The sequence below is a fragment of the Salvelinus namaycush genome, chromosome 5 (genome assembly GCF_016432855.1).
Source record: "Salvelinus namaycush isolate Seneca chromosome 5, SaNama_1.0, whole genome shotgun sequence".
Taxonomy (NCBI): Eukaryota; Metazoa; Chordata; class Actinopteri; order Salmoniformes; family Salmonidae; genus Salvelinus; species Salvelinus namaycush.
The window spans coordinates 1,020,434-1,164,612 of NC_052311.1; the positions used below are offsets into that span (position 1 = coordinate 1,020,434).

A 144,179-nucleotide genomic window follows, 5' to 3' on the forward strand; every position below is an offset into this window, starting at 1 on the left:
GTTGATGCTTGCTTTGTCCATCCTCTAGTGTGTTGATGTTTGCTTAGTCCATCCTCTAGTGTGTTGATGCTTGCTTAGTCCACACTCTAGTGTGTTGATGCTTGCTTAGTCCACACTCTAGTGTGTTGATGCTTGCTTAGTCCATCCTCTAGTGTGTTGATGCTTGCTTAGTCCATCCTCTAGTGTGTTGATGCTTGCTTAGTCCATCCTCTAGTGTGTTGATGCTTACTTAGTCCACACTCTAGTGTGTTGATGCTTGCTTAGTCCACCCTCTAGTGTGTTGATGCTTGCTTAGTCCACCCTCTAGTGTGTTGATGCTTGCTTAGTCCATCCTCTAGTGTGTTGATGCTTGCTTAGTCCATCCTCTAGTGTGTTGATGCTTGCTTAGTCCATCCTCTAGTGTGTTGATGCTTGCTTAGTCCACCCTCTAGTGTGTTGATGCTTGCTTAGTCCACCCTCTAGTGTGTTGATGCTTGCTTATCCATCCTCTAGTGTGTTGATGTTTGCTTAGTCCACATTCTAGTGTGTTGATGCTTGCTTAGTCCACACTCTAGTGTGTTGATGCTTGCTTATCCACCCTCTAGTGTGTTGATGCTTGCTTAGTCCATCCTCTAGTGTGTTGATGCTTGCTTAGTCCATCCTCTAGTGTGTTGATGCTTGCTTAGTCCATCCTCTAGTGTGTTGATGCTTGCTTAGTCCATCCTCTAGTGTGATGATGCTTGCTTAGTCCATCCTCTAGTGTGTTGATGCTTGCTTAGTCCATCCTCTAGTGTGTTGATGCTTGCTTAGTCCATCCTCTAGTGTGTTGATGCTTGCTTAGTCCACACTCTAGTGTGTTTTCAGCTTCAGAATCCTTCAATTTGTGTGCCAATGCCTCAACACCAGCAGTACACCTTTCTTTCCAAAGGGGGGCAGTCAAAACTCAAGTAGCTGAGAGAACTAGTGGAAAAGTCACCTATGTTCCATACTGTTGGTGATTTAAGACAATAACAACAAACATACACACGATCCACTCCTCCACATTGTACTGGAAAACCCCTGGAGCTACGTCCCACATGGCAATGGTAGTAGTGCACTATATAGGGCATGGGTGTCAAACTCTGGCCCGCGAATTTGGCCCGCGGGGTAATTATATTTGGCCCGCGAGACAATACCAAATTACTACTAGAGCTGGCCCGCCGGTATTATACAGCGCATTCACCGCTAATACTACGAATCCCATAATGCTCTGCTGTTGTTTTCGCGCGCCAATCAGGACAGGACCCAGAAACGCCCTCTCCTCTGTGACAGTAGTCATAGCAACATAGACGCTACAACTGTCAGCGCGCTATCCCTTCCCAAAAATGGCGAAAAGAAAGGCAGAAAACAGGAGCTTTCTGGACAAGTGGGAGGCAGAATATCTGTTTACATATGTAAAAGACAAACCTGTTTGTCTTGTTTGTGGAGTCAACGTGGCTATAAGTAAGGAGTACAACATTAGACGACACTATGAAACGAAACACCATGACAAATACAAGGACCTGGACATGACTCAAAGGAGCCAGAAAGTAGAGGAGATGAAAAGAAGTTTGGTTTCACAACAGAATATGTTCAAAAAAGCCACATCACAAAGTGAGGCTGCTGTAAAGGCTAGTTATATAGTGGCAGCAGAGATCGCAAAATCAGCCCGGCCCTTTAATGAGGGAGAGTTCGTGAAAAAGTGCATGATGAAAGTTTGTGACCTCGTATGCCCAGAGAAAAACTAGCATCCAAGAAGAGATGCCAGGTATCTGGCTTGGGCACATCAGATTAGATCAGTGTGCAATAATTAACGTTTTCTTTGTGCACTTTTTCTTGCTACAAGGCATGGGCTTGAATGGTTGATTGATTTATTATCATATTATTTGTAAAATTATTAGCCAGTGGAAAAAGTTTATTTTGGTATTTAAATCAGAAGGCTGCAAATAGAAAAGAGGCATACGATTTTTATTTAAATTTTATTTATTTAATAAATGAATGCCATTGATGTGTTTTTTCATTTGAAATTCGATTTTGCATGTCTCCACTATTAAATTATATATTGTATGGTAATAAGCGATGCTTGTTCCATATTCAATGTTAAAGCAAAACTTGTTTGGGTCCATATTAAAAGGTTCATTTGTTCAATGTTGGCCTGCGACTTTGTTCAGGTTTTACATTTTGGCCCACTGGGTATTTGAGTTTGACACCCCTGATATAGGGCATAGGTGTCACGTTCCTGACCTGTTTTCTGTTGTTTTGTATGTGTTTAGTTGGTCAGGGCGTGAGTTGGGGTGGGTATTCTATGTTGTGTGTCTAGTTCGTCTGTTTCTATGTTCAGCCTGATATGGTTCTCAATCAGAGACAGCTGTCAATCGTTGTCCCTGATTGAGAATCATATATAGGTGGCTTGTTTTGTGTTGGGGATTGTGGGTGGTTATTTCCTGTCTCTGTGTTTGTGTTCTGCACCAGCTAGGACTGTGACGGTATGTTCTTTTGTTATTTTGTATAGTGTATTGTTTTGTGTTTATTAAATTCATTATGGAAAATTACCACGCTGCGTATTGGTCCTCTGATCCTTCTCGCCTCTCCTCGTCTGAGGAGGAGGACGACTTAGACTGCCGTTACAATAGGGAGGGATTTGGGACACATCCCCGATCAGAAGACAGGTTCCATAATGGGACTGTGGTGTTATTATAACAACCTGGTGGCAGAACGTTTGAATGTAGTTAACATTTATCATTTTACCTTTTCAAATGTCATTTCAACATCACATGTAGTTGGTTAACATGCTGGTTTAGATGTCAGAAAGCTACAGAGTCTGATTGTAGTTGATGAACAGGCTGGTTTAGGTAGCTTTCTGACACAGTCTGATTGTAGTTGATGAACAGGCTGGTTTAGGTAGCTTTCTGACACAGTCTGATTGTAGTTGATGAACAGGCTGGTTTGGATGTAGCTTTCTGACACAGTCTGATTGTAGTTGATGAACAGGCTGGTTTGGATGTAGCTTTCTGACACAGTCTGATTGTAGTTGATGAACAGGCTGGTTTAGGTAGCTTTCTGATACAGAGTCTGATTGTAGTTGATGAACAGGCTGGTTTAGGTAGCTTTCTGACACAGAGTCTGAGTGGGAAGAGCTGAGACAAGAGTCATTCTACAGATCATGGGTTGCGTTCCATGTGTCACCAAATGGTACCAATAGGGCTCAAAAGTAGGGCCCTGAATAGGCAATTTGGTGCCTGAGCCAACTCAGTAGCTCGTGACATGTTGTGGACAAAACCGAAGCTCAAAACGGAGTCTCAGATCCCAGAACCATGTCTCACGTGCACTAGCCATTGATATAGTCTGTCAGGAGAGACTACCACACAGACAGGGTAGTCTATCTGTGATGATGAGAGGTGAGAGAGACTACCACACAGACAGGGTAGTCTATCTGTGATGATGTGAGGTGAGAGAGACTACCACACACACAGACAGGGAAGTCTATGTGATGATGTGAGGTGAGAGAGACTACCACACACACAGACAGGGTAGTCTATGTGATGATGTGAGGTGAGAGAGACTACCACACACACAGACAGGGTAGTCTATATGTGATAATGTGAGGTGAGACTACCACACACACAGACAGGGTAGTCTATATGTGATGATGTGAGGTGAGAGAGACTACCACACACACAGACAGGGTAGTCTATATGTGATGATGTGAGGTGAGAGAGACTACCACACACACAGACAGGGTAGTCTATATGTGATGATGTGAGGTGAGAGAGACTACCACACAGACAGACAGGGTAGTCTATGTGATGATGTGAGGTGAGAGAGACTACCACACACACAGACAGGGTAGTCTATATGTGATGATGTGAGGTGAGAGAGACTACCACACACACAGACAGGGTAGTCTATCTGTGATGATGTGATATAATTGGCGTAGAAACACTGATTGTACAAAATTAGAAACACCTTCAAAATATTAAATTCGTCGGCTCATGGACTCTACAAGGTGTTGAAAGCGTTCCACAGGGACGCTGGCCCATGGTGACTTCAATGCTTCCCACAGTTGTGTCCAGTTGGCTAGATGTCCATTGGGTGATGGACCATTCTTGATACACACAGGAAACTGTTGGGTGTGAAAAACCCAGCAGCATTGCAGTTCTTGACAAACTCAAACCGGTTCACCTTGCACCTACTACCATACCCCGTTCAACGTCACTTAAATCTTTTGTCTTGCCCATTCACCCTCTGAACGGCACACATTTACAATCCACGTCTCAGTTGTCTCAAGGTTTAAAATCCTTCTTTAACCTGTCTCCTCCCCTTCATCTACACTGTTTGAAGTGGATTTAACAAGTGGCATCAATAAGGGATCATAGCTTTCACCTGGATTACCCTTGTCAGCCTATGTCATGGAAAGGTGTTTTGTACACTCAGCGTATAGCTAGGAGGACTTTGGCTGAGCCTTCATAACTGGGTCAAAGCATTAAACAGTTCTGTTACTGTCCTTTCACCTCAGTATGAGGGGTAATGTTACTGTCCTTTCACCTCAGTGTGAGGGGTAATGTTACTGTCATGTCACCTCAGTATGAGGGGTAATGTTATTATCCTGTCACCTCATTATGAGGGGTAATGTTACTGTCCTGTCACCTCAGTATGAGGGGTAATGTTACTGTCCTGTCACCTCAGTATGAGGGGTAATGTTACTGTCATGTCACCTCAGTGTGAGGGGTAATGTTACTGTCATGTCACCTCAGTGTGAGGGGTAATGTTACTGTCATGTCACCTCAGTATGAGGGGTACTGTTATTGTCCTGTCACCTCAGTATGAGGGGTAATGTTACTGTCCTTTCACCTCAGTGTGAGGGGTAATGTTACTGTCCTTTCACCTCAGTGTGAGGGGTAATGTTACTGTCATGTCACCTCAGTATGAGGGGTAATGTTACTGTCCTGTCACCTCAGTATGAGGGGTAATGTTACTGTCCTGTCACCTCAGTATGAGGGGTAATGTTACTGTCCTGTCACCTCAGTATGAGGGGTAATGTTATTGTCATGTCACCTCAGTGTGAGGGGTAATGTTACTGTCCTGTCACCTCAGTGTGAGGGGTAATGTTACGGTCCTGTCACCTCAGTATGAGGGGTAATGTTACTGTCCTGTCACCTCAGTGTGAGGGGTAATGTTACTGTCATGTCACCTCAGTATGAGGGGTAATGTTACGGTCCTGTCACCTCAGTATGAGGGGTAATGTTACTGTCCTTTCACCTCAGTGTGAGGGGTAATGTTGTGGTCCTGTCACCTCAGTATGAGGGGTAATGTTGTGGTCCTGTCACCTCAGTATGAGGGGTAATGTTGTGGTCCTGTCACCTCAGTATGAGGGGTAATGTTACTGTCATGTCACCTCAGTGTGAGGGGTAATGTTACTGTCATGTCACCTCAGTGTGAGGGGTAATGTTATTGTCCTGTCACCTCAGTATGAGGGGTAATGTTACTGTCCTTTCACCTCAGTGTGAGGGGTAATGTTACTGTCATGTCACCTCAGTATGAGGGGTAATGTTATTGTCCTGTCACCTCAGTGTGAGGGGTAATGTTATTGTCCTGTCACCTCAGTATGAGGGGTAATGTTATTGTCCTGTCACCTCAGTATGAGGGGTAATGTTATTGTCCTGTCACCTCAGTGTGAGGGGTAATGTTATTGTCCTGTCACCTCAGTATGAGGGGTAATGTTATTGTCCTGTCACCTCAGTATGAGGGGTAATGTTACTGTCCTTTCACCTCAGTGTGAGGGGTAATGTTGTGGTCCTGTCACCTCAGTATGAGGGGTAATGTTACTGTCCTGTCACCTCAGTGTGAGGGGTAATGTTGTGGTCCTGTCACCACAGTATGAGGGGTAATGTTACGGTCCTGTCACCTCAGTATGAGGGGTAATGTTACTGTCCTGTCACCTCAGTATGAGGGGTAATGTTACTGTCCTGTCACCTCAGTATGAGGGGTAATGTTACTGTCCTGTCACCTCAGTATGAGGGGTAATGTTATGGTCCTGTCACCTCAGTATGAGGGGTAATGTTACTGTCCTGTCACCTCAGTATGAGGGGTAATGTTACTGTCCTGTCACCTCAGTATGAGGGGTAATGTTATGGTCCTGTCACCTCAGTATGAGGGGTAATGTTACTGTCCTGTCACCTCAGTGTGAGGGGTAATGTTACGGTCCTGTCACCTCAGTATGAGGGGTAATGTTACTGTCCTGTCACCTCAGTGTGAGGGGTAATGTTACTGTCCTGTCACCTCAGTGTGAGGGGTAATGTTACGGTCCTGTCACCTCAGTATGAGGGGTAATGTTACTGTCATGTCACCTCAGTGTGAGGGGTAATGTTGTGGTCCTGTCACCTCAGTATGAGGGGTAATGTTACGGTCCTGTCACCTCAGTATGAGGGGTAATGTTACGGTCCTGTCACCTCAGTGTGAGGGGTAATGTTACTGTCCTTTCACCTCAGTGTGAGGGGTAATGTTACTGTCATGTCACCTCAGTGTGAGGGGTAATGTTACGGTCCTGTCACCTCAGTGTGAGGGGTAATGTTACTGTCCTTTCACCTCAGTGTGAGGGGTAATGTTACTGTCATGTCACCTCAGTGTGAGGGGTAATGTTACGGTCCTGTCACCTCAGTGTGAGGGGTAATGTTACTGTCATGTCACCTCAGTGTGAGGGGTAATGTTACGGTCCTGTCACCTCAGTATGAGGGGTAATGTTACTGTCCTGTCACCTCAGTATGAGGGGTAATGTTACTGTCCTGTCACCTCAGTATGAGGGGTAATGTTATTGTCCTGTCACCTCAGTGTGAGGGGTAATGTTATTGTCCTGTCACCTCAGTATGAGGGGTAATGTTATTGTCCTGTCACCTCAGTATGAGGGGTAATGTTATTGTCCTGTCACCTCAGTATGAGGGGTAATGTTACTGTCCTGTCACCTCAGTATGAGGGGTAATGTTATTGTCCTGTCACCTCAGTGTGAGGGGTAATGTTATTGTCCTGTCACCTCAGTATGAGGGGTAATGTTACTGTCCTGTCACCTCAGTGTGAGGGGTAATGTTACGGTCCTGTCACCTCAGTATGAGGGGTAATGTTGTGGTCCTGTCACCTCAGTATGAGGGGTAATGTTACGGTCCTGTCACCTCAGTGTGAGGGGTAATGTTACTGTCCTGTCACCTCAGTGTGAGGGGTAATGTTACGGTCCTGTCACCTCAGTATGAGGGGTAATGTTACGGTCCTGTCACCTCAGTGTGAGGGGTAATGTTACGGTCCTGTCACCTCAGTATGAGGGGTAATGTTACGGTCCTGTCACCTCAGTATGAGGGGTAATGTTACTGTCCTGTCACCTCAGTATGAGGGGTAATGTTACTGTCCTGTCACCTCAGTGTGAGGGGTAATGTTACGGTCCTGTCACCTCAGTATGAGGGGTAATGTTGTGGTCCTGTCACCTCAGTATGAGGGGTAATGTTGTGGTCCTGTCACCTCAGTGTGAGGGGTAATGTTACGGTCCTGTCACCTCAGTGTGACAGGTAATGGTGTACATTCTTAGCAGCTTCTCTCTGTTGTGGGATGGTGACCCTAGAGATTGGCAGGAACTGTGTGGAACAAAGGCAGCTCTTATTACAGCAGGCAGTATGAACACACACACGCACACACACAGTCTGGCTCCAGTACACCAGAGAGTCTAAGACAGTAATGTATGGTTGTTGATACTTCACACTGTTACATTAGAGGGCCATGCCAGAGTATCTCCTCTAAATACATATTAGGTAACCCACAGCACCAGACAACCTTCTCTAGGTGTGGACTGCAAACGTTGGCAGACACACAGACAAGATGTGTTTTGAGTATCTGTTGTCAACTCCGTCACTGATGGCCCTTAAGATCGTTTTTTGTTGTTGTAAATATTCTGAAAAATATATTTTTTTAATCGTTGTTCTGCAACATATGCTGAAACAATGGAAGTATTTTCTGTGTTAGACCTAAGGGATAATTTTTGCTTTAATAACATTGTTTTATGTTCTAAATCTAGAAAAATATGCCAAAATGCTAATGTTATTAGCCCCGGAACATTCAATAGTGCTACAAAACGATCTTAGGAAGAAGAATAGGAAGGTTCAAATCTTTTGTGAAGCATCACAGCACAGTTAAAAATATATGGCAAATAAAAATCCGAAATGGATGATGTTGGAAGATAGATGGGAAGGGTTGAGTGGAACTGAAGGGTGGGACTAATAACAAGATAAACAATGTAGGGCATACGGGATCTGTGAAATGTGTATAGGTGCGGAGCTTTTGTGAAATAGCACAGTTACAAGTGGAAATAAAATTGGATGGACAACAGAAATAGAGGAAGGACTAAGAACAAACAAGAGAGAACTATTATAAAGTAGTCTGTGTCTGTAAAATAGGTATAAGATGTATAAATTGAAGCTAAAAGCAGAAGTGTTTATTAGTTTACTCCAATTGGGGGAGCGGTGTTAGGGTTGCGGGGAATAATAATAAAGGTATATTCTTTAAAAAAGTATGTATGTCTATATAGGTATGTGTATGTATATATGTATATATGTATGCATGCGTGTATGGATATATATATTTACCCCAAAAAATATGGGGGATTGGAAATGATGCAGACAATTACATTGGAAGCAACATTCTTTCCGCAATATTAAGCTGATCCACCCCAAAAAACAAAACAAAAAAAAACAAAAAAAATAGTGCTACAAAACAAAACAAAACAAAAATATGTTTGGAGATTTGTACTACATATTTTAATTATCTAATGTTAGAATTAAACAATCAAAGCCTTTTTAAACACTTGTTGAACAATAACCATAAAAAATAAAATGCCTTTTATGGTCTCTGACGGACTTGAAATGAATCCAATTAGTTGCATTTTATGAAGAAAACAATATATATATAGGAGGTCGTTCCTTTTTGTTGTGAAAGGTCATACTTTATCAAAATATATATTTGTTAATATTAAGACAAATATTTGACATTGTCCCTTCCTTTCAAGAATCCCTGAGCTCTAAAACAGCTAAATCTTCTCTCAGCCTCAGAGCAAAATGTAAAGTAACGTAAAATTAGCTTTAAAACTGCAAATTTTTTCTCTGGCTCGGACGCCGCGGGAGGCCCCGCGAAACTGCGCTACGCCACTGTACGCCATGGTAACAGACATTAGTTTATCCTCCTCAAGGAGTCTGGATCTGAGTACCTGCCCAACCCTTCACCAAATACAAACACATTTGGGGCCGTCTGATTGGTCCAGAAACTGATGGGTTTTGCCAGAGCCAGAACACAGGTGGATAAAGCGGCATTTTTAAAATTAGTAATTGGCTTTGATACTCTGATTGGTTAGAGACAATGACTTTGTTTTGGACAACGCCGCTCGTGCCACAAACTACTTCAATGATGGTCGTCTCAGACTGAAGTACGTAGCGAACGACAGAGCAACGGACAAATTTGGTGTCAGGCTAAGTCACTTTATCATCATTTGTTCTTAACTGACTTTCCTAGTTAAATAAAGGTTAAATAAATAAAAATGTAAAAATGTAAAACACGTCATCACAGAAGTGCTGTATTTTCTCAGCACCAGTAGAGGGCAGTGTTTCTTTCACTTCACTTCATCCACAGCTTCTACCTGATTTCCCAACCAAAAAGGTTAAGTCCCAAATGGCATGCTATTGGGCTCTGGTCGAAAGTAGTGCACTATTAGGGGATAGGGTGCCATAGGACCCTGGTCAAAAGTAGTGCACTATATAGGGAATAGGGTGCCATAGGACTCTGGTCTAAAGAAGTGCACTATATAGGGGATAGGGTGCCATAGGACCCTGGTCTAAAGAAGTGCACTATATAGGGAATAGGGTGCCATAGGACTCTGGTCGAAAGTAGTGCACTATAAATAAGGAATAGGATGCCATTTGGGAGGCATACAAGGGCTCCACTGCCAGAGGACATCCTCAGACACTCAGTAAAACAACAGACAGTCATTTTCACTGCTTACCTGATCCCACTGAACACAATGCAATAAAACATGTTGTATTGATGCCCTGCCTTCAATAAGCCATGCTATCTTCTTAGCGTTCCATTCTGTCTGCACTGCAAAGCTGTCTTATCTTAATCAGGCTCAGGATAGATAAGTTACCCCAACTTAATCACACTTGCGATCGAGAGGTTCATATATCTTAAATCGGGCTCAGGATAGATAAATTCACCTAATTTAATTCAATAAAAATGAGATTTATAGTGTTGCAGGCTCGCAGCCATGGCCTACATGAAACCAGTTCCAGTTCAATTCAAATTGTGTAAATGTAATGAAATAATGTTTTCTAGCCCAAAGAGAGGTAGCCTACAGTATGCTTCAGACAGAGCACTCAGCCCAAAGAGAGATAGCCTACAGTATGCCTCAGACAGAGCACTCAGCCCAAAGAGAGAGAGCCTACAGTATGCCTCAGACAGAACACTCAGCCCAAAGAGAGTTGGCCTACAGTATGCTTCAGACAGAGCACTCAGCCCAAAGAGAGCTAGCCTACAGTATGCTTCAGGCAGAGCACTCAGCCCAAAGAGAGCTAGCCTACAGTATGCTTCAGGCAGAGCACTCAGCCCAAAGAGAGCTAGCCTACAGTATGCTTCAGGCAGAGCACTCAGCCCAAAGAGAGCTAGCCTACAGTATGCTTCAGACAGAGCACTCAGCCCAAAGAGAGCTAGCCTACAGTATGCTTCAAGCAGAGCACTCAGCCCAAAGAGAGCTAGCCTACAGTATGCCTCAGACAGAGCATTCAGCCCAAAGAGAGCTAGCCTACAGTACGCTTCAGACAGAACACTCAGCCCAAAGAGAGCTAGCCTACAGTATGCTTCAGACAGAGCACTCAGCCCAAAGAGAGTTGGCCTACAGTATGCTTCAGACAGAGCACTCAGCCCAAAGAGAGATAGCCTACAGTATGCCTCAGACAGAGCACTCAGCCCAAAGAGAGTTGGCCTACAGTATGCTTCAGGCAGAGCACTCAGCCTAAAGAGAGGTAGCCTGCAGTATGCTTCAGACAGAGCACTCAGCCCAAAGAGAGTTGGCCTGCAGTATGCTTCAGACAGAGCACTCAGCCCAAAGAGAGTTGGCCTACAGTATGCTTCAGACAGAGCACTCAGCCCAAAGAGAGCTAGCCTACAGTATGCTTCAGACAGAGCACTCAGCCTAAAGAGAGTTGGCCTACAGTATGCTTCAGACAGAACACTCAGCCTAAAGAGAGTTGGCCTACAGTATGCTTCAGACAGAGCACTCAGCCCAAAGAGAGATAGCCTACAGTATGCCTCAGACAGAGCATTCAGCCCAAAGAGAGCTAGCCTACAGTATGCTTCAGACAGAACACTCAGCCCTAAGAGAGCTAGCCTACAGTATGCTTCAGACAGAGCACTCAGCCCAAAGAGAGTTGGCCTACAGTATGCTTCAGACAGAGCACTCAGCCCAAAGAGAGGTAGCCTACAGTATGCTTCAGACAGAGCACGAGGTATAATCGTGTCATGTGTACAAAGCATGGAGGGAGTGGAACAGAGGAAGTTAAAATCATTCCCTTTAACAGTCAGCAGCAGCTCCATATGTGTTCATGCTCTCTCTCTCTCTCTCTCTCTCTCTCTCTCTCTCTCCCTCTCTCCCTCTCTCCCTGTCTCTCTCTCTGCATCACTCTTTCTCTCTCTCTCTCTCCCTATCTCCCTATGTCTCTCTCTCTGCGTCTCTCTCTCTCTCTCTCTCTGTCCCTCTTTCCATCTGTCTCTCTCTCTGCGTCTCTCTCTCTGTCCCTCTTTCCGTCTGTCTCTCTCTCTGCGTCTCTCTCTCTCTCTCTCTCTCTTTCTCTCTCTCCCTCTCTCTCTCTCCCTCTCTCTCTCTGTCTCCCTCTCTCTCTCTCTAGAACAGTGAGCATCACCAAGCACATGCATTGCATCTGTCCATCCCCTAATTGTGATGCAGCGGCTGAGAGAGACTGTGAGAGAGGAGAAAGAGGAGGGCCAGTCGTTTACCAATCACAAGGGTTTCCCCACCTCCCTCCCGGCTAACCTCCCTCCCTCCCTCAGTCTCTAAGCATGTTGGGGGAGGAAAAAGTGCTGGGCAGAAAAAAAAGTGATAAGCAGCTTTGAAACACATTCCCGCTGAATCAGGGTGTGTGTGTTCGACACAGACGCAGACAGCACAGCATTAGCTAGCTCTCTCTCCCCCACAGACACAGAAGCCAGCGAGTGTCTCACAACCAAAGCAAACATAGCCTTATTAACGTGACGAGAGGGAGACTCGGGGAGACACGACTGACTGTCTACTCTCAGGGAAGAGGAGGAAGCTGGGGACACTTGACTTCCCAACACCCTCATCCAGAGCACCTGGAGGGAGGAAATCCTTCCCTCTGCATACGCTGAGGAACACACAACAACGACTACAAGCCTGAGAAGTAGAGAAGTAGAAGAGAGACCAGCACCAAGGTCTTTCTCTTTCCCTTTCTCTCTCTCTCCTGCTGTGGAGCTCGTCTCTCCAGTCCCTAAAGGTGTTCTGCCCGACCGGATTGACTGATCTGCTGTCATCATGTCAGATGGAGAGGAGTGTCTCTCTCCCATCGGTCTGGACTGCTGCTCCTGCTGCCTGGACCTGGCCAACTGTGACGACCCAGCTGGAGGTGGGGGCCAAGGCAGAGGCCACAGCACCCCTCTGATGGGCAGCCCCACGTCGCTCAGCCACTTCCGCCAGTTCCGGGAGCAGCTGACGTTCCAGAACCAGAACGTGAACACGGACAAGCTGAACAGCATGATGAGGCTGGACTCTCTGGAGTCGGTGGTCAGAGACCCCTGTTACCTGCTCAACGAGGGCATCTGCAACAGCAACATCGACCAGACCACGCTGTCCATCCTGCTGTTCTTCCACAGGTACTGTACTTCACCTATATCTCTCATCCTCATTTACATCTCCACCTTTATCTCATCCTGTTAAGTTGCTGATACATGAAACACCTCAAAATATCTCTAGTTTCACATTATCTCACTAAACATTACAGTGTCATTATTTTTTGTAAGTATTCTACAATGTAATAATTATTGTGATTACTCATTGTTATATTGTGCTTACAGCAGTAATCTTACACTGTACCTGGGTTATGGCAAGGTGTAGGGCTGGTTAAGTGTAATGTGTCAATGACTAACTTCAAAACCGTCACTGTACTTACAGGACAGGTAATACACCTTCAATACCGTCACTGTACTTACAGGACAGGTAATACACCTTCAATACTGTCACTGTACTTACAGGACAGGTAATACACCTTCAATACTGTCACTGTACTTACAGGACAGATAATACACCTTCAATACTGTCACTGTACTTACAGGACAGATAATAATCCAGGGACTGTAACGTAAAGACATACCCCTCCTCCTCCTACTCACCTGTACTGAAAGTTGTTAGGTCATCTTTACCTTCCATTCCACCTTTCTGTTTAACTTTCTGATGATGTACTTGTTCAATGTATTGGTGATATCCCTGTCATAACCACAAATGACAACAATAATATCATCAACCTAATGAAAACTAATAACGTGACTATTCTACCTTAATCAAACGTCACAATTGACCAATTAGGTTGTTTAAAAACTGACATGCTAAGAATGTTTATGATTTGAGAGCTGAATGACATCCCTATGAAGTCAAGTAGTTTTCATTACCCCTCATTTTTACATATGAAGATACAATTATGCATTTCCCCCTCCAATGTATAATGATAACTTTTCAAATGACTCAGTCAAAAGACAGAAGAAACACAATCAATGAATTTATAAAGTCCTTTTTTCATCAGCATATGTCACAAAGAGCTAATACAGAAACCCAGCCTAAAACACCAGAGAGCAAGCAATGCACATGTAGAGGGACGGTGGCCATGAAAAACTCCCTAGAAAGAGGAGGAACCTAGGAAGAAACCTAGAGAGGAACCAGGCTATGAGGGGTGGCCAGTCCTCTTCTGGCTGTGCCAGATGGAGATTATAACAGAACATGGCCAAGATGTTCAAATGTTAATAGATGACCAGCAGGGTCAAATAATAATAATAATCACAGTGGTTGTAGAGGGTGCAACAGGTCAGCACCTCAGGAGTAAATATCAGTTGGCTTTTCATAGCCTAGCATTCAGAGGTCGAGACAGCGAGAGGTCGAGACAGCGAGAGGTCGAGACAGCGAGAGGTCGAGACAGCGAGAGGTCGAGACAGCGAGAGGTCGAGACAGCGAGAGGTCGAGACAGCGAGAGGTCGAGACAGCGAGAGGTCGAGACAGCGAGAGGTCGAGACAGCGAGAGGTCGAGACAGCGAGAGGTCGAGAGGTCGAGAGGTCGAGAGGTCGAGAGGTCGAGAGGTCGAGAGGTCGAGAGGTCGAGAGGTCGAGAGGTCGAGAGGTCGAGAGGTCGAGAGGTCGAGAGGTAGAGAGAGAGAGAGAGAGTGTCGGGGGACACCGTGGCCCTATCTGACGCTACCCCCGGACCGGGCCAACCAGGCAGGATATAACCCCACTCACGTTGTCAAAGCACAGCCCCCACACAACTAAATGTATATCAACAGACCACCAACTTACTACCCTGAGACAAGGCTAAGTATAGCCCACGAAAGCGGCTTCCTGTCCGGCAAAACCGGACAGGAACTTCACGTCAGTGACTCAACCCACTCAAGTTGAGTATAGTGGGGAAAAAAGCCTGGCACTGCGTGACGCACCCCTCTCCTAGGGACGCTATGGTAGAGCACCAGTAAGCCCTTCAGAAAAACAAGGAAAAAACAACACAAACCTCTAGACGTCACTGTAAACACGACGCATCACAAAACCCCTAGACGTCACTGTAAACACAACGCATCACAAACCTCTAGACCACAGGTGTCAAACTCATTCCACGGAGGGCCGAGTGTCTGCGGGTTTTCGCTCCTCCCTTGTACTTGATTGATGAATTAACATCACTAATTAGTTAGGAACTCCCCACACCTGGTTGTCTAGGGCTTTATTGAAAGGAAAAACCAAAAACCTGCAGACACTAGGCCCTCCGTGGAATGAGTTTGACACCCCTGCTCTAGACGTCACTGTAAACACGACGCATCACAAAACCTCTAGAGGTCACTGTAAACACGACGCATCACAAACCTCTAGACGTCACTGTAAACACAACGCATCACAAACCTCTAGACGTCACTGTAAACACGACGCATCACAAAACCCCTAGACGTCACTGTAAACACAACGCATCACAAACCTCTAGACGTCACTGTAAACACGACGCATCACAAAACCTCTAGAGGTCACTGTAAACACGACGCATCACAAACCTCTAGACGTCACTGTAAACACAACGCATCACAAACCTCTAGACGTCACTGTAAACACGACGCATCACAAAACCTCTAGAGGTCACTGTAAACACGACGCATCACAAACCTCTAGACGTCACTGTAAACACGACGCATCACAAAACCCCTAGACGTCACTGTAAACACGACGCATCACAAACCCTCACAAGGCAGCTTGTCATATTGGACGCGTTTTGAATTAGTTTGGGTGGATTCCAGAAGGCTTTTTAAAATCTAATTATACTCCTCTCTCATCATTGCCAAATTGTAAATGTAAACCACAGGTTTGTTTGGAAACATGCTGACGTGTTCGTTGGGATTAAATTTGGCATGCAACTGATTACTGCCAGTTCGTATCTCCCTTTGGCAGCACTAACCAACCCTAGGGACGACTTCAACTCAGTTCAAATTAGAGTTAACAGTTTTCCATTAAAACTCTTCCATAGCTTCAGCAGCCATCACTGCTGTACTTCTGATTTATGAAAGGTTTAACAGTACTGTCTGTACACACTTTGTTAGGACTAACAGTACTGTCTGTACACACTTTGTTAGGACTAACAGTACTGCCTGTACACACTTTGAACGGACTAACAGTACTGTCTGTACACACTTTGAAGGGACTAACAGTACTGTCTGTACACACTTTGAAAGGACTAACAGTACTGTCTGTACACACTTTGAAAGGACTAACAGTACTGTCTGTACACACTTTGAAAGGACTAACAGTACTGTCTGTACACACTTTGAAAGGACAAACAGTACTGTCTGTACACACTTTGAAAGGACAAACAGTACTGTCTGTACACACTTTGTTAGGACTAACAGTACTGTCTGTACACACTTTGAAGGGACTAACAGTACTGTCTGTACACACTTTGAAAGGACTAACAGTACTGTCTGTACACACTTTGAAAGGACTAACAGTACTGTCTGTACACACTTTGAAAGGACAAACAGTACTGTCTGTACACACTTTGAAAGCACTAACAATACTGTCTGTACACACTTTGAAAGGTACACATTACAAGTGGCATGTTTGGTTTCTGAGCAGTAAAATGTGAAGGCCTACTGAGAAATATCTGAGCTAGGACCGGGAGGAAGACATTATGTCGACAACGAGCGTCGTTATCAACAGAGACGCCACCTTTGACTTCCATATACAGTGCATTTGGAAACTATTCAGACCCATTAACTTAGTCCACATTGTGTTACGTTACAGCCTAATTCTAAAATTGATTAAATTCATGTTTTTCTCTCACCCATTACACACAATACCCCATAATGACAAAGTGAAAACATGTTTTTAGAAATTAAATACAGATATATCTCATTTACATAAATATTCATACCCCTGAGTCAATACTTTGTAGAAACGACTTTGGCAGTGATTACAGCTGTGAGTCTTTCTGGGTAAGTCTCTAAGAGCTTTCCACACCTGGATTGTGTAACATTTTCCCATTTATTATTTTCTAAATTCTTCTAGCTCGGTCATATTGGTTGTTGATCGTTGCTAGACAACCAATTTGCAGGTGTTGCCATATATTTTCAAATCCATGCAACGTATTATGTGACTTGTTCATCAAAGGTTTACTCCTGAACTTATTTAGTCTTGCTGTAACAAAGGGGTTAAATACTTTATTGACTCAAGACATTTCAGCTTTAGATTTTTTTTATACATTTTTTGTAAACATTTAGTGAAACATAATTCCACTTTGACAATATGGGGTATTTTGCATAGGCCAGTGACCAAATATCAAAATTTCATCCATTTTAAATTCAGGCTGAAACACAACAAAATGTGGAGAAAGTCAATGAGTGTGAAACGTTTCTGAAGGCTCTGGATGTTAATCTCTTGTGATGATATCCTATCACCATTCCACATTCCTGTGTGTGTGTGTGTGTGTGTGTGTGTGTGTGTGTGTGTGTGTGTGTGTGTGTGTGTGTGTGTGTGTGTGTGTGTGTGTGTGTGTGTGTGTGTGTGTGTGTGTGTGTGTGTGTGTGTGTGTGTGTGTGTGTGTGTGTGTGTGTGTGTGTGTGTGTGTGTGTGTGTGTGTGTGTGTGTGTGTGTGTGTGTGTGTTTGCAAAGGGAATACTCTGTTGTCGTATGTATTTATGATAGGGTGGGTGTGTTGTGCTGATCGGACTATTGCAGAACAGGGGTCAAAAACCTTTTGGCCAAGGCCACTGTGGTCTACTGGTCCTTCCTCCCTCTGTAAAGTTGAGCACATTTCCTGCAGAAACGATGCTACTTGTTTATGCTTAATTCATTAATTGGATGAATACTAAAACACATGATTTGTAGTTGGGTATGATGAAGGGGTGTGGTCGTTAAACGCTGCAGGACGGCCACATGCAACGGTCTGGATTGCAATGGGATGATGAAAGACGGAGGCAGGGGGTAGTTGTAACGAGGACACCAGTCAGCTGACAGAATGCTCAGCCTTCTACCTGGCACCTCCCTATACCTGCAGGCCAATCACAGAGGGCTAGATAAAAACCTGGCCTCTGGAACAGGAACTGGCTTGGGGAAAGTGTACACCCTGGCCTCTGGAACAGGAACTGGCTTGGGGAAAGTGTTCACCCTGGCCTCTGGAACAGGAACTGGCTTGGGGAAAGTGTTCACCCTGGCCTCTGGAACAGGAGCTGGCTTGGGGAAAGTGTACACCCTGGCCTCTGGAACAGGAACTGGCTTGGGGAAAGTGTACACCCTGGCCTCTGGAACAGGAACTGGCTTGGGGAAAGTGTTCACCCTGGCCTCTGGAACAGGAACTGGCTTGGGGAAAGTGTTCACCCTGGCCTCTGGAACAGGAGCTGGCTTGGGGAAAGTGTTCACCCTGGCCTCTGGAACAGGAACTGGCTTGGGGAAAGTGTACACCCTGGCCTCTGGAACAAGAACTGGCTTGGGGAAAGTGTTCACCCTGGCCTCTGGAACAGGAACTGGCTTGGGGAAAGTGTACACCCTGGCCTCTGGAACAGGAGCTGGCTTGGGGAAAGTGTACACCCTGGCCTCTGGAACAGGAACTGGCTTGGGTAGTTTGTGCACCCTGGAATATGTGTATTCTACCATACCAATAGAATGATACGAAAGACTCAAATAGAACCGTTTTTTTCTCAACCTCCCTCCCTCCCTCCCTGTTACAAAACTGTTACAAATAGTAACAAAAGAGGAATAACACACACACACACACACACACACACACACACACACACACACACACACACACAGGGACACCAAATAAGTTGTTGGACCATTTAGCAAACAATTGAAGACAAAATAAAAAGATAGTGCCGCTCAGAATAGACTCAGGATTCAGACAGATGATGTCCCAAATTACACCCTATTCACTCTGCTACTGTTGGATTCAGACAGATGATGTCCCAAATTACACCCTAATCACTATGCTACTGTTGGATTCAGACAGATGATGTCCCAAATTACACCCTATTCACTCTGCTACTGTTGGATTCAGACAGATGATGTCCCAAATTACACCCTATTCACTATGCTACTGTTGGATTCAGACAGATGATGTCCCAAATTACACCCTATTCACTATGCTACTGTTGGATTCAGACAGATGATGTCCCAAATTACACCCTATTCACTCTGCTACTGTTGGATTCAGACAGATGATGTCCCAAATTACACCCTATTCACTATGCTACTGTTGGATTCAGACAGATGATGTCCCAAATTACACCCTATTCACTATGCTACTGTTGGATTCAGACATATGATGTCCCAAATTACACCCTATTCACTATGCTACTGTTGGATTCAGACAGATGATGTCCCAAATTACACCCTATTCACTATGCTACTGTTGGATTCAGACAGATGATGTCCCAAATTACACCCTATTCACTATGCTACTGTTGGATTCAGACATATGATGTCCCAAATTACACCCTATTCACTATGCTACTGTTGGATTCAGACAGATGATGTCCCAAATTACACCCTATTCACTATGCTACTGTTGGATTCAGACAGATGATGTCCCAAATTACACCCTATTCACTATGCTACTGTTGGATTCAGACAGATGATGTCCCAAATTACACCCTATTCACTATGCTACTGTTGGATTCAGACATATGATGTCCCAAATTACACCCTATTCACTATGCTACTGTTGGATTCAGACATATGATGTCCCAAATTACACCCTATTCACTATGCTACTGTTGGATTCAGACATATGATGTCCCAAATTACACCCTATTCACTCTGCTACTGTTGGATTCAGACATATGATGTCCCAATTTACACCCTATTCACTATGCTACTGTTGGATTCAGACAGATGATGTCCCAAATTACACCCTATTCACTCTGCTACTGTTGGATTCAGACATATGATGTCCCAATTTACACCCTATTCACTATACTGCTATGGGATTCAGACATAGATAGCTACTGAAGGTGAACTCTTTAGGAAGTCATTATGAGTCAAGAGAGATAAAGATAGAGAGGAGCTTGGTGAGACCGACTCAGAACAGTGCAGAGAGATACAGTAATGGTGTTTTAATGGACTTGTTGAGTTACAGCATTGTTGTGACTGTGTGAATGGGTTTTGGTGCTCCGCCAGGAGATGTCTGGCAACAGTGTAGTGTCCTTGTTATATGGTGGTGTGTGTGTGTGAGAGGTGTTCCCCTGTTGTCTGTATGTCTGGTTCAGGGTACCATCAGGAGTCATCTGTACATGCTCTCTCTCCGACCCAAACGGAGTCACTCTCAGTGAGGGGACAGCTGTCGCTGTGGACCTCTTCACCACATCACCAGCCAGGCTCTGTCAGTGCATCACCACATCACCAGAGGAACTACCAACAAGGACATGATTCATTATGTATCTACTCATTCAGAGATCTACTCATACAGAGATCTACTCATACAGAGATCTACTCATACAGAGATCTACTCATACAGAGATCTACTCATACAAAGATCTACTCATGAAGAGATCTACTCATACAGAGATCTACTCAAACAGATATCTACTCATACAGAGATCCACTCATACAGAGATCCACTCATACAGAGATCCACTCATACAGAGATCCACTCATACAGAGATCCACTCATACAGAGATCCACTCATGCAGAGATCTACTCATACAGAGATCTACTCATAAATATATCTACTCATACAGAGATCCACTCATACAGAGATCCACTCATACAGAGATCCACTCATACAGAGATCCACTCATACAGAGATCCACTCATACAGAGATCTACTCATACAGAGATCTACTCATACAGAGATCTACTCATACAAAGATCTACTCATGAAGAGATCTACTCATACAGAGATCTACTCAAACAGATATCTACTCATACAGAGATCCACTCATACAGAGATCCACTCATACAGAGATCCACTCATACAGAGATCCACTCATACAGAGATCCACTCATACAGAGATCCACTCATGCAGAGATCTACTCATACAGAGATCTACTCATAAATATATCTACTCATACAGAGATCCACTCATACAGAGATCCACTCATACAGAGATCCACTCATACAGAGATCCACTCATACAGAGATCCACTCATACAGAGATCTACTCATACAGAGATCTACTCATACAGAGATATTTTCATACAGAGATCTACTCATGCAGAGATCTACTCATACAGAGATCTACTCATACAGAGATCTTTATTACAGCGATCTACTCATGAAGAGATCTACTCATACAGAGATCTACTCATACAGAGATCTACACATACAGAGATCTTTCTTACAGCGATCTACTCATGAAGAGATCTACTCATACAGAGATCCACTCATACAGAGATCCACTCATACAGAGATCCACTCATACAGAGATCTACTCATACAGAGATCCACTCATACAGAGATCCACTCATACAGAGATCCACTCATACAGAGATCCACTCATACAGAGATCCACTCAAACAGAGATCCACTCATACATAGATCTTTTCATACATAGATCTTTTCATACAGAGATCTACTCATACAGAGATCTACTCATACAGAGGTCGACTCATACAGAGCTAGTTAAGACTCACAGGCAGACAGTCAGACAGAGATGCGGCCTCACACAGGCAACTGACTGAAACTGATTCAACAAGTCCAGTACGTTCCTACAGTAACTGTCCATCTAGGAACAGGCATTGGGCTGTGTTGTGTAGCAGCCACTCTGGGCTTGTTAGGCCATGAAGGAAGTCAATGGTAATGTCATGAGTAGATACTGTCAATAGTAGTAGAGTAGTACTGAGTAAATACTGTCAATAGTAGTACTGAGTAGTACTGAGTAGAGACTGTCAATAGTAGTAGAGTAGTACTAAATAAATACTGTCAATAGTAGTAGAGTAGTACTGAGTAAATACAGTCAATAGTACTACTGAGTAGATACTGTCAATAGTAGTAGAGTAGTACTGAGTAGACACTGTCAATAGTAGTAGAGTAGTACTGAGTAGATACTGTCAATAGTAGTACTGAGTAGTACTGAGTAGATACTGTCAATAGTAGTAGAGTAGTACTGAGTAGATACTGTCAATAGTAGTAGAGTAGTACTGAGTAGATACTGTCAATAGTAGTAGAGTAGTACTGAGTAGATACTGTCAATAGTAGTAGAGTAGTACTGAGTAGATACTGTCAATAGTAGTACTGAGTAGATACTGTCGATAGTAGTAGAGTAGTACTGAGTAGATACTGTCAATAGTAGTAGAGTAGTACTGAGTAGATACTGTCAATAGTAGTAGTAGAGTACTGATTAGATACTGTCAATAGTAGTAGAGTAGTACTGAGTAGATACTGTCAATAGTAGTAGTAGAGTACTGAGTAGTACTGAGTAGATACTGTCAATAGTAGTAGAGTAGTACTGAGCAGGCAGATACTGTCAATAGTAGTACTGAGTAGATACTGTCAATAGTAGTAGAGTAGTACTGAGTAGATACTGTCAATAGTAGTACTGAGTAGATACTATCAATAGTAGTACTGAGTAGTACTGAGTAGATACTGTCAATAGTAGTACTGAGTAGTACTGAGTAGATACTGTCAATAGTAGTAGAGTAGTACTGAGTAGATACTGTCAATAGTAGTAGTAGAGTACTGAGTAGATACTGTCAATAGTAGTAGTAGAGTACTGAGTAGATACTGTCAATAGTAGTAGAGTAGTACTGAGCAGGCAGATACTGTCAATAGTAGTAGTGAGTAGATACTGTCAATAGTAGTACTGAGTAGATACTGTCAATAGTAGTACTGAGTAGATACTGTCAATAGTAGTACTGAGTAGATACTGTCAATAGTAGTACTGAGTAGATACTGTCAATAGTAGTACTGAGTAGATACTGTCAATAGTAGTACTGAGTAGTACTGAGCAGGCAGATACTGTCAATAGTAGTACTGAGTAGATACTGTCAATAGTAGTACTGAGTAGATACTGTCATTAGTAGTACTGAGTAGATACTGTCATTAGTAGTACTGAGTAGATACTGTCATTAGTAGTACTGAGTAGATACTGTCAATAGTAGTACTGAGTAGATACTGTCAATAGTAGTACTGAGTAGATACTGTCAATAGTAGTACTGAGTAGATACTGTCAATAGTAGTACTGAGTAGTACTGAGCAGGCAGATACTGTCAATAGTAGTACTGAGTAGATACTGTCAATAGTAGTACTGAGTAGATACTGTCGAAGGCACTGCATCTCAGTGCAAGCGGCGTCACTACAGTCCCTGGATCAAATCCAGGCTGTATCACATCCGGCCGTGATTGGGAGTACCATAGGGCGGCGCACAATTGGCCCAGTGTCCTCCGGGTTAGGGTTTGGCCGGGCTAGGCCGTCATTGTAAATAAGAATTTGTTCTTTCACTGACTTGCCTCGTTAAATGAAGGTTAAATAAAGTACTGAGTAGATACTGTAAATAGAACAAAGGAGATTACTGATATGCTGACCTCACCATTCTTTTGTCCTTGAAGAGATGAACCTAATTATCCGAGACAGTATTAAGCTCCAAGGGTCATTGAATGAATTAGCTGCTGCTCCTACTGTTCGGTGTAATTGTTGCAGAGCCTTCACTGCCTTGTGACCCAGTCTACAGGCCTCAGCTCTGCGTTGACGTCTCACCATGGGCCAGGTCACTCGTTGAATAAACTTCCTGTTTACATCAAAGAATGACAAACTCGCCGCGTCTTGCTCTGTTGATATAAAAAGGCCTGACAAAAAAATAAAGATGTATTGATTCTTAGAATAGACTGGTAGAGCAGGAGGGAAGTAGTAGAGAGAGAGTCCATTACTGAGGTCAAAACCGACAGAATGAGTTGCACTCATTATCACTGTGAAGAACGTGTTATCTCCCTAAGTGGTCCAGAAGCTTCTGTCTTTTTGAGGACACAGATGACTTATTTCTTTCAGCAGGACTATAGTGCCGATTTTTTTCTTGAAAACAAAATCTGGAATGGCTCACCTCTGTCATACTAATATGACTTCAGTCTTGGGCAGAATTCCACAAAACGATTAACTAAAAACAGTCCCACCCATTGGTACAGTCATTTACCCAACAAGCATAGTATGAAGCCAACACCCTCAGATGTAATATTAATCAGCATTGCATGCCAGCGACAAATCTTCTGCACCAGATCAATTAGTCAAACAGATACAAAAAAAAAGAAAAGAAAATTGGCCAACTTCGAAAGAGACAAGGGAGGGCCACCACCACCCATCCATTTCTTATTGTATTAGGTCTGCCCATCTAGCTAGGGTGTTCTAGTTGGCATGGAAGGAGCGTGTTATTTAAATTCAGAGGTTGAGTGGTGATAGCTGGCTGTAGTGTGTGTGGTGTGTGTGTGGTGTGTGTGTGGTGTGTAGTGGTAGAGTGGTGATAGCTGGCTGTAGTACTGGCCCATACGCCAGTCTTTTCTGCTTGTACTCAGGCTCAGTCTGGCACGTATTAAAGATAATAAAACAGGCTGTCAACACAACACGCTCCTGACAACATACACAACAGGCCAACTGTATATGTTTGAGTGAGTCTGGCACTATTTACATGTGTGTGTGTGTGTGTCATGTATGTCAAATCAAATTAAATAAAAGTTTATTTACGTACGTCACGTGCGCCTAATACAACAGGTGTAGACCTTACAGTGAAATGCTTACTTATAGGCTCTAACCAATAGTGCAAAAAGGTATTAGGTGAACAATAGGTAGGTAAAGAAATAAAACAACAGTAAAAAGACAGGCTATATACAGTAGCGAGGCTATAAAAGTAGCGAGGCTACATACAGACACCGGTTAGTCAGGCTGATTGAGGTAGTATGTACATGTAGATATGGTTAAAGTGACTATGCATATATGATAAACAGAGTAACAGTAGCGTAAAAGAGGGGTTGGCGGGTGGTGGGTATGGTGGGACACAATGCAGATAGCCCGGTTAGCCAATGTGCGGGAGCACTGGTTGGTCGGCCCAATTGAGGTAGTATGTACATGAATGTATAGTTAAAGTGACTATGCATATATGATAAACAGAGAGTAGCAGCAGCGTAAAAGAGGGGTTGGGGGGGCACACAAGGCAAATAGTCCGGGTAGCTATGTGTGCATTTGAATGACAATGTGTGTATATGCATGTGTACAAACAGTGTACAGCATCAGCCTCAGGCAAACCAGCATCAGCTGTAAAAACACTGCCCCTCAGTGTCATTCAAACATACTTTTGATTATGTTTAATTTTGACTTTATTTTTTATACTTTTATCTTTGACCATCATTCTATCCCCTGGCCAGCAACTCCACTCCCACTTGTCTCCAATTCCACATCCTAACCCTCAGCTTCCCTTAGCCCATCCCACCTCCCATCCCACCTCCCATCCCACCTCCCATCCCACCTCCCACCCCACCGCCCATCCCACCGCCCATCCCACCTCCCATCCCACCTCCCATCCCACCTCCCATCCCTCAGCCCATCCCACCTCCCATTCCACCTCCCATCCTACCAATACCAAAATAAATGGTTTATTGATTCTGTATCTTCACAACAAAATCTGCAGAGCTTCGATGATTTTTTCCCCCAAATATTCGTTGATGGCAAGAATTCTATATAATAATTTGAATCTTGCGTTGTTTTATATATCAACTCATACACCCTGTACCATGGAATCGGTACATCAAAATCTCTTCCCAACAATTTTTCAATCTGTATGGCACTGTTGTCAACATCCTGGTCCTCAAATTAAACTGGTATACTTTCTTATTTATGCTATTTTTATTCCTCTGCCAGTTTTGATCCTTTATATTGGGCAGACAGACCAGTTCCCTACCTCCACCTGCCTCCTCCATTTTTGGGGTAATGCTGTAATGCTGTACTCTTGGATTGAGCAGACCTTCCCGTACAATTCTGATAACTCCATGAAAGACATAACTCTACCATTCCAATTTACAATATAATTTAAAAACAAAATACCCTGGATTTTTACCTTGGCTGTGAGTGTCTTGTTCTCTCCATGGAGAGTGAGAATTTCACTCTGGCTGAACGCCAAACTCCCCCTCAGCCTTGCTATCTCCTCACACAACCTTTCCAGTGTTGCATGGATTCCAGCCAGAGCACTAGCCTCTACTTCAACGGTAAGTAAATTGTCCGTGTCTGTAGATTAATCTGTCTTTCTTTTTTTGTCGGGTTAGAGTTCTTTTTTGAGGTAGCCGGATCTTTCCATGATGGAGTATGTTGTCCATAGCATAAAACTGTTGGTACTCAGCGATTTCCCTCAGGATCTCCTTAGTATCCACAACAACGACCGGTGTGTCTGTAGTACAGCCACCTAGCACTGTTGTTTGGTTAGCGGTGTTTCTGTAGTACAAGCACCTAGCACTGTTGTTTGGTTAGAGATGTTTCTGTAGCACAGCCACTTAGCACTGTTGATGTTACCAGCCAAACTTAAAAGTTAGCTAGCTACTGAGAAACAATACACTATTAAAACAACAACATTTCCAAAACAACAAACCAAGCTCTCCTTTGTTCAATGGGAAGTGACATTGTTACCCCAGGAAATCTTAAGTGTTATTACATACAGCCGGGAAGAACTATTGGATATAAGAGCAACGTCAACTTACCAACATTACGACCAGGAATACGACTTTTCCGAAGCGGATCCTCTGTTTGGACCACCACCCAGGACAATGGACCTAATACCAGAAGCCAACCCAAAACAACGGCACCGCAGAAGGCCTCCTGGTCAGGCTCCGTAGACGTGCACATCGTCCACCGCTCCCAAGTATACTACTCGCCAATGTCCAGTCTCTTGACAACAAGGTAGATTAAATTCGAGTAAGGGTCGCCTTCCAGAGAGACATCAGAGATTGTAGCATTCTCTGTTTCATGGAAATATGGCTCTCTCGGGATATGTTGTCGGAATCGGTTCAGCCACCGGGCTTCTCCATGCATCACGACGACAGAGATAAACACCTCTCTGGGAAGAGGAAGGACGGGGGTGTATGCTTCATGATTAACAACTAATGGTGTAATCATAACATATACAGGAACTCAAGTCCTTCTGCTCACCCGACCCAGAATTATTTACAATCAAATGCCGGCCATATTATCACCCAAAATAATTCTCGTCAGTTATCGTCACAGCTGTATACATTCCCCCTCAAGCTGACACCAAGACGGCCCTCAAGGAACTTCACTGCACTCTATGTAAACTAGAAACCATATATCTTGAGGCTGCATTTATTGTAGCTGGGATTTTAACAAAGCAAATTTGAGAACAAGGCTACCTAAATTCTATCAGCATATTGATTGCACTACGCGTGGGGGTTAATACACTCGATCACTGCTACTCTAGCTTCCGCGATGCATACCCCCCCCCCCCCCCCGCCATCATTTTGGCAAATCCAACCATCTTGCTCCTATTGTCTTCTAGTCAGAAACTCAAACAGGATGTACCAGTGACTAGACCAATTCAACGCTGGTTTGACTAATCCACGCTTCAAGATTCTTTTGATCACGCGGACTGGGATATGTTCCGGTCAGCCTCAGAGAACAACATTGATTTATACTCTGACTCGGTGAGTGAGTTTATAAAGAAGTGCATTGGAGATGTTGTAACCACGGTGACTATTAAAACCTACCCTAACCAGAAACCGTGGATGGATGACGGCATTCGCGCAAAACTAAAAGCGCAAACCACTGCATTTAACCATGGAAAGAGATCTGGGAATATGGCCGAATATAAACAGTGTAGTTATTCCCTCTGCAAGACAATCAAACAAGTGAAATGCCGATACAGGGACAAAGTGGAGTCGCAATTCTTAGGCTCAGACACGAAAAGTATGTGGCAGGGTCTACAGGAAATCACGGACTACAAAAATAAATAAAAAACACGTCACGGACACCGTCACGCTTCCAGACAAACTAAACACTTTCTTTGCCCGCTTTGAGGATAATACAGTGCCACCATCGCGGCCCGCTAACAAGGACTGTGCCCCCCTCCTCTCCGTGGCCGACGTGAGTAAAACATTTAAACGTGTTAACCCTCGCAAGGCTGCTGGCCCAGACGGCATCCCTAGCCGAGTCCTCAGAGCATGCGTAGACCAGCTTGCTGGTGTGTTTATGGAGATATTCAATCGCTCCCTATCCCAGTCTGCTGTCCCCACATGCTTCAAGATGGCCACCATTGTTCCTGTACCAAAGAAGGCAAAGGTAACTGAACTAAATGACTACCGCCCCGTAGCACTCACTTCTTTCATCATGAAGTGCTTTGAGAGACTAGTCAAGGATCATATCACCTCCACCTTACCATCCACCCTAGACCCACTTCAGTTTGCATACTGCCCCAACAGGTCCACAGACGATGCAATCGACATCACACTGCACACTGCCCTATCCCATTTGGACAAGAGGAATACCTATGTAAAAATGCTGTTCATTGACTACAGCTCAGCATTCAACACAATAGTACCCTCCAAGCTCATCGTCAAGCTGGAGGCCCTGGGTCTCAACCCCGCCCTGTGCAATTGGGTCATGGACTTTCTGACGGGACGCCCCCAGGTGGTGAATGTAGGAAACAACATCTCCACTTCGCTGATCCTGAACACTGAGGCCCCACAAGGGTACGTGCTCAGCCCCCTCCTGTACTCCCTGTTCACCCACGACTGCGTGGCCATGCACGCCTCCAACTCAATCATCAAGTTTGCAGACGACACAGCAGTAGTGGGCTTGATTATCAAAAACGACGAGACAGCCTACAGGGAGGAGGTGAGGGCACTTGGAGTGTGGTGTCAGGAAAACAACCTCTCTGAACGTCACCTAAACAAAGGAAATTATCGTGGACTTCAGGAAACAGCAGAGGGAGCACCCCCCTATCCACATCGAATGGACAGCAGTGGGTGAACAGGGTCCTTCCACGGTTCCATAGCTTCCCACTTTCCTGTTGTCCTTCCACGGTTCCATAGCTTCCCACTTTCCTGTTGTCCTTCCACGGTTCCATAGCTTCCCACTTTCCTGTTGTCCTTCCACGGTTCCATAGCTTCCCACTTTCCTGTTGTTCTTCCACAGTTCCATAGCTTCCTACATTCTTGTTGTTCTTCCACAGTTCCATAGCTTCCTACATTCTTGTTGTTCTTCCACAGTTCCATAGCTTCCTACATTCTTGTTGTTCTTCCACAGTTCCATAGCTTCCTACATTCTTGTTGTTCTTCCACAGTTCCATAGGTTCCTACATTCTTGTTGTCCTTCCACAGTTCCATAGCCTCCTACTTTCCTGTTACCCTCCTGGAGTGCATTAGCCAGCTTCTCTCGTTCACTCATCATAGCGAACAGGACACCACCCAACCCAAATAAAACCCACCAAGTTCTTGGTCACCCCCCCATTAAACCCCCACCAAGTCTAGTGTTGATCTGGACCAGGACCAGAGAGTCTACTCTATATGACAATGTCCTGGTTCAATCTGTCATTCATCATAGGAGGTGATTGTGGACTACAGGAAAAGGAAGATCGAGCACACCCCATTCTCATCGACGGGGCTGTAGTGGAGCAGGTTGAGAGCTTCAAGTTCCTTGGCGTCCACATCACCAACAAACTAACATGGTCCAAGCACACCAAAACAGTCATGAGGGCATGACAAAACCTATTCCCCCTCAGGAGACTGAAAAGATTTGGCATGGGTCCTCAAATCCTCAAAAGGTTTTACAGCTGCACCATCGAGAGCGTCCTGACTGGTTGCATCACTGCCTGGTATGGCAACTGCTCGGCCTCCGACCGCCAGACACTACAGAGGGTAATGTGTACGGCCCAGTACATCACTGGGGCCAAGCTTCCTCCCATCAAGGACCTCTATGCCAGGGAGTGTCAGAGGAAGGCCCTAAAAATTGTCAAAGACCCCACCCAGCCCAGTCATAGACTGTTCTCTCTGCTAACACATGGCAAGCGGTACAGGAGCGCCAAGTCTAGGTCCAAGAGGCTTCTCAACAGCTTCTACCCCCAAGCCATAAGACTCCTGAACAGCTAATCAAATGGCTACCCAGACTATTTGCATTGACCCCCCCCCCCCCCCCCCCCCACGCTGCAGCTCTCTGTTATTATCTATGCATAGTCACTTTAATAACTCTACCTACATGTACATAATTACCTCAATTACCTTGACAACGGTGCCCCCCAGACATTGACACATTGACACACTGACTCTGTACCGGCACCTCCTGTATTTAGCCCCGCTATTGTTATTTACTGCTGCTCATTAATTATTTGTTATTCTTGTCTCTTACGTTTTGTTGTTGTTGGTATATTCTTAAAACTGCACTGTTGGTTAAGGGCTTGTCAGTAACCATTTCACTGTAAGGTCTACTACTGTTGGTTAAGGGCTTGTCAGTAACCATTTCACTGTAAGGTCTACTACTGTTGGTTAAGGGCTTGTCAGTAACCATTTCACTGTAAGGTCTACTACTGTTGGTTAAGGGCTTGTCAGTAACCATTTCACTGTAAGGTCTACTACTGTTGGTTAAGGGCTTGTCAGTAACCATTTCACTGTAAGGTCTACTACTGTTGGTTAAGGGCTTGTCAGTAACCATTTCACTGTAAGGTCTACTACTGTTGGTTAAGGGCTTGTCAGTAACCATTTCACTGTAAGGTCTACTACTGTTGGTTAAGGGCTTGTCAGTAACCATTTCACTGTAAGGTCTACTACTGTTGGTTAAGGGCTTGTCAGTAACCATTTCACTGTAAGGTCTACTACTGTTGCATTCGGCGCATGTGACAAATAAAGTTTGATTATGATCATAGGATACCATCCAACCCATCCAACCCCCACCGAGACTAAGTCCAGTTTTAATTTCCCCAGTAACAGTAACGACGAGGCAGATAAGGCAGGGCTCCAACTTCAGCCATTTGACTCTCTCTGAGATTGAAGCAAGTTATTTGTCCTGTCAAGCTCCTCTTGTGCTTATTCCAGGCCATTCCGTACAGACCACAGAGTGCTGGAGAACAGGGATTCGGTTGTTTGCCAATTTTTTTTTTAAGCCTGTGATTGTTTCTGTCGATTTAAAATAAAAACTTGACAGGGCTAGATGAGAGAAAATAACAAGAGCAAGTCGTGCCATGGGAACAGGGCGGGTACAGGGCAGGTACAGGGCAGGTACAGGGCGGGTACAGGGTGGGTACAGGTTGCATTGGGGCAGCATTAGGCATGTGGGAGTGTTGGTATGTACACTATACTTCTATGCGTGACTCTGTTGCCATGTCTGTGTCCTATTCCATAAATAGTGCAGCCCTGTGGGCCCTGATCAGAAGTAGTGCACTATATAGGGAATAGAGTGTCATTTGAGACTAATCCAATCTTTTTACAACAACTATGTACACTAATTGGTGATGCCATTTAGCCTGTACTGGCTGGCTGACTGGTGGGCTGGCTGACTGGTGGGCTGGCTGACTGGTGGGCTGGCTGACTGGTGGGCTGGCTGACTGGTGGGCTGGCTGCATTCTTTCCACTGATGTCATGGCAGTGATTCACCAATACAGCGATGCATGGTGATGGTCATTTAGTTTGTTTACGTGCTACAGAGGTTAAACAGACGGAATGAGGAGTAAACAGGACAGAGAGCAGAGCTCTGGAAGGAACACAGAGAGTAGAGCTCTGGAAGGAACACAGATACACAGAGAGTAGAGCTCTGGAAGGAACACAGATACACAGAGAGTAGAGCTCTGGAAGGAACACAGAGACACAGAATTGAGCTCTGGAAGGAACACAGATACACAGAGAGTAGAGCTCTGGAAGGAACACAGAGACACAGAGAGTAGAGCTCTGGAAGGAACACAGACACAGAGAGTAGAGCTCTGGAAGGAACACAGAGAGTAGAGCTCTGGAAGGAACACAGAGAGTAGAGCTCTGGAAGGAACACAGACACATAGAGAGACTGGCTAATAGTACAAGCTTAGTTAGGAGGTAGAGAGGGATTACTTTGCAAAGAAAGCCAATTGCAAGACACTGATGCAGGAATGTAAAATATGTCTCTCTCTCTCTCATCCACATAGCTCTATAATGACTTGCATTTCTACGGCTGGGGTGATCCAGGGAGAGAGTTTCTCAGGCCAGGCTGCAGTGCACACAAATACCTTTCTATCACATAACTGGATGAAAGGTGTCATACAGGAGACATTAAGTTGATGGGGCAGTAGTTACATGGGGAGGGGAGTTATCTAACATTTCAGTTGATAGAGGAGAATGATGTAACTATTCTCAATCTGATGGTGGAAGACGGTTTAGGATGAGGTGGGATCATGAATGTTTCTATGGTAGAGAAACGTAGGGAAACAGCACTACCCTTCATCTGTCACTTTCTGCCCTGTGTCATTGCCTTTGATCCAGTCTGTCTCTTTCATTAGTAAATATGTATTTTACTAGCTCATTGTATGTGTTGCGGGTGTAGGGTGTTAGCCCTACACAGAACCTCCAACCTGCAAGACCAGGGGTTTCTTGATCTCCCTCCTACCCTCCGATCTGTCCCGTTTGGTTGCACCTGCCAGGGGTATGTCCCCCTCTGGCTTAGCTCTAAGGGTTATTGGCTTCTTGCTCTGGATGCCTAATCTGCTTTGACAAGGTAACAGATGACCCCTAACTTCACCTGTAAAGTGGGGCCTTATAGGGGTCAACTAAGGTCTCCAGTCCCACTACACTCTTAGAAAAATAGTGCTATCTAGAATGTAACAGTAATTCTTGGGTGTCCCCATAGGAGAATCCTTTGAAGAACCCTTTATGGTTCCAGGTAGAACCCTTTATGGTTCCAGGTAGAACCCTTTTGGGTTCCATCTTGAACACATTCTACAGAGTTTCCATACCAAGCGGTGATGCAGCTGGCAGAGATACTTTCAATGGTGCAGCTGCAGAACTTTTTGAGGATCTGAGGGCCAATATCAAATCTTTTCAGAGTGGGAAGAGGCGTTATCGTGCCCTCTTCACAACTGTGTTGGTGTGTTTGGATCATGATAGATCTTTAGTGATGTGGACACAGAGGAACTTGAAGCTCTCGACCTGCTCCACTACAGCCCCGTCGATGTGATTGGGGGCTTGCTCGGGCCACCGTTTCCTGTAGTCCACGATCAGCTCCTTCGTCTTGCTGACGCTGAGGTATAAGTTGTTGTCCTGGAACCACACTGCCAGGTCTCTGACCCCCTCCATGTAGGCTGTCTGCAAATGTAATGATGGTGTTGGAGTTGTGCGCAGCCACTCAGTCGTGGGTGAGAAGGGAGTACAGGAGGGGACTAACAACAAACCCCTGAGGGGCCCCCATGTTGAGGGTCAGTGTGGCAGATGTGTTGTTACCTACCCTCACCACCTGGGGGGCGGCCCGTCAGCAAGTCCAGGATCCAGTTGCGGAGGGGAGGTGTTTAGTCCTAGTGTCCTTAGCTTAGTGATGAGCTTGGAGGGCACTAGGTTGTTGAACTCTGAGCTGTAGTCAATGAACAGCATTCTCACATAGGTGTTCCTTTTGTCCAGGTGGGAAAGGGCAGTGTGGAGATTGCTTCATCTGTGTATCTGTTGGGACGGTATGTGAATTGGAATAGGTCTATCGTCTCTGGGATGACGGTGTCGATGTGCACCATGACCGGCCTTTCAAAGCACTTCATGGCTACAGATGTGAGTGCTTACGAGACAATAGTCATTTAGACAGGTTACCATGGCGTTTTTGAGTACAGGGTCCATGGGGGTCTGCTTGAAACATGTCGGTATTACAGTTGTGATTGAAAACACAGTGCTGAATAAATCGGTGTATTAAACAGACGTTGTAAACAGTTATTAAGTAGCACAGAAGAGTATCTTGTCGTCACGAATGAGTCGAGGAAATTATAATAATACGTTATTTGCTTTTAACTTCTTCTTTCCTCCGTCTGCTAGATTTCAACACCAAGCTAAAGGAGACCAGTATTTTGGTTGTCAACACGTTTTACTTACAGTTTATTCAATGTGTTTATGAGATGACAGTTATTGTATAAGAGGAAACTGTGATATGTTTCCCAAATGGCACCCTATTCCCTATATAGTGCACTGCTTTTGACTTGTACTCAGTGCACTATGTAGGGAATAGGGTGCAATTTGGGACGCACCCCAGCTGAAACTGGGTGAAAGTCCTCAGAGTAATGGTCCTAATAAATGTTGACATTAATGATGATTTGATGTAGTCAAAGTGCATGGCCCATTTAAACAGCGTGAATATCACTGTTGTTTTTTCCCAATCCATATTTTCTTTTACTCTTTGAAAAAGACATCTGTCAATACAGTTTGCATTGGATACGTTGCATGCAAAGAGAATTCATCAAATGCACTATCCTTTGTACGTCACGTCAGCAGGAGTTGGACTCAATTCAGGTTTCAAAAAGTAGGTGAGAGTATGACTTTAATAGACCTGTCAGTATAGTTGTAACTTACACTAATTACCATGTGTGCACCAGACCTTATAGTATGTAAGACATGTATACTACAGTAGAGCACACACTAAGAAACCCTGCATATAAGGCGGTGCTGCCAAATGGCACCCTATTCCCTATGTAGTAAACATATTTTGACCAGTTTCCTTAGGGAATGAGGGCACCATTTGGGACGCAGTCTAAGGGCACCTGAGGGTGTATGTCATTCTCATGCGAGTGGGCTGTGACTCCTCAACCGTGAGTGATGTGTTTTGGTTGACTGGTGAAGCATAGTCTCAGACAGTGTTGTTCCTGCTCAGTTAGGTAACAATCAAGGTGATAATGGACTGGAAACATATAACCAACAAAGCAAACACACCATACTTTAGGCTTCTTACCTGAATCCTCAGTATAATTTGAATTATATAACTTTCAGCTACTGTACATAGCTGAATTTGGTTAACATTGTTTAATTCACCATTACAAATAGATATGGTAATATAGGACATCCTTGTCTTAGACTTCTAGAAAATCTAATATATGCCAAAAGTGAATACTGTAAAAGAGCTTGTTCCCCTGGTAACTTTTGGCCAATAAACAGATAATGGGGCCTGGTTTCAGGATATGCTTTTAGACTCAGAGAGCTCTGATAGTTCCCTGCCTTTTATACTCATAATAACCATCAAGACAAGATATCTATTACCGTACCAACAAGTAGGAGCCTGTCTGTCCTGTCCACAATGGAGAAATAACAATAATCATCTGGGTCACAGAGGGAGAGCACAGAGCTTGTCCATGTCAAGACAAACACATCTTCTTCTTGCTAATTCATGAACAAATCATGTGTAGTTTAAGCAGACATGATCGGATTCAGGTGATAATTCATTATGTGATATGTCACATAGACCCAATGGGCGATACTCAGTTAACAATAGACTACAATAAGTAAAGTTCTTCCTTCAGAAGATACACACCTAAAAAAAATATATACAGATGTAGTATCTTAATTTGAGCCAGTTTGCTATAGCAGGAAAAGAATCCTGCAGCAACAGGAAAAGTGAATTGTGATGTGACAAATCAGATCTGACAATTTTAAAGTGGAAATTACACATAACAGAAGCCTTTGTAGACCTCGATTACACTCCAATTTTGCATATCGTGCTGTGCAGGAAAATTCTCAGCAACAAGAGATCCTACATCTGTATACTTGTATTAATTTGTAATAATGAATCTAAAATGATTCCAACAATCACAAAGGCGGTGGTGCAGATAACAAAGCAAATTTGAACGTTCCATACTTACCATCAAATTAACTTCTGAACGTTTAATGATACACCATTAGTTAAAAAGGGCCGTTTTCAGCAAAAAACACATGCAAGAAAACAATACCAGCTTAGACAAGACTCTCCGATGGAAATGAAAAGCAGTTGTACAGGCTTTCTGCTTCATGTCCAGGCATCATTGTATAGGCCTAGGGTGAGTCCCAAATGGCACCGTTATTCCCTATATCCAAAAGTGGTGCACTAAATAGGGAATAGGGTGCATGTTTTGCATGCAGTCCCTAGTCTACACTGGCACCTTTCTCTTGGTAGAGAGGCCGTCGCATCACAAGGCAAGTGTGTTTTGTGGAGTCAGTCAGTGAGTAAGCCAGTTCACCTTAAGAACTGGGAGTACAGCCAAGACCACTACTATCAGAGGAAGGACAGCAGAATAACAGCTGTGTGTGGTGATCCCTCCCTCGTCCTCCCTCTCGTCCTCCCTCCCTCCCTCCCTCCCTCCCTCCCTCCCTCCCTCCCTCCCTCCATCTCCTTCTCCTCCGTCTTTCTATTCCTCTTTTTTCATTTCTCTATTTCGGTGTTAATTTTGCTGCCCTGTCAGCCACCTCAGGATACAGTGCGAGGGCTCTCCTCGCTTCTCTAGCAGACACTGCTGCTACTGGGTTTATCAGATGATCTATGTCTCTGTAAAATGGGATTGTATTGGTATAATACTAGTGTTTGTGCATGTCTGTATAGAGGAGAGCCCTAGTCTATCTGTTTGATACAACAACTATCTTGTAGAAGTGTTGCCTTCGGTTTTCACCAGTTCAACAAGTGAACAACAACATAAACAGGAACTTCAGTGACAGAATGTGGTCAGTAATATCTTGAAAATAGAATAATATGCCACTTCTATGACCCTGTGTTTATCCAAGGTCTGTCTAATAATAGTGCCCTTTCTCTCTGTAACTATGACATGGTCACACTAAGTTGGTTGTGTTGGGTGGCTGTTGGGTGGCTGTTGGGTGGCTGTTGGGTTGTGTTTGGTGGCTGTTGGTTGTGTTTGGTGGCTGTTGAGTTGTGTTTGGTGGCTGTTGAGTTGTGTTTGGTGGCTGTTGAGTTGTGTTTGGGGGCTGTTGGTTGTGTTTGGTGGCTGTTGAGTTGTGTTTGGGGGCTGTTGGTTGTGTTTGGTGGCTGTTGGTTGTGTTTGGTGGCTGTTGAGTTGTGTTTGGTGGCTGTTGAGTTGTGTTTGGTGGCTGTTGAGTTGTGTTTGGTGGCTGTTGGGTTGTGTTTGGTGGCTGTTGGTTGTGTTTGGTGGCTGTTGGTTGTGTTTGGTGGCTGTTGGTTGTGTTTGGTGGCTGTTGGTTGTGTTTGGTGGCTGTGGGTTGTGTTTGGTGGCTGTGGGTTGTGTTTGGTGGCTGTGGGTTGTGTTTGGTGGCTGTGGGTTGTCCTGGTGGCTGTTGGTTGTCCTGGTGGCTGTTGGTTGTCCGGGTGGCTGTTGGTTGTCCGGGTGGCTGTTGGTTGTGTTTGGGGGCTGTTGGTTGTGTTTGGGGGCTGTTGGTTGTGTTTGGTAGCTGTTGGTTGTGTTTGGTAGCTGTTGGTTGTCCGGGTGGCTGTTGGTTGTCCTGGTGGCTGTTGGTTGTCCTGGTGGCTGTTGGTTGTCCTGGTGGCTGTTGGTTGTCCTGGTGGCTGTTGGTTGTCTGTGTGGCTGTTGGTTGTCCGGGTGGCTGTTGGCTGTCCCGGTGGCTGTTGGCTGTCCGGGTGGCTGTTGGTTGTCCGGGTGGCTGTTGGTTGTCCGGGTGGCTGGTGGCTGTCCGGGTGGCTGTTGGTTGTCCCGGTGGCTGCACTGGTTCCTTTATCTTTCCAACAGTGTGTGACTAAGCAGGTGGTTTGAGGACAGGATGTTTTAGTTGTTCCTGTCTGTTAAAACAAAGGGCAGATGAGAACCAGGGTAGTTCAGCAAAATTCTTTGCGAGGGAGGGCTAGAGAGCAGACAGGGACGATAAGGTTGGCTGCAGAGTAAAGAATGGTATGAAGGAACAGGCCAACATTCTACATTCTACAGGCCAACTGACTAACTCACCTTGTTTCACCCTGCCGTAGGCATTCTGACTGTCAACATTATTAGATAACATAATACTCTTCACCTGAGCCTGAAATAGACCTTAACCAAACGCCACAGAGTATGTGATGCAGACAAGTGACAGACGTACTAATTATCAAGCGCAGGCAGGGCAGGGGTACACTGACCGACTGCTTAACTTGTGCCAGATGAGATTTAGCTGGTGTTCACAGACTGTTAAAAGAAAAAGCATGTGTAAAGATATGGAACAGAAAGGAATGGCATGGTAGAGGAGTGTCAATATGGCTTTGCAGTGCTTACCATTGACACAATACAGATTCTGTAAATGTTATTACTGCATTTATAAAATTAAGCAGGCTGTCAGAGGTAGCTAAATGTCCACAGAGGTCTTGGTGTTGTCCCTGTAGATTAAACCTGTCTGACTGTTCTCTGGTCTTGGTGTTGTCCCTGTAGAATAAACCTGTCTGACTGTTCTCTGGTCTTGGTGTTGTCCCTGTAGAATAAACCTGTCTGTCTGTTCTCTGGTCCTGGTGTTGTCCTGGTAGATTAAACCTGTCTGACTGTTCTCTGGTCTTGGTGTTGTCCCTGTAGAATAAACCTGTCTGACTGTTCTCTGGTCTTGGTGTTGTCCCTGTAGAATAAACCTGTCTGTCTGTTCTCTGGTCCTGGTGTTGTCCCGGTAGATTAAACCTGTCTGACTGTTCTCTGGTCTTGGTGTTGTCCCTGTAGAATAAACCTGTCTGTCTGTTCTCTGGTCCTGGTGTTGTCCCGGTAGATTAAACCTGTCTGACTGTTCTCTGGTCTTGGTGTTGTCCCTGTAGAATAAACCTGTCTGTCTGTTCTCTGGTCTTGGTGTTGTCCCTGTAGATTAAACCTGTCTGTCTGTTCTCTGGTCTTGGTGTTGTCCCGGTAGATTAAACCTGTCTGTCTGTTCTCTGGTCTTGGTGTTGTCCCTGTAGATTAAACCTGTCTGTTTGTTCTCTGGTCTTGGTGTTGTCCCTGTAGAATAAACCTGTCTGACTGTTCTCTGGTCTTGGTGTTGTCCCTGTAGATTAAACCTGTCTGTCTGTTCTCTGGTCTTGGTGTTGTCCCTGTAGATTAAACCTGTCTGACTGTTCTCTGGTCTTGGTGTTGTCCCGGTAGATTAAACCTGTCTGTCTGTTCTCTGGTCTTGGTGTTGTCCCTGTAGAATAAACCTGTCTGACTGTTCTCTGGTCTTGGTGTTGTCCCTGTAGAATAAACCTGTCTGACTGTTCTCTGGTCTTGGTGTTGTCCCTGTAGAATAAACCTGTCTGACTGTTCTCTGGTCTTGGTGTTGTCCCTGTAGAATAAACCTGTCTGACTGTTCTCTGGTCTTAGGTTTAATCTACAGGGACAAAAAATCTCCCCACCTGGTTCTCAGTTGTGCAAAAATAAACAGTTAATCCATGAAGTGCTCATAAACCAAGTGGTTTTGTTATGTTTTCATGCATCACCTCCCCTTTAACGCAGGTTGTGTTATGTTTTCATGCATCACCTCCCCTTTAACGCAGGTTGTATTATGTTTTCATGCATCACCTCCCCTTTAACGCAGGTTGTGTTATGTTTTCATGCATCACCTCCCCTTTAACGCAGGTTGTATTATGTTTTCATGTATCATCTCCCCTTTAAGGTGGGTTGTGTTATGTTTTCATGTGACCTCCCCTTTAAGGCGGGTTGTGTTATGTTTTCATGTGAACTCCCCTTTAAGGCAAGTTGTGTTATGTTTTCATGCATCACCTCCCCTTTAACGCAGGTTGTGTTATGTTTTCATGCATCACCTCCCCTTTAACGCAGGTTGTATTATGTTTTCATGCATCACCTCCCCTTTAACGCAGGTTGTGTTATGTTTTCATGCATCACCTCCCCTTTAACGCAGGTTGTATTATGTTTTCATGTATCATCTCCCCTTTAAGGCGGGTTGTGTTATGTACTCATGTATCACCTCCCTTTAAGGTGGGTTTGGAATAGACGCAAGTCACTTCAGATTACGCAATGTTGTGCGTGTCTGTGCAATGGTGCTCAGAAAGTTCATCCAAGCAGCTAGTCTCCCTAGCACTCAACCCATATTTAGTTACGTATTAGATTAACTTTTCATTAGTATACATTTATCAATTCATTTAGTATTTATCAATTCATTTATCAAGTCATTTAAACTTGGTGTTCAGAACTTGGTGCTCTAATAAATGACTTAATAAGGCCACATTCTACAATTGCATTGGCAGTAAAATACACTTATGCAATGTTAAAAATCACATCTATGACCCCGGTTCTGATCCAATGTCAACACGATAAGAGGTTCTGGCCCTCTGTTTGGTGTTTTAATCACTCAACAAAATCTGCACAGCCTTATACTGTTTTTGCTAGACTTCATCTGGACAACTTAATAATAGCATGTCTGCAATTGTCTCCCTTTTTAAAAAAAAAAGTTCAATATGTGCAAATAACGCTGCGGGTATGAAAAAGTGATGACGCAAAATCTCTATATCAAAGTCAGCCAACCAGGAGAGGATGTGCCCAGGACAAGTAGCGATGATTTGTTGAGATATATTTCTGAGATATTTGGCCACGTAGGCAGAACTGAAAGCCAGCTAGCTGTCATTATGTTTGAGTCCAAAAGGACACCTTATTCACTATATCAGCTATACCTATACCAACTCTGGTCAAAAGTAGTTCACTACATAGGGAGTATAATGCCATTTGGGACACGGGTTCCTTATCTTCCCCCAGCATCGGAGAGCTCTGTCTGTGGTTCACACAAACATGTCAGGAGATTGGCAGGATTCCAGAGCACGACAGACATGCTAGCTACACTACAGAGAGAGTCAGGAGAGGTAAAGGAACGAGCTACAGTCTACAGAGAGGGTCAGGAGAGGTAAAGGAATGAGCTACAGTCTACAGAGAGGGTCAGGAGAGGTAAAGGAACGAGCTACAGTCTACAGAGAGGGTCAGGAGAGGTAAAGGAACGAGCTACACTCTACAGAGAGGGTCAGGAGAGGTAAAGGAATGAGCTACACTCTACAGAGAGGGTCAGGAGAGGTAAAGGAACGAGCTACACTCTACAGAGAGGGTCAGGAGAGGTAAAGGAATGAGCTACACTCTACAGAGAGGGTCAGGAGAGGTAAAGGAATGAGCTACACTCTACAGAGAGGGCCAGGAGAGGTAAAGGAACGAGCTACAGTCTACAGAGAGGGTCAGGAGAGGTAAAGGAACGAGCTACACTCTACAGAGAGGGTCAGGAGAGGTAAAGGAATGAGCTACACTCTACAGAGAGGGTCAGGAGAGGTAAAGGTACTAGCTACACTCTACAGAGAGGGTCAGGAGAGGTAAAGGAATGAGCTACACTCTACAGAGAGGGTCAGGAGAGGTAAAGGAACGAGCTACACTCTACAGAGAGGGTCAGGAGAGGTAAAGGAACGAGCTACACTCTACAGAGAGGGTCAGGAGAGGTAAAGGAACGAGCTACACTCTACAGAGAGGGTCAGGAGAGGTAAAGGAACGAGCTACACTCTACAGAGAGGGTCAGGAGAGGTAAAGGAACGAGCTACACTCTACAGAGAGGGTCAGGAGAGGTAAAGGAACGAGCTACACTCTACAGAGAGGGTCAGGAGAGGTAAAGGAACGAGCTACACTCTACAGAGAGGGTCAGGAGAGGTAAAGGAACGAGCTACACTCTACAGAGAGGGTCAGGAGAGGTAAAGGAACGAGCTACAGTCTACAGAGAGGGTCGGGAGAGGTAAAGGAACGAGCTACAGTCTACAGAGAGGGTCAGGAGAGGTAAAGGAACGAGCTACAGTCTACAGAGAGGGTCGGGAGAGGTAAAGGTACTAGCTACACTCTACAGAGAGGGCCAGGAGAGGTAAAGGAACGAGCTACAGTCTACAGAGAGGGTCAGGAGAGGTAAAGGAACGAGCTACACTCTACAGAGAGGGTCAGGAGAGGTAAAGGAACGAGCTACAGTCTACAGAGAGGGTCAGGAGAGGTAAAGGAACGAGCTACACTCTACAGAGAGGGTCAGGAGAGGTAAAGGAATGAGCTACACTCTACAGAGAGGGTCAGGAGAGGTAAAGGAACGAGCTACACTCTACAGAGAGGGTCAGGAGAGGTAAAGGAACGAGCTACACTCTACAGAGAGGGTCAGGAGAGGTAAAGGAATGAGCTACACTCTACAGAGAGGGTCAGGAGAGGTAAAGGAACGAGCTACAGTCTCAGAGAGGGTCAGGAGAGGTAAAGGAACGAGCTACACTCTACAGAGAGGGTCAGGAGAGGTAAAGGAACGAGCTACAGTCTACAGAGAGGGTCAGGAGAGGTAAAGGAACGAGCTACACTCTACAGAGAGGGCCAGGAGAGGTAAAGGAACGAGCTACAGTCTACAGAGAGGGTCAGGAGAGGTAAAGGAACGAGCTACACTCTACAGAGAGGGTCAGGAGAGGTAAAGGAACGAGCTACAGTCTCAGAGAGGGTCAGGAGAGGTAAAGGAACGAGCTACACTCTACAGAGAGGGTCAGGAGAGGTAAAGGAACGAGCTACAGTCTACAGAGAGGGTCAGGAGAGGTAAAGGAACGAGCTACACTCTACAGAGAGGGCCAGGAGAGGTAAAGGAACGAGCTACAGTCTACAGAGAGGGTCAGGAGAGGTAAAGGAACGAGCTACACTCTACAGAGAGGGTCAGGAGAGGTAAAGGAACGAGCTACAGTCTACAGAGAGGGTCAGGAGAGGTAAAGGAACTAATCATTCAAATGAAATGTGTAAAGGTACAGATGATGAAGTTAAATGTAATTAATTAAAGCAAAGTGAAGGAGCAGGTGAGGGAGTGCCAGCCAGGTACTGTAAATATACACTGTCTGAAGCACCGTACAATTTAGACCTTACCGTTCATCTGAAGCTCCATACAATTTAGACCTTACCGTTTACCTGAAGCCCCGTACAATTTAGACCTTACCGTTTATCTGAAGCCCCATACAATTTAGACCTTACCGTTTATCTGAAGCTCCATACAATTTAGACCTTACCGTTTACCTGAAGCCCCATACAATTTAGAACTTACCGTTTACCTGAAGCCCCGTATAATTTAGACCTTACCGTTTATCTGAAGCCCCATACAATTTAGACCTTACCGTTTATCTGAAGCTCCATACAATTTAGACCTTACCGTTTACCTGAAGCCCCGTACAATTTAGAGGTTATTGTTTACTTGTTTACTCCCCATACAGGAGCAGTACAGGGGCTTGATGTTGACTTACTTTGCTCTGATACTTTTAAAACCTGGAGAAAGAAGTCCCAAAGGACCATTTGTTTTTATGTCCTCAGGTTTAAAGAGAATTGGGTAAGGACGCATTTCCTGCACTTATCTCTGAATATAGGTATTTCCCTTTCCTGTCCTTTTGTTGTGAGAAGTCCCACAATTAAGCAGAGCCTTGATGCCAAACATCAGTAATGTCATTGAATCTACGTCTTAAAGCCTGAAGAGGTCAACATCAATTTATACCGCAAAGCGAACTCCTCGACAAGGCAGGATATCAATGTCAGCTGTGTTCCTTTAGACCCAGAGATGAAGGAGAAACTCCTCCAAGAGTACAGCACCTTGTTGTTTTTCATTCCACCCCCCCCCCCCCCCCCCCCCAGACTTTTAGGCAATTATGATAATCATATTCTGAAAGTGAAGGTAATTTATTTACTAAAGATAAGATTGTCAAGGAAAACTACATGGGGGAAGAAAAATCGATAAAATGTGGATACATTTATATTAATTTCAAAACTCATTGATTTTAAGCCAATAAGAAGTTGTCTTCCCAATTGGGCCCAGGTCAAAAGTAGTGCACTTTAAATGAAATAGATTGCCATTTGGGACAGAGTCAGTGACACATCGCCAAGACAATCTGATTAAGGAATGACATGCTCTAATCTGTTTAACCTTCAAAACAACACAGTCTCGAAGTCATATCTTGTTATCCAATTGAAACGATGTGTCGAGAGAAATGTACTGTATGAATTTATCATCAGTATTTTTTTGTTTGTTGTAATTGTATTCTGTTCAATGGTCGTTAGTGTACTTTTCTATGTCAGAACTAAAGCAGTTGCCTCTACCACCACACGCCCCCCAACAATTCTGCACTTCCACCAATCGGCGGAGACAGCACCTTGACTGTGTCTCCAATGGCACTAAATGCTCTACATAAACGCCCTACTTTGCATCAAAGCCCTATGAGCGCTGGTCAAAAGTAGTGCACTAAATTAGGAATAGGGTGCCATTTGGGAGCCCCCTGTGTCTGAGGGGTGCAGCAGAGGGGCTTTGAACTCAGGAAAGTAAAGGCACAGTCCATGTTCCTGTAAACTCCCAAACAAAGCTCCCTCCCCATCGAGCTACTCCAGGGTGTGGGTGTGCGTGTGTGTGTATATGGCGTGAGCTATTGGTGGGCTCCAGAGGTGATATGCTGTTCTGTAGAACAGTAGTTGGACTTTAGACCCATTCTCCTAGTGGTGGAGAGGAAAGTGAGCAATTTAACCTTTTTGTTTACCTGAAGCCTCATAACATTTTAACATTATTGTTCACCTGAAGCCCTGTACAATTTAAACTTTATTGTTTACCTGAAGCCCCGTACAATTTAAACTTTATTGTTTACCTGAAGCCCCGTACAATTTAAACTTTATTGTTTACCTGAAGCCTCATAACATTTTAACATTATTGTTTACCTGAAGCCCCGTACAATTTAAACTTTATTGTTCACCTGAAGCCCTGTACAATTTAAACTTTATTGTTTACCTGAAGCCCCGTACAATTTAAACTTTATTGTTTACCTGAAGCCCTGTACAATTTAAACCTTATTGTTTACCTGAAGCCCTGTACAATTTAAACCTTATTGAGGAATGAGGAGTGCATCAGAGGGGTTTTGAACTCAGGAAAGGAGAGTCACGGTTCCTGTAAACTCCCAAACAGCCTACCTCCCCGTCGAGCTCTTACAGTAATGGCTTTACATGACGTGGCAGCAGTGTTTGATGCCAATTTATTTTCCCCCCATGCCAAATGTGTCGAGTCCCAAAATGGTACTCATGAAATACCGTAAATGCAATTTAATTGGACATTCAGGGTCCCATGTTTGTCTTCCGCGTTTCTGGTATTTGTAGTCTCTCCCCTGTGAGATGATCACTGATCACTATCTGTGAGACTGTACAGTAAAGTAAAGGAGAATGTGAGACTGTACAGTAAAGTAAAGGAGAATGTGAGACTGTACCGTAAAGTAAAGGAGAATGTGAGACTGTACAGTAAAGTAAAGGGGAACTCAGTTGGTGAGGACAGAGCCCTCTTTCACAGTTGGTGAGGACAGAGGACAGAGCCCTCTTTCACAGTTGGTGAGGACAGAGCCCTCTTTCACAGTTGATGAGGACAGAGCCCTCTGTCACAGTTGATGAGGACAGAGCCCTCTTTCACAGTTGATGAGGACAGAGCCCTCTGTCACAGTTGATGAGGACAGAGCCCTCTTTCACAGTTGGTGAGGACAGAGCCCTCTGTCACAGTTGGTGAGGACAGAGCCCACTTTCACAGTTGGTGAGGACAGAGCCCTCTTTCACAGTTGGTGAGGACAGAGCCCTCTGTCACAGTTGATGAGGACAGAGCCCTCTGTCACAGTTGACGTAGATATTAGCTGAAAAGAGAGAGTGGCAGAGCTGACACAGTCAGTCGTCAGTGAGACTTAAAGCACTGCAGAGCCTTATGTAAAGTCCATTTATATGTTTTATCAGCCTGTGTTAGGAGGAAGTGAGACTTAAAGCACTGCAGAGCCTTATGTAAAGTCCATTTATATGTTTCATCAGCCTGTGTTAGGAGGAAGTGGATCTGTGGCAGTCAGGCAGTAAATTGGGGTGAGGAAGTGTGTGTGTGTGTGTGTGTGTGTGTGCGCGCATGTGTGCGCATGTGTGTGTGTGCACATGTGTGTGTGTGCGCGCATGTGTGTGTGTAGTGCCTCTCTTTTTCGACACTGCCCTGCACCCCACTCCTCTCCCCACTGCAGATGGACTTGGTAATATAAACCTTCCGTGACAGAGAGTTATTCCCCCATCACACATACACACAGACGAACACATCCATACGGACAGCACACACACATACATCCATACAGACAACACACACACACACACACACACACACACACACACACACACACACACACACACACACACCTCCCCCATCGTTATGGGAGACTGTTGTGTAATTGGAAGCATTGATTGTCTCCGGCCTAGCTATGACCAGCCAGCCGTGAATAACACACACAGACAGATTTGGGGTTCTCTGTAGAAAACAATACATTATTAATGAGTTAGTATGGTTAACGGAACCACTTCCACAGCACATGGAGGAATCAGGCACATCTGGAACAGGATGCGTCTCAAATGATACCCTATTCCCTATACAGTGCACTACTTTTGACCAGGGCCTATGAGACTTTGGTCCAAACTAGTGCACTAAATAGGGAATAGTGGTAGAATCCAAGATGGTGCTGCAGTAGGATGTGTGTATCTGTCTTTGTCTTATCCCGTGTAAATAGCCGGTGTTTTTCGTATATATCTTAATCTCACTTTCTATCTATGAACTAAATATACTTTCCTGCAACCCGCCTCACCCAATCTGGTACGGATCTGCTATTTTTGTTCCTTATAACTGGAACTTCCATCAGGAGCTAGCCAGCTAGCCAGCTAACTAGCTACTAGTCTTTGTTAGCCACGGATAGCGGTCCTCGCCTTTTTCCCCCCGTCGTCAGCCAGCCTTAGCTCGGACAACACCTGCCAGTCTGCACAGCGCGATATTAACCCAGAGCATATCGGACTGCTTCTCTCTACCATAGCACCGGATTCCTGCTGCTCTGGATCATTACACCAGATCATTACTCCGGATCATCTCAGCTAGCTAGCTGCAAACGAGTGGCTACTGTTAGCTACCGCCTGTCACGAAGCAAGCACCAGCTAGCCTTGAGCTAGCCTTGAGCTAGGCCCGACGCAAGCACCAGCTATCCTTGAGCTAGCCTTGAGCTAGCCTGGAGCTAGGCCCATATACCAGATAATTCTAGGGCTACAATACCTCTTGTGCTAATTGGTCTGGACCCTTTATTGTCGACACGGAGCCCCGCCGATCCATCACAACTGGACTGCCGACGTGATCGCCCGATGTGGTCTCAACAGGCTATTCTGTTACGATGTCGCCGAAGAACCATCTACTAGCCCGGCCCGCTAGCTTTTCTGAATGCTGTGTCCCCTGCTCGCCTAGCATAGTAGTGACTACCGAACAGCACCCTGACTCACGTATTTCTGCTATTTTGACCCTATGATCACTCGGCTACACAGCTAATGCCCCCTGGACTGTTTCAATAACACAGTACCTCATTTTGTTTACCTGTCGGCCCCAGCCTCAAACTCAGGTCCTGTGTGAACCTAACTGACCCGCTCTGCCCATTCATCACTTTTTACCTGTTGTTGTCTTAGCTCTCCTGAACAACAACTGTGATTGCTTTATGCACCTCTCTAATGTCAATATGCCTTGTCTACTGCTGTCTTGGCTAGTTTTTACTGTTTTATTTCACTGCAGAGCCTTCAGTCCCGCTCAAAATGCCTTAGATAGCTCTTTCGTCCCACACAACACACATGTGGAGACCTCACCTAACATAACTTGTCCCTCCAGAGACCAAACCTCTCTCATTGTCACTCAACGCCTAGGTTTACCTCCACTGTACTCATATCCTACCATACCCTTGTCTGTACATTATGCCTTGAATCTATTCTACCGCGCCCAGAAACCTGCTCCTTTTATTCGCTGTCCCCAACGCACTAGACAACCAGTTCTTATAGCCTTTAGAAGTGTCCTTATCCTACACCTCCTCTGTTCCTCTGGTGATGTAGGGGTTAACCCAGGCCCTGTAGCCCCCTGTTCCACTCCTATTCCCCAGGCGCTATCATTTGTTGACTTCTGTAACCGTGAAAGCCTTGGTTTCATGCATGTTAACATCAGAAGCCTCCTCCCTAAGTTTGTTTTATTCACTGCTTTAGCACACTCCGCCAACCCTGATGTCCTAGCCGTGTCTGAATACTGGCTTAGGTAGGCCACCAAAAATTCAGAAATTTCCATCCCCAACTACAACATTTTCCGCAAAGATAGAACTGTCAAACGGGGTGGAGTTGCAATCTACTACAGAGATAGCCTGCAGAGTTCTGTCATGCTATCCAGGTCTGTGCCCAAACAGTTAGAGCTTCTATTTTTAAAAATACACCTTTCCAGAAATAAGTCTCTCACTGTTTCCACTTGTTATAGACCCCCCTCAGCCCCCAGCTGTGCCCTGGACACCATATGTGAATTATTTGCCCCCCATTTATCTTAGGTGACCTAAACTGGGATATGCTTAACACCCCGGCTGTCCTACAATCTAAGCTAGATGCCCTCAATCTCACACAAATTATCATGGAACCTACCAGGTACAACCCAAAATCCGTAAACACGGGCACCCTCATAGATATCATCCTGACCAACCTGCCCTCTAAATACACCTCTGCTGTCTTCAACCAGGATCTCAGCGATCACTGCCTCATTGCTTGCGTCCGTAATGGGTCCGCGGTCAAACGACCACCCCTCATCACAGTCAAACGCTCCCTAAAACACTTCAGCGAGCAGGCCTTTCTAATCGACCTGGCCTAGGTATCCTGGAAGGATATTGACCTCATTCCGTCAGTCGAGGATGCCTGGTTATTCTTTAAAAGTGCTTTCCTCACCATCTTAAATAAGCATGCCGCATTCAAAACATGTAGAACCAGGAACAGATATAGCCCATGGTTCACTCCAGACCTGACTACCCTTGACCAGCACAAAAACATCCTGTGGCATACGGCATTAGCATCGAATAGCCCCCGCGATATTAAACTTTTGAGGGAGTTAGGAAACAATATACACAGGCAGTTACGAAAGCAAAGGCTAGCTTTTTCAAACAGAAATTTGCATTCTGCAGCACAAACTCCAAAAAGTTCTGGGACACTGTAAAGTCCATGGAGAATAAGAGCACCTCCTCCCAGCTGCCCACTGCTCTGAGGCTAGGAAACACTGTCACCACCGATAAATCTACGATAAATTAACATTTCAACAAGCATTTTTTGACGGCTGGCCATGCTTTCCACCTGGCTACCCCTACCCCGGTCAACAGCCCTGCGCTCCCCACAGCAACTTGCCCAAGCCTCCCCCATTTCTCCTTCACCCAAATCCAGATAGCTGATGTTCTGAAAGAGCTGCAAAATCTGGACCCCTACAAATCAGCTGGGCTAGACAATCTGACAACCCTCTCTTTCTAAAATAATCCACCGCAAATGTTGCAAACTCTATTACTAGCCTGTTCAGCCTCTCTTTCGTATCGTCTGAGATCCCCAAAGATTGGAAAGCTGCCGTGGTCATCCCCCTCTTCAAAGGGGGTGATACTCTAGACCCAAACTGTTACAGACCTATATCTATCCTACCCTGCCTTTCTAAAATATGCTCTCGTTGGCTGGCCCTCGCTTCATATTCGTCGCCAAACCCACTGGCTCCAGGTCATCTATAAGTCTTCGCTAGGTAAAGCCCCGCCTTATCTCAGCTCACTGGTCACCATAGCAGCACCCACCTGTAGCACGCACTCCAGCAGGTATATTTCACTGGTCATCCCCAATGCCAACTCCTCTTTGGCCACTTTTCCTTCCAGTTCTCTGCTACCAATAACTGGAACGAATTGCAAAACTCACTGAGGCTGGAGACTTATATCTCTCTCATTAACTTTAAGCATCAGCTGTCAGAGCAGCTTACCGATCATTGCACCTGTAAATAGCCCATCTGTAAATAGTCCACCCAACTACCTCATCCCCATATTGTTATTTATTTTTGTGCTCCTTTGCACCCCAGTATCTTTACTTGCACATTCATCTTCTGCACATCTATCACTCCAGTGTTTAATTGCTAAATTGTAATTATTTCACCGCTATGGCCTATTTATTGCCTTACCTCCCTAATCTTACTACATTTGCACAAACTGTATATAGACTTTTCTATTGTGTTATTGACTGTACATTTGTTTATCCCATGTGTAACTCTGTGTTGTTTGTGTCGCAGTGCTTTGTTCTATCTTGGGCCAGGTCGCAATTGTAAATGAGAACTTGTTCTCAGCTGACCTACCTGGTTAAATAAATACATCCTCTGTCTTCAGTGCTCCACTGGGTTGGTTGTGATTTAGGACACAACCACACATCCTCTGTCTTCGGTGCTCCACTGGGTTGGTTTCCATGCAGGCTGTGGGTGCTGCACATGCTGAACAGTGCTTTTCTCTGAGACCCTAACGTTACTGTACTCACATGCAATGTGAACAACAATGTTCATAGCTGTATCAGATTCCCCTATGGCCCAGAGTAGCCTCTGTCTGGAATGAAGAAGCGGTTCTATAGAACTAGAAAATATGGGCCTGTATTCATAGTGTCTCAGAGTAGGAGTACTGATCTAGGACCAGTTTTGCCTTTTAGATCATAATGAAGAAGCTTACATTGACTGGGAGGGAAACTGATCAAGCACTACCACTCTGAGAACCTTTTGTGCCTTGGACTGGCGATACAGTAAGACTGAAGCTTACCAAATATGTCTACACCAGAAAATGCCTATTTCATTCCACTTAGTACAGTAGCTATTATTCCTCTGCTACCAGAAGTGAAACCATATCAATGAATCTTATACTCTGATGAAGCTCTTTACCTAATTTACTGCCAGGAAATTACATTTGTAAAAGAGAAATTGATGCAGATAAAACCCACAATTCAATTTTGCTGATAAAATTTCACCAACTCAGTCCCAAATGGAAGCCTATTCCCTGTTTAGTGCACTACTTTTTGTAAAAAAAGTAGTGCACTATATAGGGAATAGTGTGCTGTTTGGGTCACAGTAAAAATGTCATCATCAACTACGGTGACTTCCTTGTTAGTCGGAACACATCCACATTGGATCGGGAAAGGACTGACTCAATTTGTTGCAAATGTAATAATCATTGTGGTACTGTAGACGGATGGTAATATGATTTAAATCTCATTGAGCTCATTTTTTGTTTGGGCTCCCTCCAGTCCATGGCTTCTGTTTCACCTTGGGGACAAATGCTCTCAGTTGGTAGGGAAAAGACAATCATAGCAGCTACTGTATATTTATGCATCCAAAATGGCACCTTATTCCCTATATAGTGCACTACAGATGTAGCATCTTAATTTGAGCGAGTTTGCTAGGGCAGGAAAAGAATCCTACAGCAACATGAAATGTTGATTATTATGTAGATAATAATTAATGGATATTTTTTTAGGGGTTGATACATTTTTCATTAGGGAAAATCAAGTCTGGTAAAAGAGGTCAAATAAAATAAAATGGGGGTGTAGCGCTGTAATGGACAGTTACAACTGGGGGTGTAGCGCTGTAATGGACAGTTACAACTGGGGGTGTTGCGCTGTAATGGACAGTTACAACTGGGGGTGTTGCGCTGTTAATGGACAGTTACAACTGGGGGTGTAGAGCTGTTAATGGACAGTTACAACTGGGGGTGTAGAGCTGTTAATGGACAGTTACAACTGGGGGTGTAGAGCTGTTAATGGACAGTTACAACTGGGGGTGTAGAGCTGTAATGGACAGTTACAACTGGGGGTGTAGAGCTGTAATGGACAGTTACAACTGGGGGTGTAGAGCTGTAATGGACAGTTACAACTGGGGGTGTAGAGCTGTTAATGGACAATTACAACTGGGGGTGTAGAGCTGTAATGGACAGTTACAACTGGGGGTGTTGCGCTGTAATGGACAGTTACAACTGGGGGTGTAGAGCTGTTAATTGACAGTTACAACTGGGGGTGTAGAGCTGTTAATGGACAGTTACAACTGGGGGTGTAGAGCTGTTAATTGACAGTTACAACTGGGGGTGTAGAGCTGTTTATTGACAGTTACAACTGGGGGTGTAGAGCTGTTAATTGACAGTTACAACTGGGGGTGTAGAGCTGTTAATGGACAGTTACAACTGGGGGTGTAGAGCTGTTAATGGACAGTTACAACTGGGGGTGTAGAGCTGTTAATGGACAGTTACAACTGGGGGTGTAGAGCTGTTAATGGACAGTTACAACTGGGGGTGTAGAGCTGTTAATGGACAGTTACAACTGGGGGTGTAGAGCTGTAATGGACAGTTACAACTGGGGGTGTAGAGCTGTAATGGACAGTTACAATTGGGGGTGTAGAGCTGTTAATTGACAGTTACAACTGGGGGTGTAGAGCTGTTAATTGACAGTTACAACTGGGGGTGTAGAGCTGTTAATGGACAGTTACAACTGGGGGTGTAGAGCTGTTAATTGACAGTTACAACTGGGGGTGTAGAGCTGTTTATTGACAGTTACAACTGGGGGTGTAGAGCTGTTAATTGACAGTTACAACTGGGGGTGTAGAGCTGTTAATGGACAGTTACAACTGGGGGTGTAGAGCTGTTAATGGACAGTTACAACTGGGGGTGTAGAGCAGTTAATGGACAGTTACAACTGGGGGTGTAGAGCTGTTAATGGACAGTTACAACTGGGGGTGTAGAGCTGTAATGGACAATTACAACTGGGGGTGTAGAGCTGTAATGGACAGTTACAACTGGGGGTGTTGCGCTGTAATGGACAGTTACAACTGGGGGTGTAGAGCTGTTAATGGACAGTTACAACTGGGGGTGTAGAGCTGTTAATGGACAGTTACAACTGGGGGTGTAGAGCTGTTAATGGACAGTTACAACTGGGGGTGTAGAGCTGTTAATGGACAGTTACAACTGGGGGTGTAGAGCTGTTAATGGACAGTTACAACTGGGGGTGTAGAGCTGTTAATGGACAGTTACAACTGGGGGTGTAGAGCTGTTAATGGACAGTTACAACTGGGGGTGTAGAGCTGTTAATGGACAGTTACAACTGGGGGTGTAGAGCTGTTAATGGACAGTTACAACTGGGGGTGTAGAGCTGTTAATGGACAGTTACAACTGGGGGTGTAGAGCTGTTAATTGACAGTTACAACTGGGGGTGTAGAGCTGTTAATGGACAGTTACAACTGGGGGTGTAGAGCTGTTAATGGACAGTTACAACTGGGGGTGTAGAGCTGTTAATGGACAGTTACAACTGGGGGTGTAGAGCTGTTAATGGACAGTTACAACTGGGGGTGTAGAGCTGTAATGGACAATTACAATTGGGGGTGTAGAGCTGTAATGGACAGTTACAATTGGGGGTGTAGAGCTGTTAATTGACAGTTACAACTGGGGGTGTAAAGCTGTAATGGACAGTTACAACTGGGGGTGTAGAGATGTAATGGACAGTTACAATTGGGGGTGTAGAGCTGTTAATTGACAGTTACAACTAGGGGTGTAGAGCTGTAATGGACAGTTACAACTGGGGGTGTAGCGCTGTAATGGACAGTTACAACTGGGGGTGTAGAGCTGTAATGGACAGTTACAACATGTTTTTAACAATGATGGGGATAGTTTGCCAAAATCAGGGCGGGATTGAGTTCCAGATCATAGGGCCTCTGTAGGTGATTGAATTGAGAATTGGTTGTTGTTGAATGTGGGTGAGCGTAGCTGTTGTCTGTTTCTTGTTGAGTAGTTATGGAATTCATATGTGGTGGTGAAATAGTTGTTTTTGAAGAAAGATTGTAATAAGTGAGTTAAAGAGCTGTAAACAAATTGAACAACTTGAAGATAATTCATTTGATAAATATTCAGGAGTCCTAATTGTTTGAAAAGTGGAGCTGAATGGTCTTTTAAACCATCAGATGATTTTATTATTACTGAGCATTTCTGCAGGCGATTGATTGATAGTAGTGTCACGCCCTGACCTTAGAGATCCTTTTTATATCTCTATTTGGGTTGGTCAGGGCATGAGTTGGGGTTGGCATTCTATGTTTTGTTCTGTGTGTTGTATTTCTATGTGTTTGGCCTGGTATTGTTCCCAATCAGAGGCAGCTGTCAATCGTTGTCTCTGATTGAGAACCATACTTAGGTAGCCTGTTCCCACCTGTGTTTGTGGGTAGTTGTTTCCTGTTTTCTGTTGTGTGTCTGCACCAGCCAGAACTGTTTTGGTCGTTTCTCTTTGTCATTTTTGTTATTTCAGTGTTCATTTAATAAATATGGACACGTACCACGCTGCACCTTGGTCCTCTCCTTCCAACAGCCGTTACAAGTAGTTTGGTACGTTGTGTGCTGGTCCATATAATGTTACAGGAGGTGTGCTTATTTTTTATTGATCTTAGAGATTATTGTCGTTATGTGTGGTTTCCATGACAATTTATCATCAATAAAAAGACCAAGAAAGTGTGTTGTACAGGCTTGATCAACTGGTGTATCATCAATATGGACCCTTATTATAGTCTGGATTGGATTCACCAAGAAAGTGTGTTGTACAGGCTTAGAGCATTGGGCCAGTAACCGAAAGGTTGCTGGATCGAATCCCCGAGCTATCAAGGTAAAAATCTGTTGTACTGCCACTAAGCAAGGCAGTAAACCCACTGTTTCCCGGGCGCCGAAGACGTGGATATTCATTCAGTTGTACAACTGACTAAGTATCCACCCTTTCCCTAATCAACAGGTATATTATCAAAATGGACACCTACATAGTCTGGATTGGATTCTCTATTCTTGGACCAAATAATAAATTCAGTGACAATTTGTTGATTTTAAATCACTTGGAGATATTGCAGTTTATCATGAACGATATTAATACGATCATTGAGGTCTCTGTGAGAGTAAAACACACATAATAGGGGACCAAGAATTGATCCCTGCGGCACACCACACTTAATCTCCCGAATGCTTTTGAGAGAGCCAGAAAAATACTGAATGCGATCATTTTCCTTATGTATTTCGTCAATTAAATAAGTAGAGTGAGATTTTTCTGAAGCCATACTGATGTTTGTATAAGAGACTTGACTTTTTAAGATATTTTATTAATCTGTTATATGCAAGCTTCTCTAAAATGGTCGAGGTAGACGGCAAAAGTTGTCATTTTTAAAGTTTGATCAACTTTATGAATTGGAAAACTTTTGGCCATTTTCAGTTCATAGGGCACAATGCCCTTAGCAAATTATAGATTGAAAATGTGGGCAAGAGGTGTGATAATGAAATCAACCATTTCTTTAGCCAGTTTAGCGTCCAATCTGTCGTGACCTGAGGTGGTGTTTATCAGAGATAGTAAGATGTCAGGTAACTTATTACAGGACACAGCGGTAGATTGGAACTTGCTTGAATGGGGACAGATTCATGAATTATGTTGGGTGATTGTGAGATTGTAGTGGCTCCACTATTATAAGACATTCTCCCCTCAGCAGCCTCCTGTGGTAAGGTTGTAGTGATGACACGTGAGCCAGTCAGAGCCAAAGGGAAACCCTGGGACTGTTCCATCCAGAACCTACACTGACCTCGAAGGACAGTTTTTTGTCTTTGTCAGACGGTTTGATCTAGATCTTCTGCTGACTAGACAGAGAGGGGGATCCTCCAGTCTCAGTCCTGTCTCAGTCCTGCCCTGTCCCAGTCGTCATGTCACAGGTCACAGGTCACAGCTGTTCAGAGAGGTACCCTACTAGAGGGTAGGATGGAAGGAGAGGGGGCACAACCTCACATCTGCAGGCTACGGGGGACTGGTGGAATAGGGTGTTAGTTTTTCACCAAATTAATGAAACAGAGGTGGTTCATTGATTGTTAGAATGTTGCAGATTACTCTACATAATATACACCAACTCTGAAAACAAATGCAAGAAAGAGCCAGTATAGAGAGGGACCGGTATAGAGTAGAGAGGGACCGGTATAGAGTAGAGAGGGACCGGTATAGAGTAGAGAGGGACCGGTATAGAGTAGAGGGGGACCGGTATAGAGTAGAGGGGGACCGGTATAGAGTAGAGGGGGACCGGTATAGAGTAGAGGGGGACCGGTATAGAGTAGAGGGGGACCGGTATAGAGTAGAGGGGGACCGGTATAGAGTAGAGGGGGACCGGTATAGAGTAGAGGGGGACCGGTATAGAGTAGAGGGGGACCGGTATAGAGTAGAGGGGGACCGGTATAGAGTAGAGGGGGACCGGTATAGAGTAGAGGGGGACCGGTATAGAGTAGAGGGGGACCGGTATAGAGTAGAGGGGGACCGGTATAGAGTAGAGGGGGACCGGTATAGAGTAGAGGGGGACCGGTATAGAGTAGAGAGGGACCGGTATAGAGTAGAGAGGGACCGGTATAGAGTAGAGAGGGACCGGTATAGAGTAGAGAGGGACCGGTATAGAGTAGAGAGGGACCGGTATAGAGTAGAGAGGGACCGGTATAGAGTAGAGAGGGACCGGTATAGAGTAGAGAGGGACCGGTATAGAGTAGAGAGGGACCGGTATAGAGTAGAGAGGGACCGGTATAGAGTAGAGAGACAGGTCGGAATGGTCTTAGCACACTTTGTACCACTCACTATGATGTCAGCACTTGTGAAGCCTCCTGTTCAGAGAAGGCATCCACATCTGAGGTAAATCTGTACTGTGTGTGAACAGACAAACACAAACGGGTGACTTTGACCTCTGTAACCTTTTGTTCTGGTACATGACTCAACTCAAGGCAGCTCATGTTTTTTTTTCCAAAGCGCCACGAAGATACTTCCTAAGGAGGAAGGCTGAAGGCCATTACATTTCAGCTTTTCATGTTTTCAGATCCAGTTGTCATGGAAGAGTCTTGCTTTGCACGACACCACTGTCAATGTATAGGAGAGTGACTCCACTGTCAGTGTATAGGAGAGTGACTCCACTGTCAGTGTATAGGAGAGTGACTCCACTGTCAGTGTATAGGAGAGTGACTCCACTGTCAGTGTATAGGAGAGTGACTCCACTGTCAGTGTATAGGAGAGTGACTCCACTGTCAGTGTATAGGAGAGTGACTCCACTGTCAGTGTATAGGAGAGTGACTCCACTGTCAATGTATAGGAGAGTGACTCCACTGTCAGTGTATAGGAGAGTGACTCCACTGTCAGTGTATAGGAGAGTGACTCCACTGTCAGTGTATAGGAGAGTGACTCCACTGTAAATGTATAGGAGAGTGACTCCACTGTAAATGTATAGGAGAGTGACTCCACTGTTAATGTATAGGAGAGTGACTACACTGTCAATGTATAGGAGAGTGACTCCACTGTTAATGTATAGGAGAGTGACTCCACTGTTAATGTATAGGAGAGTGACTCCACTGTTAATGTATAGGAGAGTGACTCCACTGTCAATGTATAGGAGAGTGACTCCACTGTCAATGTATAGGAGAGTGACTCCACTGTCAATGTATAGGAGAGTGACTCCACTGTCAATGTATAGGAGAGTGACTCCACTGTCAATGTATAGGAGAGTGACTCCACTGTCAATGTATAGGAGAGTGACTCCACTGTCAATGTATAGGAGAGTGACTCCACTGTCAATGTATAGGAGAGTGACTCCACTGTCAATGTATAGGAGAGTGACTCCACTGTCAATGTATAGGAGAGTGACTCCACTGTCAATGTATAGGAGAGTGACTCCACTGTCAATGTATAGGAGAGTGACTCCACTGTCAATGTATAGGAGAGTGACTCCACTGTCAGTGTATAGGAGAGTGACTCCACTGTCAGTGTATAGGAGAGTGACTCCACCGTTTATATTTTTTTATAGGAAGATAAAGTTGTAAATCATTCCAAGTGGTAGATGTTTGTATTTAAAAGACAAGCAAAACAACTCAATCAAATTTACTGAAATAGCCATTTTAAATACAACCCCTGTGAATACATGACTGTCTCATAAGACATGGACCATGTTAGTTATCATTACTGTCTCATAGGACATGGACCATGTTAGTTATCATTACTGTCTGAGGGCATGGACCATGTTAGTTATCATTACTGTCTCATAGGGCATGGACCATGTTAGTTATCATTACTGTCTGAGGGCATGGACCATGTTAGTTATCATTACTGTCTCATAGGACATGGACCATGTTAGTTATCATTGCTGTCTCATAGGACATGGACCATGTTAGTTATCATTGCTGTCTCATAGGACATGGACCATGTTAGTTATCATTGCTGTCTCATAGGACATGGACCATGTTAGTTATCATTACTGTCTCAGAGGACATGGACCATGTTAGTTATCATTACTGTCTCATAGGACATGGACCATGTTAGTTATCATTACTGTCTCATAGGACATGGACCATGTTAGTTATCATTACTGTCTCATAGGACATGGACCATGTTAGTTATCATTACTGTCTCATAGGACATGGACCATGTTAGTTATCATTGCTGTCTCATAGGACATGGACCATGTTAGTTATCATTGCTGTCTCATAGGACATGGACCATGTTAGTTATCATTACTGTCTCATAGGACATGGACCATGTTAGTTATCATTACTGTCTCATAGGACATGGACCATGTTAGTTATCATTACTGTCTCATAGGACATGGACCATGTTAGTAATCATTACTGTCTCATAGGACATGGACCATGTTAGTTATCATTACTGTCTCATAGGACATGGACCATGTTAGTTATCATTACTGTCTCATAGGACATGGACCATGTTAGTTATCATTACTGTCTCATAGGACATGGACCATGTTAGTTATCATTACTGTCTGAGGACATGGACCATGTTAGTTATCATTACTGTCTCATAGGACATGGACCATGTTAGTTATCATTACTGTCTCATAGGACATGGACCATGTTAGTTATCATTACTGTCTCATAGGACATGGACCATGTTAGTTATCATTACTGTCTCATAGGACATGGACCATGTTATCATTACTGTCTCATAGGACATGGACCATGTTAGTTATCATTACTGTCTCATAGGACATGGACCATGTTAGTTATCATTACTGTCTCTGTCACGTTCCTGACCTGTTTTCTGTTAGTTTTTGTATGTGTTAGTTGGTCAGGACGTGAGTTTGGGTGGGCAGTCTATGTTTTCTGTTTCTATGTTGGTTAATGGGTACCTAATATGGTTCTCAATTAGAGGCAGGTGGTTTTCATCTCCTCTGATTGAGAATCATATTAAGGTAGGTGGTGTCACATTGTTTGTTTGTGGGTGGTTGTCTCCTGTGTCTGTGTTTGTCGCGCCACACGGGACTGTCTCGGTTTGTTTGTACGTTCGTTCTTTTATGTAGTCAGTTTTCCTGTTCTTGCGTTCTTCGTGTTTCATGTAAGTTCGTGTCCAGGTCTGTCTACATCGTTTATTTGTTTTGTTAGTTATTCAAGTATAGTTCGTTTTTGTCTTGTTCAATAAATATCATGTCATATCACGAAGCTGCATTTTGGTTCAATCCCTGCTCCTCCTCTTCGGATGAAGAGGAGGAGGAACGCCGTTACAGTCTCATAGGACATGGACCATGTTAGTTATCATTACTGTCTCATAGGACATGGACCATGTTAGTTATCATTACTGTCTCATAGGACACGGACCATGTTAGTTATCATTACTGTCTCATAGGACATGGACCATGTTAGTTATCATTACTGTCTCATAGGACATGGACCATGTTAGTTATCATTACTGTCTCATAGGACATGGACCATGTTAGTTATCATTACTGTCTCATAGGACATGGACCATGTTAGTTATCATTGCTGTCTCATAGGACATGGACCATGTTAGTTATCATTACTGTCTCATAGGACATGGACCATGTTAGTTATCATTACTGTCTGAGGGCATGGACCATGTTAGTTATCATTGCTGTCTCATAGGACATGGACCATGTTATCATTACTGTCTCATAGGACATGGACCATGTTAGTTATCATTACTGTCTCATAGGACATGGACCATGTTAGTCATCATTACTGTCTCATAGGACATGGACCATGTTAGTTATCATTACTGTCTCATAGGACATGGACCATGTTAGTTATCATTACTGTCTCATAGGACATGGACCATGTTAGTTATCATTACTGTCTCATAGGACATGGACCATGTTAGTTATCATTACTGTCTCATAGGACATGGACCATGTTAGTTATCATTACTGTCTCATAGGACACGGACCATGTTAGTTATCATTACTGTCTCATAGGACATGGACCATGTTAGTTATCATTACTGTCTGAGGACATGGACCATGTTAGTTATCATTACTGTCTGAGGACATGGACCATGTTAGTTATCATTACTGTCTCAGAGGGCATGGACCATGTTAGTTATCATTACTGTCTCATAGGACATGGACCATGTTAGTTATCATTACTGTCTCATAGGACATGGACCATGTTAGTTATCATTACTGTCTCAGAGGACATGGACCATGTTAGTTATCATTGCTGTCTCATAGGACATGGACCATGTTAGTTATCATGACTGTCTCAGAGGACATGGACCATGTTAGTTATCATTACTGTCTCATAGGACATGGACCATGTTAGTTATCATTACTGTCTCATAGGACATGGACCATGTTAGTTATCATTACTGTCTCATAGGACATGGACCATGTTAGTTATCATTACAGAGGAACATGACATTAACTGACCGGATCATACAGAGGAACATGCCATTAAAAGACATGTCTCTACTTCCTGGATAACACGGTTCTCATGAGGGTGTGAAAATCAGGCAACATGGAGAGAGAGGAGGAGGCTCCGAATGACAAAGAGCCCTCAGAGAGCTTGTGTGTGTGTGTGTGTGTGTGTGTGTGTGTGTGTGCGTAGTGGGGGGTCAGTGGGGGTGTGTGTGTGGGTGTGTGTTTGTGGGTGTGGGTACGTGTTTGTGCATACATGCATGGGGGTTACAATAAGGTGTCCTGTTCTGCTGGTGTGGAACTGACCATCATTTAATAATTCACATATCAACAACAAAAAAACGTACTATTTGTCATTGAATGTCATCGAATGACAACATGACACACTACATTGGCCTACTGCATGTGTTTCCATGTGAACGGTGGAGGCAGTGGCAGGGCATCTATAATATGGACTGGGTGGCTTGTTGTGGTTGCTGTGTAACCAGACACCACCCAGACTGTGTCTCTTGTAAAGAGCGACTTGGGCGTTGTTAGCAAAGATGTTTCACCAACCAGAACGGTTCACTGTCTAGTCTAATGTTATGGAACACACGCTCCTAACTCACTCAGGTATAGACCACGGGAGGGGTGTGTCCAGCATAGCCCCATTCCGCTAGTGAAAACACTCAGGTATAGACCACGGGAGGGGTGTGTCCAGCATAGCCCCATTCCGCTAGTGAAAACACTCAGGTATAGACCACGGGAGGGGTGTGTCCAGCATAGCCCCATTCCGCTAGTGAAAACACTCAGGTATAGACCACGGGAGGGGTGTGTCCAGCATAGCCCCATTCCGCTAGTGAAAACACTCAGGTATAGACCACGGGAGGGGTGTGTCCAGCATAGCCCCATTCCGCTAGTGAAAACACGGTGCCTGTCTGTCTGTCTGCCGGAGTTGTAATTATTCAACCAGCCGACTTATATAAGCGTCTCTTCAGTGGCACCAGATAACAGGCTAACATGGAGGGTGTGAGGAGACGAGAGCTGCAGAGGAGACCTGACTACATAATGACATGAAAGTAAAGGAGTGGCGTGGGCGCAACAGAAACAGCATAATAGATGTTTTTCTGTAAGGCTCATTGATCTCGGGGCTCCAGCAGCACAGTATACATGTTAGTTAGTCGCATGTGGGCCATCAGACACGTGAGCTGCAGCCCAAATGGCACCCTATTCCATACATAGTGCTCTATTTTTCACCAGAGACCGATAGGCCATGGTCAAAAGAAGTGCACTGTATAGGGAATAGGGTGCCACTTGGCAAGCAGATGAAGAATCACCTTTTGTGGCCGTGTTGAGTAGGCTACACCTGGCCATCTGCCCAGTGAACCATGGAATTTGAATGGCCTCCATTCTTCCCAGTTCTTAGAAAGGTTATCTATTAGATAATATCTACTAACAGATATCAGGATGAGTCCACTCCCATGAAAGATGCTGTATGTCCTAGTTAGTGCTGGTAATCAGACCCCCTCTGGTGGTGACAGTCTCATCGTGTTTAATGCACTCTCTTATCAACTAATACTCTCCATTATGACCCTGTCTCTGAGAAGGGCTCTAGAACTCATCGTAGAAACGACTTCTCATTCTATTCTAATTCGGAATTGATTCTAATTCCATGAGTTCTACAAAGGGAGCGAGATCAGCTGTCATTGAGCTGCCCAGAACTACAGTGTTCTGCCCTGACTTCCTGGTAGAGTTTACAGGGGAGTTGACAGTGGTTTTGCGTCCCAATGGCTCCCTATTCTCTATATAGTGTCACTACTTTTGGACATCTTCCATAGGGCTCTGGTCAAAAGTAGTGCACTATATAGGGAATAGGGTGCCATTTGGCATACATACGTAGAGTTTAGAGGAGAAATTACAAGGACTGTTCCCAGCCGTATTGACGGACCAGCGACAGAGAGAAGGATTTAACAGGGAGATGAGATTGACTGGTTTCAGGGTGTTACCATTGATCTGTCTCTGTGTTCCCACCATGTCAGGACATATCTGCATGGATATCTGTTTAATTAGTCTGCATTATGTTGGATTTGTGGGATCATCATCATTCAGAATGATGTGTCAAATCTCTATCTAGCTAGGTATGAAATGAAAGTCTTGTTGACTTGCAACAGCTCAGTCAGTGGTTTCTACAGCTACTCTATGGACTAATACTGACACACGTTTCATCTTCAAACCTTATGTCATGTGATGCCCTTTGTTTTTGACATGATGTCCTGCTTCAACTTGTTTTATTATGTGAACAACAACTGTAACAGATCTACGGTACACTAGATCTCTCAATATTTCTGTTAGCATTTTGCCCAGGTACAAAAGACTGCCAAATAAACTGGATTGACTCATCTGTTGAGAAAACTCAGGCGTTTTGACATAAGAACATACCGTAGGTAAGACGATAAGAGGTTGGATTCATGTTCCGTGTTACAGAACAATGGCAGACTAGTGTCTTATTATGGACAAGATTCCATCAGTAATCAATAGATAAAACATTTGAGAAATGTTTCAATTTAAATAATTCCTCCTCATTTGTGAATGAGGTTCATATTCTGTGCATGGACAGCTGTTGCGTGAGAACGGTTGCCGATGGTATGGTCCTAATACGGCCTTGGAAAATCACATGACGAGGGCCACTATGTGCTGCGTTGTGCGTAGGCCGTGGCCCACATCCAGAGGTATCCTCGTCAGTTTTCTCTTTGTGTTTTGAGAGAGAGAGAGAGAGAGATCGCTGAAGAAACAGAAACAACGGTGAATAACAGAACAGTGAAACCATCCCTGTCTCTCCACTATCCTCTCATTCGTTGGTTGGTCGTTGGAATGGGAGCCTGTTGGTCGCCTCCCTGCGTTGTCCCGCTCCCTAGCCAGGCCAGAAGCAGACCACCACTCCCAACCCCTGGGCCAGCCCAGCTAACCATGCAGCGACTAGCCGAGCCGCCTGCTGCCGTCCCAGCCCCACTGCAGACACAGAGACGTCTGAGCAGCGTTGCGAGAGCCATGAACTACCACTACCAACCCCCCTACTCACCTAGTCTGTCCCAGAGGGGGTACCGGCGGAAAGTGGTGGTCGGAGCACGTTCGGCGTGTGTTCGGAGCGTTTTCAGAGCGTGGTCGGAGGGTGTTCGGAGCGTTTTCAGAGCGTGGTCGGAGGGTGTTCGGAGCGTTTTCAGAGCGTGGTCGGAGGGTGTTCGGAGCGTTTTCAGAGCGTGGTCGGAGGGTGTTCGGAGCGTTTTCAGAGCGTGGTCGGAGGGTGTTCGGAGCGTTTTCAGAGCGTGGTCGGAGGGTGTTCGGAGCGTTTTCAGAGCGTGGTCGGAGGGTGTTCGGAGCGTTTTCAGAGCGTGGTCGGAGGGTGTTCGGAGCGTTTTCAGAGCGTGGTCGGAGGGTGTTCGGAGCGTTTTCAGAGCGTGGTCGGAGGGTGTTCGGAGCGTTTTCAGAGCGTGGTCGGAGGGTGTTCGGAGCGTTTTCAGAGCGTGGTCGGAGCACGTTCGGAGCGTTTTCAGAGCGTGGTCGGAGGGTGTTCGGAGCGTTTTCAGAGCGTGGTCGGAGGGTGTTCGGAGCGTTTTCAGAGCGTGGTCGGAGGGTGTTCGGAGCGTTTTCAGAGCGTGGTCGGAGGGTGTTCGGAGCGTTTTCAGAGCGTGGTCGGAGGGTGTTCGGAACATGTGTGTGGATGGTTGAATGTTGTCATTACATTGTCAAGAGAAAGGGGATTGGTTGGTTTGTTGAGAAGGTACAGGGACAGGCAGGAATAGTAGGGAATGTTGACATTTGGTTGATTTGTAACTGGTTAATAAACACTAGGGAAGTTATATTCCTGTATAACATTTAATAAAATTGGTCTGGAAGTCTAAATGTATATTGTAGTAAAATACTTCTGTCTGTATATAAAATACTGAATCATTCTGTTTGATAAGGGAACAACTGTCATTATCATTCTTTCTTAGACCCTTGTTTTGCTGCCAGTAGGACAGTGGGTCCATTGTCTATGGGTGAAGAACATGCATTGTGTTTACAGAGAAGAAGAGTCTGTCAGAGACATCTCCCCTCTTCTCTGAGTGACAAACTGATGGCTTGTGATTTGGTTTTCATTGTATGTCTCACTCCCACTTGTCAGTCCATGTATTTATGCTATTCTCTGCATCTTGGAGGCTTACCTTCAGCAGCACAGCACCCTGCATCCCACTGCTGGCTTGCCTCTGAAGCTACAGTAAGCAGGGTTGGTTCTGGTCGGTCCCTGGATGGGAGACCAGGTGCTGCTGGAAGTGGTGTTGGATGGCCAGCAGGAGGCACTCTTTCCTCTGGTCTAAAATAAAATTATAATATCCCAATGCTCAAGGGCAGTGATTGGGGACATTGCCCGGTGTAGGGTGCCGTCTTTCGGATGGGACGTTAAACAGGAGTGTCCTGAATCTCTGTGGACACTAAAGATCCCATGGCATTTTTTGTTAGAGTAGGTGTGTTAACTCCGGTTTCCTGGCTAAATTCCCAATCTGGCCCTCATACCATCATGGCCACCTAATCATCCCCAGCTTCCAATTGGCTCATTCATCCCCCCTCCACTCCCCTGTAACTATTCCCAAGAACGTTGCTGTAAATGAGGATGTGTTGTCAGTCAATTATCCTGGGAATAGGTCTGTCTGTCTATTGAATAGGTCTGTCTGTCTATTATGCACATAATGTAAAACTCCTAGTTCCCTCTGGGCTACAGAGGTGAATACATACTGTAGACTACGTCCTAAATATAACAGTGCACAATTTTTTAACAAAGCCATGTGCTGGGCAAAAGTAGTGTAGTATTTAGGGAAGTACAGTGTCAAAGCCTTGGGCCTCTGGAGGTCACCATGGGGTCGCAAAGCCATGTGCCTCAGGAGGTCACAATGTGGATCCAAAGCCTTGGGCCTCTGGAGGTCACCATGGGGGTCGCAAAGCCTTGGGCCTCTGGAGGTCACCATGGGGTTCGCAAAGCCTTGGGCCTCTGGAGGTCACCATGGGGATCCAAAGCCTTGGGCCTCTGGAGGTCACCATGGGGATCCAAAGCCTTGGGCCTCAGGTCACCATGGGGGTCAAAAGCCTTGGGCCTCGGGTCACCATGGGGATCAAAAGCCTTGGGCCTCTGGTCACCATGGGGATCCAAAGCCATGTGCCTCTGGAGGTCACCATGGGGATCCAAAACCTTGGGCCTCTGGTCACCATGGGGTCGCAAAGCCATGTGCCTCAGGAGGTCACCATGGGGTCGCAAAGCCATGTATGCCTCAGGAGGTCACCATGGGGATCCAGATGAGAAATACAGAAAGACTAGATCTGTTAGAATGTGTTTTGTTTGGCTCTCAGACCAGGACATCTGATGGAAAGTCTGGTTCAACGCCTAATTGGTTGTATCATGACTCATAGATCCAGGGGTGTGTACCAAATGGCACCCTTGTCCCTGTATAGTGCTCTATTTATGACCAGAGTGCTATGTGCCCTGGTCATAAATAGTGCATTATGGGGAGAATATGGTTCCATTTGGGAGACTGTAATGAGTCATATCCTGCTGGACCCTTTAGGCTGGAGCACACGTAGCTCAATGGACACTGGCTGACAGTTTCCCTTGTAGCGTATAAACGATAAGAGGACTGAGGGTAATATGGCTGAGGAGAAAATAAACAGGAGGACTCAGGTTAATAAAATATGGCCAAACATTGTTGTTCAAATACAAGTACTTTGTTTACATTGTCAGCGGTCTCTCTCTCTCTCTCTCTCTCTCTCTCTCTCTCTCTCTCTCTCTCTCTCTCTCTCTCTCTCTCTCTCTCTCTCTCTCTCTCTCTCTCTCTCTCTCTCTCTCTCTCTCTCTCTCTCTCTCTCTCTCTCTCTCTCTCTCTCTCTCTCTCTCTCTCTCTCTCTCTCTCTCTCTCTCTCTCTCTCTCTCTCTCTCTCTCTCTCTCTCTCTCTCTCTCTCTCTCTCTCTCTCTCTCTCTCTCTCTCTCTCTCTCTCTCTCTCTCTCTCTCTCTCTCTCTCTCTCTCTCTCTCTCTCTCTCTCTCTCTCTCTCTCTCTCTCTCTCTCTCTCTCTCTCTCTCTCTCTCTCTCTCTCTCTCTCTCTCTCTCTCTCTCTCTCCAGTATTTAGATAGGAAACAGTACAATACACTTTTTTTGAATACCAGTACTAAGCCATGACCACTGTAACCCTACCCCAGAGAGTTTCCAACCAGAGACAATAGATGTAATACTCTTTCCAACTGGCACTTTATTCCCTATGCACTACCCTATGGGCCCCAGGTAAAAAGTAGTGTACTACCCTATGGGCCCCTGGTCAAAAGCAGTGCACTAAATGGGGAATAGGGTGCCATCTGGGATGCAATCTATCCCTTTCTACAGCCCTGCCTGGCAGCTCCACAGCACAGTGTGGAATCACAAGTGACAAGGACTATTGATACTAATACATTGAACGTGGTGGTGTTAGATCTGGTTAGTGTACAGACCAACCTGGAGTCACACCTAGCTAATCGGATCCCACGGGTTACAGAATAAGTCCTTCCTCATGTAACAGTCTAACTTTACGTCGTCCCCTCGCCCCGACACGGGCGCGAACCAGGGACGCTCTGCACACATCGACAACAGTCGCCCACGAAGCAGCGTTACCCATCGCTCCACAAAAGCCGCGGCCCTTGCAGAGCAAGGGGAAACCCTACATCTAGGTTTCAGAGCAAGTGACGTAACCGATTGAAACGCTACTAGCGCGTACCCGCTAACTAGCTAGCCATTTCACATCCGTTACACTCACCCCCCTTTCAACCTCCTCCTTTTCCGCAGCAACCAGTGATCCGGGTCACGGCACCAATGTAACAGTCTAACTTTACGTCGTCCCCTCGCCCCGACACGGGCGCGAACCAGGGACGCTCTGCACACATCGACAACAGTCACCCACGAAGCAGCGTTACCCATCGCTCCACAAAAGCCGCGGCCCTTGCAGAGCAAGGGGAAACCCTACATCTAGGTTTCAGAGCAAGTGACGTAACCGATTGAAACGCTACTAGCGCGTACCCGCTAACTAGCTAGCCATTTCACATCCGTTACACTCACAAAACGGAGTGCAGTGCAACTTACTTTTCTTATATGAGCTAAAATAACGACACAAAGGGGTGTTGGAGGTGTTCAACTTTTAACTGTGTTGCTATACAGTGACTGCACATAGCAACAAGGCAGCTGTGATGGTGCATGTAACTAGGTAGGTCTATCTATGGATGACAGCATTGGCCCCTATAAGATGTTCTTATGCTTAAACTCTTGCCTGATAGTGAGAGCCTATTAAGGACAACAAAACCACATTGCATATTACAAATTAATTATAATATTTTTCAATTCCATGCATCAAAATCCTAAATGCTCACCAAGTAGACTTGTTATGAGTCCTCCAAAGATATATGACGCCTGTAAATATTATTTCTGAAGAAGTGACATTTCAACTCTCGCCACCAGGTGGTAGCAGAGCTCTAAAGGAGAGGAAGGGAAATAACCAGAGCCTTGCAGTGGGTGGAAAAGTACCCTTATGAAGAAGGGCTTCCCCAAAACTTCCGTTTGCAACAGGCTGCAATGTCTTCTACTATTGCACCTGCAGATAACACCGACTCAAAACAATAAACATGATGTAGACATCCTGTTATAAACCAATAATACATGCAATTATTAATGCATTCCATACATTCAGATTCTAGTTTGCCTCTATAGGCTATCTGTTTCATAATCTCGCTTTACTGTTGCACGTGGTCCCTGACAAATGAATCATTTAATGAAAAAGAGCAATATAATAGATGTACTAGGCCGATAATAATTCTACACAATTCCGTTGTAGCATTTCCTTAAAAAGATTATCAGCTGATGCAAAATAACAACGAGAAAAAACCAAACCAACAGTTATTCCTAGTATGCACTTGACATGTCACGCAACCTAAACCCTTTTTACTCAAAAGAAATGCGCGGGGAAAAACCCACAAGCACACACTTTTTGGTGCAGTTTTTTTTGTTTGTTGCCTGTTTGCTTCAGGGTGTAAATGAATTGGGTCTCCGGGTCAACTGAGTGCTTAGTGTGTTTGTAGGAGTTCAGAAAAGGGGCAGAGGGGAAATCATGCCATAAGGCGTATTTGCATAAATGATTCTCCGCGTCAGATGACGTCAGGAGACCGTTCGGCTATAAGCGCCGCCGGTAGCAGAAATAGACCCATTCGCAGAAACATAACGTGGCTCACATCATCGGCATTAACCTACCGCACTACACTCACCACAGAAGCAACCGAATCGAGTCAGTCGAGTGATTTAAGCTGAATACAGTAACCTAGAAGTGTATCTAGACAGGTAGATTTATCTACTCAACCAATCGCAAACGTGGCGAGAAGCATTATCCAAACGAGTCTGCTGCTAAATTTGAGTACGGAGATCTTCAAAACGCCAATGGAGGTTGCAGTCTATCAGTTGCATAACTTCAGCATCTCATTCTTCTCCTCGTTAGTAGGAGGAGATGTGGTGTCTGTAAAACTCGACAACAGGTAAATAGAAAAACCGCTCTGCATTCTGTGTGTTATTGATGCGTAATTTGTGCGTTATATATTTCATTCAAATATTTCATCTAAATTGTTATAATTCGACATAGTCATATTTATTTCTTTACAAATAGATTAAGCAAAGTAAGGTTATGCTGGTATTCGTTATGATATAATTGGAAGTACCGTATTGTACATGTCTAATGCTGTGCAGACTTTGAGTAATGCAATTTGACTCCAACCCGCCGCGTGTCTCCTACGGGTGCCTTTTCAAACGCATAAAAGTGGAGTATCTTGAAACAATGTCGATACAAAGTAATCAATTTCATGTCATAGTTTGCAGCGCGCAACAATATATCTAGCTAGGTTGCAAAAAAAAGGCTGAATTGTAGGACAATGGTAGGCAGGCATGCTGGTTTTTCATACACATGCCCATTCTCAAATAGGTTAAGACTTGTAGCAAGGTTCATTCATAGACACAAAAAAGCCTAAACACAAATTAAATAAACATTTGTGATGATAGCATTACGTGGCAATTGCATCTCAAAAGACTCAAAATAAGTGATCGGTTATTGTGCCGTAAAGGCAGTCAGGTGTCTGCATCTATATGAGCGCAACCTGCCGGTACTTACTAGAACACTTGTTCCTTTTGATCCAATGCTCTGATCTGATATGTTGACTTACGGCTTCTCTTCTTCTCTCCTCCACAGTGCCTCGGGTGCTAGCGTTGTTGCCATTGACAACAAGATAGAACAGGCAATGGTATGTATCAGCAGCAGAATTATACACTTTATACACTTTATCGTTCATATCATCACTCATAGTAGCCCAGTCACTCTGGGCTATTCCATATCCCACCACATTCATGCACTTTGCCTATAGTCATCGTTTTCTGTATGTTGATAATCATATTAGGCTAGGCTTCAGTCAAGTACTAGTATACTGTAGTACCGTAGAAGTATGGTAGTCTGTATGTGCCTGCAGCTTTGGGTGGCTACAGTACTGCACGCTCAGTACATGTGATGTGGCATGGGACTATGTTCTTCCTGCTGCATTCTGAGTCAGACAGGGAGGAAGCTATAGATGTGCACAATAGCAGTCAGTCACCTATTTAGTTTACAGATCAACTTTTAAACCTTAATCCTGGCCATATGAGTACAAGTCTCTGTAACCACATGGCCTGTTACTACATGTTACTACAAGTGTTTGTAAGGCACGCTAGGTTAAGCTTAAACTATGAATCACATTACATGGATAGATTTGTGGTCGGTTTGTATGAGTTGCACAGAACTCTCTCTCTCTCTCTCTAAATAGACGTCTCTAACAGTAGATCTCATTCCTTCTCTCCTATGTTAGGATCTGGTGAAGAACCACCTGATGTACGCAGTCAGGGAGGAGGTTGAGATCCTCAAGGAACAGATCAGAGAGCTGGCTGAGAAGAACAACCAGCTAGAACGTGAGAACAGCCTTCTGAAGAACCTGGCCAGTCCAGAACAGATGGAGAGCTTCCGGGAACGGGTTCCGTCCGACTCAGACGCTCTGGTCCCCCTGCAGCTGGACAACCAGTACCAGCAGCAGGCCCAGATGGGACTCCATAACCCTGACCAGTCCTGCCCCTTCAGTGCTGGCTCTGCTGTATAGGTGGCTCTGCCTTTGACCTCCAATTGTAAACTGATCGTCGCTGCCAACTTCAATGAAGCTGTCTGTAACAGATGATGAAACACACAATTGATGAAAAGCACATGAAAAGACGCTCTAACTAGCGGCTATAGGCTGAAGCTATACGCTAAGATAAGCCCGTCCTACGACATCTAGACTCTTTCTCTTTAGACAAAAGCGCTAAACGAGAGGGCTCACATGTAGCCAGCCGGAGAACGCTTGCATTGGGACAGAGGGGAGGCTCTGGCCTTCTGGGGCCAGGAGGGCCAACCCTTCAGCCATTCTCTACCACCCCTGCTACAGAGGGGGGAGGGCTAAGAGACAGGGCTGGCCCGGGGATTCGATCCTGTGGATGCCTCTCCATACCTCTCCTGGTCCAGCCACGGAAAAGGGAAATCTTTTCTCAAGACAGATGCCCCTCCAGTCTCCACTAGATCCCCCCCCATTTAACTCGGCAAGTCAATTAAGAACAAATTCTTATTTACAATGACAGCCTATCGGGGAACAGTGGGTTAGCTCCCTTGTTCAGGCTACCTTCAAGCTACCTTATCAGCTCGGGGATTCAATCCAGCAACCTTTCAGTTACTGGCCCAACGCTCTAACCACTAGGCTACCTGCTACCTGAAATCCATGGGGATTTCTTCTTCTAACTGCTGATAGTACAAGCTCTGAGTAGTTAGATAATATCTCAACCATCTTGTGACTGTTTCCACCTGCCACCATCTACTGATATTCTCTGTCAATATTCCTTATTAAGAAGCAACGTGTCTTTAGGAAACCAAACCTGAGCTCCAGTTGAACGAGTAGAGGAGGAGGATCTAGGAGATCCTGGACTGTTGCAGGGAGAGAGAGGCCTGTTGCTTCTCTATCTCAACCTCACTGGTGATAGGAGATGCTGGACTGTTGCTGGGAGAGAGAGGCCTGTTGCTTCTCTATCTCAACCTCACTGGTGATAGGAGATGCTGGACTGTTGCAGGGAGAGAGAGGCCTGTTGCTTCTCTATCTCAACCTCGCTGGTGATAGGAGATGCTGGACTGTTGCTGGGAGAGAGAGGCCTGTTGCTTCTCTATCTCAACCTCACTGGTGATAGGAGATGCTGGACTGTTGCAGGGAGAGAGAGGCCTGTTGCTTCTCTATCTCAACCTCACTGGTGATAGGAGATGCTGGGACTGTTGCAGGGAGAGAGAGGCCTGTTGCTTCTCTATCTCAACCTCACTGGTGATAGGAGATGCTGGACTGTTGCAGGGAGAGAGAGGCCTGTTGCTTCTCTATCTCAACCTCACTGGTGATAGGAGATGCTGGACTGTTGCAGGGAGAGAGAGGCCTGTTGCTTCTCTATCTCAACCTCACTGGTGATAGGAGATGCTGGACTGTTGCTGGGAGAGAGAGGCCTGTTGCTTCTCTATCTCAACCTCACTGGTGATAACTGATTACCATAATCATGATTCAGAACATCATAGCTTGTATTCTTTGCAGTTGGGGTGTGCTGCTTATGGGGGAAAATCCTGCTATTTTACATTTGTTTTGTGATTCTGAACAAAATGGAATACTTGTTAATAGGAGCATTGTAACTGTTCAGTTAAATGATTTATTATGGGGATGGAAGTATCTACTACCCAGTATGCCTAGCTCTGTACATTTGACTAACATGTTCAGAGTAGTGGGCTGGAGATGAATTTGAGCAGCTGATTTTTTTCTAAAGGCTGTGAATGCGATCCTGACCTAGCAGGCATATTCTGCATGTTCAGATGCCAACCTCAACTTGAATCAATGGCATGACTATAGTGCCTATCTCCAGAAGAGGAATACCACATTTCCACAATGGACTTTTGGTAGTTTTCTAACTACCAAAGACTTTGTCTCATTACTACTCCAAACGAAACCAAGCAACCTGGACCATGTGTACATCGTTCACAGAGAGAACTCTTGTTAGCGTGTGTTTTTTTATTTTATAAACGTTGGGTATTGTTGCTGTATTGTGTCTATGAAACAGGTATTTGTAATGATGGATGTACAATATCCATTTGCAATAAACCGTATGTTTACACTAACGCCATGTTTCCCCTTCAGTTGTTCTTACTCACAAGGGTATTGCAATCTACATGGAGAGTAACAAGAATATTTAATGAACTCTTTAGCATACAGTGACCACTCGCAACAACACGAGCTTCAAGACCCACTGCTATTGTGTTTAAGTTATCTAAGATTTGAGAGTAATTATGTAAAGGATTTATACGTAGGCTTACATGTTGAAGCTTAATTATGTTTTTGCAAGAAAACATTGGACATCTAACCAATGATCATTTAACAGACGAACTAAATGTAGCTTACATGTGTAGGTCAAATGAAAATCCACAACATTTTCTTAAATCCTAGTCCAAAGCAGCACATCTGAACTTTCCAAACAACAAAGTATGTAATAATGGTTGTCCAAGGGGTAGCTAGCCTGGTAGACGAAAAAAGACTTTGTCCCAAAAAAACAAATCCTTCCGCCATATTGGCAGCTAGTGTGTTAATGGCGCGTGTCTGTGTTGGTTTGTGGGTTCTCTACTGTCCTGGTCTGGGAGCTCAGGGCTACACCTATGAAATGAGAAAAGGAGTGAGTATAGTAGGTTAGGACAGCATGATGGGTAAACCAACAGGAGTGGGTATAGTAGGTTAGGACAGCATGATGGGTAAACCGACAGGAGTGGGTATAGTAGGTTAGGACAGCATGATGGGTAAACCGACAGGAGTGGGTATAGTAGGTTAGGACAGCATGATGGGTAAACCGACAGGAGTGGGTATAGTAGGTTAGGACGGCATGATGGGTAAACCGACAGGAGTGGGTATAGTAGGTTAGGACGGCATGATGGGTAAACCGACAGGAGTGGGTATAGTAGGTTAGGACGGCATGATGGGTAAACCGACAGGAGTGGGTATAGTAGGTTAGGACGGCATGATGGGTAAACCGACAGGAGTGGGTATAGTAGGTTAGGACGGCATGATGGGTAAACCGACAGGAGTGGGTATAGTAGGTTAGGACGGCATGATGGGTAAACCGACAGGAGTGGGTATAGTAGGTTAGGACGGCATGATGGGTAAACCGACAGGAGTGGGTATAGTAGGTTAGGACGGCATGATGGGTAAACCGACAGGAGTGGGTATAGTAGGTTAGGACGGCATGATGGGTAAACCGACAGGAGTGGGTATAGTAGGTTAGGACGGCATGATGGGTAAACCGACAGGAGTGGGTATAGTAGGTTAGGACGGCATGATGGGTAAACCGACAGGAGTGGGTATAGTAGGTTAGGACAGCATGATGGGTAAACCGACAGGAGTGGGTATAGTAGGTTAGGACAGCATGATGGGTAAACCGACAGGAGTGGGTATAGTAGGTTAGGACAGCATGATGGGTAAACCGACAGGAGTGGGTATAGTAGGTTAGGACAGCATGATGGGTAAACCGACAGGAGTGGGTATAGTAGGTTAGGACAGCATGATGGGTAAACCGACAGGAGTGGGTATAGTAGGTTAGGACAGCATGATGGGTAAACCGACAGGAGTGGGTATAGTAGGTTAGGACAGCATGATGGGTAAACCGACAGGAGTGGGTATAGTAGGTTAGGACAGCATGATGGGTAAACCGACAGGAGTGGGTTTAGTAGGTTAGGACAGCATGATGGGTAAACCGACAGGAGTGGGTATAGTAGGTTAGGACAGCATGATGGGTAAACCGACAGGAGTGGGTATAGTAGGTTAGGACAGCATGATGGGTAAACCGACAGGAGTGGGTATAGTAGGTTAGGACAGCATGATGGGTAAGCCGACAGGAGTGGGTATAGTAGGTTAGGAAAGCATGATGGGTAAGCCGACAGGAGTGGGTATAGTAGGTTAGGACAGCATGATGGGTAAACCGACAGGAGTGGGTATAGTAGGTTAGGACAGCATGATGGGTAAACCGACAGGAGTGGGTATAGTAGGTTAGGACAGCATGATGGGTAAACCGACAGGAGTGGGTATAGTAGGTTAGGACAGCATGATGGGTAAACCGACAGGAGTGGGTATAGTAGGTTAGGACAGCATGATGGGTAAACCGACAGGAGTGGGTATAGTAGGTTAGGACAGCATGATGGGTAAACCAACAGGAGTGGGTATAGTAGGTTAGGACAGCATGATGGGTAAACCAACAGGAGTGGGTATATTAGGTTAGGACAGCATGATGGGTAAACCAACAGGAGTGGGTATAGTAGGTTAGGACAGCATGATGGGTAAACCAACAGGAGTGGGTATAGTAGGTTAGGACAGCATGATGGGTAAACCAACAGGAGTGGGTATAGTAGGTTAGGACAGCATGATGGGTAAACCAACAGGAGTGGGTATAGTAGGTTAGGACAGCATGATGGGTAAACCAACAGGAGTGGGTATAGTAGGTTAGGACAGCATGATGGGTAAACCAACAGGAGTGGGTATAGTAGGTTAGGACAGCATGATGGGTAAACCAACAGGAGTGGGTATAGTAGGTTAGGACAGCATGATGGGTAAACCAACAGGAGTGGGTATAGTAGGTTAGGACAGCATGATGGGTAAACCAACAGGAGTGGGTATAGTAGGTTAGGACAGCATGATGGGTAAACCAACAGGAGTGAGTATATTAGGTTAGGACAGCATGATGGGTAAACCAACAGGAGTGGGTATAGTAGGTTAGGACAGCATGATGGGTAAACCAACAGGAGTGGGTATATTAGGTTAGGACAGCATGATGGGTAAACCAACAGGAGTGGGTATATTAGGTTAGGACAGCATGATGGGTAAACCAACAGGAGTGGGTATAGTAGGTTAGGACAGCATGATGGGTAAACCAACAGGAGTGGGTATATTAGGTTAGGACAGCATGATGGGTAAACCAACAGGAGTGGGTATAGTAGGTTAGGACAGCATGATGGGTAAACCAACAGGAGTGAGTATATTAGGTTAGGACAGCATGATGGGTAAACCAACAGGAGTGGGTATATTAGGTTAGGACAGTATGATGGGTAAACCAACAGGAGTGGGTATATTAGGTTAGGACAGTATGATGGGTAAACCAACAGGAGTGAGTATATTAGGTTAGGACAGTATGATGGGTAAACCAACAGGAGTGGGTATATTAGGTTAGGACAGCATGATGGGTAAACCAACAGGAGTGGGTATATTAGGTTAGGACAGCATGATGGGTAAACCAACAGGAGTGGGTATATTAGGTTAGGACAGTATGATGGGTAAACCAACAGGAGTGGGTATATTAGGTTAGGACAGCATGATGGGTAAACCGACAGGTCTCAGTCCAGCAACAGTATCTGGTAGTATGGATAAACCGACAGGATTCAGTCCAGCAACTGTATCTGGTAGCATGATGGGTAAACCAACAGGTCTCAGTCGACTAACAGTACATATCTGGTAGCATGATGGGTAAACCAACAGGTCTCAGTCGACTAACAGTACATATCTGGTAGCATGATGGGTAAACCAACAGGTCTCAGTCCACTAACAGTACATATCTGGTACCATGATGGGTAAACCAACAGGTCTCAGTCCACTAACAGTACATATCTGGTACCATGATGGGTAAACCAACAGGTCTCAGTCGACTAACAGTACATATCTGGTACCATGATGGGTAAACCAACAGGTCTCAGTCGACTAACAGTACATATCTGGTACCATGATGGGTAAACCAACAGGTCTCAGTCGACTAACAGTACATATCTGGTACCATGATGGGTAAACCAACAGGTCTCAGTCGACTAACAGTACATATCTGGTAGCATGATGGGTAAACCAACAGGTCTCAGTCCACTAACAGTACATATCTGGTACCATGATGGGTAAACCAACAGGTCTCAGTCGACTAACAGTACATATCTGGTAGCATGATGGGTAAACCAACAGGTCTCAGTCGACTAACAGTACATATCTGGTAGCATGATGGGTAAACCAACAGGTCTCAGTCCACTAACAGTACATATCTGGTACCATGATGGGTAAACCAACAGGTCTCAGTCGACTAACAGTACATATCTGGTAGCATGATGGGTAAACCAACAGGTCTCAGTCCACTAACAGTACATATCTGGTAGCATGATGGGTAAACCAACAGGTCTCAGTCGACTAACAGTACATATCTGGTAGCATGATGGGTAAACCAACAGGTCTCAGTCGACTAACAGTACATATCTGGTACCATGATGGGTAAACCAACAGGTCTCAGTCGACTAACAGTACATATCTGGTACCATGATGGGTAAACCAACAGGTCTCAGTCGACTAACAGTACATATCTGGTACCATGATGGGTAAACCAACAGGTCTCAGTCGACTAACAGTACATATCTGGTACCATGATGGGTAAACCAACAGGTCTCAGTCGACTAACAGTACATATCTGGTAGCATGATGGGTAAACCAACAGGTCTCAGTCGACTAACAGTACATATCTGGTACCATGATGGGTAAACCAACAGGTCTCAGTCGACTAACAGTACATATCTGGTACCATGATGGGTAAACCAACAGGTCTCAGTCGACTAACAGTACATATCTGGTACCATGATGGGTAAACCAACAGGTCTCAGTCCACTAACAGTACATATCTGGTACCATGATGGGTAAACCAACAGGTCTCAGTCGACTAACAGTACATATCTGGTACCATGATGGGTAAACCAACAGGTCTTAGTCGACTAACAGTACATATCTGGTAGCATGATGGGTAAACCAACAGGTCTCAGTCCACTAACAGTACATATCTGGTACCATGATGGGTAAACCAACAGGTCTCAGTCCACTAACAGTACATATCTGGTACCATGATGGGTAAACCAACAGGTCTCAGTCGACTAACAGTACATATCTGGTACCATGATGGGTAAACCAACAGGTCTCAGTCGACTAACAGTACATATCTGGTAGCATGATGGGTAAACCAACAGGTCTCAGTCCACTAACAGTACATATCTGGTACCATGATGGGTAAACCAACAGGTCTCAGTCCACTAACAGTACATATCTGGTACCATGATGGGTAAACCAACAGGTCTCAGTCCACTAACAGTACATATCTGGTACCATGATGGGTAAACCAACAGGTCTCAGCCCTGTTTTTCCCTATGACAGAACACATGAAATGAGTCATCTTATTTAGGTTGAGATTACATCAGGTCTCTAGTCTTACATAGAGGCTGAGGTTACATCAGGTCCCTAGTCTTACATAGAGGCTGAGGTTACATCAGGTCTCTAGTCTTACATAGAGGCTGAGGTTACATCAGGTCCCTAGTCTTACATAGAGGCTGAGGTTACATCAGGTCTCTAGTCTTACATAGAGGCTGAGGTTACATCAGGTCCCTAGTCTTACATAGAGGCTGAGGTTACATCAGGTCTCTAGTCTTACATAGAGGCTGAGGTTACATCAGGTCCCTAGTCTTACATAGAGGCTGAGGTTACATCAGGTCTCTAGTCTTACATAGAGGCTGAGGTTACATCAGGTCCCTAGTCTTACATAGAGGCTGAGGTTACATCAGGTCTCTAGTCTTACATAGAGGCTGAGGTTACATCAGGTCTCTAGTCTTACATAGAGGCTGAGGTTACATCAGGTCTCTAGTCTTACATAGAGGCTGAGGTTACATCAGGTCCCTAGTCTTACATAGAGGCTGAGGTTACATCAGGTCTCTAGTCTTACATAGAGGCTGAGGTTACATCAGGTCTCTAGTCTTACATAGAGGCTGAGGTTACATCAGGTCTCTAGTCTTACATAGAGGCTGAGGTTACATCAGGTCTCTAGTCTTACATAGAGGCTGAGGTTACATCAGGTCCCTAGTCTTACATAGAGGCTGAGGTTACATCAGGTCTCTAGTCTTACATAGAGGCTGAGGTTACATCAGGTCTCTAGTCTTACATAGAGGCTGAGGTTACATCAGGTCTCTAGTCTTACATAGAGGCTGAGGTTACATCAGGTCTCTAGTCTTACATAGAGGCTGAGGTTACATCAGGTCTCTAGTCTTACATAGAGGCTGAGGTTACATCAGGTCCCTAGTCTTACATAGAGGCTGAGGTTACATCAGGTCTCTAGTCTTACATAGAGGCTGAGGTTACATCAGGTCCCTGGTCTTACACTAAGAATAATGCATTGCTGTCATGTATTATTATTTCCAATACTGTACCTGTATGTTATTGGTTGGCCATTTTGATGAGGCTTGTCTCTATAGGCTTATATCACATTGTGGTACCAGTTCTCTCATTCTATTTTGAGGTTATTTATCATGGTTGGTTACGATGCTTTTGCGTAAGGACTGTGTGCAAGAACGGTTGTTTTCTTTTTTACTAGAGCTATGGTCTCCATTAAAGTAATATAATTAGTGTAGCATACTGGTTGTTTGGCATGACAAGCTGTTAGCATGATAGCACAAACAGCATGGTACTCAGGCTAGTAACACAGGCAGCATGAAGATAATGATAGACTATGTCTTCTCCAGATCTATGGTGATAAAACTAGTCTAGACTGGTTCAACCAATTAAAGTGTCCCAGTGACAATTTGTTGTGTTAACCTATCATTGAGTCCTTCGTTAAGGAACACTAAGCAGGAACTACTGAGGTGAATCAATGTCCAGTTTTTCGAGAATCTGAGGATGTTCTCAAAACAGAATTTGTTGGGCCTAGTCTCCGGGTGACTGAAACACCAAAAGTGTCACAAGAACTGACAAGACCTGTGTCAAGGTTTATGACACCACATTTACATGGTTTTGGGCTGCTTGGTTTACGAGACCACATTTACATGGTTTTGGGCTGCTTGGTTTACGAGACCACATTTACATGGTTTTGGGCTGCTTGGTTTACGAGACCACAGTTACATGGTTTTGGGCTGCTTGGTTTACGAGACCACATTTACATGGTTTTGGGCTGCTTGGTTTACGAGACCACAGTTACATGGTTTTGGGCTGCTTGGTTTACGAGACCACATTTACATGGTTTTGGGCTGCTTGGTTTACGAGACCACATTTACATGGTTTTGGGCTGCTTGGTTTACGAGACCACATTTACATGGTTTTGGGCTGCTTGGTTTACGAGACCACATTTACATGGTTTTGGGCTGCTTGGTTTACGAGACCACATTTACATGGTTTTGGGCTGCTTGGTTTACGAGACCACAGTTACATGGTTTTGGGCTGCTTGGTTTACGAGACCACATTTACATGGTTTTGGGCTGCTTGGTTTACGAGACCACATTTACATGGTGTTGGGCTGCTTGGTTTACGAGACCACATTTACATGGTTTTGGGCTGCTTGGTTTACGACACCACATTTACATGGTTTTGGGCTGCTTGGTTTACGACACCACATTTACATGGTTTTGGGCTGCTTGGTTTACGAGACCACATTTACATGGTTTTGGGCTGCTTGGTTTACGAGACCACATTTACATGGTTTTGGGCTGCTTGGTTTACGAGACCACATTTACATGGTTTTGGGCTGCTTGGTTTACGAGACCACAGTTACATGGTTTTGGGCTGCTTGGTTTACGAGACCACAGTTACATGGTTTTGGGCTGCTTGGTTTACGAGACCACAGTTACATGGTTTTGGGCTGCTTGGTTTACGAGACCACATTTACATGGTGTTGGGCTGCTTGGTTTACGAGACCACATTTACATGGTTTTGGGCTGCTTGGTTTACGAGACCACATTTACATGGTTTTGGGCTGCTTGGTTTACGAGACCACATTTACATGGTTTTGGGCTGCTTGGTTTACGAGACCACATTTACATGGTGTTGAGCTGCTTGGTTTACGAGACCACATTTACATGGTTTTGGGCTGCTTGCTTGTTTTTATAGAGTTTTAAATCCAACTGACTTCATTCTCAATTTCACAAGCTGGTACTTGGGTCCTGTCCTTGACTGACCATCAGGTCCAGTATGAATGGTGCGGTCCAGGGTTAGTTTCCCTTAGTTCACATATTGGTCTTTGATATAGTGTGGATAAGGCCTGGAATGCTTCAGGATCTGAATGACAGTTCATTTTGTTTGGAAAATATTTCAATTCAAATGTTTATTGTCACATGCTTCGTAAACAACAGGTGTATATTAACATTGAAATGCTTACTTATGGATCCTTCCCAACAATGCAGAATCCCCCCCAAAATATATATATGTGGTAGTGTGATGCTGTTCCCCTAGACCAGGGCTGCTCAACCCTCTTCCTTGAGATCTACCGTCCTGTAGGTTGTCAGTCCAACCCTCTTCCTGGAGATCTAACGTCCTGTAGGTTTTCAGTCCAACCCTCTTCCTGGAGATCTACCGTCCTGTAGGTTTACAGCCCAACCCTCTTCCTGGAGATCTACCATCCTGTAGGTTTTCAGTCCAACCCTCTTCCTGGAGATCTACCGTCCTGTAGGTTTACAGCCCAACCCTCTTCCTGGAGATCTACCGTCCTGTAGGTTATCAGTCCAACCCTCTTCCTGGAGATCTACCATCCTGTGGGTTTTCAGTCCAACCCTCTTCCTTGAGATCTACCGTCCTGTAGGTTTTCAGTCCAACCCTCTTCCTGGAGATCTACCGTCCTGTAGGTTTACAGCCCAACCCTCTTCCTGGAGATCTACCGTCCTGTAGGTTATCAGTCCAACCCTCTTCCTTGAGATCTACCGTCCTGTAGGTTATCAGTCCAACCCTCTTCCTGGAGATCTACCGTCCTGTAGGTTTTCAGTCCAACCCTCTTCCTGGAGATCTAACGTCCTGTAGGTTTTCAGTCCAACCCTCTTCAGTCCAACCCTCTTCCTAGTTAGCTGCTCAACAAGACCTTAACTAGCTGAATCAGATATGCTAAATTAGGGTTGGACTGAAAACCTACAGGACAGTAGATCTCCAGGAAGACGGTTGGGCAGCCCTGCCCTCAGTTATGCACCAAGTTGCAGACAAGGACCAGTTCAAAACGGCCAGGTCAAGAGGGGATGTTAATCATTTGATAATAATAACTCAGTGTGTTTTTATTTCATTATAACTGCATAACTAATGTTATTTTTTTGTGTGTGAAAACACTTTTTCATATCTATATTGTAAATACACATGATTGTAAAAGTTGTGTATATTTTGGTTTGGTCCATCGTGGGGGTATCTGTGTTACCATACACTCCTATTGTTCTCTCTTGCTTGACCTTCAGCTAGCGAGGTGCCTGAGAGCTGTGACTGCGCCAAGGGCTAACATATTGTACGTTGTCTCTTCGTGCGCAGGACAAATAAAAATCCAACCAGCAGACCTCCAGTTGTGGCAGTGTCCTCATTAAATTACACAACGCAGAACGAACCACGCTACATATACATTTGGAGTTATTGATCCTACGAAACACTCTTCTTACGAAAGCAAAATACACATTGGACAGGGAATATGTGCCAGAGGGAATCTATGTTAATGAGTACAGACACGCATCACAGTGGAATTTCACCGGACACTCCAGTTTAAACATAACACGATGTGCAACAAGTAGACTCACTAACAATTCCTGTATTTTCCACCAATACTGTTACATTTTAATGACCAGGGCATGGCCTATGGAACGGAATGTTACTTTCATGTTACTTTTGATTGGAGCTACAGGATGATTTCCTGCCTGCATGGGAGCCTGTGATTGGTTGTCAGGAGTTCTGGGGTTATGCAACGGGAACACATCTGTTTAAGTTGGAAATATGGTGGCTGTGTGTGCAGTGTGAGTCGGGCCCAGCCTAAATGTGGTTAGGGTTTGCATGCAAAGAGATCATTTGCCCTCGTTCGCATGCCGTGGCTTTCTGCAGACATATACAACATGTTTGTCCGTCTCTGATAGCTGTGTATTCTGAATGTCAACCCTCTGCTTGGTTTACCAGGGTGGTAATGACAGAACACTGATTGAAGTTGGCTATTATGGGAACTCAATGCAACTTCACTATTATTTATTCTTTCCATGAAAAAAAGAGGCCTATCCTTCAGATGACTGTTTTGTTGATGGAATCTCCATTGAAAATATGAAAATGACATTTTATCTCCATCAGAATGTTATAGATAAAGACAAAGACAAGGTATTCCATGACAGCCCTTTATCAGCACCTTCATTCACATTTCTCTTGACACAGAACTACATGGTGAGGTCTACTGTATAAACTGAGTGCAAATCCCTAAAATCACTCAAGGGTTTGTGTCCCAAAATGCACCCTATCCTCTATATAGGGCAGAACTGTTGACCAGGAACCCCACTATATAGGGAATTTGGGACACTGCCAAGAAAGGGGATGGAAGGCAGAACAATGCATGGTACCATGCTGAGACTGGTCACAATCTGTCAAGTTAATCAGTATTTACTGCCCCTTCAGCTTTGTAACCCATTTAACACTACCACTGTGTGTTGGTTGCCATAGTAACACAGCTAACACTACCACTGTGTGTTGGTTGCCATAGTAACACAGCTAACACTACCACTGTGTGTTGGTGCCATAGTAACACAGCTAACACTACCACTGTGTGTTGATTCCATAGTAACACAGCTAACACTACCACTGTGTGTTGGTGCCATAGTAACACAGCTAACACTACCACTGTGTGTTGATTCCATAGTAACACAGCTAACACTACCACTGTGTGTTGGTGCCATAGTAACACAGCTAACACTAACACTGTGTGTTGATTCCATAGTAACACAGCTAACACTACCACTGTGTGTTGGTGCCATAGTAACACAGCTAACACTACCACTGTGTGTTGGTGCCATAGTAACACAGCTAACACTACCACTGTGTGTTGATTCCATAGTAACACAGCTAACACTACCACTGTGTGTTGGTGCCATAGTAACACAGCTAACACTACCACTGTGTGTTGGTGCCATAGTAACACAGCTAACACTACCACTGTGTGTTGATTCCATAGTAACACAGCTAACACTACCACTGTGTGTTGGTGCCATAGTAACACAGCTAACACTACCACTGTGTGTTGATTCCATAGTAACACAGCTAACACTACCACTGTGTGTTGATTCCATAGTAACACAGCTAACACTACCACTGTGTGTTGATTCCATAGTAACACAGCTAACACTACCACTGTGTGTTGGTGCCATAGTAACACAGCTAACACTACCACTGTGTGTTGGTGCCATAGTAACACAGCTAACACTACCACTGTGTGTTGATTCCATAGTAACACAGCTAACACTACCACTGTGTGTTGGTGCCATAGTAACACAGCTAACACTACCACTGTGTGTTGGTGCCATAGTAACACAGCTAACACTACCACTGTGTGTTGATTCCATAGTAACACAGCTAACACTACCACTGTGTGTTGATTCCATAGTAACACAGCTAACACTACCACTGTGTGTTGGTGCCATAGTAACACAGCTAACACTACCACTGTGTGTTGGTGCCATAGTAACACAGCTAACACTACCACTGTGTGTTGATTCCATAGTAACACAGCTAACACTACCACTGTGTGTTGGTGCCATAGTAACACAGCTAACACTACCACTGTGTGTTGGTGCCATAGTAACACAGCTAACACTAAACACGACCACTGTGTTTTGGTGCCATAGTAACACAGCTAACACTAACACTACCACTGTGTGTTGGTGCCATAGTAACACAGCTAACACTACCACTGTGTGTTGATGCCATAGTAACACAGCTAACACTACCACTGTGTGTTGGTGCCATAGTAACACAGCTAACACTACCACTGTGTGTTGGTGCTATAGTAACACAGCTAACACTACCACTGTGTGTTGGTGCCATAGTAACACAGCTAACACTACCACTGTGTGTTGGTGCCATAGTAACACAGCTAACACTACCACTGTGTGTTGATTCCATAGTAACACAGCTAACACTACCACTGTGTGTTGGTGCCATAGTAACACAGCTAACACTACCACTGTGTGTTGGTGCCATAGTAACACAGCTAACACTACCACTGTGTGTTGATTCCATAGTAACACAGCTAACACTACCACTGTGTGTTGGTGCCATAGTAACACAGCTAACACTACCACTGTGTGTTGGTGCCATAGTAACACAGCTAACACTACCACTGTGTGTTGGTGCCATAGTAACACAGCTAAAACTACCACTGTGTGTTGGTGCCATAGTAACACAGCTAAAACTACCACTGTGTGTTGGTGCCATAGTAACACAGCTAAAACTACCACTGTGTGTTGGTGCCATAGTAACACAGCTAACACTACCACTGTGTGTTGGTACCATAGTAACACAGCTAACACTACCACTGTGTGTTGGTGCCATAGTAACACAGCTAACACTACCACTGTGTGTTGGTGCCATAGTAACACAGCTAACACTACCACTGTGTGTTGGTGCCATAGTAACACAGCTAACACTACCACTGTGTGTTGGTGCCATAGTAACACAGCTAACACTACCACTGTGTGTTGGTGCCATAGTAACACAGCTAACACTACCACTGTGTGTTGATTCCATAGTAACACAGCTAAAACTACCACTGTGTGTTGGTGCCATAGTAACACAGCTAAAACTACCACTGTGTGTTGGTGCCATAGTAACACAGCTAAAACTACCACTGTGTGTTGGTGCCATAGTAACACAGCTAAAACTACCACTGTGTGTTGGTGCCATAGTAACACAGCTAACACTACCACTGTGTGTTGGTGCCATAGTAACACAGCTAACACTACCACTGTGTGTTGGTGCCATAGTAACACAGCTAACACTAACACTACCACTGTGTGTTGGTGCCATAGTAACACAGCTAACACTAACACGACCACTGTGTGTTGGTGCCATAGTAACACAGCTAACACTAACACTACCACTGTGTGTTGGTGCCATAGTAACACAGCTAACACTACCACTGTGTGTTGGTGCCATAGTAACACAGCTAACACTAACACGACCACTGTGTGTTGGTGCCATAGTAACACAGCTAACACTAACACTACCACTGTGTGTTGGTGCCATAGTAACACAGCTAACACTACCACTGTGTGTTGATGCCATAGTAACACAGCTAACACTACCACTGTGTGTTGGTGCCATAGTAACACAGCTAACACTACCACTGTGTGTTGGTGCCATAGTAACACAGCTAACACTACCACTGTGTGTTGGTGCCATAGTAACACAGCTAACACTACCACTGTGTGTTGGTGCCATAGTAACACAGCTAACACTACCACTGTGTGTTGATTCCATAGTAACACAGCTAACACTACCACTGTGTGTTGGTGCCATAGTAACACAGCTAACACTACCACTGTGTGTTGGTGCCATAGTAACACAGCTAACACTACCACTGTGTGTTGATTCCATAGTAACACAGCTAACACTACCACTGTGTGTTGATTCCATAGTAACACAGCTAACACTACCACTGTGTGTTGGTGCCATAGTAACACAGCTAACACTACCACTGTGTGTTGGTGCCATAGTAACACAGCTAACACTACCACTGTGTGTTGGTGCCATAGTAACACAGCTAACACTACCACTGTGTGTTGGTGCCATAGTAACACAGCTAACACTACCACTGTGTGTTGGTGCCATAGTAACACAGCTAACACTACCACTGTGTGTTGGTGCCATAGTAACACAGCTAACACTACCACTGTGTGTTGGTGCCATAGTAACACAGCTAACACTACCACTGTGTGTTGGTACCATAGTAACACAGCTAACACTACCACTGTGTGTTGGTGCCATAGTAACACAGCTAACACTACCACTGTGTGTTGGTGCCATAGTAACACAGCTAACACTACCACTGTGTGTTGGTGCCATAGTAACACAGCTAACACTACCACCGTGTGTGTTTTTTCAGAAATAACAAAAACAAAGGCGCAGCTGTGCTTGAAACCCCGTTGATGTGAATTTCACAAAGAGTCAATAGTCCTTCCAGTTGTGTTGATCCTTCAAACCAGATGTCAATAGTCCTTCCAGTTGTGTTGATCCTTCAAACCAGATGTCAATAGTCCTTCCAGTTGTGTTGATCCTTCAAACCAGATGTCAATAGTCCTTCCAGTTGTGTTGATCCTTCAAACCAAATGTATCATTCAATGCAAATCGTTTTTTAACTGAGTGTGGTCACGTAAAGTGTGGTTGCATAAGTGTGAGTTGAGTTTGGGACATGTTTTACGTGCCTCATTGTGACTATCTGTTATTAAGAGAGGAATTATTCCCACATTGGCACGTCGGCCTAATTAATTAAATAATGAGTTTTAAAGATGCCTGGTGCAATCTCTTCCATCTTCAAAAGTCCACATATGTACGTAGGTGAATGAGCCAGCCTAGCTTTTATGTCTGGCACAGAGTCTATGACCTCGATGAGTAACTTAGAGACTAGGGTCTGTGCCCCAAATGTCACGTACACCGTTTACAACAGGTAGAAAAAGGTGTGGTGAAAGACTTACTCGCAAGCTCACTCAACAGGTCCAGTACAAGAATCAATATCAATATAATCAAAAGCCTAATAAAAATGACAAGTAGTAGAAGAAACACGCATGGTAATAAAACTGATATGTACACAATAGGATATACAGTATAAATTATGAATGTTAAGTATGACTGTATTTACAAATAGGCCTATAAAGGGGATAGTGTCTTGGTTGCGTAGTTGAATTAATATATAGGGAATAGGGAAGCATTTGGGACCCATCCTAGTAGTGACCAGTATATGACTGTGTTTACAGTGACAAGTTCAACTACCATCTTCGTCCCCAAATAGAATCGTCATGGAAATAACGAGCTCCAAAGATCCCATAGGTCATCAGCTTCACAGAGGCCTGAAAGATGATTCCTCAGTAATCAATACAGTGGGTTTTTACAAAGCCCCTCTTTTTTTCTCTACAGTATTCTCCCCAAACAGCCTCTCGACTATGATGTAGCCTAACGATCCTCAAGATGTAGCCAGAGGCTTCATGCCCATAGGGTGGCACGGGGGCACATATTTGGTAAAAAAAAGGTCAAAACACATGATATTACACTTTAATAAAGAGTCTATTGACCCACCGGTGCATCAATCTAAGTAACATAATATAAAAATCCCCATCAAAATCCATCAATTTAACCTGATATCAGTTTTGCATTCTGCATTAGGCGGCAGGTAGCCTTGTGGTTAGAGTGTTGGACTAGTAACCGAAAGGTTGCAAGATTGAATCCCTGAGCTGACAAGGTAATAATCAGTCGTTCTGTCCCTGAACAAGGCTGTTAATTAACCCACTATTCCTAAGCCGTCATTGAAAATAAGAATTAGTTCTTAACTGACTTGCCTAGTTAAATAAAGGTAAACAAAACATTTGCAGTGGAATGTGGCTGAGCTACAGCAGTGTTTGTCAGACCATGGTCCTGAAAATCGGTGTTCTCCTGAAAACGGCTGTAGTGTCTGAGTGGTTTGGCCTATAAACTAATATAACCACACAAGTGTCACTGGACTCGTCTGAAGGTGACCGGTATGGTTTAGTAGAAGTACGTCTACCCCCCATAAAAGGGCTTAAATATGTGTAAAAAAAAAATCTTAGCTTTCTTATCTCCTGTTGTAGATATATGACACACAGTTAAAAACCTTCCTTATGATTTACAGTGTGTTTGGACTGTCTCTTTTGGCCATTTATGAATGTGTTATTCAATGCGTTTCTGTGGGATTTGGTACTAAAGGCCAAATGTAATATTTGACCTTTGCATCGGTTGCTTTCTACACAACAAGGTTACTGGGTAGGATGGCAGAGCGTTTCTAGAAAGTCCAGATATTTGTGTCTAAGTGTGTGTTCCTACTGTAGTTTCACTCTACCAACAGCATCCTATGTGAACCATGTAAACTACAGTATGTTTCCCTGAAGCCACATCAAGGACGTGCTTCTATCTTCAAATGTGTAACTGGAAGGAATAGAAAAATATTGGCGCTCTTGCAGGAGGAGAGGATCATTGCTGAATGTAGCTACTGTTCATTTAACACTATAGACGACTAAATATTGTCTTGTAAAACTATCAAATAAATAAACGTAATAATCTATATAACGTTAGCAAGTTGTGTATGTGAATCTATACCTTCATTAAGTTGTCTAGGCTAAGTGAGCGAAAAGTCATTATGATGTAGACTTAAGGGCGTTAAAGATGGAATCCTCATTAGAAAAGTCATTATGATATAGACTTAAGGGCGTTAAAGATGGAATCCTCATTAGAAAAGTCATTATGATGTAGACTTAAGGGCGTTAAAGATGGAATCCTCATTAGAAAAGTCATTATGATGTAGACTTAAGGGCGTTAAAGATGGAATCCTCATTAGAAAAGTCATTATGATGTAGACTTAAGGGCGTTAAAGATGGAATCCTCATTAGAAAAGTCATTATGATGTAGACTTAAGGGTGTTAAAGATGGAATCCTCATTAGAAAAGTCATTATGATGTAGACTTAAGGGCGTTAAAGATGGAATCCTCATTAGAAAAGTCATTATGATGTAGACTTAAGGGCGTTAAAGATGGAATCCTCATTAGAAAAGTCATTGTGATGTAGACTTAAGGGCGTTAAAGATGGAATCCTCATTAGAAAAGTCATTATGATGTAGACTTAAGGGCGTTAAAGATGGAATCCTCATTAGGGGGAAACAGCGCAACTGTTCGCAACAGCACTTTTGTTATTGCTTTTGTTTTGTTGTTGAAATGAAGGAGAGGGGCCTCCGGCAGCAATCTAAGTACATATTCTGCTGTTCTATTCCGCGCGCAACAATGTTCGTTATTTGCAGTAATTTCTTTGTTATTATAGTATCCCAAACGGACATGGCAGATTTAACAATGAAGGATTCCTGCTTTAAGGCTGGCTGGACGGGTGTATTTATGTCTAGGTGAGCTATACCAGTCATTATGATATAGATTTGTATGTGTGATGTTATTCTGGTTGGCTCAAGTGCCAGAATAAGCCAAGGCAGCCATGTTAGGAATGTGGTCAGCCAAGCTTCAGAACATATTCTAAATACAAGTGTGGAACAAAGGTGTCTGGCATTTGGGTTGGGATTTCAAGGTAACGCCTCAGTTGAGGGTACAGCCAGGGTACACACATAAAAAGAGGCCTGGAGGGTTCTACTGTGACATGTTTCAAAAGGTTGTCAGGGGGAGTGTCAAAGCTATGGGGTTTGGGGGAGGGGCCTCTCCCTCTCTGTGTTACATAACATAGCCTAGTTCCATGTTGTCACATCAATCTGAAACATAACATAGCCTAGCGCCCTGTTGTCACATCAATCTGAAACATAACATAGCCTAGCGCCCTGTTGTCACATCAATCTGAAACATAACATAGCCTAGCACCCTGTTGTCACATCAATCTGAATCATAACATAGCCTAGCATCATGTTGTCACATCAATCTGAAACATAACATAGCCTAGCACCCTGTTGTCACATCAATCTGAATCATAACATAGCCTAGCATCATGTTGTCACATCAATCTGAAACATAACATAGCCTAGCGCCCTGTTGTCACATCAATCTGAAACATAACATAGCCTAGCACCCTGTTGTCACATCAATCTGAATCATAACATAGCCTAGCATCATGTTGTCACATCAATCTGAAACATAACATAGCCTAGCACCCTGTTGTCACCTCAATCTGAAACATAACATAGCCTAGCACCCTGTTGTCACATCAATCTGAATCATAACATAGCCTAGCGCCATGTTGTCACATCAATCTGAATCATAACATAGCCTAGCGCCATGTTGTCACATCAATCTGAATTATAACATAGCCTAGCATCATGTTGTCACATCAATCTGAATCATAACATAGCCTAGCATCATGTTGTCACATCAATCTGAATCATAACATAGCCTAGCATCATGTTGTCACATCAATCTGAATCATAACATAGCCTAGCGCCATGTTGTCACATCAATCTGAAACATAACATAGCCTAGCACCCTGTTGTCAGATCAATCTGAACCATAACATAGCCTAGCACCCTGTTATCAGATCAATCTGAACCATAACATAGCCTAGCACCCTGTTGTCAGATCAATCTGAAACATAACATAGCCTAGCATCATGTTGTCACATCAATCTGAATCATAACATAGCCTAGCGCCATGTTGTCACATCAATCTGAAACATAATATAGCCTAGCACCATGTTGTCACATCAATCTGAACCATAACATAGCCTAGCACCATGTTGTCACATCAATCTGAATCGTAACATAGCCTAGCATCATGTTGTCACATCAATCTGAAACATAACATAGCCTAGCGCCATGTTGTCACATCAATCTGAAACATAACATAGCCTAGCGCCATGTTGTCACATCAATCTGAACCATAACATAGCCTAGCACCATGTTGTCACATCAATCTGAAACATAACATAGCCTAGCGCCATGTTGTCACATCAATCTGAACCATAACATAGCCTAGCACCATGTTGTCACATCAATCTGAACCATAACATAGCCTAGCGCCATGTTGTCACATCAATCTGAACCATAACATAGCCTAGCGCCATGTTGTCACATCAATCTGAAACATAACATAGCCTAGCGCCATGTTGTCACATCAATCTGAACCATAACATAGCCTAGCCATGTTGTCACATCAATCTGAAACATAACATAGCCTAGCATCATGTTGTCACATCAATCTGAACCATAACATAGCCTAGCATCATGTTGTCACATCAATCTGAAACATAACATAGCCTAGCATCATGTTGTCACATCAATCTGAAACATAACATAGCCTAGCGCCATGTTGTCACATCAATCTGAACCATAACATAGCCTAGCATCATGTTGTCACATCAATCTGAAACATAACATAGCCTAGCGCCATGTTGTCACATCAATCTGAACCATAACATAGCCTAGCGCCATGTTGTCACATCAATCTGAAACATAACATAGCCTAGCATCATGTTGTCACATCAATCTGAACCATAACATAGCCTAGCGCCATGTTGTCACATCAATCTGAACCATAACATAGCCTAGCATCATGTTGTCACATCAATCTGAAACATAACATAGCCTAGCGCCATGTTGTCACATCAATCTGAACCAATGCCAATTGTTCTTCTTTGTCTAATTGTACTGGAAAGCACAATAACACACCCCATCCAAGATCAGCTGTAGGTGTTGGCCCGGTTCCCTTCCGGTAGTCTTCCTTTTAGTCATTGTTAGTTTGAAAAGCCCCGGCCTTGTCTGGGAGTAATGGGCTTTAGCTCTTATTACCTGCACACACAATACTGCTGTGTTGATATATACCGTTCTGTGATGCTCCCAGGCAGAGAGAATAGTCAGGCTCTCTTAGTAAAACACATCTGTGTTGCAGGATGCTACGTAACTACTGTAGTATGTTAGAGGGCTTTACACGGCATACACTGTCATACATACAACTCTGTAGCATCATATTCCAGGAAGTGTCTTGTCTTATGACACACAGAGGACTGGGGGAGAGAGAACAGGCCTACAATCAACAGCTGGATCAGAGCTGTGGATCAGAGCCCAAAATGTTATTTGTTTCTGTTGACTGTCATGGTTTTCAAAGCCAAACGTTCAGAAATTAGCCCTTTTTTTGTGTTAGCAGCTAAGCTGTTTGAGTTTCCCTGTGAAAGTAATTGTTAACACAGTCTTTCTATGCACGCAAACACACACTGAGAGGCCCTTGCGAGCGCAATAAGCTGGGGCACATGGGACGGGTACGTGAGGACATGTATAGATATGTATAGATTGGACACTGATATTGTAGACCGACACACACACACTCATTCCAGATTTGGGGACAAAAGGGGACTTTATTAAATGAACAAGTCATCAGTGAGTTCAATCTCAAACGGTGTTAAAGTGGACATCATATGGGTGATCAGTTGGATATGGGAAAGCTCATATAGCCTAGGTAGTGGGAGGTAACCTAGTGTTTGGAGCGTTGGGCCTGTAACTGAAAGGTTGCTAGATCAAATCCCCGAGCTGACAAGGTACAAATCTGTCGTTCTGCCCCTGAACAAGGCAGTTAACCCACTGTCCCTAGGCAGTCATTGTAAATAAGAATTTGTTCTTAACTGACTTGCTTAGTCAAATAAAAAAGTAAAGAATTCTGTGATCAAATATGAAATAAGGAAATGTTGAAATATTGAATTACTGTATCTAGGGTTTCGGTCCCAGCATTGTAGCTTACACAGAGAAACTCACTCTACGGTGACAGCAAGTGCTTAGACTGAACCACTGATGACATGAGAGTTCCCAGGCCCCTTAGCTCAGGGTTAACAGGTGGAATGAGGATGTTGTTTTCTCTTTGACGTTGAGACCTTTGGGTCTGTCAAATTGTTACTTTACAGGTGCCAGGTAAGTTTGACCAGGCTCTGGTCAAAAGTAGTGCACTAAATAGGGAATAGGGTGCTATGTGGGACGTAGCCCTAGGAAAATTATTCACTCTTCAGTCCTCAGTCTGTGAAATTACCTGCCATTTGTAAAGTAACAATTCCACTTATTTCAGACCCAAAGGTCTCAACACCAAAGAGAAAAGAACAGCGTTGTAGGGCTTTTAAACATCGCATTTGCTAGGACTTTGACGCTAGCAAATGTTCTCATGCAGTTAACAATAATAACAAGCATAGGAAGTAGGACTTTGACCTTGGTGTTATTGAGAATGACAAACTGTGTTCTGTATCAGGGCAGCTTCATTCATCCCTGCTCTTACTATAGCTATAGTAGTGCTATAACTAAGCTCCAATACTACAACACGAATCCCACATGCTTGTACTTTCGGTTCTTCTCAGCACCACACAAAGACTGTTTGTGGACCTCATCTAGAATGATCTGGTTTGTTAAAAGAATGTATTTGGAATGTATTTGATTCCATGTTATTTAGTTCCATGCTCATTGTATTGTTAACCTCCTGCTCCAGTTCTATTCCTTCACTGGACCTGACACTGGGTTCTCAGGAAGTGCTGGATGTAAACAAGGAAGTAAATGAACTTCAGACAGTACAGTACTGTAAATAGCCTCACTGTGTGTTGGCGGAGGGAAGAGGAGAACAGGAAGTTACCTTCAGGGTTGTTGTTGTGGTTCAATGTTCTCTACAGAATTAATTACACTTTGTTTATTGTGTAGTGTATATTTAGGACAATTAAAAACACACAAAGAATTGGGTTATGTCACGTGGTGGAAAAGTGACATAATCTAAGGATATCTTAAATGTTTTGTGACAACAACATTGACTGCACATGGCATTGACAATCTGAAATATATCCTAGGAAGAGACTATTAAGGTTGGTAGCTAAAATAGTGAAAAAGCTGGCTACATGACGACTGCTCCATAAATTATCTTCTATAGGCTTCAGGGGGATATCCGATGTTTCAATAAGTTTGGAGCCAAAACCATAGAAAGATCCAGAACCCTAAAAACCATTCATAGAAGCTTAAGCCCTAGCTTGATCTGAATCTGATTTGTTTGGATCCATGTTGCTAGGTGGGGAAGACTGGCTAGAAGAACCATGTTACTGGGTGGGGAAGGCTGACTAGAAGAACCATGTTGCTGGGTGGGGAAGACTGGCTGGAAGAACCATGCTACTGGGTGGGGAAGGCTGGCTAGAAGAACCATGTTACTGGGTGGGGAAGACTGGCTAGAAGAACCATGTTACTGGGTGGGGAAGGCTGGCTGGAAGAACCATGTTACTGGGTGGGGAAGGCTGGCTAGAAGAACCGTGTTACTGGGTGGGGAAGACTGGCTAGAAGAACCATGTTACTGGGTGGGGAAGGCTGGCTAGAAGAACCATGTTACTGGGTGGGGAAGGCTGGCTGGAAGAACCATGTTGCTGGGTGGGGAAGACTGGCTAGAAGAACCATGTTACTGGGTGGGGAAGGCTGGCTAGAAGAACCATGTTACTGGGTGGGGAAGACTGGCTAGAAGAACCATGTTACTGGGTGGGGAAGGCTGGCTAGAAGAACCATGTTACTGGGTGGGGAAGGCTGGCTAGAAGAACCATGTTACTGGGTGGGGAAGGCTGGCTAGAAGAACCATGTTACTGGGTGGGGAAGGCTGGCTAGAAGAACCATGTTACTGGGTGGGGAAGGCTGGCTGGAAGAACCATGTTGCTGGGTGGGGAAGACTGGCTAGAAGAACCATGTTACTGGGTGGGGAAGACTGGCTAGAAGAACCATGTTACTGGGTGGGGAAGACTGGCTAGAAGAACCATGTTACTGGGTGGGGAAGGCTGGCTAGAAGAACCATGTTACTGGGTGGGGAAGGCTGGCTAGAAGAACCATGTTGCTGGGTGGGGAAGGCTGGCTAGAAGATCCATGTTACTGGGTGGGGAAGGCTGGCTAGAAGAACCATGTTACTGGGTGGGGAAGGCTGGCTGGAAGAACCATGTTGCTGGGTGGGGAAGGCTGGCTGGAAGGCTGTCTGGAAGATCCATGTTACTGGGTGGGGAAGGCTGGCTGGAAGGCTGGATGTGTTATTGGCAAGTTCAGTCAGATTTTCTCTGCTGTCTCATCTTATTTTCCTGCTGGCCGGCGTCACCACTGGGAACAAGGAACAAATCAGTCACCCCTGGGAAAAACTCACTGGACGCCTCTTCACACAAATCATTTATAAATATAGCAACTAGCTAATAAGTTCTAAATATAGTGACTAGCTAATAAGTTATGAAAATAGCAACTAGTTAATATTTTATATATATAGTGACTAGTTAATACGTTATAAATATAGTGACTAGCTAATAAGTTATAAATATAGTGACTAGCTAATAAGTTATGAATATAGCAACTAGTTAATATGTTTTAAATATAGTGACTAGTTAATAACTTATAAATATAGTGACTAGCTAATAACTTATAAATATACTGACTAGTTAATTATAGTGACTAGCTAATAAGTTATAAATATATGACTAGCTAATAAGTTATGAATATAGTGACTAGCTAATAAGTTTTAAATATAGCTACTAGCTAATACGTTTTAAATATAGCTAGTAGCTAATAAGTTAAAAATATAGTGACTAGCTGGCGAGGTCGGTGAGTTTCTCTTCCTGTCATGCAGCCAGAGATCAGATCCAGACTACCCTATTTTCGCATCCCAAAATGGCACCCTATTCCGTATATAGTGCCCATAGGGCTCTGGTCAAACGTAGTGCACTACATAGGGAATAGGGTGCCATTTGGGACACCCCCTGTGGTCTATAGAGTATGTCTTCTCCCACTATGTCTATTTAAAGTGTGTCTGCCCTGGAGGCACGTCCTGATGTCTATTATACAACAGTGAGGCTATAATGAGCAGTTGAACACATAGGAAGATATGCACACCAAAAATCTATCTATGACAAGAACAGACAAAGGTAAATAGTAACACCATTACTATTGTGTCTACAGGGATCCATCTATTTCCATACAAATGAAAATGATTTCAGGGCACACACACACACACACACACACACACACACACACACACACACACACACACACACACACACACACACACACACACACACACACACACACACACACACACACACACACACACACACACACACACACACACACACACACACACACACAAACGCATGTTAGTCTACCATATGCATGCTTTGGCGTATATGAGTCATAGAGGCTCCTTTTTCCCACAGGCAGAATGTCCTAGGGAAGAACCTGTTTTGTAGCATTAGAAGACTTGCAACATATTCTACATTTCCCCAAATATATTTCTCACAAAGGCAGATTGAGCAATTTATTCGATTTATGCACATTTGTGGCCTGCTGGAGGTCATTTTGCAGGGCGCTGGCAGTGCACCTCCTTGCACAAAGGCGGAGGTAGCGGTCCTGCTGCTGGGTTGTTGCCCTCCTACGGCCTCCTCCACGTCTCCTGATGTACTGGCCTGTCTCCTGGTAGCGCCTCCATGCTCTGGACACTACGCTGACAGACACAGCAAACCTTTTTGCCACAGCTCGCATTGATGTGCCATCCTGGATGAACTGCACTACCTGAGCCACTTGTGTGGGTTGTAGACTCCGTCTTATGCTACCACTAGAGTGTGAGCACCGCCAGCATTCAAAAGTGACCAAAACATCAGCCAGGAAGCATAGGAACTGAGAAGTGGTCTGTGGTCACCACCTGCAGAATCACTCCTTTTTTGGGGGTGTCTTGCTAATTGCCTATAATTTCCACCTTTTGTCTATTCCATTTGCACAACAGCATGTGAAATTTATTGTCAATCAGTGTTGCTTCCTAAGTGGACAGTTTGATTTCACAGAAGTGTGATTGACTTGGAGTTACATTGTGTTGTTTAAGTGTTCCCTTTATTTTTTTGAGCAGTGTATAACATACAACAATCCCAATCTGTCACAAACCAGCAGACCAGTTTAGCTCAATAGAAAACTCCTTAAGAGAAAAGGTCGTGTGAATGCTCACTTAGACACCAGCCTAAATTACATTGAATTTAATTGAATTGGACTGGAAACCCACCAGAGCAAACAGTATGACACATTTTTTTTTTATTGAGACGATTATCAAAACCATTTGGTGTGTTCATTTCCCTCTTCTGTCTGGCTTTCTCTGGCGCCTCGGACAGGGAAACTATCTCTTGAACAAATGGGTGTGAACGTTTCCTTATTAGGGCATGTCAGAGTTACATAACTCACAGTCTGGCACCTATCTGTGCCAGAGGATATTATAACGCATGGTGATGATACTGTTCATCACAGTTCAACGTAAGGCCTACCTTATCCCCAGGGCTTGTGTGTACCCAGCTGGCACCCTATTCCCTATTTAGTGCACTACTTTTGACAAAATATGGTGCCATTTTGGATGATGCCTCCATCACAGTCCCATGCCTTTCCTTTGTCACATTTCACTATACAGCACTGTCTCAATATATCTTTCCCAAATAATTTTAAGCATTTGTCTACAGGTGCAGAGTCAGACATGTTGGTTCCAGGAACTCAGCCAGGAACTCCTCAGCCAGGAACTCCTCAGCTAAGAACTCCTCAGCCAGGAACTCCTCAGCCAGGAACTCAGACAGGAACTCAGCCAGGAACTCCTCAGCTAGGGACTCAGCCAGGAACTCCTCAGCCAGGAACTCTTCAGCAGGAACTCAGCCAAGAACTCAGCCAGGAACTCCTCAGCTAGGGACTCCTCAGCCAGGAACTCAGACAGGAACTCCTCAGCTAGGGACTCCTCAGCCAGGAACTCCTCAGCCAGGAACTCAGTCAGGAACTCCTCAGCTAGGGACTCAGCCAGGAACTCCTCAGCCAGGAACTCTTCAGCAGGAACTCAGCCAGGAACTCAGCCAGGAACTCCTCAGCTAGGGACTCCTCAGCCAGGAAAGTGGTGCTCCCTTATTGTGTAACAGATTCAGTAGGTGTTATCTTTCAGCGTGTCAAAGTCCTCACATTTTATTATTTACAGTGGATTGATTGTTACAATCACAAGATGGTAGATCTTACCTAGGCACGATCTAAGGCCCCGTGTGGCTCAGTTGGTAGAGCATGGCGCTTGCAACGCCAGGGTTGTGGGTTCGATTCCCACGGGGGGCCAGTACAAAAAAAGTATGAATGTATGTACTTGTAAGTCGCTCTGGATAAGAGCGTCTGCTAAATGACTTAAAATGTAAAAAAAATGTAAATGTAGATCAAAATGTAATGACACACAGAAATACCTGTTTGACACATTATATCTCATTTAACACAATGTCTTGGATTCAACTTCATTCAGAGAAATGTAATGAATCATTATCTGTTTACTACTTGTCACTAAGGTATACCATTAAAACATATGAGAGAAGAGAGGTAAAGCATTTACATGCGAGGTTTAGGAGTGGGAGAGGAGTGGGGGAACACAGACACACACACACACACACACACACACACACACACACACACACACACACACACACACACACACACATAGTGTGTTTACTTTAGCATCCTATAATGAGAATAATTCTCCCACACCTGTCTCCCAGCGGCTCCCACTATGGAGCGAGACTCAGTGTGAGAGAGAGAAAGGGAGAGAGAGAGAGAAAGAGAGAGACGGGGAGAGAAAGATAGATATATAGAGAGAAATAGAGAGAGACAGAGAGAGAGAGAGAGAGAGAGAGAGAGAGAGAGAGAGAGAGAGAGAGAAAGAGAGAGAGAAAGAGAGAGAGAAAGAGAGAGAGAAAGAGAGAAGTGATATAGAGAGAAATAGAGAGAGAGAGAGAGAGAGATAAAGAGAGAGAGAAAGAGAGAGAGAAAGAGAGAAGTGAGAGAGAGACAGAGGGATAAAGAGAGAGAGAGAGAGAGAGAGAGAGAGAGAGAGAGAGAGAGAGAGAGAGAGAGAGAGAGAGAGAAAGAGAGCGAGGAGGAACCAGGACACAGTGTTCTCTGAGGAGTTTACGGTCTTCCTGTGGTTTCTCGGGTTGTGAACTTGAAAGGGCTGCGTTTAGAAGTGCCAAGCTGAGCCCACGTATTGGATAACAGACACTAGTATACGACTCCATGCAGCTAGCTACGCTACATACATTTAGACGTGCCAGGGTAAGGCTTAGACAACGCAGAGTAGACGACCACGTGTAGCTAGCTTCATCAGAGATAAAAAATAAAATAAAAACAACATTACAGAGCTACGCTATAGATGTTTAGACGTGCCAGGCTGAGCCCTCCGTAGCTATGTTAGATAACTCAAGCAGACGACTCCGTGCAGCTAGCTAGGCTACAGATGTTTAACATGCCAGAATAAGGCTTAGAAAACACAGAGTAGACTACAACTTGCAGCTAGCTACAGTCATTTATCCCGTCATTGTAAATAAGAATGTGTTCTTAACTGACGTGCCTAGGTAAATAAATAAAAATATATAATAAAAAAATAAACATTTATAAACCTATAGCTGTGTGCATTAGATAACGCAGCAGAGAAGGCCTAGACAACTCCATGTAGCTAACTAGGCCCTGGTCGAAGGATTATTACCGTGGAAACGACATGCCACCCCTGTTTGTTTACCTGACTTTATAAAACACTTGTTGCCTTCAGATGGCAGAGAAGTCTTCCCTACGTACCACGGGCAACACACACCTTTTCTTACAAACACTTGCACAGATGTAGGATCTTAATTTGATCACTCTTTTATTGCTGAGAATGTTTTTGTACAGGAGGAAACTTGTAGTTTATTCATGGTTTAAAATGGGTTCTGAAGTTTGTTTTGCCTTAATGAAAAATGTATCAACCCCTACAAAAAATTACATTCATTATAATCTACATAGTAATTCACATTTTTCACATCCTGTTGCTGCAGAATTATTTTCCCGCTGTAGCAAACTGGATCAAATTAAGATAATACATCTGTTTTACTACACAACCTATTCATATTTTCCTCTTCAAGTTTCTATAATATAAGAGACTTCAAGAGTAAGACCATGTGTTTCGTCTGCGGTCTTGAATGTTATACTTATGTCAGTCAGTCCTATGATATGTTGGAAATTCTATAAACCCAACTAAAATATGAAATGGCTTTAGCATTTAATACACTAATCCACAGCTGGAGAAGAGTTCACATTTCCTCTTGGTTTAGGGTCTCACTGTCACAATGCTAAACACATGTTATGAAATGCTGCTATGGAACAAAATGTATTTAGAGGGGAAGTAGGCTACTGCATTAAAAGTTGCTTTACTAATCCCATATTTAATTATAATTGTTTGATTGGATTTATACTGTCATATTTCAGTATAGAAGTGATGCACAGTAAGTCCTTGTATAAAATGTGATGCACAGTAAGTCCTTGTATAAAATGTGATGCACAGTAAGTCCTTGTATAAAATGTGATGCACAGTAAGTCCTTGTATAAAATGTGATGCACAGTAAGTCCTTGTATAAAATGTGATGCACAGTAAGTCCTTGTATAAAATGTGATGCACAGTAAGTCCTTGTATAAAATGTGATGCACAGTAAGTCCTTGTATAAAATGTGATGCACAGTAAGTCCTTGTATAAAATGTGATGCACAGTAAGTCCTTGTATAAAATGTGATGCACGGCAATTATACGTTGTGTAATTTGCAATAATATAAAGCGTAGACTATTTTCAAGAGCAGATTGTTATTGCAACTTTAATATAACTTTATTTGATTCGTTACGGTAAATTGAATCACACGTATCTTACTGAATAAATTGTTCTTTCTAGCTAGCATCATAAGCTTTTCTATCTCTTATTTATGCGACATGTAGGACTTGAATGTCAACCAGTCCCAGCCCTGAAGGCTGTGAATATTGAATGTTTTAAATTCTGCTATTTCCTCTGAATAGGTTCATTGGTTTAATTCATTGCTTAGAAAAGCCAAACAACCTTACAGTCACAAACAATCATTACACTTAAGTTACTTAATAACTGACCCCAAAGCTGGTCTGCGGTGGCAGGTAGCTTAGTGGTTAAGAGCATTGGGCCTGTAACTGAAAGGTCTTTGGTTTGAATCCCCGAGCCAACAACGTGGACAAATCTGCCGTTCTGCCCTTGAGTAAGGCAGTTAACCCCCAACAATTACTCCCCGGGTGACTATGATGTCCTGGACCTCTCTGATTCAGAGGGGTTGGGTTAAATGCGGAAGATACATTTTGGTTGAATGCATTCAGTTGGACAACTGACATTCATATTAAACCTTAGGAAGAAAAAAACCCCGGAAAAAGTAAAATAGCAAATGATTGCATTGACATTCTCATTCAAACCTATGAGGTGCAATTTGGTGATTTGAATTGTTTTACAAGGAAGTCCTTCACAGACGTTGTATTGCATAACATCTGTTTAATGCTAGTTATGACACAACACTTTGTGGTTAACACTCACACACCTTGGTCTGTCGCCGCATGTTCTCAGATCCGTGTACTGGAATTCTGGGGACAAGGTAGTACACATAAATCAACGAGGTAGTACACATACAGTAAATCAACGAGGTAGTACACATAAATCAACGAGGTAGTACACATAACTCAACCTGGTGGTGACTACAGGATCACATGAATTTGCATCATGGAAAAAATCCAAATGACAATGTCATCATTCCACAATATATTTCTGTTTCGGTGCACAATATATTTCTGTTTCTCTGCACATGTCACGTGTGCTCCCTCTCCGGCCTCTAGGTCACCAGGCTGCTCGTTATGGCGCACACCTGTCACCATCGTTACGCACACCTGCGAGTCATCAGACACCTGGACTCCACATGCTCGACAGGCTGCCATGCCTCAGCTGGTGAACAGGTTCCTGTGCCTCGACCGAGGCAACCGGGGAGGTCTCAGCTGACTCATCAGGCTCTCATGCCTCAGCCGGTTTGTCAGTTCTGACCGGTCCGCCCCGGATCCCCGGGATCGTCCTTTTGGTTGTCATCCTGCGGCTGGAGCCTAACGCGCCAGGGAGGGGGTACCGTCACGTATGCTCTCTCTCCAGCACTCTAGGTCACCATGTTCCCGCGTCTCAGCCGGACTGACAGGTTTCCTGCGCCTCAGCAGAGGTGACCGGTCCGTAACTGATCCCCGGGATCGTCATTTTGGTCGGCATCCTGCGGCTGAAGTCGTGTGTCGGGGAGGGGGTACTGTCACGTGTGCTCCATCTCCAGCCTCTAGGTCACCAGGCTGCTTGTTATGGCACATGCCTGTCACCATCGTTACGCACACCTGCTCGTCATCAGACTCACCTTGACTCCATCACCGCCTTGATTACCTGCCCTATATATGACACTCTCTTTGGTTCCTTCCCCAGGCGTCATTGTTTCTGTTTCAGTTTCCTGTCTGTGAGTTGTTCATGTTTCTTGTTTTGTTCATTTGTTTATTAATTTATGCATTCCCTGATCTTGCTTCCCAGGGCACACGTTATAGCACAATATATATTTTGTTTCTGTGTACAATATGTTTTTGTTTCTCTGCACAATATATTTTTGTTTCTCTGCACAATATACATCTGTTTCTGTGCACAAAATATTTCCGTGCAGAGTTTATAGAACATTTGAATTATACTAAAATAATTTTCATCATATTGATATTTTGTCTTGTTCACAACAAAATAACATCCACTGATTGTACAAAACCTTAGGACACCTTCCTAGTATTGAGTTGCACCCCATTTTGCCCTCAGAACAGCCTGAACTCGTCAGGGCATGGACTCTACATGGTGTAGAAAGCGTTCCACAGGGATGCTGGCCCATGTTGACTCCACAGGGATGCTGTTCCATGTTGACTCCACAGGGATGCTGGCCCATGTTGACTCCACAGGGATGCTGGCCCATGTTGACTCCAACGGTTCCCACAGTTCAATTTGGCTGGATGTCTTTTGTGTGGTGGATTATTCTTGAAACACACAGACAACTATTGAGTGTGAAAACCCAGCAGCATTGCAGTTCTTGACACACTCAAACCAGTATACCTGGCACAAACCAGTATACCTGGCACAAACCAGTATACCTGGCACAAACCAGTATACCTGGCACCTACTACCATACCTGTTGAAAGACCTTTCAGTCTTTTGTCTTGCCCATTCCCCCTCTGAATAGCACACATACACAACCCATGTCTCAATTGTCTCAAGGCTTTAACATGTCTCCTCCACTTCATCTATACTGATTGAAGTGGATTTAACAAGTGACATCAATAAGAGATCATAGTTTTCACCTGGATTCACCTGGTCAGTCTCTGTCATGGAAAGAGCAGGTGTTCCTGATGTTTTGTACACTCAGTGTATATTTGCCATATTTAAAAGAGTATCTCAGTCTTATTCCGCTCCCACAAAAGAATAATAACACTACTACTAATAATAGTAATAATAATAATAGCAATAATAGTAGTATGAGTAATAATAATAATAACAATAATAATAACAACAATAGTAATAATAATAAAGTAACAATAATAGCAATAATAATAATAATAATAATAACAATAATAATAATAACAACAATAGTAATAATAGTAAAGTAACAATAATAACAATAATAACAATAATAATAATAACAATAATAGTAATACTAATAATAATAACAATACTAATAATAATAACAATAATAGTAATAATAATAATACTACTAGTAATAATAATAATAACAATAATAATAATACTAGTAATAATACTAGTAATAACAATAATAACAATAATAATAATAATAATAATAATAATAATAACAATAATAGTAATACTAATAATAATAACAATAATAGTAATAGTAATAATACTACTAGTAATAATAATAATAACAATAATAATAATACTAGTAATAATAATAATAACAATAATAATAGTAACAATAATAATAATACTAGTAATAATAATAATAACAATAATAATAATAACAATAATAATAATAACAATAATAATAATACTAGTAATAATAATAACAATAATAATAACAATAATAATAATAACAATAATAATAATACTAGTAATAATAATAGTAACAATAATAATAATAATAATAACAATAATAGTAATAATAATAATAACAATAATAATAATAGTAATAATAATAACAATAATAATAATAACAATGATAATAATAGTAGTAATAATAACAATAATAGTAATAGTAATAATAATAACAGTAATAATAATAGCAATAATGATAATACTAGTAATAAAAATAATAACAACAATAATAATAATAATTATGATAATAATAGTAATAGTAATAATTTGCGTCTCTTTCTTGCTTAAACTGACTTTAATGATATCTTTGCTTACTATGACTGTGATATATGGTTGTCTCACCTAGCTAGCGTAAGATGATAAGTCGCTCTGGATAAGAACATCTGCTAAATGCTAAAATGTATGCCATCGACTCTTCAGAAAAACAATCAATATGAACTCTTTGATGAATCTGTCAACAGGTCATCAACTTAAGTGGGTGTCAGGGCCTGTTTTGAGGAGTACTGAGCAGCAGATAGACTAGCAGTACTGAGCAGCAGATAGACTAGCAGTACTGAGCAGCAGATAGACTAGCAGTACTGAGCAGCAGATAGACTAGCAGTACTGAGCAGCAGATAGACTAGCAGTACTGAGCAGCAGATAGACTAGCAGTACTGAGCAGCAGATAGACTAGCAGTACTGAGCAGCAGATAGACTAGCAGTACTGAGCAGCATATAGACTAGCAGTACTGAGCAGCAGATAGACTAACAGTACTGAGCAGCAGATAGACTAGCAGTACTGAGCAGCAGATAGACTAGCAGTACTGAGCAGCAGATAGACTAGCAGTACTGAGTAGCAGATAGACTAGCAGTACTGAGCAGCAGATAGACTAGCAGTACTGAGCAGCAGATAGACTAACAGTACTGAGTAGCAGATAGACTAACAGTACTGAGCAGCAGATAGACTAACAGTACTGAGCAGCAGATAGACTAGCAGTACTGAGCAACAGATAGACTAGCAGTACTGAGCAGCAGATAGACTAGCAGTACTGAGCAGCAGATAGACAAGCAGTACTGAGCAGCAGATAGACTAGCAGTACTACAGAGGAGATCAACAAATATTCCCAGCTGTTCCAGAGAGAGAGAGAGAGAGAGAGAGAGAGAGAGAGAGAGAGAGAGAGAGAGAGAGAGAGAGAGACAGAGAGAGACAGAGAGAGACAGAGAGAGACAGAGAGAGACAGAGAGACAGAGAGAGAGAGAGAGAGAGAGAGAGAGAGAGAGAGAGAGAGAGAGAGAGAGAGAGCTTCACACACACACACACACTTTGGGAAAGAGCTTGGCAGGCAGTCACAGCTTCAGTCAGACACACAGAGGCGAACAGTGCAGCATAAAACTATTAGTGTCATCTAAAAACAGAAGGACATATGGACGGACAGGTATGACAGGAAGCAAGCACAATGGATTTTGAAAGTACACACTGTACATACACATTTAACATCGTTATGACGATGCCATCATTCCGGAATCAGGTGGTTCCTTCATACAGTAGCTGTATATTAGTAGTGCGACGAACAGGTTTCAAGGTCTTTTCGGTAAAAAGCTGAGGAATGTGGCTGGAGAAATGTAACCACTCTGAAATTCATAGACAGAGCTATGGATGCAGGCACTCACCATCCATGATTTAAAAGTTATAGTTTTAACCATGTTATGAGGCTATACAGTGTTTGTTTACATATCATTTGTTTAGAAACCATTGGAGTTAAACAAGCTTATATTTTGGGTTCTGATGGGGTTCGACAGTTGAACAAAGCTCATGAGGTATTTATGAGTTATATTCTTCAAGAATCAATTGGTATAAATCCTTAATTTAAAAGTCTAAAAATGGATGTACCAACTGCAGATTGCCCTTTTAAGTGAATGATCAAATTACAGATCCCAGCCGTTTTACTAGGACTATGTCCTTATCTGGAGGAACGTACAGACTGAGTCAGAGACATGGTAAACATATTTTAACGCTGACTGGGTGTCTATTTCTGCTTTGGTGCTGCGTTGGTGCAGTTATCTCATGGACTAGTCCCAGTCCGAGACAACCCTGGCGGGCGTCCTTTCTAGCTGCAATGGATAACACATTAAATGACACATTGGAGCCTCTGAACATTTAGTCCCAACTCCGTTGAGGCCATACCTGGGTTCAAATAGTTGTTGAAAACTCTCAAAAACTTTACTCTTGTTTGATTGAGGTTGCTTGACACAATGGAACCAATGGAATAACCCCAAAAGTGCAAACCCTACAAACATGGCACGCCAGGATGGCTAAAGCTAAACCATCAAAGTATTTGAAATATTTCAAATGCTATTTGAACCCAGGTGTTGTTGAAGCGTCTAGGCGGCCGCTGTGCTGCAGCACCAACTGATAAGATCATCATGTAAACACACCCTGGTTATGTCCCAAATGGCACCCTATTCCCTATGTAGTGCACTACTTTAGACCAGAGCCCACAGGGGAGAGAAAGGCTACACAGTGGTGCTTGTACAAGGAACCTTATGTAACTGTGCGTAATGCATGCAGAGAAACTGGAGCTGGTAGTGTGTACACCTCCCCCATCATCCCACTCCTCTCCCACTCCTCTTTATAGGACTTCCCCCTCCTTATTTTCACTCCACTGTGTGTGTGTGTGTGTGTGTGTGTGTGTGTGTGGTGTGTGTGTGTGTGTGTGTGTGTGTGTGTGTGTGTGTGTGTGTGTGTGTGTGTGTGTGTGTGTGTGTCTGTGTGTTCTCCCACTCCCCACTCCTCTCCCACTCCTGTATCTCGAGACCTAAATGCTTGTGTATGTTTTAATGGTATACCTTAGTGAGAAGTAGTAAACAGATAATGATTCAACACATTTCTCTGAATGAAATTGAAGTCAAGACACTGTGTGACAGGACACACATAACAGGGCCAACTACTATGCTCTATTAAGCCACGATGTTACTGTTTCCTTCATTTTAGCAGTTACCTTTACCTGGTTAGCTACAGTATCTCCTCCAGTTACCTTTACCTGGTTAGCTACAGTATCTCCTCCAGTTACCTTTACCTGGTTAGCTACAGTATCTCCTCCAGTTACCTTTACCTGGTTAGCTACAGTATCTCCTCCAGTTACCTTTACCTGGTTAGCTACAGTATCTCCTCCAGTTACCTTTACCTGGCCAGCTACAGTATCTCCTCCAGTTACCTTTACATGGCCAGCTACAGTACCTCCTCGAGTCACCTTTACATGGCCAGCTACAGTATCTCCTCCAGTTACCTTTACATGGCCAGCTACAGTATCTCCTCCAGTTACCTTTACATGGCCAGCTACAGTATCTCCTCCAGTTACCTTTACCTGGTTAGCTACAGTATCTCCTCCAGTTACCTTTACCTAGCCAGCTACAGTATCTCCTCCAGTCACCTTTACCTGGCCAGCTACAGTACCTCCTCGAGTCACCTTTACCTAGCCAGCTACAGTATCTCCTCCAGTTACCTTTACCTGGCCAGCTACAGTATCTCCTCCTGTCACCTTTACCTGGCCAGCTACAGTATCTCCTCCAGTCACATTTACCTGGCCAGCTACAGTATCTCCTCCAGTCACATTTACCTGGCCAGCTACAGTATCTCCTCCAGTCACCTTTACCTGGCCAGCTACAGTATCTCCTCCAGTCACCTTTACCTGGCCAGCTACAGTATCTCCTCCAGTTACCTCCACCTGGCCAGCTACAGTATCTCCTCCAGTTACCTCCACCTGGCCAGCTACAGTATCTCCTCCAGTTACATTTACCTGGCCAGCTACAGTATCTCCTCCAGTCACATTTACCTGGCCAGCTACAGTATCTCCTCCAGTTACCTTTACCTGGCCAGCTACAGTATCTCCTCCAGTTACCTTTACCTGGCCAGCTACAGTATCTCCTCCAGTTACCTTTACCTGGCCAGCTACAGTATCTCCTCCAGTCACATTTACCTGGCCAGCTACAGTATCTCCTCCAGTCACCTTTACCTAGCCAGCTACAGTACCTCCTCCAGTCACCTTTACCTGGCCAGCTACAGTATCTCCTCCAGTTACCTTTACCTGGCCAGCTACAGTATCTCCTCCAGTTACCTTTACCTGGCCAGCTACAGTACCTCCTCGAGTCACCTTTACCTAGCCAGCTACAGTATCTCCTCCAGTTACCTTTACCTGGCCAGCTACAGTATCTCCTCCAGTCACATTTACCTGGCCAGCTACAGTATCTCCTCCAGTCACGTTTACCTGGCCAGCTACAGTATCTCCTCCAGTTACCTCCACCTGGCCAGCTACAGTATCTCCTCCAGTTACCTCCACCTGGCCAGCTACAGTATCTCCTCCAGTTACCTTTACCTGGCCAGCTACAGTATCTCCTCCAGTTACCTTTACCTGGCCAGCTACAGTATCTCCTCCTGTCACCTTTACCTGGCCAGCTACAGTATCTCCTCCAGTCACATTTACCTGGCCAGCTACAGTATCTCCTCCAGTCACATTTACCTGGCCAGCTACAGTATCTCCTCCAGTCACCTTTACCTGGCCAGCTACAGTATCTCCTCCAGTTACCTCCACCTGGCCAGCTACAGTATCTCCTCCAGTTACCTCCACCTGGCCAGCTACAGTATCTCCTCCAGTTACATTTACCTGGCCAGCTACAGTATCTCCTCCAGTCACATTTACCTGGCCAGCTACAGTATCTCCTCCAGTTACCTTTACCTGGCCAGCTACAGTATCTCCTCCAGTTACCTTTACCTGGCCAGCTACAGTATCTCCTCCAGTTACCTTTACCTGGCCAGCTACAGTATCTCCTCCAGTCACATTTACCTGGCCAGCTACAGTATCTCCTCCAGTTACCTTTACCTGGCCAGCTACAGTATCTCCTCCAGTCACCTTTACCTGGCCAGCTACAGTATCTCTTCCAGTTACCTTTACCTGGCCAGCTACAGTATCTCCTCCAGTCACATTTACCTGGCCAGCTACAGTATCTCCTCCAGTCACCTTTACCTGGCCAGCTACAGTATCTCCTCCAGTTACCTCCACCTGGCCAGCTACAGTACCTCCTCCAGTCACCTTTACCTGGCCAGCTACAGTACCTCCTCGAGTCACCTTTACCTAGCCAGCTACAGTATCTCCTCCAGTTACCTTTACCTGGCCAGCTACAGTATCTCCTCCAGTTACCTTTACCTGGCCAGCTACAGTACCTCCTCGAGTCACCTTTACCTAGCCAGCTACAGTATCTCCTCCAGTTACCTTTACCTGGCCAGCTACAGTATCTCCTCCTGTCACCTTTACCTGGCCAGCTACAGTATCTCCTCCAGTCACATTTACCTGGCCAGCTACAGTATCTCCTCCAGTCACATTTACCTGGCCAGCTACAGTATCTCCTCCAGTCACCTTTACCTGGCCAGCTACAGTATCTCCTCCAGTTACCTCCACCTGGCCAGCTACAGTATCTCCTCCAGTTACCTCCACCTGGCCAGCTACAGTATCTCCTCCAGTTACATTTACCTGGCCAGCTACAGTATCTCCTCCAGTCACATTTACCTGGCCAGCTACAGTATCTCCTCCAGTTACCTTTACCTGGCCAGCTACAGTATCTCCTCCAGTTACCTTTACCTGGCCAGCTACAGTATCTCCTCCAGTTACCTTTACCTGGCCAGCTACAGTATCTCCTCCAGTTACCTTTACCTGGCCAGCTACAGTATCTCCTCCAGTCACATTTACCTGGCCAGCTACAGTATCTCCTCCAGTTACCTTTACCTGGCCAGCTACAGTATCTCCTCCAGTCACCTTTACCTGGCCAGCTACAGTATCTCCTCCAGTTACCTTTACCTGGCCAGCTACAGTATCTCCTCCAGTCACCTTTACCTGGCCAGCTACAGTATCTCCTCCAGTTACCTTTACCTGGCCAGCTACAGTATCTCCTCCAGTCACATTTACCTGGCCAGCTACAGTATCTCCTGTTGGGAGGCGTGAAAGAAGAGCTGAATGTTGCATGCGGGGAAAACTGAAAGCAGAGAGCAGCTAGGGCGTTGGTTACCCTGGTAACGGTGACAGCTAATGTCTTCATCCAGGACAAGAGGCCCAAAAGCAGAAGGCCCCCACACGCACGCACGCACGCACACACACACACACACACACACACACTGAACATAACTGACAGGATATTTACATTAGAAATTCCAGATGGCTGTCACGTCATGAACTACTACACGTTCACATGAACGTTTTCTCACCTGTGCTTTCTGTCGTCATGTCAGCTTGCATAAGTCAACTATTAAAGGTATGAGCCTGTTCTCCCTCACACGCTCTAGGCCAAATGTCTCCCACGATCTGTGTGACTAACAGAAGAAACGCTGGAGGGTAAGGACTTCTATTAGCATGTCCTTCAACATCAACGTATCGCATAAAATGCTTTAGATGGCATCTTAAAGAAGATTCGCAAGTAATTTGTTTGTCATCGCTGTGTACTGAAGTGTAGTGAGGAATGCAGCTTGTGTGTTTGTAGATGCCTACAGACAGTGTACCCAGTGTACTTCATAGACTGTATAAATACTTCACGTTACAGTGCAATGGACTAGAAAATAACAACATAATATTATGAACATTTGCTGGAGCACAGCCCTGACACAATACCTAAAACAATACAACACAATACAACACAATACAATACAATACAATACAATGCATTACAACACAATACAATACAACACAATACAACATAACACAACACAACACAATACAGTACAACACAACACAATACAATACAATACAATACAATACAATACAATACATTACATTACAACACAATACAATACAATACAACACAACACAATACAGTACAACAACACAATACAAAACAACACACTACAACACAATGCAACACACAATAACCTCCACTTGAATGGTAGCAGTTCCTAGTATCCCTGTAATATTCTCTTATAAATGAAATGGACGGCCAGATATATAGCGGCAGACAGGGTAAAGGGACGGGCCAGATTTATAGTGGCAGACGGGTAAAGGGACGGGCCAGATTTATAGTGACAGGCGGGTAAAGGGACGGACGGATATATAGTGACAGGCGGGTAAAGGGACGGACGGATATATAGTGACAGGCGGGTAAAGGGACGGACGGATATATAGAGACAGGCGGGTAAAGGGACGGCCAGATATATAGAGACAGGCGGGTAAAGGGACGGACGGATATATAGAGACAGGCGGGTAAAGGGACGGACGGATATATAGAGACAGGCGGGTAAAGGGACGGCCAGATATATAGAGACAGGCGGGTAAAGGGACGGACGGATATATAGAGACAGGCGGGTAAAGGGACGGACGGATATATAGTGACAGGCGGGTAAAGGGACGGACGGATATATAGTGACAGGCGGGTAAAGGGACGGACGGATATATAGTGACAGGCGGGTAAAGGGACGGACGGATATATAGTGACAGGCGGGTAAAGGGACGGACGGATATATAGTGACAGGCGGGTAAAGGGACAGACGGATATATAGAGACAGACGGGTAAAGGGACGGACGGATATATAGAGACAGGCGGGTAAAGGGACGGACGGATATATAGTGACAGGCGGGTAAAGGGACGGACGGATATACAGTCACAGGCGGGTAAAGGGACGGCCAGATATATAGAGACAGGCGGGTAAAGGGACGGACGGATATATAGTGACAGGCGGGTAAAGGGACGGACGGATATATAGAGACAGGCGGGTAAAGGGACGGACGGATATATAGTGACAGGCGGGTAAAGGGACGGACGGATATATAAAGACAGGCGGGTAAAGGGACGGACGGATATATAGTGACAGGCGGGTAAAGGGACGGACGGATATATAGTGACAGGCGGGTAAAGGGACGGACGGATATACAGTCACAGGCGGGTAAAGGGACGGACGGATATATAGAGACAGGCGGGTAAAGGGACGGACGGATATATAGAGACAGGCGGGTAAAGGGACGGACGGATATATAGAGACAGGCGGGTAAAGGGACGGACGGATATATAGTGACAGGCGGGTAAAGGGACGGACGGATATATAGAGACAGGCGGGTAAAGGGACGGACGGATATATAGTGACAGGCGGGTAAAGGGACGGACGGATATATAGAGACAGGCGGGTAAAGGGACGGACGGATATACAGTCACAGGCGGGTAAAGGGACGGCCAGATATATAGAGACAGGCGGGTAAAGGGACGGACGGATATACAGTCACAGGCGGGTAAAGGGACGGCCAGATATATAGAGACAGGCGGGTAAAGGGACGGACGGATATATAGAGACAGGCGGGTAAAGGGACGGACGGATATATAGAGACAGGCGGGTAAAGTTCAACTTCTGCGAATAGCTCTAGAACATTCTCTGGAACACAGTTCTGACACAGTACCTCACAATGGTACCAGTACCTCACAACGGTACCAGTACCTCACAACGGTACCAGTACCTCACAATGGTACCAGTACCTAGTGCCCATACTGTTGCTAACACATGAAAAGGATGTCTATTGCACAGAAAGAACATTTAGTTTTTCATGCGTGTAGTCTTTACAATATATACTAGAGCACAAACATGAATATATGTCTCTAAGAGCTAAGGTTATGAATTGAGCTCCTGCCACCAGCCACTAATAAGTGACAGCTGAGAGCGTGTCCACGAATGTGCACCCAGTGGAATGTATTCTCAGCTCAGCCTCGTACGGTTTCATCCTCAGCTATAGTACATACTGTCCTAGTTTGACACATGCCTCCTTTGTGCGCCTCAAGTAAATCCAAGTCTTACAGTTCAATTTGCCTGAAACTCTCTATGGTGCTGTTAATAACCTGATAAATACAGCTAGACAGACCCTAATAACCTGATAAATATAGCTAGATAGACCATGATAACCTGAGTAATACTGTAATACTGTAATACAGACATATAAACCATAATAACCTGAGTAATACTGTAATACAGATAGATAGACCCTGATAACCTGAGTAATACTGTAATACAGATAGATAGACAGTAATAACCTGAGTAATACAGTAATACAGATAGATAGACCCTAATAACCTGAGTAATACTGTAATACAGATAGATAGACCATAATAACCTGAGTAATACAGTAATACAGATAGATAGACAGTAATAACCTGAGTAATACTGTAATACAGATAGATAGACCCTAATAACCTGAGTAATACAGTAATACAGATAGATAGACAGTAATAACCTGAGTAATACTGTAATACAGATAGATATACCCTAATAACCTGAGTAATACAGTAATACAGATAGATAGACAGTAATAACCTGAGTAATACTGTAATACAGATAGATAGACCATAATAACCTGATAAATACAGCTAGATAGACCATGATAACCTGAGTAATACTGTAATACAGATAGATAGACAGTAATAACCTGAGTAATACTGTAATACAGACAGACAGTAAACCATAATGAAATGAATAAATCAAATCAACAGACAGTCAACAGAGAGTGTTATGCATGGTGATGAAAGCTGATATCCTCTGTCTCAAGGACAGCTGTTTTTTTTAACAACGGGTTGTTTGTTTCAGGAGAGACACAGGGTTTGTTCAGGTAGGCACACATACAGTATACTCAGACGAGTAGCTAGCCCACCCTTCTCCTGTAGGCATGGATGGTTCATGTGGCGAGAGAGAGATAGAGAGGGAGGGAGAGAGAAAGAGAGAGAGAGATAGAGGGAGATAGAGAGAAAGAGACAGAGAGAGAGAGAGAGAGAGAGAGAGAGAGAGAGAGAGAGAGAGAGAGAGAGAGAGAGAGAGAGAGAGAGAGAGAGAGAAAGCGGGAGGGAGGGAGCGGAGGGAGCGGAGGAAGACAAAGGAGAAAACTGGATACATCCCTGCCCCGACCCGGCCCCTTACAACATTTTAGTAGGTCATAAGCGTGTCCCAAAATGGCACTATATTCCCTATATAGTGTAATACTTTTGAACAGGGCTCTGGTTATGGATGTGTTTAAAAGGAGTGGACGATATAGCGAATAAGATGCCATTTGAGAAGCAGACAGTGTTTCTACAGTAGCTTTGACAGGGGAGAATCTTCCAGACAAACAGAGTAATGACTTGATGTCAAAGAGAGCCAAAAAAAAAGACTAGGCTGATTCTAGGACAAAGCTCAATCGGCGTATGTAATGTTTTGGTCTGGGTAATGGGGCAGGAAGGGAAAGCGCCGCAGAGGAAGCAACATGCCCACAAAGACACAACAGAGGCTTGAAAACCTGCTTCAGCATAGTCCACCAGCAACCTGAGAATGTCTGGGTGGACAGGAAACAGACAGTGATTCTACTACAAGCAATGTACAGTATTACTGTAGCAGGGAAACCTTTATCCAGGGAGATATGGAGGTGAAATGTATTTATTAAGGATCACCATTTGCTGCTGCACGTTATTACACAATAAAACAACATTACAATGTACGTGTGTGTGTGTTAGAATGTGTGCGTGTCTCTTCACAGTCCGTGTTGTTCCTTAAGGGTGTTGGTTTATCAGTTTTTTAAAATCAGATTTTACTGTCTGCTTGAGTTACTTGATGTGGAATAGAGTTCCATGTAGTCATGGCTCTATGTATAAACGCACGTTTCACAGAGTCTGTTCTGGACTTGGGGACGGTGAAGAGACCCCTGGTGACATGTCTTGTGGGGTATGCGTGGGTGTTTGAGCTCTGTGCTAGTCACTTTGAACAGACAGCTCGGTGCTTGCAACACGTCAGTACCTCTCACAAGGAAAAGTAGTGATGTAGTCAATCTCTCCTCTACTTTGAGCCAGGAGAGATTGACACGCATGTTATTAACGTTAGCTCTCCGTGTTCGTTAAATGGCCAGCCGTGCTGCTCTGTTCTGGGCCAACTGTAATTTGCAGATGTCCCTCTTTGTGGCACTTGACCACATGAATGGACAGTAGTCCAGGTGCCACAAAACTAGGGCCTGTAGGACTTGTTCTGTTGATTGTGATGTCAAGAAATCAGAGCAGTGGTTTATTATTGACAGACTTCTCCCCGTCTTAGCTACTGTTGCATCAATATTGTTTTACCCTGACATTTTGCAATCCAGGGTTACATCACGCAGTTTAAGTCACCTCAACTTGCTCATTTTCCACAATATTCATTACACGATTTAGTTGAGTTTTTGGGCTTAGTGAATGATTTGTCCCTAATACACACTTTTAGTTTCTGAAATATTTAGCACTAGCTTAGGCAACAGAGCAGAGTATTACTCAATCATGTTTGGAGAACCAGGCTATGGTTTATAAACTCTCACTGTGGTCCTCTGTAGATAGCTGTGCCTTCTAGGACTAGCAGAACCACTGAGGGTTTGGTTTTTACGCTCTATATTTGGACATGGAGATGAGAAAATATCTGTCCCAGGATTCTTGTGGATATATCTGGAATTCAGATTCTTACAATGGTCAGTGGTCCTCTGTTGCTAGGTGTGGTCTTCTGTAGCTCATGGTGTTTGCAACACCAGGGTAGTGGGTGCAATTCCCATGAACAACCATATATGTTACATGTTCGCGTGACTCTAAGTCGCTTTGGATAAAAGTGTGCAAAATTGCATATATACACTGAACAAAAGTTTAAATGCAATATTTCCACAACATTTTACTGAGTTACAATTCATGAGGAAATCAGTCAATTGAAATAAATTCATTGGGCCCTAATCTATGGATTTCACATGACTGGGAATACAGATATGCATCTGTTGCTCACAGATACCTTAAAACAAGTAGGGGAGTGAATCAGAAAACCAGTCAGTATCTGGTGTGACTACCATTTGCCTCATGCAGCGCGACACATCTCCTTTGCATAGAGTTGATCAGGCTGTTGATTGTGGCCTGTGGAATGTTGTCCCACTCCTCTTCAATGGCTGGGCAAAGTTGATGGATAGTGGCGGGAACTGGAACACGCTGCCGTAAATGTTGATCCAGAGCATCCCAAACATGCTCAATGGGTGACATGTCTGGCGAGTATGCAAGCCATAGAAGAACTGTGACATTTTCAGCATCCAGGAATTGTGTACAGATCCTTGCAACATAGGGGCCATGCATTATCGTGCTGAAACGTGAGGTGTTTGCGGCAGATGAATGGCATGACAATGTGCCTCAGGATCTCGTCACTGTATCTCTGTGCATTCATAGCATAACCTTACCGCCACATGAGGCAAACCTCTCGCCCACTCGATTCCATACACACTGTCTGCTACCTGCACAGTACAGTTGAAACCGGGACTCATCTGTGAAGAGGACACTCCAGCATGCCAGTAGCCATCGAAGGTGAGCATTTTCCCACTGAACGATGCCGAACTGGAGTCAGGTCAAGACCCTGGTGAGGACGACGAGCACGCCGATGAGCTACCCGGAGACGGTTTCTGACAGTTTGTGCAGAAATTCTTTGGATGTTCAAACTTACAGTTTCATCAGCTTTTCTGGTGGCTGGTCTCAGACGGTCCCGCAGGTGAAGAAGCTGGATGTGGAGGTCCTGGGTTGTCATGGTTACACGTGGTCTGCGGTTGGACGTACTGCCGAATTCTCTAAAACGACGTTGGAGGTGGGTTATGGTAGAGAAATTAACATTCAATTCTCTGGTAAAAGCTCTGGTGGACATTCCTGCAGTCAATATGCCAATAGCATCAACAATCAAAACTTGATAGGGAAAGGGAAAGGGGATACCTAGTCAGTTGTACAACTGAATGCATTCAACTGAAATGTGTCTTCCGAAACATCTGTGGCATTGCACATTTTAGAGTGGCTATTCTATTGCTCCCAGCACAAGGTTCACCTGTGTAATGATCATGCTGTTCAATCAGCTTCTTGATATGACACACCTGTCAGGTGGATGGATTATCTTGGCAAAGGAGAAAGGCTCACTAACATGGATGTAAACAAATTTGTGTACAAAATAAGAGAGAAATTAGCTTTTTGTGCATATGGAACATTTCTGGGATCTTTTATTTCAGCTCATGAAACATGGGACCAACACTCTACATGTTGCATTTATATTTTTGTTCAGTATATTTCCTTATTGAGGACTGACACGCAGAAGGCAGAAGCCCTGCTCCAAAACACATTAACTTCTCTGAAACCAGAAACCAGAAAAATGTTCTATTTGTTGAATTGAACAGTTTCTGGCTTTTCCTCTTTTGAGAAAACACTAAATCTAGCCCTAAAATATGGAAGTATTTATTGTGATTTATTGTGCCACTTTAAAAGTTCCCAGGCCTTGTTGCTCAGTCAAGCACAACTAAAGTAAATGAAAGATTGGAAATACGACCTGAACCCAGGTGTAATACAGGGCTGGGATTTCTTTTTTACACCTCTGACTGAAATAGTGTATTCTCCATATGTATGCTGAATAGGTGCCATGACAGTTGTATAGCCTAGAGAAATGATAGTATCTGAAAAGCGCCACTTGTTTGTCAGACTATGAGACATCCTAAAAATTGGTCTTCTCACAAAATCCTCTGCAGGGTCTGAACGGCTTGGCCTACAAAACTATTTTGACCCCTCTATGGAAAGATGAGACTCTCACGAACAGGATGGTGTTCTCAGTACAGCCAATCTGCCAACTTCTGTCAGTAGCATCCGAATAGTTTGTGCTTCCCACTAGTACGACCCCTCTTTGGAAAGGTGAGAACATGTCACGTTGGTTGTTTTATTCTCTAGGACAAGACTCGTTTGAATGTCCCCCCGGTACCAATTTAACAAATTAATTGGAAGTATATATGGAGACTGTTTAGTGGCAAAAATAAGGGGTAAAAAAAAAAAAAAAACATGGAGACACATTCAAACAAACTTCCTTTGGATTTTTTTTTTTTGGGGGGGGTATCTGTTGTTCCACATAGTGAATCTGTTATTCAATGCGTTTGTATGAGCTAATGGCAGTAAGGACAAATTAAAAATTGTCATCAAATCATTTTTTTATGTATTTCTTGGATACTCCAAGGGGTCTTAAAATTCCAAATCAAATAGCTAAATTATCCTTGTGTCACGTTCTGACCTTTATTTTCCTTTGTTTTGTCTTTAGTTGAGTTGGGGTGGGCAGTCTATGTTATGTGTTTCTATGTTTAGGTTTGTCAATTGGCCTGATATGGTTCTCAATCAGAGACAGGTGTTTTGCATTGTCTCTGATTGGGAACCATATTTAGGTTGCCTGTTTTCACTGTTGGTTTGTGGGTGTTTGTTTCCGGTGTCTGTGTTCATGCCACACGGGACTGGTTCGGTTAGGTTACTTTGTATTTTTTGTCGTGTTCAGTGGATTATATTTAAACATGGACACTTACCACTCTGCGTCTTGGTCCGATCCCTGCTACACCTCCTCTTCAGACGAAGAGGAGGAAATCAGCCGTTACACCTTGGTATGACCTTCTTAAAACAACTCCATATAGCTTAGTAAGGGTGAATGGAGAGAATCAGGGTCAGTCTGTTTATGAAATGTTTGAAAAGCAGGAAGTCATCATCAATCTGCATTTAAAACCACACACAATGGCTGATCAGGTTCTCCATATAATGCTTTATTGTTCACACCAGCAATAAGCAAGGACAAGTATCGTTAATTACATTCCCATTTGTTGAACCCCGACTATGGACATATATATGAAAATGTATGCAAAATTTTTATTATTTCTAATGAGATGATCGTACTATTGTTCTCTCTCTGAACAACATTATGAAGCACTGCATGCAGGTGGAAGGCACAAAATCCTTACATCATTACTAATATGGCAGTGTAGTATCTAGCCTACATTGTTGATGTAAATACTGCTCACAGCTGTTGTGTATCAGAGGCCCTATGAGGCCTGCCCTGTGAGGCCTGCCCTGTGAGGCCTGCCCTGTGAGGCCTGCCCTGTGAGGCCTGCCCTGTGAGGCCTGCCCTGTGAGGCCTGCCCTGTGAGGCCTGCCCTGCGAGGCCTGCCCTGCGAGGCCTGCCCTGCGAGGCCTGCCCTGCGAGGCCTGCCCTACGAGGCCTGCCCTACGAGGCCTGCCCTACGAGGCCTGCCCTACGAGGCCTGCACCATGCTGCATAACTCATCAGTACAATACAATCAAGATAATGTTGGCAGGTTCTGTGGGAACATCAACACAACATGACAGCTACTCACTAAATGCTATCAAATACGTGCCTGACAACACAGCTCTCAGAACCTTGGGTTCCCTATAGCCATCTTTAATATATATACACTGCTCAAAAAAATAAAGGGAACACTTAAACAACACAATGTAACTCCAAGTCAATCACACTTCTGTGAAATCAAACTGTCCACGTAGGAAGCAACACTGATTGACAATAAATTCCACATGCTGTTGTGCAAATGGAATAGACAAAAGGTGGAAATTATAGGCAATTAGCAAGACACCCCCAATAAAGGAATGGTTCTGCAGGTGGTGACCACAGACCACTTCTCAGTTCCTATGCTTCCTGGCTGATGTTTTGGTCACTTTTGAATGCTGGCGGTGCTTTCACTCTAGTGGTAGCATGAGACGGAGTCTACAACCCACACAAGTGGCTCAGGTAGTGCAGTTCATCCAGGATGGCACATCAATGCGAGCTGTGGCAAAAAGGTTTGCTGTGTCTGTCAGCGTAGTGTCCAGAGCATGGAGGCGCTACCAGGAGACAGGCCAGTACATCAGGAGACGTGGAGGAGGCCGTAGGAGGGCAACAACCCAGCAGCAGGACCGCTACCTCCGCCTTTGTGCAAGGAGGTGCACTGCCAGAGCCCTGCAAAATGACCTCCAGCAGGCCACAAATGTGCATGTGTCTGCTCAAACGGTCAGAAACAGACTCCATGAGGGTGGTATGAGGGCCCGACGTCCACAGGTGGGGGTTGTGCTTACAGCCCAACACCGTGCAGGACGTTTGGCATTTGCCAGAGAACACCAAGATTGGCAAATTCGCCACTGGCGCCCTGTGCTCTTCACAGATGAAAGCAGGTTCACACTGAGCACATGAGCACATGTGACAGACGTGACAGAGTCTGGAGACGCCGTGGAGAACGTTCTGCTGCCTGCAACATTCTCCAGCATGACCGGTTTGGCGGTGGGTCAGTCATGGTGTGGGGTGGCATTTCTTTGTGGGGCCGCACAGCCCTCCATGTGCTCGCCAGAGGTAGCCTGACTGCCATTAGGTACCGAGATGAGATCCTCAGACCCCTTGTGAGACCAAATGCTGACACATGCACATTTGTGGCCTGCTGGAGGTCATTTTGCAGCGTTCTGGCAGTGCACCTCCTTGCACAAAGGCGGAGGTAGCGGTCCTGCTGCTGGGTTGTTGCCCTCCTACGGCCTCCTCCACGTCTCCTGATGTACTGGCCTGTCTCCTGGTAGCGCCTCCATGCTCTGGACACTACGCTGACAGACACAGCAAACCCTTTTGCCACAGCTCGCATTGATGTGCCATCCTGGATGAACTGCACTACCTGAGCCACTTGTGTGGGTTGTAGACTCCGTCTCATGCTACCACTAGAGTGAAAGCACCGCCAGCATTCAAAAGTGACCAAAACATCAGCCAGGAAGCATAGGAACTGAGAAGTGGTCTGTGGTCACCACCTGCAGAACCATTCCTTTATTGGGGGTGTCTTGCTAATTGCCTATAATTTCCACCTTTTGTCTATTCCATTTGCACAACAGCACGTGGAATTTATTGTCAATCAGTGTTGCTTCCTAAGTGGACAGTTTGATTTCACAGAAGTGTGATTGACTTGGAGTTACATTGTGTTGTTTAAGTGTTCCCTTTATTTTTTTGAGCAGTGTATATATTTCACCTTTATTTAACCAGGTAGGCTAGTTGAGAACAAGTTCTCATTTACAACTGCGACCTGGCCAAAATAAAGCGAAGCAGTTCGACACAAACAACAACACAGAGTTACACATGGATAAAACAAACATACAGTCAATAATACAGTAGAAAAATAAGTCTATATACAATGTGTGCAAAATAGGTAAGATAAGGGAGGTAAGGCATTAAAATAGGCCATAGTGGCGATGTAATTACATCTATTAAGTGTTACTTAAAATTAAGGAAATATGGTTTTGCGTGAAACTCTGCTCTCAAACCTACCATTCGAAACAGTTCACCTTGTGTAGATTTTAAGAATTCTCATGAGAGAACGCAATCTGGCAATCTGGCAAAGTACATTACCCCCGTATAAACATTGTAGACAGGACATAAAGGAATGGAACTAGAGTAGACCTTTACACTCCATATAATACGTTTCATGCCACATTAACCAGAAGAAAAATAATCCCCTGACCTCTACTTTATGTCTATGTGTAAAATAACCTGGACATAAACGGACATGTTTTGAGTTATACGGGTAATGGAGGCAAACATTCCCCTGGGGATTTACACACGTTTAAATCGCTTGAAAGCCTCGAACACTAAATAATGTGTAATTTATACATCCCATCACAACAGCATGAATTTGGGTCATGGTTGCTATAACAAAAAAAAAAAATAATAATTCACTCCGCTCTGCTCAATCCAGTCTGCTCTCAGCGCAATCTGTCGCTACAGTGTCACGTTACATCTTCTTGATAGCCAGTGCTCTCTCTTGTTTGTAATCTGATCCGAAGCTGAGGGGGGGATCAGAGAAAGGTTTGTTTCTTGAGCTAATACACACAAATGTGCTTTCAGCTTACAACTGAAAAGTAAGTGGATTTGTAAATAACCAAACCTCCTTTTTCCCAGGACCTTTCATTATACACCAATCCCATAACATGGAATAAATTCACATGACCTAGAGTATTTGTTCAGAAATATTGATGTGGGACAATACAGGTATTCACAACATTAATAAGGGGCCTACGAGCGGATCCACATCAAGTGTAGTCAACTTTATTCTAAGGACAGAAATAATCTAACTAGCTAAGTGTCAAATATATAAGTAAGTCAGCTAACATTTGCTTTATTGAAATATTAAGTTAAATAAGCTATATCAAAAATAATAAAAATAAATCATAATATTTATTGGAATTCAGTCGGGGTCTCAACTTAGTATTGAGAGTTTGAATAATATAATAGACAAGGTGCAATTTTTAAATGATGTTGTTCATAGCCAGTCACTCAATTAGCTCATGTCAGCCAACATTGTTTTAGATTGGTTAGTTAGTCTAGCGGCCAGCTATCTACACTTGTAGTAAACATGGTTGAATTACTGACTGGGGTGGGGCCCATTGATCATCAGCTATTGTATTAAAAACTGCAAACATTTGTTCCAGGTAGAACCCTCTCTAAATAGGGTTCTACATGGAACCCAAAAGGGTTCTACCTGGAACCAAGAAGGGTTCTACCTGGAACCTTCTTCAAAGGGGACAGTTAAAGAATCCTTTTGGAACCCTTTTTTCTAAGAGTGTAGCTGACTTGTGCTGGCTATTCAGCAGCCTGATGGTCTCGGCGTAGAAGCTATTGGCCAATCGGATACGTTCTGCCCCTAAACCAATCAGATTCTTTCTGCCCTTAGAACAAAGTTGACAATACTTTATGCGACCCACTAAGAACGTTCACACCCAGAACCTTGTTCAGAGGTTCAGCCTACTGGAGGTTCAGAGGAACTGTGACATAGCGAGAATATTTCAGGAACTTTTCAGAACATTTTACACTAGCACAGGAAGTGTTGTTGTTATTGTAAGCAAGAACAAAGTGCAATGCCCTAGAAAGCTGTTTAAGTTTTTTAATTCACTCCTTGTTGTTTTGCCACACATGCACTTGTAAAGTGGGTTACAACATAAGTTTTCATTACTCTGCAGATAAAAAACTGAGAATCTCATACCCCCATTTCAATGATTTTGCTGGCTGCAGAGAATAATACTCTACAGATTTACTAGAAACGATGAGGCAATTGATTTGGAAATAACTACAATGATTTTAAAAAATCATAATCAAATCAAATTCTATGTGTCACATGCTTCGTAAACTACAGGTGTAGACTAACAGTGAAATGCTTACTTATGGGCCCTGCCCAACAACGAAGAGAGAAAGAAAATAGAGAAATAATAGAAAAGTAAAACACGTAATAATTAAAGTAATAATAAATACACAATGAGTAACTTGGTTGTATACACGGGGCACCAGTACCAAGGCTATGTGCAAGGTTACGACGATCATTTTAACTCACCTGCCTATTAAATAAAGGTTCATTTAAACTGAAAATCTTTTGAAAATGTGCTTTGTAGCAGTGTTGATGTTTTACAGTATATCAGAGGTTCTGATATACTGTAAAGCAGTGTTGATGTTGGGGTCTGATTGACTGTTGAGGTTCTGATATACTGTAAAGCAGTGTTGATGTTGTGGTCTGATTGACTGTTGAGATTCTGATATACTGTAAAGCAGTGTTGATGTTGTGGTCTGATTGACTGTTGAGGTTCTGATATACTGTAAAGCAGTGTTGATGTTGGGGTCTGATTGACTGTTGAGGTTCTGATATACTGTAAAGCAGTGTTGATGTTGGGGTCTGATTGACTGTTGAGGTTCTGATATACTGTAAAGCAGTGTTGATGTTGGGGTCTGATTGACTGTTGAGGTTCTGATATACTGTAAAGCAGTGTTGATGTTGGGGTCTGATTGACTGTTGAGGTTCTGATATACTGTAAAGCAGTGTTGATGTTGGGGTCTGATTGACTGTTGAGGTTCTGATATACTGTAAAGCAGTGTTGATGTTGTGGTCTGATTGACTGTTGAGGTTCTGATATACTGTAAAGCAGTGTTGATGTTGTGGTCTGATTGACTGTTGAGGTTCTGATATACTGTAAAGCAGTGTTGATGTTGTGGTCTGATTGACTGTTGAGGTTCTGATATACTGTAAAGCAGTGTTGATGTTGGGGTCTGATTGACTGTTGAGGTTCTGATATACTGTAAAGCAGTGTTGATGTTGTGGTCTGATTGACTGTTGAGGTTCTGATATACTGTAAAGCAGTGTTGATGTTGGGGTCTGATTGACTGTTGAGGTTCTGATATACTGTAAAGCAGTGTTGATGTTGGGGTCTGATTGACTGTTGAGGTTCTGATATACTGTAAAGCAGTGTTGATGTTGTGGTCTGATTGACTGTTGAGGTTCTGATATACTGTAAAGCAGTGTTGATGTTGTGGTCTGATTGACTGTTGAGGTTCTGATATACTGTAAAGCAGTGTTGATGTTGTGGTCTGATTGACTGTTGAGGTTCTGATATACTGTAAAGCAGTGTTGATGTTGGGGTCTGATTGACTGTTGAGGTTCTGATATACTGTAAAGCAGTGTTGATGTTGTGGTCTGATTGACTGTTGAGGTTCTGATATACTGTAAAGCAGTGTTGATGTTGTGGTCTGACTGTTGAGGTTCTGATATACTGTAAAACAGTGTTGATGTTGTGGTCTGACTGTTGAGGTTCTGATATACTGTAAAGCAGTGTTGATGTTGTGGTCTGACTGTTGAGGTTCTGATCTACTGTAAAACAGTGTTGATGTTGGGGTGTGATTGACTCTAACCCTAACCCTCTGATTGGCTCTTGGGGTTTTAATATACGGTAAAGCAGTGATTATTTTCACGAGTGCAATGTCTTCCTGGAAACTTAGATATTGTTTATTGTTATCCACAGAACACCTTGTGACATAAGAACAATGATGGTTACAATGTGTAGATGTCCATAGGCACTCTGAAATCTACCACTGTGTTCCAGCAGCACACTCTAATCCTCAGATGTGACACACACACACACACACGCACGCACGCACGCGCACACGCACACGCACACACACATACCCAATTACATCTGGAGTCTTCTCCTACTGGGCCTAATGGTGTGAGTTAAACCTAACCCCAGGCAGCACACAGAGGGAAGCTACAGTGATCCCCGACTGCTTCAAGGCGTCATTGTGTGTTTACTCAGCTGTGGCTTGCCCTGGGTTTAAAACCCTATAACCCAGAGTTTATATTAGATTAAGTAAAGTAACCACGTTTGCACAACGGACATCTGCGTCGGTCGATGTTGCTTTTCCGTTATTCAGGTGACTTGTGTTTGTTTATTGAAGAAGAGATGATCCTTCAACGTTACTGTAGTTTTATTATGTCATTTTTGTAACTATTGTCTGGTCTTTTGACCATAATGCACTTGTCTAGTGGAAGGGTTGACCTCTAACCTACAATCTGTGAGAGTAGCATCAAGGCAGACTGTTCTGTAGCCTTGAGACGTGGCTTCAGACTCCATAAGAGTCTCCATATAGTCTATTGGACGTCATAGGATTCAACAGCCACGTCTCAGGGCCCATAAGATGGTGCTGGAGAAGAAGGCAGACGTTTTACGTGCCCCCAGCTGATTGTGTTTTTTTTGTTTGTTTATTTGAGTTGGTAAGTTGGTAACTTCTTTTTTAACTTATTTTGTACATAATGTTGCCGCTACCATCTCTTATGACCGAAAATAACTTCTGGACATCAGGACTGCGATTACTCACCAAGGACTAGCAGAATCCTTTTTTTCCTTTCACGACTCTGACGAGCCCGATCGAAGGATATACTGCTTCCTCGGGAACAGGCCTGATCCCCGTGATCTGCGTGAAGAGGAGGCGGAGAACGAGGGGCCGAAGGGCGGGCTGCCTTCCGATAATTTGTAGGCGATCGAATAAACCCCCACTTCCCTCCTTTCTGCTAACAAACGTGCAATCTTTGGAGAATAAAATCAACGAGTTATGCGGAAGATTAAACTACCAGCGGGACATTAAAAACTGTAACATCTTATGCTTCACGGAGTCGTGGCTGAACGATGAGCTGGTGCATGATATCTAAGGAAGTGTTGAGCTATTGCTCGCCTGAGGTAGAGTATCTCATGATAAGCTGTAGACCACACTACCTACCGAGAGAGTTTTCATCTGTATTCTTTGTAGCTGGTTACATACCACCACAGTCAGAGGCAGGCACTAAGACAGCATTGAATGAGCTGTATTACGCCATGAGCAACCAAGAAAACGCTCACCCAGAGGCGGCACTCCTAGTAGCTGGGGACTTTAATGCAGGGAAACTTAAATCTGTTTTACCAAATTTCTATCAGCATGTTAAATGTGCAACCAGAGGGAAAAAAACTCTGGACCACCTATACTCCACACACAGAGACGCATACAAAGCCCTCCCTCGACCTCCATTTGGCAAATCTGACCATAATTCTATCCTCCTGATTCCTGCTTAGAAACAAAAATGAAAGCAGGAAGCACCAGTGACTCGATCAATAAAAAAGTGATCAGATGAAGCAGATGCTAAGCTACAGGACTGTTTTTCTAGCACAGGCTGGAATATGTTCCGGGATTCTTCCGATGGCATTGAGGAGTACACCACATAAGTCATTGGCTTCATCAATAAGTGCATCGATGACGTCGTCCTCACAGTGACCGTACGTACATACCCCAACCAGAAGCCATGGATTACAGGCAGCATCCTCACTGAGCTAAAGGCTAGAGTTGCCGCTTTCAAGGAGCGGGACTTTAACCGGTAAGCTTATAAGAAATCCTGCTATGTCCTCCGATGAACTGTCAAACAGGCAAAGCATCAATACAGGACTAAGATCGAGTCTTACTACACCGGCTCTGACGCTCGCCTGATGTGGCAGGGCTTGCAAACCATTACAGACAACAAAGGGAAGCACAGCCAAGAGCTGCCCAGTGACACGAGCCTATCAGACGAGCAAAACTACTTCTATGCTCCCTTCCATGGCAAATAACATTGAAACATGCATGAGAGCATCAGCTGTTCCGGAAGACTGTGTGATCCGATGTGAGTAAGACCTTTTAAATAGGTCAACATTCACAAGGTGGATTACCAGGACGTGTACTGCGAGCATGCGCTGACAAACAGACCTATGTGAGAATGCTATTCTACAGCTCAGTGTTCAACACCACACTGACCTCAAAGCTCATCAATAAGCTAAAGACCCTGGGACTAAACACCTCCCTCATCAACTGGATCCTGGACTTACTGACGGGCCGCCCCCAGTTGGTAAAGGTAGGTAACAACACATCCTCCACGCTGATCCTCAACACAGGGGCACCTCAGGGGTGCGTGCTCAGTCCCCTCCTGTACTTCCGTTTTACTCATGACTGCACTGCCAGGCACGACTCCAAAACAATCATTACATTTACTGATGACACAACAGTGATCACCGACAACGACGAGACAGCCTATAGGGAGGAAGTCAGAGACCTGGCCGTGTGGTGCCAGGACAACAACCTCTCTCTCAACGTGATCAAGACAAAGGAGATGATTGTGGACTACAGGAAAAGGAGGACCGAGCACGCCCCCATTTTCATCCACGGTGCAGGTTGAGAGCTTCAAGATCCTTGGTGTCCACATCACCAACAAACTAACATGGCCCAAGCACACCAAGACAGTCGTGAAGAGGTCACGCAAAACCTATTCCCCCTCAGGAGACTGAAAAGATTTGGCATGGGTCCCCAGATCCTCAAAAGGTTCTACAGCTGCACCATCGAGAGCATCCTGACTGGTTGCATCACTGCCTGGTATGGCAACTGCTCGGCCTCCGACTGCAAGGCACTAAAGAGGGTAATGCAAACGGCCCAGTACATCACAGGGGCCAAGGTTCCTGCCATCCAGGACCTCTATACCAGGCGGTGTCAGAGGAAGGCCCTAAAAATGGTCAAATACTTCAGCCACCCGAGTCATAGACTGTTCTCTCTGCTGCCGCATGGCAAGCGGTACCGGAGCGCCAAGTCTAGGTCCAAAAGACTTCTAAACAACTTCTACCCCCCAAGCCATAAGACTCCTGAACATCTTGTCAAATGGCTACCCAGACTATTTGCAGTGCCCCCCACCCCCTCTTTAAACCACTGCTACTCTCTGTTGTCATCTATGCATAGTCACTTTAATAACTCTACCTACATGTACATACTACCTCAACTAACCGGTGCACCCACACATTGACTCTGTATCGGTACCCCCCTGTATATAGTCTCGCTATTGTTATTTTACTGCTGCTCTTTAAATGCTTGTTACTTGTATCTCTTATTCTTATCCATATTTTTTTTAAACTGCATTGTAGGTTAGGGGCTCGTAAGTAAGCATTTCACTCTAAGGTCTACACCTGTTGAATTCGGCGCATGTGACTAATGAAATTTGATTTGATTTATGTGTGTATCAGCTTGGTGAGGTGCCGGGCCCCGGGGCCAGATCCAGAGACAGGGCAAGAGCCAGAGACAGAGACAGAGAGGAGCCAGGGCCAAGGCCAGAGCCAGGGCCAGAGCCAGGGCCAGAGTCAGAGCCGGGGCCAGAGTCAGAGCCGGGGCCGGAGTCAGAGCCAGAGCCGGGGCCAGAGTCAGAGCCAGAGCCAGAGTCAGAGCCGGGGCCAGAGTCAGAGCCAGAGCCGGGGCCAGAGCCAGAGCCAGAGCCAGAGCCAGAGCCAGAGCCAGAGTCAGAGCCAGGGCCTGGGCCAGAGTCAGAGCCAGGGCCGGGGCCAGAGCCAGGGCCAGAGCCAGAGCCAGGGCCAGAGCCAGGGCCGGAGCCGGGGCCAGAGCCGGGGCCAGAGCCAGAGCCAGAGACAGAGACAGAGACAGAGACAGAGCCAGAGACAGAGCCAGAGACAGAGCCAGAGACAGAGCCAGAGACAGAGCCGGGGCCAGGGCCAGAGTCAGATCGAGAGCCAGATCGAGATCCAGACCCAGGGCCAGAGCCAGATCGAGAGCCAGATCGAGATCCAGAGCCAGGGCCAGAGCCGGGGCCAGAGCCAGAGCCGGGGCCAGAGCCAGAGCCGGGGCCAGGGCCAGAGCCAGGGCCAGAGCCGGGGCCAGAGCCGGGGCCAGAGCCAGAGCCGGGGCCAGAGCTGGGGCCAAAGCCAGGCCCGGGGCCAGAGACAGAGACAGAGCCGGGGCCAGAGACAGAGCCGGGGCCAGAGACGGGGCCAGAGACAGAGACAGAGACAGAGACAGAGACAGAGACAGAGACAGAGACAGAGACAGAGACAGGGCCAGAGACAGAGACAGAGACGGGGCTAGGGCCAGGGCCAGGGCTGAGGCCACCACCGCTAAGTGTCCCTCTGACACACATCTGTGACTGAGCTGGATTTCCATTGGTGATTAGGGCGTGACCTATCTGCTACCCCGTGGTCAACAAGGCCTGGGAACAGAAAAGATTTCCCTGCTTCTCTTGAACCATGGCCAAGGAACACAGTACCGCTGAACACTGCAGCTCAACACCTTCTGCTCCAGTCTCTCCAACATAATGTTGGTGTGTATGTTGGCTCCAGTCTCTCCAACATAATGTTGGTGTGTATGTGGGCTCCAGTCTCTCCAACATAATGTTGGTGTGTATGTGGGCTCCAGTCTCTCCAACATAATGTTGGTCTGTATGTGTGCTCCAGTCTCTCCAACATAATGTTGGTGTGTATGTGGGCTCCAGTCTCTCCAACATAATGTTGGTGTGTATGTGTGCTCCAGTCTCTCCAACATAATGTTGGTGTGTATGTGTGCTCCAGTCTCTCCAACATAATGTTGGTGTGTATGTGTGCTCCAGTCTCTCCAACATAATGTTGGTGTGTATGTGTGCTCCAGTCTCTCCAACATAATGTTGGTGTGTATGTGTGCTCCAGTCTCTCCAACATAATGTTGGTGTGTATGTGGGCTCCAGTCTCTCCAACATAATGTTGGTGTGTATGTGGGCTCCAGTCTTTCCAACATATTGTGTGTTGGTGTGTATGTATCTTGGTGTGTATTTGTTTGTATGTGTATATCAGAGGGGTTGTGTACAGGAGAATATACATTTTCGTTTCATATGGATTAATGAATGGTGATAAATAATAATAATAATACAATCTTATTTTCTTGTTTAATCTTCTTTGATTCTACTACAAGAGTTAATCTGAAACAAATCCAGCTTTGTTTGCTTTGAATCATATTCTGGTAAATGATTGCAGTATACTGTCCCGTTAACAATGACTATGTGAATAAGTATGCTGTATATATAAATGTGATGTCCCCTCTACTCTGGGCTTTAGTCAGTTTCTCTCCTCTCTGTTTGGTATATCCTTGGCCACTGTAACCAAGGAGACAGAGACAAGGCGTTAAATTTAAACAGAGTGTGACAGAGACAGAACGAAACAGAGGGAAATTCAGAGTCATCCCTCTCTTAGTCATCATTGGCTATCAGAAATCTGCATTTTTAAAATGCACACCATCAAAACCTCTTTGTTTTAAACCATTTCGCACGTGGAGGTAAGTTCTAGAGAAAGGTATCCTTCACATCAGTCAGAGCTGTGTGGCGATCCAACGACAAGAGCAAAGATATTTCATAAGAGTGAAGAAGTGCAACTGAAGCACAAAATGACTCCCTTTACATTGCTGATTTGGAGCGAACCCCAATAGAGTCTGACAGGGAGGTGACTGCAGTATTAACACATGAACAATTACTCCCTGACATCTCCCTGAGATGTAAACACACAAGCATCCATGACTATCTCCAACCATGAAGGTGTGTATTGGTCTAAATAGATAGTGCTTTACTGCTGCTAGGCTAACTGATTGCTATGGTGCTTTACTGCTGCGAGGCTAACTGATTGCTATGGTGCTTTACTGCTGTGAGGCTAACTGATTGCTACGGTGCTTTACTGCTGCGAGGCTAACTGATTGCTATGGTGCTTTACTGCTGTGAGGCTAACTGATTGCTACGGTGCTTTACTGCTGCTAGGCTAACTGATTGCTATGGTACATTACTGCTGTGAGGCTAACTGATTGCTATGGTGCATTATTGCTGCTAGGCTAACTGATTGCTATGGTACATTACTGCTGTGAGGCTAACTGATTGCTATGGTGCTTTACTGCTGCTAGGCTAACTGATTGCTATGGGGCATTACTGCTGTGAGGCTAACTGATTGCTATGGTGCTTTACTGCTGCTAGGCTAACTGATTGCTATGGGGCATTACTGCTGTGAGGCTAACTGATTGCTATGGTGCTTTACTGCTGCTAGGCTAACTGATTGCTATGGGGCATTACTGCTGCTAGGCTAACTGATTGCTATGGTACATTACTGCTGTGAGGCTAACTGATCGCTATGGTGCTTTACTGCTGCTAGGCTGACTGATTGCTATGGTACATTACTGCTGTGAGGCTAACTGATCGCTATGGTGCTTTACTGCTGCTAGGCTGACTGATTGCTATGGGGCATTACTGCTGCTAGGCTAACTGATTGCTATGGTACATTACTGCTGTGAGGCTAACTGATTGATATGGTGCTTTACTGCTGCTAGGCTAACTGATTGCTATGGGGCATTACTGCTGCTAGGCTAACTGATTGCTATGGTACATTACTGCTGTGAGGCTAACTGATTGCTATGGTGCTTTACTGCTGCTAGGCTAACTGATTGCTATGGTACATTACTGCTGCTAGGCTAACTGATTGCTATGGTGCTTTACTGCTGCTAGGCTAACTGATTGCTATGGTTAACGTCTAGAAAGGTGGAGTAGAAAAGGCAGTGCAAGCCTTTAATAAAAACGAGTAGCCTGAATCTCAGTTGTAATCAGCATTGTAAAGAGCTGTCGTTATGCAACTATTGGCCCTATTTATAGTTACCATGTTAAATATTACGTAGGTTCAGTCACATATACAGTACATTGAATGTCTCTCCTTGCAGACCCTGCTGATAGCTGTTAGTGATGGGAATAAAAAGCTTCAGTTACAGCACACTGATGTAACTGAGTCATCCAAATGAAATCAGCAGTAATGGCCAGCATCGCTTCATTACGTTTTACAAACCATTTGCAAGCAATTACATAACCAACGGCAGCAGGGCTTTTATTCATGCATCATCAAACTAACTAACTGGCTAACTTAATCCTGAGTCAAATGCAATGTTTATCATCAACATCTAGGGGATGCATCTCAAATGGCATCCTATTTCCTACATAGTGGAGTACTTTTGACCAGGGCCCCAGTCAAAACTAGTGCACTATATAGGGCATAGGGTGCCATTTGGGAGGCAGGCCCATTCACTGTCTGCAATGCAACAACCCCCCCTAGCAAAATGTGAATCAGCAAAAGAGAAGGAATTCTAATAATTATCCAGTCTTATGGAAGAGCGTCTTACACTCCACATAGGAATAAAGAGGATTAAGGCTAGAGTCCTTAATTGAAACAATAACTAAGTGGATTCCAATGAGAGATTAGCATGGAGAAATGTACTCAAATTCATAGACAGAGCTATGGATGCAAGGACTGACCATCCATGATATAACAATTATAGTTTTGACATTTTGAGGCTAAACATTGACATAGTTTACACACATGGGAGTAAAACAAGCTTATGTTTTGGGTTCAGATGGGGTATGACAGATGAACTAAGCTCACGAGGCATTTACAAGTTATATTCTTCAACAATCAATGGGTATATGTCATTCAGTCCAAAATGGGTGTAGCATCTAAGGATTCTAGCTTTAAGTAAGTAAATAAATAACTGAGTGCTGTTCCCGATATGGTGGGCTAAGATATTAGCTCCAGGATATTCTCAGACACACCGACCAACCGTTGCAAATCAGGGTTCATATTAGATGTTCCAAAACAAGTAATGTTTTCATCCCAATTGGCACCCTATTCCCTATTGGCCCTGGTCAAAAGCAGTGCACTACATAGGGAATAGGGTGCCATTTGGACTAGTGACCTAAAGAGACTGAGGTTGATGTTTACGACCAGCACGGTAATCACAGGGTTGGACCCACAACCCGCTAAACGCATTAGGCCGCAGGTAGCCTAGCGGTTAAGAGCATTAGGCTAGTAAACAAAAGGTCACTGGTTCAAATCCCTGACCTGGTAAACTGTTTTCCCCTTGAGCAAGGCAGGTAACCCCCAACAACAACTGCTCTCTGGTCAAATGGGGAATAGGGTGCACCATTTCCTCCTATGATACGTCAGCGTGAAATATATATCAGACAGGACAGGGTTATATAACCTATTGTTCTAGTGACAACACTAGACTGTATTGGAGGTTACTGATCCTGTTAGATGTTACTTGCGTGGTTCTGGTACCGGTTCCGACCAACATTTTTGCTTATAAATCGATCTGTGGACACCGTAGATCGAAATGGCTTTCATTGAGCGGTAGACCTGGTTCCCATGGACACAGAAGGATGTCTCTTCTGAGCGGTAGACCTGGTTCCCATAGACACAGGAGAATGTCTCTTCTGAGCGGTAGACCTGGTTCCCATGGACACAGAAGGATGTCTCTTCTGAGTGGTAGACCTGGTTCCCATGGACACAGGAGAATGTCTCTTCTGAGCGGTAGACCTGGTTCCCATGGACACAGGAGAATGTCTCTTCTGAGCGGTAGACCTGGTTCCCATGGACACAGGAGAATGTCTCTTCTGAGCGGTAGACCTGGTTCCCATGGACACAGAAGGATGTCTCTTCTGAGCGGTAGACCTGGTTCCCATGGACACAGGATAATGTCTCTTCTGCCTGTGTAAAGCAGGATGTGAAATTTGACACCACTTGATCTGCCTGGCCCTGTGTTTGTCTATGAAGTTACTGGTCTGCCTGGCCCTGTTTGTGTCTATGTAGTTACATGTCTGCCTTGCCCTGTGATCGTCTGGGAAGTTACTGGTTTATTTATTTAACCTTTATTTAACTAGGCAAGTCAGTTAAGAACAAATTCTTATTTACAATGACGGCCTACTCCGGCCAAACCCTAACCCGGACGACGCTGGGCCAATTCTGCGCCGCCCTATGGGACTCCCGATCACGGCCGGATGTGATACAGCCTGGAATGGAACCAGGATGCCTGTAGTGACACCTCTAGCACTGAGATGCAGTGCCTTAGACTGCTGCGCCATTCAGGAACCATGTGCAGTGCATGTTAAGTGGGGGCCATGTAATGTCTGTGTAATCAAATCAAATGTATTTATTTTATTTTTCAAATCAAATGTATTTATATAGCCCTTCGTACATCAGCTGATATCTCAAAGTGCTGTACAGAAACCCAGCCTAAAACCCCAAACAGCAAGCAATGCAGGTGTAGAAGCACGGTGGCTAGGAAAAACTCCCTAGAAAGGTTAAAACCTAGGAAGAAACCTAGAGAGGAACCAGGCTATGAGGGGTGGCCAGTCCTCTTCTGGCTGTGCCGGGTGGAGATTATAACAGAACATGGCCAAGATGTTCAAATGTTCATAAATGACCAGCATGGTCAAATAATAATAATCATTAAGCCTGTCTTTCACCTGCTACTATAGTTTATATGACAATCAGTGATGAACAGATTAGTTATGTAATCCAGTAATTAGGGGAGAGTGGGGTAAATTGATCCAGGATGTGCAATCTGACACCACTTGAATCTGGGATGTCCCTCCTACCATTTAATTCGCTCTTCCTGTCACGGCTGTCGACGTCGTTCTCCTCCTCAGACGAGGAGGAGCATGGATCGGACCAACACGCAGCGAGGTATGTAGTCATGATGATTTTAATAATAATAACGAAGACGAAAATACACTTGAACAAACTACAAAACAACAAACGACGTTAAACAGACCTGAACATGAGAACTTACATAACACGAAGAACGCACGTACAGGAACAGACTAAACAAACGAAACAGTCCCGTGTGGTGACGAACACAAACACGGAAGACAATCACCCACAAACAAACAGTGAGAACAGCCTACCTTAATATGGTTCTCAATCAGAGGAAACGTCAAACACCTGCCTCTAATTGAGAACCATATCAGGTAACACATTAAACCCAACATAGAAACACAATACATAGAATGCCCACCCCAACTCACGCCCTGACCAACTCAACACATACAAAAACAATAGAAAACAGGTCAGGAACGTGACACTTCCGACTGTCCATTGACTCCTGTCTGAACTCTACATCACAGCCACTAACAACACGTATGCCTGGAATCCTAACATTGTAACTCAGCAGGAGATAGTGGTTTCGTCGCTATAGCACATTCAGAGATTGATTTAAAGCCATTATTAATCAAAAATAATTCATAGATTTTAAAGAAAAATTACTTTCTGTTTACCATAGATGGACAAAATGAATATGAGATGAAAAGCAAGCTCCTAACGAGTTCAGGAAGCCAAGTCAAGCCAAGATCTATGAGACATTCATGACATTCGTGATGGCGGCAGACATTTTGATCAAGAGAAACCTTTAAAAATTATGCACATTTTCTCTACCAATAAATACACAAAAAATGAATTTTTACAGTTATACGCAACGTGAAATCTTATAGTTAGTTGTTTTATAAATTCATTATACTAAATGTTGAAAAAATATAAGTAATTTCAAGCCTTATTCATACAGTTTGTTGCATAGGAAATATACCATGTACAATATTTCATATTTTTATATTTTTATAATTTTTCTACTGTGTACTTGAGCGTGTGTTTTTAAAAGTGACTACACCTCAGCAATTTATAAAACAAATGACCAGACAAGGTCAATTTAAACCATTTTTACAGTATGCAGCATTACTAGTTACTGTTTATGACCCTCGCATAATATATCATTACTTTTGGGGAATACATAGATTATATTTCCCTTTACATTTGGTTACATTTAAGAGGTTATAACCTGTTGTTCTAGTGACTACACTAGACTGTATTGGAGATCCTTTAAGCAGAAATCCGTTTTAGGAGAGGATTCCACTTTGACCTGGAATACATTAGCCAGATAAGCACATAAACCCCACAAGGCTCGCATACCTACCTGTTATCACATAACTGCAACGGGCTTGCATAAGCCTACGGCCTCCACAGGTTGAGGAAGCGTGCGTGTTTGTGTGTGTGTGTGGTCTCTCAGAGAGCAAACAGACGGAAATGTAAATAGCCAGACAGAGATAGATTACCCCGTGGGCCTTTAGCCACACGTAACAACATGCTAGCTACTAGCTAAAGTAGAACTGAACCAGCTAACAACATGCTAGCTACTAGCTAAAGTAGAACTGAACCAGCTAACAACATGCTAGCTACTAACTAAAGTAGAACGGAACCAGCTAACAACATGTAACACAGCCCTCTTGAGACGTGGCAATAATTGCACCGATGTCATGTCAGTGGTGTAGAGGCTCGGTACCATATGGTCCAATACTATACTGGAAGCCTCCGCTGCATACTAACCTCCACTTGGAGAGACTTTAAAATAATTCACACTGCTTTATTCTGTCAGAGAGGTCTCCTCTGGGGGTTGCAGAAAACAAATTGGAGTGTTTTTAAGGCTTCCCGTAGGGCACTACTTTTGACCAGGGCCCGCAGGGCACTATGTAAGAAATAGGGTGATTTTGGTATTAGAAATACTATGTATTGTTGTTATTGTTGTCTGGATGGTTAACAGGTTGCTTAGAGATATTTATACAGACAAACTTAGGGAGGGATTTCTTCTGTACTGCCTGGATGTCTGTGGGTGCTATGACTATCCAAAAAGACAGTCCTTCCCTCTCTTCTTCTGAGTCACAGGGTTGAACAGGAAAGTATTCTAAAGTCATGCCTGGTAACAGATCACAACACAACAGTAGCTAGCGCACTCCATAGCAACAGTGTGTGGTGAGATACTGAGAACTACCTTTCAAGAGAATATTACGTCAGACAACCGTATCACTCACATTTTGCTAATACTGTGATACTGACATACTTAATACTGATTACACATCTCACAAATAGATGTTTGGAAATAGATGTTGCAACAAAGTTTTGCAGAAACACATTGTTTATTTGAGCTGTGTCAAAATGGGGCCATGTCTGTATTCATACCCATCATGTAGCCCCTGATTATTGTCTTTCTTCTTAATGAAGGTGGTGGTCTGTCTGTCTGTCTGTACGTCTGTCTGTACATCTGTCTGTCTGTCTGTCCGTCTGTCTGTACATCTGTCTGTCTGTCTGTACATCTGTCCGTCTGTCTGTCCGTCTGTCTGTACATCTGTACGTCTGTCTGTACATCTGTACGTCTGTCTGTACATCTGTACGTCTGTCTGTACATCTGTACGTCTGTCTGTACATCTGTACGTCTGTCTGTACATCTGTCTGTCTGTACATCTCTCTCTCTCTCTCTCTCTCTCTCTTTCTCAATGGTCAGAAAGACAAAGCCCCTTGTCAATCTCAGGTACCTGACAAGGAACTAAAGTTGCTTCCTTTGAGAAGGATGTGGAGGACGCAGGCTTCGTCCCAAATGGCAACCCTATGCCCTAAAATAGTGCACTACTTTTCTTCAGGGATTATCAAGGGAATAGGTTGCAATTTGGGATGCACACTGCTGTGTTTGTGAAGGTCACTTGTATCATTTATTCCGCTGCTGGAGAGGTACCCATCATCTATAAGGTCAAATCCTCCATTCTGAATATGTTGTCTATCACTCAGAGTTAGTAGGAGTGGAGAAAAGTCAGAGTTAGTAGGAGGAGAAAAGTCAGAGTTAGTAGGAGAGGAGAAAAGTCAGAGTTAGTAGGAGAGGAGAAAAGTCAAGAGTGAGTGTTAGTTCACGAAAGGCACAAAATAAATGGGTGGGGGAGGGGTGAGGAGGGTGTGCTGTGGGATTATTTAAGATAGTCTTTGAAGAGGGAGGTTTCAGATATTTTCGGGAGAGATGGGCATGTACTCTGCTGTTCTGGATAAGTTGCAGGGGTTTGATGGCACAAGCCAACAGTGAGTTGCAGGGTTTACTTTAACAAGCTCTCCTCCGTCACACTGTTTCCTGCTGTCCCTGAATGTCAGCGGCCAACGGGAACCGTCCGGAAGGGTACCGGGAGTAGGGGGTTGGGAAAGCTCCTAAACTGAGTTCCAAATGGCCCCCTATTCCCTACTTAGTCCATTACTTTCGACCAGGTTCCATAGGGCTCTGGTCAAAATCTAGTGCACTATAGGGAATAGGGTGCCATTTGGAACACACACTATTTACCTCAGCATCAGTCATTGGGCGCTACAGTGGAGTGAATAGCTCTTGGCTGTCAACACTAACCCTATTAACACAGGGCCTGACTTATAATCAGTACAAGCCTTACAAGTGGCCAACCGCCTTGGGTTCCCCTGCCCTGCCTGTCTGGGGAAAGGGCTAGCCTGACTGGTGGGGAGAGAGTTACAGTGTCTTGGACAGCACCAATAACTTGGGTTTTATTTTAGTACTATTTGATTTAGTCTGTTGCGCCGGCGAAGCTAAATCAAGCACAGCAAAATTATTTAATTTTCTATTTATTTAAATACTATTTGAACCCAGGTGTCCAACACAGAACACTGGGAAAGCCCCCTGAGTCAATTCAGGAAGACTGCCAGACCAGACAGAGTTACAACGGCTTGCCTTTATCCCGTCCACTACCCCGCCTGTTAACTACCACTGAGTGACACTCCATAAAAGGTTAAGTGCAAATCCCCTTCGTGTGTTTAACAGACACAACTCACTGTCTGTCCGTGTGTCGGCTGGCCGGACAGTAAAAGGACCCTGGACATCTTTGAAAGGGACAGGCTGTTCGAGTATCTATAGACTCCGTCAGTTTGAGTTTTCCTCTCTTGTGATGTGCTCTGATGTGACAACAATATACTTTTTTTTTCTCTCTCTCTCTTGGAGTGTTGACGACTCAGTCGCCATGGTGACGGAGTCTCTGAACAATGAGTGGGTTTCCTAAAAGAGGAAGTTGAGAGAAAGAACACTGTGTGATCTGTCTGATCTGGCTTGTACTTTGTGGTGTTCATCTGAAAGACGTGATAACTATTAACCAACTGTGTAAAAACATACACAACAAACTAGAAAACTTAAAGATGTACTGGAGTAAGAAAAAAAAAAAAACACTTCATTTTTTGTTTCTCATCTGTTCACTTACCTTCTTATTACCTCACAAGTAAAAATGTTAAGAGCTCCAAACCCATCTATTCATTCATTGTATTGATTAAAGTTTCTGCTGAGGCCCGGCTAACCCACTGGAAGTATGTTTTGAGAGAGATGTTTTCATTGCAAGGCATGTTACTAGGTGTTGGCTACTGTTTCATCATTTACACCAGAAATACACTCTACTAATCTTCCCTCATCAATGTTTCCGTAGGCGGCGACCTACAGAGCCTACAGCAGACTGACACAGTGATCAGTTTGTCATGAAGTCATCATTTTCTCAGCACCTCACCCTCGTCTTCGACCGGAGTGATTGGCTGTTCAACAGAGTCATGCCACTCCAGCAGACCACAGAGCATTCCACTTGCTTACGTTTTGAGTTCTAAAAATGGGCTCATTGCGTCAACAGTCTCTGTATTTGGTGTTAGAGAGTCACACCACTGCTTGTGGGGGATGCTGTTCAGCCTGAGAGAGAGAGAGAGAGAGAGAGAGAGAGAGAGAGAGAGAGAAAGAGAGAGAGAGAGACACACAGAGAGAGACACAGAGAGAGAGACACAGAGAGAGACACACAGAGAGAGAGACACAGAGAGAGACACACAGAGAGAGAGACACAAAGAGAGAGACACAGAGAGAGACACACAGAGAGAGAGACACAGAGAGAGACACACAGAGAGAGAGAGACAGAGAGACCAACCACCACCTTCATTAAGAAAAAGAGAAAAAAGGTTCATTCATTCATACACCCCCATCCCGCCAAAATGACCCATTTCACAGTCAGCCAAGGTGGAGGCCTGGGCCAGCTACATCATCTTGTTCTAATCCTCCGCCTCTGCAGAATTCAACTCAATGCAGACTAACAGTTCACAAATAACCAGGTATTTCCTAAGAAATAACAGGGTAATATTATGAGTATTACATAGTAATAACCTATAGAAACACGTTTGTTTCTTCAGGATCATTAAAACGCACACATTATTTTACACCATTAAAATGAAAACAAACCAGTCATTTGCTCCACATTTTGGGTTTGTTATGTATATGTTTTCCTATTTATGAGATAGATCCACATGTAGTAAAACTGCAGTAAATGGTTTGTTTTTGTAAAGGGAGGAGGAAAAGACATTTCAATTTGTGCCTGCGGTGCCATAATGTTATTTTTCCAGTGAAGATGACATCACACCAACAACATGGAATTTGATTGGCTCCCTCCCCACTAGTTCAGAAGTTCCAGTCAGCCCATTCAGCGGTTCTACTGTAAGAATCACCGATTCTACCATTTCTATAATTCCACCAGTGTGTGCACGTATATAGAATCGACCCTGTTACGGTAAGATGGAAAACTGCAAATGTATGACTGGACACATCTGTTACAAATGTACTAAACCTGTTAAAAAAACGTTGACATTTGAGGGTAACTGTGTGTCTATAGAATGATTGGGACCTGGCTGGATCAACCTTGGATTTCAACCTAAACGGCATGCTATTCTCTTTTCAGTGCTCACGAGTGGCGCAGCGGTCTAAGGCACTGCATCTCAGTGCTAGAGAGGCATCACTACAGACCCTGGTTCGATTCCAGGCCGTATCACAACCGGCGCGTGATTGCGAGTCCCATAGGGCGGCGCGCAATTGGCCCAGCGTCATCCGGGCTAGGCAGTCATTGTAAATAAGAATTTGTTCTTCACTGACTTGCCTAGTTAAATACATTTTAAAAATAAATGGCGCATTACTTTTGACCAGAACTGTATGGGCCCTATTCAAAAGCAGTGCACTATTTAGGGAATAGGATGCCATTTGGGTAGGACACTTGATTCACTGGACCCTAATGCATTTTACAAATACGTCAATGTGTCAATGTGCCGGTTGTATTTATAGCAGAAAGGTTTCCGATAGGGTTCTGACCGGATCATCACACATCTTAAGTCTCTGGTTAAAGTGATACGAGAGGTCTGGAGGTCAAAATGAAATGGTAAAATAAACTTGACACATGTTTTTACAATGTGCCTAGATTGGCAGAAGGGGTGGATGAAGATGGCTTAATTGTGTCTAACATCCAGTTCGAAACGAATAGAAAATAACACAGAATGCATCTATGAGGTGACATAACATAGGTACATGCATTACAGTATACTGATCTGAAGCTGCATACTGTATGAACGGATTACACGGAGATTGTAACTATACATAACACAAGTACTAACAAATGTAGCTAAATGCTTGTCTTTTGGCATCTACCGGTATTTGTGTAAGTCTCTATTCCTGGCAGGGACAAAACATTGTGTCTGGCCCAGATGATAACAGGGTGTTAAGAGTTTCAAGCTTGATTCAGAAAGGTAAACACATTCAGTCCAAGTCCTGACAGCCGACAGATGTCAAAACAGAACAAAATGACCTGATCCGTCGTTCATTCATTACACGTGCTGAATGAAGGCGTACAATAGGTGAATACATTCATTACAGCCATTTTCCCCATTACAGGTGGGAACAGTCCCAATTCATAATCACAATAAACTCTACATCCTGTTCAACGGCCACACCCCCTTTGGAACCTTCGCCCACCCGGTCATACCCATCCCCCTCGCTGAAGGAGTGGGTGTTTTTTTCCATTCCAAAAAAAAAAAAGGTTACAAAAATTGCAACACAGCAGTTAAATTTGAATTAGGGTCCTGAACCAGGGATGACTTTAGCACCCACTTGCAGAGCTAAGTTCTCTGCCTCTGCTCGCCATGTGAGCTTTATTCAGTGCTTAGAGATCCCATATGGTTTTAACATTCTACCTCGAACAAACTGTTTGTGTCCAGGATAGCTTCCCAGGCCTACATCCCCAATGCCACCCTATTCCCTTTATAGTGCACTGCTTTTGACCAGAACCCCATAGTACTCTGATTTAGAGTTGCAAAATTCCAGGAACTTTAAATAAATGTCCTGGTTTCTCAGAAATCCTGGTTGGAGGAATGCCGGTTTCCTCCCTATACCAGGAATCCTCCAAACCAGGATTTTAGGAAAACCAGGGAATTTTGCAACCCTACTCTGGTCAAAAGTAGAGACACTTTAAATGGAATAGGGTGCCATTTAGGGTGCAAGGGAATAGGGTGCCATTTAGGGTGCAAGGGAATAGGATGCAAGGGAATAGGATGCCATTTAGGGTGCAAGGGAATTAGGGTGGCATTTAGGGTGCAAGGGAATAGGGTGCCATTTAGGGTGCAAGGGAATAGGATTCCATTTAGGGTGCAAGGGAATAGGGTGCCATTTAGGGTGCAAGGGAATAGGGTGGCATTTAGGGTGCAAGGGAATAGGATGCTATTTAGGGTGCAAGGGAATAAGGTGCCATTTAGGGTGCAAGGGAATAGGATTCCATTTAGGGTGCAAGGGAATAGGATTCCATTTAGGGTGCAAGGGAATAGGGTGCCATTTAGGGTGCAAGGGAATAGGATTCCATTTAGGGTGCAAGGGAATAGGATTCCATTTAGGGTGCAAGGGAATAGGGTGCCATTTAGGGTGCAAGGGAATAGGATTCCATTTAGGGTGCAAGGGAATAGGGTGCCATTTAGGGTGCAAGGGAATAGGGTGGCATTTAGGGTGCAAGGGAATAGGATGCTATTTAGGGTGCAAGGGAATAGGATTCCATTTAGGGTGCAAGGGAATAGGATGCTATTTAGGGTGCAAGGGAATAGGGTGCCATTTAGGGTGCAAGGGAATAGGATGCTATTTAGGGTGCAAGGGAATAGGATTCCATTTAGGGTGCAAGGGAATAGGGTGCCATTTAGGGTGCAAGGGAATAGGATGCTATTTAGGGTGCAAGGGAATAGGATGCTATTTAGGGTGCAAGGGAATAGGATGCTATTTAGGGTGCAAGGGAATAGGATGCTATTTAGGGTGCAAGGGAATAGGATGCTATTTAGGGTGCAAGGGAATAAGGTGCCATTTAGGGTGCAAGGGAATAGGATTCCATTTAGGGTGCAAGGGAATAGGGTGCCATTTAGGGTGCAAGGGAATAGGGTGGCATTTAGGGTGCAAGGGAATAGGGTGGCATTTAGGGTGCAAGGGAATAGGATGCTATTTAGGGTGCAAGGGAATAGGATTCCATTTAGGGTGCAAGGGAATAGGATTCCATTTAGGGTGCAAGGGAATAGGATTCCATTTAGGGTTGAACCCATGTCTATGCTGTTTTACAGCTCATCAGCTAAGACATAACACATCGTCTGGAATAAAAATATCTTAGTTTTGCTCTACTTTCATGATTTGAATCCCCTAGGCCTAGTTTTCTAAACAGATATACAGTATATTTAACTTTCTGAAACCCTAACCAGATGACAGTCTTTCTGTACTATCAGAAAACACACATAACTGTCACATTACTAATCTGTGAACATTTCACACTAAATCTGATTACCCCAATATTAATGCATGCTAATTAGAAGTGCTTTATAATGTACAGTTGAATAGAGCTTCGGCTGCTGTGACATACTAACCAAATACACGTCGGTTACCTGCGTAATCCTGTGTTGAGACGTCTCATCAGGAACTACACACACTGGTCCCACCTCAACAGTTATAAAGCTACTGCTATTCAACTGACTACAGTCGGATTGGGTAATGGCTGAGATTGGGTAATGGCTGAGATTGGGTAATGGCTGAGCGTTTACACAGGATAGGTCTATAGTATAGCATGACATGGTGTTTGCCAGTGTCTTAAAGACAATATTGTACCGGTATGGTGAATAGCAACAAATCATTGACAGAATTGTAGCACATCTAAAAAGGCTATTGAGAAGGCTTTTTTTTTTTTTTTCAGTACCAAACATTTATATTAGTGTACGATTGTCTAACCTTTGCCACAACCTAAACTGTAAACCCATTTTGACACAGTGTTTTCACCTTTGACCTATTCTTATTAAAAAAATAAAAAATCAAACAGGTCGTTTCATATGAACTGGCATTCTTTCCCGTGAACTCGCATGACTCTCTAAAACACGACTGTTGACTTGGCAGTAAGTAAGAGTTACATCCCTAATTGCACCCTATTCACTAAAGTGTATACTACTTTTGAGCAGTGGCAATGGGTCCTAGTGCACTAAAAAGGGAATAGGGTGCCATTTGGGAAACACATACATATGAAGAAGGTGGAGAAAGGACATATGGAGTCTGTTAGCACCAGTTCGTTTTTCTTATGGGAAATAGAACATTATTTTTAGAGCTGAAATCATGGAAAGCAACATCTAGTCAACTGTGAAAACAACATTAGAAACAAGTAAACAAACTTCAAAATGTTCTCGAAAATAAAGTTCTCTTTGAACTTAATCTTTGTTCTCGGGTACTAAACTTTGTTTTTTGGGGATTAACCAGGCAGCTTCTATTAACCCTATTTATAAACGCTAAGGTATTTATCATGCTTGTTTTCCTGTGATAACAACATCAATGGGCGATTGTCATAATAGGAGGCTGTAATACATTGTCGTTCTCCAAGAAATCACTGCCTTTCCACCAAGTTTACTGCTGGTTTAACTACTGAGGTAATGTTGAATTGTAATGTTTGCAAACAGATGTCAATAGGATCCTAGTAACCTACAATAGGAAGCATTACACATAGATGATAGAATCTGACTCTATGTCCAAATAGTCACAAGTTATGACTTGCGAACAGGACATAGCACAGTACTGTGCATATTAGCACTGTCAACAAGAGCGTGGT

The 144,179-nt window shown here is 44.1% G+C and overlaps 1 protein-coding gene across 1 annotated transcript; it reads left to right on the forward strand.

The window, feature by feature from the left end:
- The first annotated feature begins 12,187 nt into the window (after window positions 1-12,187).
- Window positions 12,188-72,382, forward strand: LOC120047839. The gene is made up of 3 exons (XM_038993384.1): window positions 12,188-12,921; window positions 69,382-69,433; window positions 70,028-72,382. The coding sequence occupies exons 1-3, from the start codon at window positions 12,584-12,586 to the stop codon at window positions 70,310-70,312; spliced, it is 675 nt and encodes a 224-aa protein (XP_038849312.1). The 5' UTR covers window positions 12,188-12,583; the 3' UTR covers window positions 70,313-72,382.
- Window positions 72,383-144,179: the final 71,797 nt, after the last annotated feature.

Bases quoted from the DNA above. Each gene is read 5' to 3' on its own strand.
- LOC120047839 (XM_038993384.1), top strand. From the start codon at position 12,584: ATGTCAGATGGAGAGGAGTGTCTCTCTCCCATCGGTCTGGACTGCTGC. The intron at 12,922-69,381 runs GTACTGTACTTC...TCTCCTCCACAG, and splicing joins ATCCTGCTGTTCTTCCACAG to TGCCTCGGGTGCTAGCGTTG. The intron at 69,434-70,027 runs GTATGTATCAGC...CTCCTATGTTAG, and splicing joins ACAAGATAGAACAGGCAATG to GATCTGGTGAAGAACCACCT.